Source organism: Porites lutea, chromosome 4 (assembly GCF_958299795.1).
Source record: "Porites lutea chromosome 4, jaPorLute2.1, whole genome shotgun sequence".
Lineage (NCBI taxonomy): Eukaryota > Metazoa > Cnidaria > Anthozoa > Scleractinia > Poritidae > Porites > Porites lutea.
In genome coordinates, this window is record NC_133204.1 from 45458365 (window position 1) to 45571905 (window position 113541).

General features: G+C 38.8%; 9 protein-coding genes and 1 long non-coding RNA gene across 16 annotated transcripts; 8 read left to right on the forward strand and 2 right to left on the reverse strand.

Moving 5' to 3' along the window:
• Window positions 1–3825: 3825 nt before the first annotated feature.
• LOC140933782 (uncharacterized) lies at window positions 3826–9454 on the reverse strand. Its single transcript, XM_073383423.1, has 6 exons — window positions 9087–9454; window positions 7569–7689; window positions 6992–7089; window positions 6088–6209; window positions 5391–5508; window positions 3826–4861 (listed from the first exon to the last, which is right to left on the reverse strand). Exons 1-6 carry the CDS (start codon window positions 9187–9189, stop codon window positions 4056–4058), a joined length of 1368 nt encoding a protein of 455 aa, XP_073239524.1. The 5' UTR covers window positions 9190–9454; the 3' UTR covers window positions 3826–4055.
• Window positions 9455–9538: 84 nt separating this feature from the next.
• On the forward strand, window positions 9539–11908 carry LOC140935883 (large ribosomal subunit protein bL27-like). Its single transcript, XM_073385459.1, has 4 exons — window positions 9539–9616; window positions 9710–9823; window positions 10712–10785; window positions 11679–11908. Exons 1-4 carry the CDS (start codon window positions 9556–9558, stop codon window positions 11883–11885), a joined length of 456 nt encoding a protein of 151 aa, XP_073241560.1. The 5' UTR covers window positions 9539–9555; the 3' UTR covers window positions 11886–11908.
• A 1941-nt stretch (window positions 11909–13849) lies between these two features.
• Window positions 13850–21038, forward strand: LOC140933783 (uncharacterized). Its single transcript, XM_073383424.1, has 6 exons — window positions 13850–14256; window positions 15826–15962; window positions 16431–16839; window positions 17586–17901; window positions 18586–18934; window positions 20085–21038. Exons 1-6 carry the CDS (start codon window positions 13855–13857, stop codon window positions 20752–20754), a joined length of 2283 nt encoding a protein of 760 aa, XP_073239525.1. The 5' UTR covers window positions 13850–13854; the 3' UTR covers window positions 20755–21038.
• A 1499-nt stretch (window positions 21039–22537) lies between these two features.
• Window positions 22538–36692, forward strand: LOC140933784 (ATP-dependent RNA helicase SUPV3L1, mitochondrial-like). Its single transcript, XM_073383425.1, has 19 exons — window positions 22538–23227; window positions 23900–23977; window positions 24497–24607; window positions 24987–25101; window positions 25528–25696; window positions 26393–26504; window positions 27458–27535; window positions 27811–27902; window positions 28285–28339; window positions 29432–29566; window positions 30170–30263; window positions 30841–30981; window positions 31456–31519; window positions 31947–32027; window positions 34241–34309; window positions 34430–34531; window positions 35282–35430; window positions 35627–35806; window positions 36503–36692. Exons 1-18 carry the CDS (start codon window positions 22630–22632, stop codon window positions 35799–35801), a joined length of 2418 nt encoding a protein of 805 aa, XP_073239526.1. The 5' UTR covers window positions 22538–22629; the 3' UTR covers window positions 35802–35806; window positions 36503–36692.
• Window positions 36693–38463: 1771 nt separating this feature from the next.
• On the forward strand, window positions 38464–48873 carry LOC140935885 (WD repeat domain 54-like). Its single transcript, XM_073385460.1, has 8 exons — window positions 38464–38811; window positions 41214–41276; window positions 42552–42615; window positions 44058–44114; window positions 44554–44761; window positions 46586–46748; window positions 48456–48521; window positions 48629–48873. The coding sequence occupies exons 1-8, from the start codon at window positions 38593–38595 to the stop codon at window positions 48758–48760; spliced, it is 972 nt and encodes a 323-aa protein (XP_073241561.1). The 5' UTR covers window positions 38464–38592; the 3' UTR covers window positions 48761–48873.
• A 2352-nt stretch (window positions 48874–51225) lies between these two features.
• On the forward strand, window positions 51226–65647 carry LOC140933785 (LIM domain-binding protein 2-like). 6 transcript variants are annotated; one of them, XM_073383428.1, is made up of 14 exons: window positions 51226–51391; window positions 51941–52109; window positions 52350–52425; window positions 54525–54627; window positions 56341–56519; window positions 56843–57046; window positions 57758–57827; window positions 57958–58011; window positions 58850–58897; window positions 59666–59725; window positions 61039–61252; window positions 61856–61901; window positions 62261–62330; window positions 64942–65081. In XM_073383428.1, the coding sequence occupies exons 2-13, from the start codon at window positions 52066–52068 to the stop codon at window positions 62312–62314; spliced, it is 1152 nt and encodes a 383-aa protein (XP_073239529.1). In that variant the 5' UTR covers window positions 51226–51391; window positions 51941–52065; the 3' UTR covers window positions 62315–62330; window positions 64942–65081. The 6 variants fall into 6 exon arrangements, with proteins under 6 accessions (XP_073239529.1, XP_073239532.1, XP_073239527.1 ...); XM_073383431.1 differs by lacking the exon at window positions 62261–62330 and having other exon boundaries at window positions 64942–65647; XM_073383426.1 differs by lacking the exons at window positions 61856–61901; window positions 62261–62330 and having other exon boundaries at window positions 64942–65647.
• A 7586-nt stretch (window positions 65648–73233) lies between these two features.
• Window positions 73234–91244, reverse strand: LOC140933787 (TATA box-binding protein-associated factor RNA polymerase I subunit B-like). Of its 2 annotated transcripts, none has more exons than XM_073383434.1 (9): window positions 91165–91244; window positions 82361–82457; window positions 81758–81861; window positions 80199–80433; window positions 79170–79476; window positions 78327–78428; window positions 75823–75950; window positions 75147–75321; window positions 73234–73955 (listed from the first exon to the last, which is right to left on the reverse strand). In XM_073383434.1, the coding sequence occupies exons 3-9, from the start codon at window positions 81833–81835 to the stop codon at window positions 73262–73264; spliced, it is 1719 nt and encodes a 572-aa protein (XP_073239535.1). In that variant the 5' UTR covers window positions 81836–81861; window positions 82361–82457; window positions 91165–91244; the 3' UTR covers window positions 73234–73261. The 2 variants fall into 2 exon arrangements, with proteins under 2 accessions (XP_073239535.1, XP_073239534.1); XM_073383433.1 differs by lacking the exon at window positions 91165–91244 and adding an exon at window positions 84410–84562.
• On the forward strand, window positions 86303–87881 carry LOC140935886 (fatty acid desaturase 6-like). Its single transcript, XM_073385461.1, has one exon. The coding sequence runs from the start codon at window positions 86428–86430 to the stop codon at window positions 87493–87495; it is 1068 nt and encodes a 355-aa protein (XP_073241562.1). The 5' UTR covers window positions 86303–86427; the 3' UTR covers window positions 87496–87881.
• An 809-nt stretch (window positions 91245–92053) lies between the features above and the next one.
• Window positions 92054–93521, forward strand: LOC140935887 (fatty acid desaturase 6-like). The gene has a single exon (XM_073385462.1). The coding sequence runs from the start codon at window positions 92325–92327 to the stop codon at window positions 93393–93395; it is 1071 nt and encodes a 356-aa protein (XP_073241563.1). The 5' UTR covers window positions 92054–92324; the 3' UTR covers window positions 93396–93521.
• Window positions 93522–102076: 8555 nt separating this feature from the next.
• LOC140933496 (uncharacterized) lies at window positions 102077–106633 on the forward strand. Its single transcript, XR_012165061.1, has 3 exons — window positions 102077–102193; window positions 103111–103272; window positions 106569–106633. It is a non-coding gene; the product is annotated as an uncharacterized lncRNA (long non-coding RNA).
• The last annotated feature ends 6908 nt before the right edge of the window (window positions 106634–113541 follow it).

The window sequence follows — 113541 nt, forward strand, 5'->3', positions numbered from 1 at the left end:
TATAAGGGGCATCTTGGATTCTAGAGCCTCCATATTACAACATTCTGCCTACACCCCTGAATAAGTTAAGGCATCACATACATTTAATAGATGTCATTTCTACACTTTGGGTCTTTAGTTTTATATCATCTAGTCAAAAATGGAAACATACGGTTTCATAGCCTTGTGTGGGATATCTTTGAAATTTTATCAGTCGCAGAATTAGGGCACTGCACCTGGTCTAGACTCTGGTGGTTAGGATAGGGTATCTCTGAAAAGTAATCACTGGCAGAATCACTGCACTAAGGTTGCACATCTCTGAACAACAGGGCGTTCCTGAACCATAACTGACGTGAAATCGTATTATTGCAAGGAGATTGTTGCAAGAACTGCAATTATGACTATATAAACAGACTAGCATTTAGAATTTTTTTTTCACAGCGTTTTATTCAAATCTTAAGCGTCGGACGTTTTGTACTTGGTCACAACTTACATGAAGAGATTTTTCCCCGTTATCCAGTGTTTTAATAGATCAGAGGAGTTTTGCAGCTGTTACACAGAGCCCCATCGAAGCTTGACGTGTCAGCGTGCCAGCCAAAACACGAAACAATAATCACTCATGGACCACAAACCGCGCAAAATTGTAAATGATCTGCGCCTTATTAGCCTTGAGACCAATCTCGCATATTACAAAAAAGACTTTGTCTTATCTGTACTCCACAAAGATAGAACTGGCCCCAGTTGTTCAAAAGGTGGATAGCGCTATCCACTGGATAAAAATCACTATCCAGTGGATAAATCACTATCCAGTGGATAAGTATTAGGAAAACCAATTGCACTATCCAGTGGATAGAGATTTATCCAGTGGATAGCGCTATCCACCTTTTGAACAACTAGGGCCAGATGACTAAGACGATGGTCGACGATGATAATTTTTAAAAGAGGCGCCAGTTTTCTTTGCTGCATTCGCTGCGATCCAATACCACCACAAACTTCCGTCCAGCGGCTCGCGCATACTCGCAACGTTACCACTTGCTGTTCTTGACGAGAGAAAACAAGATTGGCTAGTCTTGCCTAGTCCCTAGGCCTCATTGTTCCGCGCGGCCAGAGCGTTTCAGGTCACGTGGTCCATGCGAAGATGTGAGGCCAGGGCGGATAAAGGTTGGGCCGTGAAACGAGCGCATCCGAGCAAAAAGGTGTGATGCAGTGGACTGGGACTCTGCTTAGAAATGTCGCTTGTTTTCGACTTCGGTTTGGGCTTGCGATACGATGTGGTTTGTACATTAGACACTGCCGCTGTGACTGAATTATGGCGGCTTGAATTGTTTTCTTGCACTTCTTCCTCGTTCCTTTGTGCTGGTACGCTGTCTCCGAGAGGCAAATGTTGCTATTTTTTGCGGGAGGTTTAGTTGGAGTTGACAAACATCTCTTTCAAAGGGTTTCTTTTATTACTTCCATAACTCTACCACTGAATCATATTTTCGTTCTGCTACTCGCCAATGTCGATGTTATTCCAAAACAAAAACAACTAAGTATTGTCTAAAACACGAAGGAAAATCTCATCCATGTCATCCATGGCAAAACTAAAAGACAGCAGATCGTGTTTCATAACTAGATGACGTGTATTTTATAAATGCGTGCAGCTCGTGCAAGGTGAAATTATGCTAATTTCAATCACCATCATCCTTCTCTTTAATTTTGAAAAAAACATCTCAGACGTCTTTCTGTTTCTTCGAAACTTCAAAATTAGTTTCCCCTCAGTTTTTTCTGTTTACCTTGTTTTGTTTTAGAGAGAAAAAACGGAGAAAAAACCTTACAATTAACCTCAATAAATTTTGTTTACATGCGGCTGCCGGATTTGCAACGCATTGCGCGAATAGCCATGGCGCGTTGCACCCGAGAAGCAAAGTTTGAAGAAGTATAACGCCACTATATCAATATATATCAATCTAATTTTTTGTTATGTTATATAAAATTTATCCTCCTTTAACATATGTAAAAATTGAGGTTAAGAAGTGTTAAGCTTTTGCAAACGAAACGGCGAAAGACTATTGGGTGATATTTAGTGGAAGGAGGAGGTATTCAACACTTTCAAATTAAACTCAAATTTTGGCATTATACGACCAACAAGTTTGACTTATAGACGTACAGACACAAACATATGAAACTGTTTATTGATATTGTTATGAAATGAATTTATCTATTTAGCTTTTGTTGCCTGAAATTACAGAAAGAAAATAGGATTTCCGGTTTACATAAAGGAAAATTTCGCCGGCCTTGAAGCGCACCGGAAGCGCGGAAAGAGCGCTCGTGCCAGTTCTACTCCGCATCACACATTAAATGAAGAGCGGAGCGCTCGTTTCACGGCCCAACCTTTATCCGCCCTGTGTGAGGCGTTTCCCGCCCGTTCGCCTCGGATACGTCACGGAAAAACGAATTGACCGAGAGGGAATGGGAAAACGCCGTACAGGGACTAGGCAATAACTAGTCCAGAAGTTCGGGCTGCGGCGTCTAGGCCTTTCCCGATTGCGCTCGTAAAATCCTAAAAAAGTGCTGGCAAAAATGGCTAAAAAGTGCTCAAAAAGTGCTCAAAGTCTCAAAATAGTGCTCAAAAAGTGCTAAAAGTTGTGAACAGTTACCTCTAAGCTTTTCGTAAATATGTCAATTTTTACTGAAGTAATTAACAATCTATTTTGCTTAGTGTTATTCGACAGGTTGTTACGAAAGGTCGATAGAATATAGAACAATAATATTTTTAAAAAACTAAAGCCGGTTACGAGTTGTAAATAAATTCAGCAGTGCTAGCATCAGATGATTTAGAAATTTGAGATGACACACGCATGATACATCAGCCAATCAGAAACTTCTGTACTCACGCTCAGTGAGGATAAGTCCACGTGCCTTTCCATGACAACGGTCTTTTATTCTTGACAACATCATAAGTTATTCAAATTTATGACCTGGAACACGATTCTCGTTGCGAGCGACACACAGTTTTTGCTTTAAAATGTTTTAGAAGACATATGTTGCTCGAAATTTGCTCGAAATGTGAAATATTGCTCAAATGTTGCCCAAAGTGCGAAAAAGTGCTTAAGGGTGCTCAAAATGCAAAATAGTGCTCCAAACTCAAAAAAGTGCTCAAAAGGTGCTCAGCGCAATCGGGAAAGGCCTAGCGGCGTCTTAACAGGCTTGACGCAATTCAGGCAGAGCCTTCTCCTCTCTTCTTTGACGAAGAATGCTCTACTCACAAAGTGGCGGCGACGGTGGCGGTAAAACGAGCTCTGTGACACGAATATTAAGTTAACACTGAAGCTTTATTGGCAAACTACCACAAAAAAATACAGCTTGGTTTGTTACTCTTATTTCTTCTCAGTATTAACAGCGTATTGCAATAAGATAATTCTGTTCTTCTACTCTTCTATTCCATTTCTACTATTTTATTCTCTGCTTCTATGCCTTAAATCCTTGTCACCCCCCTAAATAAACACGTGGATTATCTTGGAAGGCCAAACTTTTCAATTATTTACAACTTCAATATTGCTGCGATCTTTGTGTGCAGTTGAAAAAATCACGCGCTAACGAGAATGAAACATGCAGGATTTTATGGCTGTTCATCCATCCCGAGTTCCTGGCGGCTTACGGGTGATCCGATTTTCCCAAGATTTGTAAGGTTTTGTGAGACACGTATTCTTAGTGAATATTATTTAACAATTATTCCTCGAGCCCGAATGGGCTTTGAGTCAATAGCCCATGAGGCCGAAGGCCGAATGGGCTATTGACTCAGGGGCCCTGAGAGCAAGAGGAATAATTGTTTTAGTAAAATGCAACTAGTTGGTCAAGAATATCGAGAATAAAAAAAATTCAGCTAGTTAAAGCCAGACTTGAATCCTTTTTTGCCGACAAAAAGCCCGCGAGTTTTGCTGCTAGTGGGCTATAACACATAAACACATTTTATTTGTGGGCTTCATTTACATTTACTTCACGCGTACCTTTTACATTAGTCTGCATGGTATCCCTGTACCACATACCTATTTTAGAAATGACAAAGATTTAACCCATCCTGTGGTAAAAGCTAGTCACAGTTCATCTCTATGATGACGTCTATACCGATCGCGAAAGTGCCTATGATCGCGTCCACTGTGGAATATTGCAGCAAAAGCATCAATGTCGTCAATTCGCTTCTTCAGCTCTGTGGGATCACGGATTTCTTCTGCCTCCATCATATAACGGTGGCTTAATTCTCGAAAAACAAACGAATTCTTTCCTGGAAAATAATCATCGTCATCAATGTCATCAAGGTCAATGATGCGCCTACGCAGTTCTCGCTTCAAGTCCTCGGGGTCGTCCATTCGCTCAAATCGACGCCGCCGCATGTCTCTTCGGACATCTTCGGGAATATCCGAGTCCATGTCACGTTCCCACGGCTCTCGCTCGAGGTAATCGTCTTCGCTCATTTCTCTCGTTCGGATCTTCCGAAGCTCACGTCTAAGACGATCGACATCGTGGATTTCTCGAAGTCTCAATTGCAACTCACGCCGTTTATGTTCATCCATTCGCCCGCTTACAAACGGCGGTTTTTTTCTGCTCCTTCTGCCTTCCTGCTGTTCCGTCGCCTGCTCTCTTATAAGACGTTGAATCTTCTCGGAGTCTTCTTCTTCGTTTTGGCTCTCCCGTTTCCCTTTGCTGTTAGCTTTTTTAGCATGCTTAGTCTTTTCTCCAGGAGCTTTTTTCTTCGATTTCTTTTCCTTTTTGCTGGTTTCTTTTCTTTTGTTTTCTCCGCTGTTTTCCTCATTCACCAATTTATCTTCTTCTTCCTCTTCTTGCTTTTCCGAGCCTTCTTCCTCTCCATCTTTCTTCTCCGGTTCAGTTTCATTAAAGCAATCTATAACATAAAGAATATCCCTGATAACAAAAAATTACCTGAGAGAATCTCCGAAGGACAAAAATCTTAATTCATTTCTTTTGTTTTATTCCTCTCAACCTTCAGCCTAGGAGCTGAATGTTAATAACTCGAAACTGGCCTATTGGGTATCGACAGTAATTTCGCAATTTCGTTTGCATTTAACCTAGTAAAGCATTTATACTAAGGGCCTGTTTGATTGACCTTATTCCGGAATAACAATCAGAAATAACATAAACTCTTGAAATCACTCGTTTTGGCGTTCATCACTTTTTAATAACTAGAAATCTGCTTGCAATAAGATATCCCGACGATCGTAGGGCTTAAGTGGCCTAGAAAGCATCGGAACAAGAGGTTTGCAGCAAAACTTTGGCGTATTCTTATTCCAGACTATCATCAATCCAACGCACCCTAAGCTTTGTGATGGGCTCAAAATCTCACGCAAATCTTCCGCCACTTTCTCAACCAATCACAGATAAAAACGAAAAGCTAAACATCATGGCTTTCTTACCCTCCTCTCCTGGGTCCAGTACCCTCTCAATACATAACCAGTTTGTCAAGTTTTCGTTCTGATGGTTCCAGTACCACTCGACCAGGTCATCTTCGTAGGTCTCTACCATCAGCTCGCACTATAGAAAAACAATGGCCATTTCAATATGACACATTCAAAAATGGCAGTTACAGTGTGGGAGCGGTGTAAGTGTGCCTTTCAAATTTGAATACATTGTAATTGGGTTGTAAACATTTCAATTCTACAAAACTGTTGCTGCCTGCTAAGCAGTTGCTTTTAACAGAACACAGTTGGTTATCTAGCGTTTTTCTAAGATCTGTAAAGAGACCTCTAGCAGAGTCCAACAAAATTTATTACAACCTTTAGTCTTCGGGAGCCGTTACGTTCGGAATTCAATGGTGTTTTACAGGAAGACTACAAGTAAACACTTATTTTCCTCCTTACTTTCCTAGAGTGAGAGACATACGCCAATCAGCTCTCTTCACATCACGCAAAGAGCGCCCTTGCGCGAGATGACTTTCCGCGCAATTGTGTATTTCTCTGATTTCAACTCAGGGCAGGTGAAAGGAAGGTGATGAAATGGGTGGGCCGAGCAAAAACAGTGGTTTTACCCTCTCTACTCCCTAGAAAAGATTAGGGGTACTCAGAGCCAAAGAATAATTATAACACTAAAAGCATCTAATATAAAGAGATATACCCTGCTCTTAAGTCGTGTCACTTCCGCATCGGGCGTTTCCCACATCTCATCAGGAAATCCAAGTTCTACCTTCACACCACGATCCCTAAGACCTCTTAGAGTGTTAAATGTCACACTTTCCTCTGAAAAATTCAAATTAATTTGTTTAATATATTGCAATAGTGTATTTGAATGCAGTGGATAATGAACTGTAGGATGTGAGTTTCTACTGCTAGGCACGCGAAAATCAGAAATGAGTTTAAAAAATGGTACTATCCAACATATAAATCCACATCCATGGGACAACTTCAAAGGTATTAGGGAAATGAATGAAAGCTGAGTTATCCAGTGGATAGTACTATACACCCTTGAAAGAACTGAGACCTGATGGGTCTTTTAGGTTAGCTGGATCAATTTGAATGACTGGTCAGAAGGGAATGGATGGGACAGTCATCAGGGTCAGTTTACTCTGGAAACAGGCTCCAAAACCTTATATAACTTTCAACAATAAAGTCAATTAACGCCATAACAGCTCATGAGCATTCATACCAATAGGAAAGTATTTAAATTCTCTGCCACTGCCACTTCGTTTAGTTCCGCCAAATTTAACTACATAAATCGTCGAGTGAAGCAACTGAGTGGTGGACTGGAAAGAGGGAAAGGGCTCATCATAGCTACATCATCATAATTCCATCATAGCTAGCAATTTTTTAAAGCCCTTTTACTCCTGTTCAGAGCCTGGTCCCAGGCTAGGGTCAGTAAGGATATAAATGGGTCAGTTGGGACACATTGGCTAGCCCTAGGCATCCCCTCCCATGGCATAAATCCCTGACTTCCATACAGAATAAATACAATTGATCCAAAAAACCACTTTCTAGCGAAGAAAAAAGACAAATAGTATTTATTATATAAAAATTTAACATACTTTTCTCATATCGCAATGCTTTGATCTTGTCCTTGTGTACCTTGTAGTCCAAAACTTTTGTGCAAGCATTCTCAAGAGCTTCATTCAGTCGCACTTCACTGAAAGGAGAAGTGCCTATCACTATATATTTTGTATGTCACAAGATTATTTGTATCACAAATGTCACACAGTGGCTTGCAACAGTTTCCAACATTTTCAACACTTAACTTTGATGGATCAATAATGTCTTTCATAGAAGAGGCAACAATCAGACATAAAAGAAAGTGCATTCATTGATATGGCAGTTTTTGGGACATAATAGGTTACCATAGTAACATTACAACCTGTTGAAACACACCTCAATTTAAATTTCAGTGCTAATAAATCAAAATCATGTCCCTGGTGATTACTTTTTTTAAATTCCCAAATTGTGATGAGCATGATAGGATACAACGTTTTACAAAGTTTTTTAAGCAGGTTCAGAGCCACCTTAATTTTCCAGCTGGTACAGGTCATGTCCCACTGAAACAAAACAGACAAAAGTGGTATAATAGAAAAAATAGCACAAGTGTGGGGGTTGAAGCTCCAAAGCACTTACGATTTCCTGTAGCTTATTTCTTTGCGCTGCTCCTGAAATATCTGCCCTGTTCGGAATATTTCATTTGACTTTCCAGATCTCTCGAGTTCATCTTCTAATTCTTGCACCAGGTGTTTACAGACTAAATTTAGAAATAAATGGATGTTTTTAGAATTGTAAGTGTGTGTGTGTGTTTTTTTTAAAATAAAGTTACCAATATTTGTTGCCTGATAATAAAAAAAAGGGCCAAAGTTTTCTTTGCACAGATCAGCCTGTGTGTCCCAATAACATTTACCCTTTTTATGATAAAGAGTTTAAGGAGTATTTACAAGGAGGAGCTGAACTGCTTAAGGGGCAGGTGGTTCAGAAATCTAAGTGGTAGATATGGTTGTTTGAGACAGTTGGCAAAGCTTTTTAGTGGTCACGAATTGAAGCAGAATAGTGAATTGTCATTTGGTAGCAATAAAAAACTAAAGGTAAAAACTGTTTCCACATTTTTACCACAGCTTATACAAAGTAGGGAAAAAACCTAGTGACAGTCTTTTACACAATATGCATCACTGATGCACTTAAACAAAGTTTTAATTGCCTACACACTAGTAACCATCATAATGCAAAAACGTTTCACTTGTATTTTCATAGTGTGACAAACCACCAACTTAGATCTCATAAACAAAAAAGGGAACTTAGCTCTTTTTTGATTAGAATGCATATTTTTCACCTGTTCATGTAATAAGCTTTAACTTCAGCCAATCAGAGATTGGAACCACGACACTGAACCTTTGAGCATGAGCAAACTGGATTTTAAGTGTTTTAATAGGTGTTCAATTATTTACCTACCACTGACATTAATCTCAATATGGTATTAGGAAATGAGTTTGCATGCAGATGAGTTGAGAATATCATTGTTCTCGCCCAAAATATCAATTTTGTATCTTCAAAGATTAAAATGCTGCACATTTCCAAAGCTGAAAAAAATAAATGAACGTCTGGAAAGTGGCGGGGGCAATGGGTGTGGGAACGGGTTGGATTTTTTACATTAGTGCTTAACTTGCAAGTTGGTATTTGCTTAATCATTTGAATAAAGAAAATCAAACGGTTCGATATGTCGGTCATGTCATTGACAATATAAAATCTTGCACAAAATAGTTCAAAGACGAATCATCATTTGTTCACAAAAGAGACAAATCTAACTTCAGAAAATGATTTTTTGAAACAAAAGTGGGTTTGTTGAAGTAAATGTAAAATTTGAAGCATAGGGAAAGAAAAAGAAGCTGTCTTTAACCAGTCTTATTGTCCCAGCTGCACCAGCTGTCGCGTAAGCCAAAAGCCCGCGAATCAAATAAATATTTTGCAGTTTTGGGAGATCAAATTATCAAACAAAGTTCAAATTCGGGATCGCGTTTTGTAAAGAGAGAATGTCTAGAATGGAGCTTAGTTTCAAGGGATGCATGATTTAAACGAGTTGATCCTAAAAAATCGCTTATTTCCTTGGGAATGTTTAAATTATCAAGCTTAGGATTAAATATTCGTGCTTACCATGACATTTAGTTGGAAGTTTCTCTTCCTCTTCGTCAATGCTGTCTCCATTGACTGAGATTAAAATGGCTAAAAATAAAACCAATGCGAAAAACATTCGCATCTTCCTTGCAGAAACATAAAAAGACCAACTAAGCTGCGGTCCACAGATGTTAAAACAAATAGCAGTAATTTCAAATTAGCAAGATGTTTGCATGACATGTTCCAAGGGTTCGAAACTGATTGGCTTTTGCTTCTCAATTGGCACGATTTGTCATTCACAGCGATTCCCTGCCATGCAACGGGACACAATTATTGTTCTTTTTTTCCTTTTCTTCGCAGTCCATTCTAATTTGCAGCTTATTTAAGATTTAAACAAGAAACGATATAAGAGATCGAGGAACTCACTTAATTTTTCAATTCTCTATGCGGCGAACCATGAAGTACCTACGTATCTCTCGCTGACCAATGGCAACGGGGTTTCACAAAGATGGCTTCCCCCTTGGCGTCATTTTGCATTCGAAACTTGGAAGTGTTTCAGCCGTTTAGATGTAAGTACGAGAGTTTTATTGTATCGCAGTTTTCAAGAGAAGCTTTAAAATGAATTATTTATAATACAAACTGAATTTTTTTTCTGGGTACAGGTTTGCCTGGAGTATTTATGCAATGTCGAACGCACGCCAAGAAATCCGGGGGCCATGGAAAGAACCAAGGGAAACCCAGGAAGGGAAAGCGTTTAGGGATGAAAAGATATGAAGGTGGGCGATCAAATTGATCAGTAATAAGGCTGAGTGTTAAATTCTCTTTTTTTTTTCAATATTATCCACATCAGAGATGCCATCCTCTGTAGATCTGAAATCTGGAGATATTTCTTGCACTACCCCAGACTTTCCCCTTGGTCAACCCACACCATTCAAATAAATCGACCCTGTCCTCAACTGGAGTTTGTACTAGTTGTGATAGATACTCAAAAATACTGCCAGAAACCGTAATATATATTGAAAGTTTGTCAAGTTTATTGAAATTTGCCATGGTGAATCAACACAGTGAAAGGGAGTGGAGCAGGACTTGTGTCCCAATATGATGATTTCAACCCATCTTACCCACCTAACTAGTGAAAGGTTGTGGGCTGTGTTTTTTTCAACAATACTCCAGACCTCAATCCTCACACTAATGTAGAACTGTTTTTGTTTAATTACCCAGGGGGGGAGGGGGGGTGGGGGTATCCTAGAGATAACTATATCCTTTGCAGTACTTCCAGCATCAACCACTGCCCCCCCTCCCATAAACACTAATTGATGCAGTTTCTAAGTTATTACACGGGTGTGACTGAAGACATTATATGACATCTTACATGAGATGCAGTCTGTCAAAACTCACTTGTTTGACAAAATAGTCTTGTCATTGATGGAATATGTGCAAAAATATCACAGCAACCACAGTGATGAAATAAACTGTTTGGGGGAAAATGAGCTAAATTCCAAGCTAAAGCAAAGAAAAGCTCAAAACACAATAAATTTTTAACAAAGAGATTTAGTAACCTGTATTGGTAAATGGAGACTATTCAAGAGACTCTTGGATAATCCTGAAGAGTTGGCATATATGGGCTGTATGTCACTAATAGAAAAACTTTGTCGTTACTGCAGGTGAACATGTAATCCCAGGTACTGTCCTTTTTCGGCAGTGGAAACACAAAGTTAAATTTCATCCAGGAGAAAATGTAAGCTGGTTGAAGGATTTTTGTATAACATTTGCCCACCTTAACTGCCTAAGATAGGCTAAGGTGGTCCTGATTTTTATTAGTGTAATGTTATTAGTAGTGTTTCTATACTAATGTAAAGCCAAAATGCTGAATATGCAACTCCCTGATAGTAAGGAAAACATGAAGTCAACAGGAATAAACATGCACGTAAACTTGTAGTATGGTTAAACTAAGGCACCAAGTTATTCATGGGAAACAGCGGAGAGCCAAACTAAGAAAAAGAAAAACAAGAGCTTCAAGAGAAAATAAAGACAAGACTTAAACCTACATAGTTTAAACAAGAAGACAAAGACTACATCTACTGTAAGATGGCACTAACATAAACAGTGAAAAAGGTTTTGACAGTAATAATTTGTTATAATTATGTATTAAGAAATGGAGAGATTAAAGTAGCTGTATAAAAGAAGTTGAAAAAAAGTTTGTAGTTTTAATGTGATTGATACATGTTTAACCCCTTAAGCCCCAGTTTCCACATACCACAGTGGAACCTCGATATAACAAACCTCTGTATAATGAAGTCCTCAGTATAACATATGATTTTCTTTACCCCATTAGTAGTAAAACATATGGAAAAGTACCACGTTATAGCGAACAAGTTTTGCCAGTCCTTTGGCTTGTTGTTATATTGAGTTTCCACTGTAATTCTCTAGCCTGCTTTCCATACATTTCCTAGAAATTAAGTTGAGTGAATTTTAGATGTAATCATGATTCTGTATTGATAGCGTTTGGAAAAAAATAATCTTGATGACTCTCTTGCCTCAAAAGTTAAACAAATAGAAATAATTATGAGAAGCAAGACACTAAGGCAAACCAAACTTAACTTTTCATAAATTTTTTCTTTCTTCTCTCAGGTTGGAGTTGGCAAAGATTGGACATTATATGCACTAGCTGAGGGATTTGTTAAATACAAGAGAGAACTGCTTGAACCTTATGCATGGGGTTATGGTCCACAAAACAAATTCCATGAGAAAAAGTTTATTCATGTCATACAGAAACAGCCCTTTATTGGACCAAAGCTTGTCCCTGCTCATGATGTTTATAAAATTTCTGAAAGATAATATTTACTAAAATGAACTCTACATGTAGGCCAGGCTCCTTGATGGTTTGCATGCCATTGGTGGTGAATTCTTGCAATGGTGGTCTGCTAGAGCACTGTTCATGGATTGCAAGTTATCCCTGAACAGCATTAGTGGCCTTAAGCTACACCATTTCTCTCTATGGGTACGAGTAGACAAACCTGTTTGCCACGTTATGCAAAAGGTGACCATGATTTCCCAGAACTGATAATGGTGTCAACCCTCTACCGCCCTTGTGCTCTACCTGGTAGCCTTTTTCCCTAGGGTAAGAGGCAAATATTTACCGTATTAACGGCTATGTGTACAGGTTATTTTACCTGTTCTCGTACACAGAAATGGTGTATCTTAAGGTCTCTATTGTGGAACCTTGGATGCACCTATTGAGAAAATCCATAATTGGATTGATGATCTCCAGTTCTTTGGATTTGTCATAATAAAAGAAACAAAACAACTACTGAAAATGGACTCTATAGTGTGACAGCTGTATTGGTGCTAAGCAGTGAGAATGTAGCCTGGCCTTAAATTTTCACAGGAAAAGGACTGACAGAAGTACTCAAAAAATAATCCAGACTTAGTTTTTCCCAAGATACACAACCTTTATGTGAAAATGAATCTACCCAGGCAAAGAAGGCTACTTGTATATATGTGAAAGAATGGAGAATAAAGATTGATGAAGAAAGTGGGATGTTTTCACTGACAGATGATCTTTTGTCCTTATGTTATGAAACAACTTAGCTGAGAAACAAATTATGGAGTGAAATTATTACAATATGCATCAAGATGACTTTTAGTGAAATGACTAGGAACCCCAACCTTTCCTCCCACCAGCCTTGTGAGGTTCTGCATAGTTATGAGGTTATCAGTGGTCATTCTGGAGATGATCCTTGAGACATACTTGGGAATGATGCAGGACTTGTTGACTTTTGTTGCCAATTTTAGCCGGGGATAGGGTGATTGGATCACTTTTGATCCATAGGGAAAGACACACCGAAACTTTATTAAAGGAATAACATCGCATTTTTTGTTTCTGTTACTTGACTTTTAAACATGTGTAATAAACCACCCGTTAACCATATTAGAAAAAGTGTTTTGAAATCAGTCCTACCTGCACTAGGGGTGTAGCTACCTGTACACCTGTTACGCATGTGGGCACCTCAAAAAGTAAAAGGTGAAAAATAAAAATTTCAGTAACCTGAATCCCCTCAACTGCAGGGGTAGCTAACTTGTCTTCACATAAATACCTGAAAATGTCAAACAGTACAATAAAAATAACAATGTGCAGGTAGTGAGCTGGGGTGGTATTAAGTGTGAAAGCCTTGTCTTCACTTTGGCCGGTCTTTGCAAGAGATGAAGTGGGCAACAATTCCGTAATGTTTACCTTTCGTAAACATAGGGTGCCGGCTTTTACCTTCAAAAATAATGAGGTAAACAGAAGCAAACAAAGTATAAAGTAAATCAAACTCTTAGATCACTAGCTTGTCGGCTTAATTAATGATAAGCAATTCAATGAATGCGATAAAGAAAGGGAACAAACAATTTTCCACTACTTCATATACAGGGGTTTAAAGGATAGGGCGGGGGGGTGGGGGTGGGGGAGGGGGTTTAAAATTGTGCATACCTCTATAAAATTTCTGGCTATGCCTCTGAGTTGTTTTTTCAGGGCAACCAAAGACTTACAAAACTTATGAATTTCACCACATGCAGTTGACAGGTGCACTTTTTTTCACTCATAGTAGTCCCTTGAAATACTGCACTTTGTGACTTGAGGCTTTACTGTATCCACTGTTGCTATAAAGGGAAATAATCTTAGCCTGTCGGTGGGTAACCTGAGATCAGGCGTTATTTTTTGATCGCAGGCTAGTCGGTGGGCAATTATTGTGATCTTGGGTGGGTGGGTGGGTGGGTGAGGGGAAAATCGAAAATGGTGCTTTCCGGGGTCCCTGTCGTCGCGATGATACCTGGGATATCCAACATGGTGGACATTGGAGGGTTGTTCGAGTCTTCTCGTCTTCTGGACTGGGAATTAGACTCGATCAAAGCCAACCAAGACGAAACACTAGCAAGATCGCTCATCAATTACCGCCATCTTAAAACTGAGATACAAAGTCAGTGCTTCTCGCTAAGCGCTCAACAAGAGAGACTCGATGAAGAAAGTACGGAGAGCAGAGTTGAACCCTTAACTGTCTGGGTTATGGGGTCTTGGGGAGCTCTCGAATCGGTGGATGGAAGAACCGAAGATGCCGAGGAATATGCCAGGAAGAAGCGGGAATTGGACAAGAAAATCGTGATGCTGAAGATTCAAGTGTTGTGTTTAAAACAAGTACACGTGAGTTCCTGTATACAGCAAATTCAAGTAAGCGTCACGTTTTCATTTTAGTTGTTCATTCGTCACCTTTTATACATTAATTTAACAACGCTGAAAAGACATTCTTGACAGTCAAGACGGTCTATAAGTCACTTTGGATAAGAAAATAGACTGGCTGTAACAGTACACAGGGCCATTCCATTTTATATCGCCCTTCCCCCTCCTCCCACAGATGAAATTTTCTGAAGGGGTCTGATCTGAGATTTTCCATGGGGGTCAACACTAGGGTATTACTCTGTGAGCTGAGATTTCTTTCTGGGTAGGCTTTTAGTTTTTATAAAGTCATTTGCGTCACTGACATTCATGGGGCTTAAACAAGTCAGCTATGCAGTCAGTGACATGAATGACTTCGTAAACTCTAAAAGCCTTCCCAGAAAGAACCCTATGCTCAAAGGGTACCTGGAGAATTTTTACGAAGGCAATTGTTATCCAAAAAGAAAATACCATTTTTGAAGGAGGAGAATACTAAGAGTAAGGAGAAAGTTTCATCATCAATATACACTACAGAAATTTTTGACACGGCTCAGGTGAAGTTGGTATGGGTGCCAAAAAGGAGCTTGGCAAATGTCATTTACACTACACCACTAAAAATATACAGTGCCCAACTTTTTTGGTCCTGTAAGGTCTCTTGGAGACATGCGCAGTTTAAAAGCAAAGATGGCGGATGAAGATATGATTATTTCACAAAGCTCAAAGCTTAACTATCGACACCAAAATTGGGAACAATTTGCCAGTAAGACTCCTCTGCCTTACAAAATGGAAGATAAAAGGGGAACTTTTCACGTTTCTAGCGGCTATGATGATAAAACCACCCACTGATAGAAGAGTTTGGACATTTCTGTATACCAGTGACTGGCTTTGAATAGCCAAGACAACTTTCAAAGTGGAGAACGAGCAGTCATCTTGAAATATTTGCAAGAAAACCCTAGTATTTATGAATTATTTTAAAGGCTCACGTTTGGCCCGCCAAAGTGTTTTCACTACTTGTTCTATGTGAGCCGTACCAATTTTTCAGCACGTGTAACATTTTCACCAATGGTCGGACTACCTCATCGAAGGTCCCAACACAGGTAAAAATTTTGGCTTGGCACAGATGAAATTTGGTACAGACAGGTTGTTTACACTGCAAATTTTATCCGAGCCAAACCTTCCTTTTGGGGACCCATTCCAACCTCACCTGAGCGGTTCCATAAAATTTCTGTACTGTAAACCAGGCTATAGTTTTTCTGATAAAGAGTGCTATTAGGGTAAAAAACACTAGATTTAAAAGGATTAAAAAGGCTCTTTTTAGAAGGGGGAAAAATATCCCCATGTTTCATACTGAAAAGGTTGAATAGTCTGTACTGTACCTTGTTACTGTTGTGGCTCAGTTTTATCCTTGGTTTAATTTTTTCCCTTTGTTTCAAACTCATCGCCATACCTGTGCATATCCCCCCAAAAAGGGAAAATAATGTTTTAACTAACTGCAGCATCACCATTGCAGTAATTGGAATAGTGTTTTAGAAGTATAAATATAAAACAAATATTTCGTCTTTTTCATTTTAAATCTTTATTCAGGAAATGGCAACATTAGGCAGTAAGGCACCCACTCCTGCTGCTTTGCAGTTTCACAAATTTCAAGAATGGTCGCAGTCGAATCAACAAATATTCAAACTACAGTCCAAAATACTTGATCTAGAAGCAGCTAAAATCAGGTACAGTATGTTAAAAAGTTGTTATGTAATATGTTCAAGAAACATGAGACAAAAAAAAATTGGTCACATATTTTTAATTTAAAAATATGATGTGTTAGTGGAGCATTTTTTACAAACACCATTTGGAGTATTTTATGTATCTTCTAAAAAAAATAGTCATTTAGAGAGGAGGCCGTTCGCAGAAGAAGTAGTACCGTTATCAAATTAAAGCATGGTTGGTTTACTTTTTGTATACAAAAAGTGCACACTGTTTATACAACACTGCTCTGGTGTATATATTTAGTGTACCTCAAAAATACATCAGAGAAAATTCCCTTTTGCCACACTACCTCTGATGTATACTATTTGAATGTATAGATCACTGGTTTTCAAGGCTATGATGTATTCTTTGTGTATGCAGCTCTATTGGACTCTAGTGACCTAACTGTTAAAAGGTGGTGTCAATAAATTTGTGTTATCTATGTGCAGATTACACAAAGAGTTCTGTGTACGAGAAGGGAAAGAGTCATCCCAGTCTTCTGTAACAACAAGACAGTCCTTTACTTCACATCTGGAATTAAAGCTGGGTGCAAAAGAGCCAGACAGCTCCTCAGGAGAGCTGAAACTTGAAGAACTTGTTGTAGTGTCAGAAGGTGCAATGGCCATTGCAAGTATTTTAGACACATTACTAGACACAAGCTACTCAAACACAAGCTTTGAAGCTTGTAAGTTGAAGGCTTACATACGTGAATGCTGGGATGTGGAGAGCATAGATGATGAGTTCCCTACTGGAGTACATCCTGACAGATATCAGGAATTTGTTGGCGGAATGGCGCAATATATTGTCGATAAACAGCTCTTGCATGAGAGGGAAAGCCTGTCTTATGACATGGTCTATGTAAGTTACGTGTTCAGTCACTTCAGTGAAGTCTAATCATTATAGTTTCTGTATTTATAATGTATGCTAATTCTGAAGCAGATCAAATCAATCACTTCTTTGCTGTTACTAGTTTGCATTTCTGCGACAATTATTGGCATAAAGAAGTTATTATAATATTAAAGAAGTTGTGTCATGAAATTGTGTGGAATGTCAAAATAACCACTAGTCTTAAAACATTAAAAGAAGGTATAAATAGAATAATAATACAATAGAAGGCAGGACTGGACTAACTTGAAGAAGATTAAAACAGATTGAAATTGAGGTTTTTGAAAACTTGTTAGCCTAACAGTTTTTCAAAGTTTATTCTTGACTGGGTTGTCCCTAAGATTTCAAGTTGCGAGGTAAATACAATAAGTAGGTGGGGAATGAAACAGCTACACACGTAGGGATTTTTTTGGTTCTATATTTCCTCTATTTTCCTTTGAAAGTAGCTAAGGCTACGTTCATATAGTAGCCGGTGGAAATCCCCTACCTCTGCCTCTTAATGACAGCCCTGCTTGATGTCTGTAATGTTTGATAATGCTTAGGAGAGATATTTCTTTGACACGGAGTTGTGATTTTGTAATTTACCAGTATTGTTCTCACTAATGTTAAGTTTTGTTGAGAATAAACACTTGTAAATGGCAATATTAGCAAAATAAACAAGACAGCCCTGATAGTACAGCCCCTTTGAGAGAAATCACCTTCAGTTGTTATTTTTGTAGAGTAAACTGGAGCAGTACTTAATGCCATCTATCTACAGTCTCGTTCAAGATCACATTAGTAAGCCTGAAGAGGACAACAGAATCTCACAGGTTTATTCAAGCCTTGAGCATATCACTCAGACGCAGTTTGGCATTAGTCCAGAGTATCAAGACGACAGTGTTGTGCCTTTTTATGCAGCAGTGGGATGCATGAAGAGTATGACGCTGTCGATACTTCCTTCGCGGAAGATTCATGCTATTGTAAGTGCTGCACAGTCAGTGTTCAAAAAGCTGAATGAGCTGTCGATGTTGGAACACTCCAGACCACCAGGGGCAGGTAAACATTATTTAAAAACAAATTCTCCTTTGTTGTTCCTAGTAATAGAGAGAAAAAGCTTAAATGTTATGAGAAACCATGATCTTGGGCATTCCTAACCTGTTTTTAATTATCATAAAGCCCTCACAATAATTTCTGAGCATTGATTACTACAGTGGGAGGTTTACTCTTTATTAAAAGCTTAAATGTTCATTACTTGTTAGTAACAACATTATTTTCCAGTAATGGAAGTCACAAATTTTTAAAAACATCAAAAATATTATTCACTAAGTGTTAAAAAACTAGTAATTTCATGTGAAAGTTCTGCTAAACAGGTTTTAGTTGACTGGTTATACCATGGGATTTCTTCCATGCACATACATTTCCCACTAAAGGGTTATGGGTGGTTGTTGTAACAGAGTTTAGATGGTGTTTAACAAAACCACATTCTAGGCCATTTTCAATCTTGCTAACCCTGATTTCTAAACATTGTTTAATGTTAAATGTAACTAGAAGGCTTTAACAGCCGCGAGGCTTTAAAAACCATCCTTAAATCCACTTGCAAACAGATTTGGTGCACTGACTTTCTTAAACTGCACTTTAACTTGTTGACTTCATTCAAATAAAATTATCCCTAGTGTATTATGCATTGACTTGAAAGCAGTGATTTTTTGTAATGTTTTCTCACTCTCTCCCTCTTAACAGATGAGTTCATGGATGTTTGGGTTTATGTTGTTCTCAAATCCAGAATCCCGAACCTGGCCTCAACAGTTGCATTTTTACGCAGGTACTCCAATCCTAACCTGTCATTCTCTGAAGCAGGATACTACCTTGCCAGTGTGGAGTTTGCATGTCAGTATCTGCGGCAGATAAATGAACAAGACTACAGAAACAAGTCACCACTATTAGGGGAAAAGATTGTTGTTTGTGAGCAAGACAGGTTTGCTAAGATGGCAGAAGAGGAAGATGCAGTATTTGAACTTGTTTCAGTAGATCAGTGGCTTCATGGTTATGAACTGTTTGCTGTGAAGGAGTGGCACTTGGATCCAACAAGGTAATAACAGGTTACTGTTTCAGGTGATATGCTTGGGTGCACTATGTCCTGATTCATTGTTGCTGTGGGATACTCAGTTGTACAATTTAGTGAGGTTTTGCTACTGCAGAGCACAATCTGCCATTCCCCCCTCCTCTTTCCAAACCTGGGGCCTGTTTCTCGGGAGTCCCAATAACTTTTCGGACCCGAAAAGCTGTTTTATGTTTGCCGTGTTTGCACTTAAGATAAATGTTTCAATCATATTGAAAATGATACAATGAAAATATCAGTTAAGGAAGCAAAATTGGCCGGTTTTTGGGCTAGGAACTGTGGTACTATTCAACTGGTTTTGATTTGAAAATTTGCCTTCGGACCTGAAAAGTTATCGGGCCTTTTGAGAAACGGGTCCCTAGTCAATATTTTATGACTGATTTACTTACACTGTAAGTGTCACTGATTACTTTTGGTTTGCTTGACTTCTTTATCTTTTGTTTGAAAATGAAGAGAAGACCTGTAAGATGTTTATGTGCTTCCCCTTGGAGCTTCAACTTTAGTCAACTAAGATACCCCATTGGTTAGATTGAGCAGAGGATGATTTGTTACTCAAATCTGATAGTAGAAGGGTCAACAATGAATGGCCTAGGTAGCATGATAGTCTTGGTGGTCGTAGTCCTAAATAGGTCTGTTGTTGACAGTGACTGATATTTCGACAATCTGTGCGGTAGTCATCTTCAGAGTAGATTACGTCAGTTGATGGTATTAGGATCTGTTGTTTGACCTGATCGGTCAATTAAGTCGTGATGTTATTGATCGTCTATCATGTAAGCCATGATGTTGTTGGCTATGAAGACTCTAACTGTTGTTGACGCGTTTTGATCCGTCTTTTATCACAGTTGAGCAGTCGTTTACTGTTAGTCAAATTGTCGGTTATCTGCGAGCAAGCTCTCCATTTCGACTGGCACGCAAGGCGAGCCGTGAGACTGCGTGAGCAGCCGTTGACTTTTCACGACTCCCTCAAGTGGATAGCTTGCTCGCAGGCCCGATGGCCGTATATTGGCTAATGCTTTCGTTACTAATGTTGGTAGTGTCTAGCTGAGTTTGGTAAAAGTTACTTTATAAAAGCCTTGTTCGTAAATTGATCTTGGTTTACACTATCTTACTAAATTTGTAGGTCAGTTTATCGGACTGTCCTTGTACCTTCATCCAACACAACAAAGAAAGTCAAAGTTTCTGTTATCAAGTTGAAAGCAGAAAAAACTTCACTGGCACAAATAGAAATGCTTGAACAAGAGTTTCTCTGCCCAGGAAATAAAAACGGTTTGCTTTGCAATCACACGGCCTGTGGTATTACAGTGACGCTAAATGTGGATCATGTAAGGGATGTGATCACCCTAATTCAAATACCTGATGGCGAATATGATGCATATGAACATTTAGTAGCAAGCTTTTGTTCACTGGACAAGCTGGCATGTGGCTATACTTCCCCTCCGAGAAATTCTCCTGCAGCTATTGTAGGTATGAGCACCGTTTCAGAAACCTTGGAAAGAATGGATCATATCGTGTCCAAAACATACAATGTCCCTAAGTTACACGGTGGTGGAATTCAGGATTTAATCAATGCACTGATTGTAACTCTCAAGAGACTGGGGTATTTGAGTTCTCTGATTGAATCACCTCTGGTTTACTCTGAGTTAATTCAAATGGCTGTTCAGAAGTTTCAGATTGATTATAATTCAAATTGTAAATTAGCTGTACCGTTACTACCGAGTGATGGCTTACTGTGTCCAGACACATGGAAATTATTACAGCGTAGGCTTGCAAGAGATGCAGTGGGAGAGTAAATTGATATTAAATTTTTAAATTCGTCTTTGGTATATGAAGGAAATAATTAGATCGTCTGAGATGTCTGATATAGCTTATACTAAAGTAATCTAAGCAAAGAGGAAAGAATGTACATTGCTGAACGAATTATTGAAAGATGTTTTAAATGAAGATATGATCGTCGCAGTGATAATTGCAATTTAAGCAGAAAACTTCGAGGGGTTCGGTGCAAATTTGTCCGAAAAAAATGTCGGGACTTCAACGGGATTCGAACCTCTCGAAGTATTTTTCGGGTAAATTTGCAATTGCCACTGCGACGATCATATCTTCATTTAAATCTTTATTTCCGAAGTTCGCATAATCTTCATTCCATAAAAGATGTGTTATTTACAAAATTTGTACGTGCATTAAATATAAAGTATTGTAAATAATTATAATACGTGGAAAAGTCATTACATTAAAATTCTTGCAAGTAATGAATTAAATACGCTCTAATACAGATATATTCTTTGAACTGCAAGAGATTAACATGGTATAGAACTTTGGTGAACGAAGCAGAATAACGAATTTTCATTAAACAGGCCGCAATAAAACATAGAAACAAGGCGTAACTTCAGCGTTCATTTTTTAAAAATTTTTAAAATAAAGTTACAGTAAAACTCCTTTCTGCATTCCGCCCCCCACCCGCGCCCCCCGCTTCGGGTGTTTTCTTGTTTTGACAGTCTTTCTTTGTGAAAAGTGATACCGTAATTTCGCAGTAACAAGATAACATCAAGGGAATAATGAATTTTGAATTTTGGCCAATTTGCAATGACAGGGTGCATCCCTGGGGCACTCAAGGGAAGTGTTAGAGGAGGGGGGGCGGAGCTAACGTGGAGGCCTTCATGCTTAAAGCCTGATGATCCCTGTTTGGGATAAAATCCTTTCATTTCGCTGCCTAGTGAGAGGCAAGAGACCTTTATAATTAGTCGTAACCCTGACTCATTTCAATAGCAATTAATTGATTGATATTGAAAATCAATAAAAATGAAAGCCGCAGTCTTGAGTGATTTTCGATATATATTGATTTGCTTTGATTTTATTAATATTTATTGAAAACTGAAATGTGCTTTCTTTTTTTCTTTTTTTGGTGGTAACGTCACAGTCCTGTAAACCCCGGGAAATGAATCCAAGAAAAGAACCAAGAATAAGACTAGGTATAAGAACATATTAAGAATGGAAATCGAAATTACTGTAGTCCCGGCTGTTTATGAATTGTTTAAATTATTCTACAGACTGTTTTACTTCTCGGTTTCCGGTACTTATGCGGAAATATCCACTTGATCTGGCCAAAGTGGGCTGACAAGATCTGCTTGGAGATGGCCAAGCTGGCCTCTTTCACTCCAAGCTTTGAATGCGTCACCGTGTTCTCCCCTCTTCTTGGAAACGGAAAACACTTCCCCTTAGGACAGTGGTGATACACCTTGACTACACTGGAAATAGAAATTTTCACAGACATGGCAGCGAGTGTGTTTGCGACCACGTTTAACCAGCGTTCAAGCAAATGCCTACCCTGGTTTTTACTGTTGCACAATCAGCTATTGATTATCAATACAATCAATGAAAATCAATGACGTTTAGAGGGACTTTAGACGCAGCGGTGAGTGATTATCGATTTTTATTGATTGGCTAAGCCAATCAATATTAATCAATAGATTTTTATTGATTATATTGATTGAAGTTTCATTGATTGTTGTTGTCTGGCCAAAATGGTAGCAAATGGTATGGGTACTAGGCTCGACCCATTCCACCGTTTCGCGCAATCATATCCAACATGGCGGCAAAACGTGCGCGTTTTGCAGGCATGGATAACGGCTACAATCTGCGATGTCTGCGCTTAGTCATTTGCAAATAACATGGTAATTTGGAACTTGATTCATCATTACCCGAGGAATCACTTGCATTCTGTTTTGTGCCGCCACTTTGGAAATCGTAGTGGAACCGTTTGGAGTACTTTCTCACGACCACCACCATTTCAAATTAAAGCACGTTGTTCGGCGTTGATCTGCGTGGGATCATCTAAACCTTTCTCTGTGTGGATGAAAGATAATCCTTCTTGTTCATGTCTAGGATATCTGCAGAGGTCTTTCACCATTCCAAAGTTAAGTTTGCATTCCTCAAGAAATTTACTACAAGGAAATGTTGATGATGTAGTTCACAATAATTTGGAAGAAAGCGACAACGAAAAGGACGTTAAAAATTGTCAGGAAAGGATATTGAATATATCACTTGTCAATACCAAGGAAAATGAGAAAAACTGTGAGAGGAAAGATCAAGATCAGCAGATCCAAGTGGAGAAAAGTTCTTTAGACAGTGAAAGTTTGAACAACTCAAGTACAATTGCTGAGCGTGTATCAGTGTTAGGAAATGCAGAATATTCTGCCGAGGGAAGCTTTTCAGAAACAGAGAATTCTGGAAGTATTTCACAGCAGAAGACAGTTGCACTTACACCAGGTAGCGTTTTCCTCCAGCAGCTAACAATTCTGGGCTGTAGCCACCACCCCTCCCCCCTCCTCGTTAAGGCATTCAGTTTTCCTCTTATCTCTGAACTAGGAGAGTTTGACAAAATTGCTTTGACCACTAAAAGACTTCCATTGGAAATGGGTTTTCTCCTGAGGAAGTTAATGAAAACCTTATTTTACCACTAAAACATCTATATATTTGCTTTGCTTTGTCCTTATGTTGGACTAACTGGGACAATGTGCAAGGTTTTGTCAGGTAAACCCATGTTTCTCCTTTTCTTTACCATTTTTTTGTGATAAAACTGCAGTGGCACATTGAAAACCACCAGTGAATAGACCCTAGAGAGAGGTGGAAATTGAGCCTACCCCAGACCTTACACCATGCAATTCGCATTGACAATTTTTAGCGCAACAGAGTGTTGCAATATTGTTGCAACAGTGTTGCAAATGGATGCAACATTGTTCCAACATTGCAATGGTGTATTGCACTAAAAACCATTGTTGCCATTCGTCTGGTGTAAGATCATGTTTACAGTGTTGTGGCTTTTTATGGTTAACAGTTCTGGATCTACCAGTGAGTTAGTCACAAACTGCTATTTTCTCTCCTGTTTTTGTACTGTAAACAATCACTGTTTTGTTACTTTTTTTTCTTCTTCCTCCATAGGAAAAGTAAATAAATATTTAATTGACTTCTTTGAAGATAAGAAAGTTAGAAAAATTGCACTTGAAAATGGTGTAACTGGTAAGGACTCTTTACTAGTGCTTATGATAATTTATAAACTATGATTTTAAATCTTTCTGATGTGATTGTGAATCATGGGTACATGTACCCTGGGTAGGATACCAACCAACGTTTCATTTTTGTGGGCCTTCCTGTATTTTATTCATTGTTACACGAGTCGTTTTTTTGTCGCTTAAATGTCTAGAGGGTGTTTTATTTATAAGGACATTTAAGTGTTTCCTTAAACGTCATGGTAAATTAAGTGGATTTTCTCTTAAACAGAATAGCAATATGGACAGAGTTTTTCTTGGCATTCTCTGTTGAGAAGTGCAGTGCTTGTTTGAAAACATTGCTTACCCTAAATTATACTATTTTGAATGGTCTTTTTTCAAGGGTGGGGTTCTTTGAATAACTACATATAAAGCTAAGAGTCAATGAGGTTGCTAAAAAGCAGACAGGAATAATTATAAGAAGTGTATGGTTCTAGCTATATATATATATATCCTCTTACTTTTCTCATTTTGCTTTAACTTGTTTTAGGAAAACTATTTCACCAGATTTTTCAAGAATTCAGGAAAAAGATTCTTTCACAGATGAAAAAAGGAAACAGGGAAATGTTGAAAAAATTCAGTAAATTATATCATGACTCTGGTAAGTCTGCATAATTTGAGGGTAGATGGTAATTTCAACCAATTTTATTATTCTTGGAGTCTGACCCTGAAAGTGATCCAACAGTTCAAGTGCTATAACATGTTTTTTTTGGAAATCTCCTTCCCCATTAAAATATTCCTGCTATTAACAATAACTCCTTTACTGGATAAAAAGTTCAGTTTAGTTGCAAGCAAAAGCTAAGGACATAACATCTCCAGCAAGTACTTGGCATTTGAGCTATGGATGTCATTGTTTGGATCTCTTAGGACTGACTACAATAATCACTCTATTTTTGATTTCACGATACCCATCATCCATTTGAACATTAATTTGATTTTTAAATTCTTCAACTTAATGTCACCTTGTTTGTCATTTACAGACCAAACAGAGAATTTGTTGCCGTTATTTTTGGCATTTGCTCGTCGGGTCCATCCCATGTTAGACTGTATTGATGAGGTGAAAAAGATATCAGACTTACGTGGTCCTGCTGATCTGTGAGTCAATAAATATTGCTCCCCCCCCTTCAATAAATGTTTCTGAGTGGTTTCTCTTAGTGAAACCAATTAACTGTGGCTCATGGCCCCATTTATTCAAACAAGTTTTTATTACCGTAACTCCTAGGTGTAACATGTATAAATGAAGTACATGCACTTACTTACTTACTTACTAACATTCTGATGTCTTTTCTGTGGTTTTCAAATTGTTGTTGATTCATTAAAACAATGTTGTTTCAGGAGGAGTGCAAGCAATTCCTCCCACAACTTATTTTCTTTCCATTATAATGTTTTTTGTTTATTAAAAAAAAAGACAATGGTAGACACAAAAGTATTCTTGCTCAAAACAGAAGTGGCTGGACTAAGGGGTCACAAACTCTGTATTACAGTTATGATTTCTGAAACTCTTACTTTTGACTGTGTTAGGTTTCCAGAAGCAAGAGCAATTAAAAGGAAAATTATCTACCATGCTGGTCCCACAAACAGTGGCAAGACTCACTCTGCGCTGGAAAGATTCCATGCTTCTGATTCTGGTGTATATTGTGGACCACTGAGACTCCTAGCAACAGAGGTGTTCAGACGAACTAACGAGGCTGTGAGTTAAAAACTGTATTTACTGTTGTATCAAACATTATATAAGATAACTTGAAGAGAAAATGTATACAGATGCTATGTTTACACGACCATTTCCAAAGCAAATTTGTCATTAGATGCTAGATGCTAGAACTAGCTAAAGGCGATGTGATGTTTCAGTTCTGAGAGTAAAAAGGGAAGTTAACGTAAAGTAAAAGTCAAGCCAGCAAAGACAACTACCAATTTGAAAAAGAATAACAGTTTGAAACTCCGAGGTGAAAGTAACGCATTCAGATACCTGCAAACTAAAAACAATATGCAAATTCAAACTACTGTTCCATATTATGCTTGCATTAGGGGAGGCAAAAGAATTTCAAATGGCAGAACAGTAGGCTCAATTTATTACGAGAGAGCAGCAGAATTCGAGCCTAACCAAACAAAAAATGGCAAATTAGTGTAACATTAATTGCAGCAGCATTAAGGTTAGGATATTATCAATTTAAAATCCTCAGTGGCTTAACCATGGGTAAAGCAGGGTCAAAGTTCTCACCTCCCACCAAATATGTGGCTGGGTTCATATTTGTCTTGATGCTGACCCTCAATATGTGTGTTGGTTTGTTGTTGGGTGTGGTCCTTGCTCTGATTGGTTTTTTGCGTGTTTTCTCCAAAAGACTTGAATGATTATCATGCTTGTTTTGATTTGTTACCAACAATCCAGGGAATACCTTGTGACTTGTTAACTGGTGAGGATAGACAGTGGGCCATATCACCTGATGAACCTGCCAATCATATTGCAGCAACTGTTGAGATGTGTTCCACAAGAAGGCCTTGTATGTACTTATGCCTTGGTTCTATAAATAAAAAGATTCTTTAAATACATAAAAATATGCTGAGGTCAGTCACTTGGAGAAGACATTTAATAGGGGAAAAGAATTTGTTGGGTTATCAGTGCTCCGAGTTCAACCTTTTTTCAAAGTCGCCTTTTGGTGACCTAAAATCATAAAATGGTTGCCAGACATATATGTTGAAGTTAATTTTTTATCTCAGGTAACTTTTATTCTTTCTTTGTTTCAACTTCATTAGCATACATTATCATACCCACAAACAAAGGAAAACACAAATTATCTGAGAAAAAAAAAACTGCAATAATAGTTCATATTTTTTAAAAATTGGTTGACACAATAAAGGGCAGTTTGTGCAACATTACATGAAAGGTTTGAAATAATCAAAATGGCTACCCAACTATCACAGGTGCACACGACATCTCAGAAAACCCAAGGTGGCGAGTCAAATAATAAGGAAGACAGAGTATAAATTAATAATACTTGTATATCATGAAAATGTTTCTCCTTGAACTCTAAACACTCAGTAAGAAACACTATAGTGTAACAATTGATCATGGAACCAAGGTCGCCAAATTTGCCACTTTGACTGCAATTCTAGCTAGTTGGCAGTTTTTTCCTTCTTGCTATGGTGACCGAAATGATTGCAGCTTAGAGTTCTGGTTATAAAATCTTTCCAGTCCTTATTGTTTTTAATCATCACTGTGGAGAACAACTTGGACTTTGCTTATACCAGTAGCAGGCAGGTTACCTGTAACCTGTGAACCTATTTAAAAATGGCCGGCTAGCTTGACTTGAGTGGCTGCAGCATCCAACACCTTACTGTTGTCTTGGAGATGGTGGGTTCAAATCCCAGCACTTAAAGGTGGTATTCTGTTTCTTAATTAAAATTTGAGATGAGAAATTGTGATGTTATCTTATGTTTTTGTCATTTTGGATAGATGATTGTGCTGTCATAGATGAAATTCAGATGATGAATGATAATGAGAGAGGCTGGGCCTGGACACGAGCTCTGTTAGGTTTGTTGTGCATTTTTTTCTCCTATTTTTTGCTCTATTCCTTAATTACATTTGACTTACTGAATAAGTATTTTTTAACACCACAGTGCTTTATTTTTATCATCATTCTTCTATTGTGGAACCCTATTTGTCTTCCTTTTCCTTTGGAAATGATTTGTTTTCAATGGAATGTGACACAGAATGAAGATAAAAAAAAGTTACAAGTGCACAGCACATTTCTTACAAATCATATAGAGAAGTTCACCACTGAATATTAAATTTTACTTTTTACTTAGGTCTCCCATGCTTAGAAATTCATATTTGTGGTGATGGTTCAGCCATTGATCTGGTAAAAAGGCTGATATCTTCCTGCGGTGATGAATTAGAGGTAAATTAAAGTTCTACAACATTATTCACATTTAAGTAACATGAGCAGACCTCTTCCATATTTCCTCTTCGCCAATTTTAATAATGAATAACTTAGTTTTCAAAGTATGGTCAAAACAGTTTGTGCTTAGAATTTGTCTTAAAACAGTCTGGTCTTTAGAAATGCCATTTCATATGCCTAGCATGGGAAATGCCTGCTACAGGTAATCGGGGGACCTGGTGACACTTTGAGTTGGGGCTGATCAATCCCAGGGTTTTCTAACAAAGCTTTATGGTGGACAATTTTTTTTAGGTAGAACATTTGACTTGAGATGCACCAGTACTGCTATCCAACTTCTTTCAAGGTCCAGCTAATTATTTTTGATAATGTTGTTTAAATACAGGTTCAGCATTATGAAAGACTCTCTCCTCTGACAGTAAGGCCTCATCATAGTCTAGGTAAGATGTTATATAGCATGTGTGCTTCCTTAATACTGGTGCCAGTTTTCTCTTGAATTAACTTGGAAATCAGCCTGATTCTTGCATTTGAATTGTTGGGTTTGCTCTGTGGTTTAAATTTTTACAGCTGGTTGAAGCTAGCAATGTGCAACAAGTTTTCTCACTCATGAAATTACAATGTTTAATGTTTATACAAAATGTGGTCACAGGTTAAGTGGTCCAAAAGTCATCTCTCCCAAGGTTGTCCTTCAAGACCAGAGTTAGGTTGCCCAAAATTTTATCAGGTGTAATGCACAGAGAAATAAAGTTGAATGAATCAGTGTGGAATATATACCACTTATTAACTGAGAGTGAGGTCATTACGGGGAAATCTCAGACAGAGACCTTGGTGTGTTGACTGAGTAATAACAAGATCAATACATCAAGGCCAAGGTCGGAGATTTCCCTGTAATGACTGAATGGATCAGGTTACTTATTAAAATAAGTTATTTATTATATTGCACTCTTTGAACTGAAATGAACCTGGCGGTGTGATCGAAACCACAAGACACAGTTTCTTTGACAATGAGAATTTTGGACCTGAGCTTACGATCAATAAAAACCAATAACTGGGCAGCGGATAACTTCTAAATAACACATCAACTCAATGAGTTTTTCATTTGTGCCCACAATACAGTCATGTGGCAGTGGTCAGCGGATACCTGTCAATTGACCATAACATGGATGGTCCACTATTGACTTAAACACAGATTGAGTCTGCCTTGGACACCTACCTAGTAATGCCCAGTCATTGCAAGAAAACCTTGCCCGCTTAGCAGCCAATCAGAGCACGTGTTCTATTGTAGCTATATACTAAGCCTCCTTCTTTAAGACATGATCGGATGTAATAAGCGTGATAGATGTGTAATAGGATGTTACGATGTTGTTAAGCATGACAAAATTTGAGACAACACAACTCAGCATATCAGTTGACTTAACTATAACTTTGAAGGAGATGACTTTTGGGGAACTTGTCCTTAAACCTAAATTGCTGCACCTTCATGCTTTAATATCAGAACGCTGTCTTATTTGACTGTTGTCATTTTTTTTAAGATGGGAGGATCAGAAGAGTCAAGCCTGGAGACTGTCTGGTAGCTTTTTCTCAACGAGATTTGTATCAGCTAAGAAGAGAGATTGAAAAGAAAAGTAACCAGAAATGTGCTATCATTTATGGAGGTCTTCCCCCAGGTAATTCATAAAATTGTAAGCTGTTGTGTGTGATTTTAATAATACATGCTTGTAAAGGTTATGTTTAAATTTCTTTTGTGAGAGATTGTGTATTTTTTTACAGAAAAAGTTTTTTAACCATTTCTCAAAATAACATGGAATTTTAATGTTGCTTTAAACACATGCAAGCCCTTACCCGTTCGGCTGCTCGTCTTTAACCTCAAGCAAACTTCCTAAAACATCAAAGAATTATTTCATATGAAGAGACTGCCATATTAACGTCTTGAGGTTTGCCATTGGAGGTTTCTGCTGAAAACCTGGCTCCATTTGTTGAAGAGGTGGATAATGCTATCAACTGCACAGTGCAATTGGTTTCCCTATTACTTATCCGGTGGATAGTGATTTATCCAGTGAGTAGCGCTATCCAACGTTTAAACAACGGGGGCCTGGATGCCAAATGTCTCTAATATGATTATGTTATATGTTTATTTAAGCATATCGCACTGCTTCTGTATTTTCTGTTCTATCCGTCTATTGTTGATGCTATTTAATAAGGTAACTTTATTTAAGTTACTTTCAACTCTTTAAATGTAGAAGAGTAAATGTGAATGTCTTCTTTTGCAGCAACGAAAGTAGAGCAGGCAAATAAGTTTAATGATCCTCAAGATGATTGTTCCATACTGGTGGCCTCTGATGCTATTGGAATGGGACTCAACTTGTAAGTTCAATTTGTTGACTTTTGGATGTGATCTTTAGGAACCTTACGATCTGACGACGGCAAAGGCAGTGAGAAAGTGCAAAAAAGCAATAGGTTTAATAGACAAAACTTTGTATGTGCATCAACTTTTGTTGTACGTTTCTTTGCCGTCACTGTACGACTACGCTGTGATAGGCTAGGCTAGTCGTGAGACATTTTGCGTAGGTATTTGTCTAATTTCACGTTATATGGAGCACGCAAACAAGCGACCACGACATTTTCTTTCCCTTTCTGAACCTGGATATGGTTCTTAGGATTTCAACTCCACGAGAGTTCGCATACATTTGACAAAGTAAGTGAGCTGAAATTATGGCGATCAAGATTGAAAAAAAAAAAGCGTATCCACTTTTTAAACGCCGTTTTCACTGCCGTTGCTGACCTCGCGTCTTAAGGTCCCTTTTAAGCTTTTTCAGTAGAATTGGGTCTTAATTTGGCTTTTGAACACTAGTGTCATTTTCTGTTTGTTTTCAGCTAAATGAACTACATTACACTCTACCTCAAGATGAGTTTTTTTGACATTTTCTATTTCCCTGTACAGAAATATTAAACGGATTGTGTTTAGTACTCTGATGAAGTTTGACGGGCAAAATATGGTACAACTTACGTCCACTCAAGCAAAACAGATTGCAGGGCGAGCTGGAAGATACGGTTCTGATCATCCTAACGGCGAAGCATTAACGTAAGAACCTACTTTTCCATTGAATTCATGGGCTCGTCACTGACAAACTCAGTGGTAATGATTTTTTACTCAATATGTTGTCACTGCGTTCGACGTTAGGAGGACACATTTTCTAATCTTGGTATTCCTGTGGTACTTGGTGTCCCTGTGGTACTCAGGGGTGACCTTCTCAGCAATATTCGTCGTTTGTGGAATATAATCGTCCAGGAAGATACAGCCCTGGGGACTGTTTTTAACTTGACTGTTGTTTTGACAGATAGCCTGTGCACAGTTGCCCCCTCCCCTCAGAAAAAATCGGAGAAGGGGCCCCTTCTCCGATTTTTTCTGAGGGGAGGGGAGCGGCTGCATACAGGCTTTTGACAGATTGTGCGGATTTCATTACCAGTGTTAAAGCACTTGGTTCTTGAACTTAAAAATCAAATGGTTGACGTTGCAAGTACATGTCGCTGCAATGAGAATTTATCTCTTTTGTAGGCTGAGGAAAGAAGATGCTAATGTTCTTCACTCGCTGATAAAAGATCCACCACAAGAAGTTAGGGTAAATGTTTGTGGTTATTCACCGTTTCATCTTTTGGCAGCTACACTATATCAACTGAGAAGTTATTACAAAACGTTTCTCTTGAAATTACCGTTACGTTTTTCAGGTTTGTCCTTTGCAATCCATGTTAAATCTTCCCCATCCTCAGTCATCTTTACTCCTTTAGTTTATAGTTTTCTGTTAGCTCCTTGGGGTTGTATTTTCCCAAATTAATATTTTGAGGCTTCTTTCGAATTTAAGGTTTGTGTATTGAACCCTGCAAAATAAGGTCTCGAAGTAACGTTACAGAGGTGCTTTAACTAGCCACAAAACTAACCAGCGTGAAGTTTACACGCGTTGATTTGAAGGTACTAAAAATTGTACCCAAAACACATCTAACATCAACTGAGTAGACGTAAAAGACCTCCGATTGTATTTTTTTTTTCAGGCCGCAGGATTAGCACCAAGTATGGAACAGATTGAGATGTTATCTGAACAACTACCGGATGCAAGTCTAGTCAAACTCTATGTAAGTTAACTCAAGTTGTGAATTGAAAGATGTAAGAGAGGTTCATGAGCGGCTTGGTCTTTCAATCCGACAACCGTATTCATATTCTTTCTAATAGGCCATTTCCGTGTTCCTCCGGGCCTCTGTATCAAAACGAGGTTAACTGCTCAGCCTTTGATACGGAAGTGACGTTTCATTCTCATGAAAATAAAGCTCATTTTCACAAGAAAGGAACTCGGAAATGGCCTATTAAGGTGACTCGACCCAGTTTTTTTTGGGGGGTACCATCCTACTTTGAAGCTCTCTGGTATCCCCACCTTTACTTTTATCGTAAGTCTAACACATAGAATGGATAACATATAGATCAATCTACAATATAACATAAAATTTTTGGCGATCGGAGTAAATGTCACGTGGTTATAATGCCACGCCCCTTTGAGGTCTGAGTCGAAAATCTGCTGTTGCCGGCATTTTTTCGTGAAAATCTCTCGGCTACACATAGTGCGCATTAGTGCCTTGCGCTGAACAGAGTTTCACCAAAATCGCAAAGACCCAATTCGAGAAATTCAGCGGTTTCCAAATTTAGGTCATAATTTATGCGAAAATGATAAGCAAACTTTACACGGATTATATCTAATAAACTATGAGATTCATCTCTTTATTTTGGGCATCGTTATAACAGATGGGTCCTTACAAGTCAGCAAAACGCTTTAGGGCCTTGTAAATGCGCGCGATTTCGAGCAAAGCAAACATATAGAAATTATAGTTTTCGCTATTTGTTGACGTTTGTCAGCGTTTAAGAGTCCTTCTCACGAAAAAAGCATTTTCTTAAAAATTCGTAGTTTTTTTTCCTTCAAATTTTTTCAGGGCCACAATTGATTAACTAACTACCCGGACTCTGAATTTCATGGTCATTGAAAAACTGTGACATTATCTTCTTTAAGCCCAAACTTGAGTAAACATTGAAAATTTTTAGCGTTTTGGCTGAGTTTGTGCTTTGGGAGTTGTCTATTGTTTCTAGTCTGTCATTATACAGCATTCTTGTTCAGCACGCGTGCAATGACCGCGCTTGGCTGACTTCCGAACGCTCACCGAGATATAATAATTTTGGTACAGTGAGACAGGCCATCGCGTGATACATAGAGGTTTAAGTCAAATTTTTAATCAATTCTCGTGCTTCTTGTGCCTTTGCAAAAAAATCAAGAAGTGCTACACACTAAATCTACTTACTATTAAAAAAATATCATTTTTTCATAGGTTTAATGCAAGCCAATAATTAAACCAACTCGTGACGGGAATATCTCGGTGAGCATTCGGAAGTCAGCCAAGCGTGGTCATTGCACGCGTGCTGAACAAGAATGCTGTATAATGACAGACTAGAAACAATAGACAACTCCCAAAGCACAAACTCAGCCAAAACGCTAAAAATCTTCAATGTTTACTCAAGTTTGGGCTTATAGAAGATAATGTCACAGTTTTTCAATGACCATGAAATTCAGAGTCCGGGTAGTTAGTTAATCAATTGTGGCCCTGAAAAAATTTGAAGGAAAAAAAACTACGAATTTTTAAGAAAATGCTTTTTTCGTGAGAAGGACTCTTAAACGCTGACAAACGTCAACAAATAGCGAAAACTATAATTTCTATATGTTTGCTTTGCTCGAAATCGCGCGCATTTACAAGGCCCTAAAGCGTTTTGCTGACTTGTAAGGACCCATCTGTTATAACGATGCCCAAAATAAAGAGATGAATCTCATAGTTTATTAGATATAATCCGTGTAAAGTTTGCTTATCATTTTCGCATAAATTATGACCTAAATTTGGAAACCGCTGAATTTCTCGAATTGGGTCTTTGCGATTTTGGTGAAACTCTGTTCAGCGCAAGGCACTAATGTGCACTATGTGTAGCCGAGAGATTTTCACGAAAAAATGCCGGCAACAGCAGATTTTCGACTCAGACCTCAAAGGGGCGTGGCATTATAACCACGTGACATTTACTCCGATCGCCAAAAATTTTATGTTATATTGTAGATTGATCTATATGTTATCCATTCTATGTGTTAGACTTACGATAAAAGTAAAGGTGGGGATACCAGAGAGCTTCAAAGTAGGATGGTACCCCCCCCAAAAAAACTGGGTCGAGTCACCTTAAATCGGCCCTCTATTAAAACATGTCCATTCATTTGAATGCCTCAAATGTCTTTTGAATTGACATGCTGTTTATTTTTATATTGTAGGAAGTTTTTGAAAGCGTTGTTCAGTTGGATGGTGCCAATTATTTCATGTGTGATTTGGAATTTAAAAAGGTTGGTTTGGGCATCTACAAATAGCCCCCCAATTTTCACTTGTTAAAACTCAGTCTATAACTTAACTCCATTATCTATTTTTCATTTCTGTCGCTTTTTTTATTTTTCGTTCTTCTCTAGAAAATCGCTCTCAAACTGCGTGGAATTCCCTTGAGCATAACAGAACAATACGTATTCAGTACGGCACCAATCGGCTCCAAGACCATCGAACTTGCAGTCAAGGTACCACGTTTAAAATGCACCACAGTAGAGTATTCCTCATAGTTTTTTACTGAATGGTCCTGTTTAAGATTTGGATCAAAATATAGAACCATCTTCTACAAAATTAAGAACTTTGATTTCATCGTCACACTTTAGCATTTTATGCAAAAACTACAAAGTTGATAGCCTGTTCCACGCTCTCGATCAGTCCCCAGCCCCCACGCGGATTTCGCTCAGTTTTTCCATTTCTTGACCCGCTTTCCTCACTATCCGGCGTGGAGCCTAGAACAGGCGACGAAGTCCCCTTGTATAGAACAGGCCTTCTGTCCAAGAACTTTTCAGTTAGTTCCGTTTGAATGGTGATTCAAAAACAAAGCTAGAGCCACCTTGTACAGCACAGTGCCGAATAATACCACAGAGAAGTGTAGTCGAAGATGGACACCTCCCAAAGGGTTGGTCACTGCTAGGGATCTTCAGTCCTTTACTTTTACTGTCTATAAGGCCAAGACCTCTCTATAAGCCAAACACTTATTGCTGGCTCAAACGGTGTCCTTCTTAGCGTCTATTTAAGCCTGCGAGCAAGCTCTCCATTTGGCAGAATCGCGAGAATTCACGCGAGAGACGCACGCGAAATGAGAGCTTGCTTGCAGGCTCGTTCTATTTAAAAGGTCACACTTAAAAATTTCGTTCTGAGATTCATAGCTTAGAATCATACCATTTGGCTCTGAGGTTTTAATCAAAAATAACATTGCTGATATTTATTACTGACAGTTCGCCCATAACGTGAGCCACAACATACCCCTGACCTCCTCCATGTTAAAAAAGATAATCCAATGGCCTCCTAAGTCACCCAGGTCCCTGGAACAGCTGCAGAATTTGGAGGCACTACACGAGGGTTTGGATCTTTATCTCTGGCTCAGGTGAGTTGAGGGTGAATGAGCCAGTCGTTATTGGGGTCTTTGCTGTATGTCTGAATCCTTTTCTTTTCCTTTTGCTCTTTTACTCTTTCTTGTTTCTCATGGTGTTGTTGTTTCCTCTTTATTTAACAATTACATTGTTCAATTTCAAAAGCGTTCAAGTAGCGTTTTATTGTCCAAATAAACTTTATTGTCGTAGTTATCGTATGTCGCACATATTTGTGGATGTGGAGAACGTCTGTGAAATGCAGCAAATCGTGGAAGATATCATAGGAGACGCCGTCGAGTCGAACACGCTTGGAGTCATACAGCAACGCCGCAGACGAACACGTTTGATTGACAGGAAGCTGGAAAAGTGGTTCAAGTATCGTTAACTTGGGTACGTTAGGATTCAATTACTCAATATATGCTATGCAAATTACCCTGTGTATAGAGCCCCACCCCCACCCCTCCCCTCAGAAAAAATTGGAGGGGGGTCTGTATACAGGCTAAAACTGGCCGTTGTCGAGGTTATTTTGGCTGTTGGGGACACGTTTTAGTGGCCGTTGCTGTTGTAGAGAGGTGGCCGTTGCAGAGAGGTTTAAGCAAGAGTCAATGTATAGACTGTCTGCAGGAGCAAAAAAAGTGGCCGTTGTAGAGAGTTGGCCGCTGTGGAGAGGTGCAGCCTCCTCCCCAGGCACTTCGTTTTTCGTATGGCAGAGGCGAGCGCGAAACAAGTGACTGGTGATGAATCGCAAGGGACCATGGCAAGGGTACAGACGGCTTTGCGCGCACATTTTCATCAAAAGAGAGACGTCTGGGTACGAGTCAGGGAGAGGTGGCCGTTTAAGGTGGCCGTTAGTGGAGATTCGACTGTAGTTGATTGACGACGGCTGTCACCTTTTCCCGCCAAAATGACGCTGGTTCACGCGCGCGCACCACTTAGTATTGGGAAAATCTCGTTGTCTTACTCGTCCTCGTCTTAGAATTTTCACGGTCTCAGTAGCGACCGTAGAACGTAGCACCTGGGAAAGTACTGAAATAAACCCAACTTTAACCTTTGGTAAATCGTCCTCTTCCTATGCTTTCTTTGCAGGAAAATTCTGTCATTTGGTGAAATTTTCTTATGGCCTGTCAATGACACCTACTTAATGGCATCCTGAGACTCGAAGTGAACCTTTAACTATTCATGAAAAATGTGTACGGTTTTTGGTACTTTTTATTCAACGTTCCACCGATGCAAGTTTAACATCTGCATGAGATGGTGATGTTTGATCTTATTTTTGTAGTGACGATATATGCGGTTCAATAAAAATATATATATTGAATAATAAGATTTAAATTATCACATCAAGTGTAGTTACGTTGTCTGTGACAATATTATCACTTTTAAAGGAGACGTTCTGGTCTAATGCTTCTTTTTTTCATGTAGTACAGTCGAAGCTCTCCTTACGACCACTCTCGTTAACGACCAACTCTAGTTACGACCACCATTGTGAAACCCCGTTTTTTAAACATTGTAATGAAAAGCGCTCGTAAGTGAGCGCTCCCGTAAGCGACCGCGACCACTTTTAGGATTACTCAGCTGCTCTTTTCCTTTGTTTTTACGCTCTCGTAAGCGACCACTCAGAGTATTATTCATACAAATCAGTACTATGAAATTGCACACTGCGCTAATGGTCTTTAAAAACTTGGATGTAAAGTCTAGCCGTTTCTATGGGTGCGTTCGATTGGGAAATTCGGATTTAGATTTTGAAAATCTAAATCCGGATTTCCTAATCGAACGCACCCAATATCAGATACAAAGACACTCATTAAACATTATTCAAAAAATTACTTTTATTTTTTCGTTTTGAATTCTTAATGAGGTTTTGAATCTCTCGTTAGCGACTACCCTCTATTGTTTTATCATGCGGTCGCTCATTCTCGTAAGCGACCAGCTCCAGTTACGACCACTTTTTCGAATTTCCGAAGTGGTCGCTTACGAGAGCCTCGACTGTAGTAAAATAACAAGAGCGATAAACAAACAGCTAGGGAAATGACTTGTAGCGGGGAAATCTCAAACAATAGAGGAGTTTATAGGAGGTAGGTTAGTAGTATTGGGCATACCAAATAAACCCCTTTTTGCGTACGCAGGAATACATTAACGCAGATGAGATTATAGCCTTTTGGTACTCTTTTGGTATTGACATTCTAGACAACTAAGCAAGAGGATTATTTCATCATGGTGGAGATGCGTTAGTATCAGTGAAGAACCCTCGACGTGACCAGAATTCTTCATTTGTCTCCCTTTGTACTTTTAGGGAAAGTACTACGAACAAAGTTTCCAATTCGGATTATACGTTTAACTTTGTCCTCTTGGTCACAACAGGAGTTGAAAAAAATGCTTATGCAAAGTTTTGGAGGGAAGTTCAAGAGTATTATTGTATTTTTGAAAAGGGCATATTACATTCGCGTTTAATGGAGAAGCAAGAGTTTGTCAGTGGGGTGTGAGACTCGCACCCAGTCACTTTTTATGTGTTTTGGGGGTCAGAGAAGATTAGGGTTAGGTTGAGGCGCGAGAGTACTCATCGTCCGTTCGTTCATTAGACTACGAGTAGTCCCCATTTTTCCTCAGGGATAGTAGAGCGAGCGAAACGCGACCGCGCGTGAAAATCACCCCACGCGAGAAAGGTGAGACGAGGCGGGGAGAGAGAGAAAAACACGCCTTTCTCCTCCCCTCCTAAACCGCACAGAAACGCTTGCTACGCAGGCTAAGGGTATTGAAACTGGTCGTTTCGATACGAGCTAGCAGTGAAACTGAACAACAATTTCGATAAAATGATCGAAACGAGCTTTAAGTAAGGGGGCCCTGAAGGGGTTGGACCTCGGGGTGGAGCCTCCCTGTATGTATATAACCCTGAAAAACTCGCTCTGACTAAGGGCTAGCTCTCGAAACGCCAGCTTCTCATTCCTCCGACGGTGGCAAATCTTCCTCACTAGTGAGAAGCCCCCCGGACCCCGGACTTCGATGTAGGCCTGGTACCTAGCACCGGTACGACCGATACTCTTGGAGACGCCTGGGGGCTTTTGACACCTGCTCACACAGCTTGGTTTTGTTCTCTGATCCCCCGGATTTCTCGTCCGGTTATTAGAGCTTATTTGTCCTGTAAAAGCTCTTCGACTGCAAGGATTTTCTCCACTAGAATGTTTGTGCGCGATACTTCAGTGAGTATTAAAGGCAGTGCATCCTCGCTCTGCAATAATCTGACGGTTTTGTCGTCAAGGGAGAAAGAGTCGGTGACTTACGGTGTCGTTCACAAGGCGTTTGTTTGCATTACCAACGTTACGAAGGGAAGCGCCGTAAATCAGAAACAAGTCTCTTGTAAAGGAGAAGGAGCTCATAGTAGTTCTGCTGTGTTACAAGTAAGTGAGCTGGCTGTTTATGCAGTCAAACTATTATGTTCATTCAGTCTCCCGTGATGAAAATATATTCGAGAATCGTTGAATAAATAAGCGCTTGAAATTGGGATCGGATCAGATTCAGAGTCGCATAGAATTATGGCTTATTAGACAAAACAAACACTTCTGTTACAAAAAATCGAGAGGTTCACGGCTAAACTCTAAAGCGTAAGCTTAATCCATGCAAATCAACAGCACATAACTTTACTTTTGATAGTTACCGGTGGTAAGACTGTCTAGATCTACTGAGTTAAGCGGGCGTTTTGTTTGTTTCTCCGATTTTGATAGATGTCTTTACAGTTAGTTTTTCTTTCAAATTTAAACGAAATGCATTGGGAAGTAAGTAAAAATATGTATATATTATTACTTAGTTGAATTTTTGTTGCCGTTTTCTAAATTGAAATAGTTATTTTTTTTTTTTAATTTCTAGTATTTGAATGGTAATCGCTTGTCACCTCCAAATTTTGCATTTTGGAATGTCCATTTAAACATAAGCAATGAAATGGTACATGCAGAATTGTTCAGCCTAACAAAACATGAGTATCACCTGTTCTTAGCAGGAAGTCAGTGCAAGGACTTTCCCTCTCTATCTTGAACCTGCTACTGCCATTACTTTGTTACCACATTAGTATTTTTTCAAGTGGTCAGTTTGGCAGATATGTTAAAAACTTGCCCTGGCTAAATTGTTTTTACTGGTAATCATTGCTTCATAGTCATAATAAAGGCAATGACCAGCACAGAACAACACAATCTGTGTCTCAAGAGTGTCCTTATTTAAGGATGTTATCATTTTAAATGTGGGAGAATGTTTGGAAATTGTGACTTGGCAGTGTATTTTTGCATTTGCCCTCAGTGGATTTGCAATACTCCACAGATACATTTTCCAGGTTCGGGAACACTTCAATCACGTTTGTTTATTTTTAAAAAATTTTAAAACTAAACTAGTGAGCAGCACTCTGCGATCTGTTGCTGTTAAACTTGTTTATCCTCCTACGTGTTTCGTCTAACTAACGTAGATTTACAATAAAATACTAAACGCCTGTATTTAAGCCATAATATGACTAAAAATAATGATGGACACAAACATTGAAGGTTTGGCCGGATTTACGAAAAGGAACAGGCGCAGCTGTGAGATTTTTATGCAAGGCGCAAGAAAACTTTGGGGCCACAGTTTTAACTAAAACTGTGGCCCCAAAGAGCATAACCCCAGTTGCTTAATCAGCTTTTATGGTTGGCAGAAAGCCAAACCTCAGGTGAGGTCTTGGATGTTAAATTCAAAAATTTCTCAAAAATAAGTTGTCCAGTGTAGAGGGTGTCCCAAAAGTTCGTTCCTCTACTTTATAAGTCTGTATTTCAGTAAGATTGGACTTGGTAAGCAAATCATTTGAAGAAACGTTGTGTGTTTCAATCTAATTCACTATTTTCATACTGATGGTGCCATCTTTTGACTCGAATATTCGATTTGTGTACTTCCACACCAAAGGTGCCCATGCGCGTTTTTTTTTCCCAGCCACATATTTTTTGTATTTCATAGCCCGAATTGCTTGAACTCCTTCCTTATTTTGTTGTGAATATCAAGAAGGATAAACTCCCTTAACGCAAAAAAGTTCAGTCACGTGAGAGCATAAGCATGTATACTTCGATTTACTGGCCTATCTGTTGTAGAAACTGCTTAAAAAACTGGAAAAATTCGAATGTTGGGTGGTAAAATGATCATGGAGAAATGGAAGTTTTGAAGGCAAGAAACGAAGGGGAAGACCAAAAGTCCTGAATAAAGCAGCTAAAATAGTTTTGAAGAAGGCTAGATACAAAATAGGAGACTCGACGAGGAAGCTCTCACATAGTTGGGCTACCTGACCACTGCTAATATGGATCCCTGTGTGTGCTGGTACATGTAGACATTTGGCTAAAGCTTGACCTCAAAGATTCTTACCATTTTGTCAAGCAAAGGTTTTCTAACTCAATCAGAATAGAACCTGAATATTTTGCTTGAATCTCTCGTTAAACTTAATCAGTGATTATGTTGAACCAACAGTTGAGATCATCTACCTCATGGACATGTAATTGTTTTGGGGGAGAATATGATTATAAACAGCTGCTTGCTGGTTCCACTAGATTCCCTTACTGTATTATCTAGTTACAATTAACACAGGTGGCCCAAATTCGGTGCATAAATTACCACATACATGTTTCGATACTGTTTTGCATATTATGAACTATTATTATTTTGTATGCGAAATTCAAATTTGTCAAGACATAGAAATATAGGCAAACTTCTAGCTTAGCAAAAGTGCTGAAACTAATGGGGGATAATTATAGAAAATATAAATTTTACTTACACAGCTATAAATTCATTAACTTTACAGGCAAAATGGTGTGAGTTACCAGAGCGGAAAATTTTGGTTATCACCTCTGTGAAGGGTGCTCAGGTAATAACAACTAAGTGACAATTTTTTTTTTAGTTTTTAATTTTAAATTTTACTGTGTGGTCAATGTTTTATTGTTCTACCAACTTAGCCAGGACTTAAACTTTTAATAGCAAATGATCCCACCTTATTGACAGCAATGTCACATAATGCAGGTGGCATTTTAAGAAATAAGTAACAAACAGCATGCAACCGTTGAGTTATAGATGCACGTGGGAAGTTGCTAATCACGACTGATTGATTTGCCTAAGAGTTGCTCAAGGTGTAGACAAGAGCATGCATCTCTAGCTTCTTAAGTGGACACTAGCTTTTGTGTTTGTTTACTACCTGGGGGGATACTCAACAAAGTTTTATACGGGAAGGCTCCACCCCAAGGTCCACCCCGTTACCCTTTTATATACCATTTTTGACAGAAAAGGAACCCAGGGTTGTCATCAAGAGCCTGGGGCCGGGGATTTTCCCCTGCTACTAAGAGAGTGGCCCCCGGCTACTTTTATTGGAAAATAGAAGAAAAATAGAACCATAAGAAATCTCTAGCCGTTTGATTCCCCACCTACTTGTTGTATTTACCCGGCAACTTGAAATCTTAGCGACAACCCTGGGAACCCCCTTCATATACCCTCTATTGGCAAATTGTACCCCTTTCACATACTTAGCTCAGAACTTTCCATTCTTTTGTAACTGCTGTAAATTCACTCTCTTTAAAATATGAATAAACCACAAAACCAGAAAGTTTTCTCAACTTTTTCACACTCAGCCATAAAATGTATCTGTTAGTCCTTTTTTGCCTTTTTACGACCAAAATGACATAATAATTATGTCATTTTTAAATTATTATTTTCCTACGTTTTTATATACCTGAACTAGTGAAATCCCAATCCTTTCATATACCTGAAGGTTGAAAAAGGTACCCCTTTTGGGTGGAGCCTCCCTGTATAGGCTATTACAGGGAGTACTGCCTTCCCCTCAGGGGTTTACTGTGAGCAAGTAGGCAATGATAAATTGGAAAGTGACCAATTAAAGTACACACTTCGCTTTTTTATGTTTATAAAATTTTAACTGACACAACAAGTTTTCTGTTCTTCCTGAGATAGATAGAACTCTACCCCCTTTCCTCAGCATTCAAAGTGAGGTACTAAAAAAAAGCTAACAAACCATTGTCGTCTCTTTAAAGTTCACAGTTTTAGTGAATTTTAGGTGACCCTTACCTTTAAGTGGATAATGTAGTTAAACAAAAATGTGGTGATAGTTACTTGTTTGCTTTCAATTTTTGTTTAGATGTTTGAAACCGATGGATCAATTATGATATTTTGGCAAGCACTTGGAGAGTCTAAGGAGGGAGGTATGTTTAAACCTGGAATATTGTTTTAAAGCTCCATAAGATAACCAGATTTTTAAGGCTTTTTTCTTGTTGTATTCCTCAATCTGGATCCTTGAAAAGAGCAGTTCTTTGTGACAATTTTTTACAACTCGTTGCACAGACAAAAGGGATGGAAGTTTTGAGGGACTGGATATTTTGAACAGAATGTTCATGTCTTTCTTGAAAGAAAACTAAAAACATGTTAATATTTTTTGAGTCTTGGATACAAAAAGTAATTTGAAAAGCTTCGCTAGACCCCAGAAAATGAAGGTTACAGGTTTCTGTTTCAACAGGAGTATATTAAATTGGGATTACAGTATACCACAAAGATGTATACTTTCCTAAAACAAACATTAAGAGCTAGATCAGTGTTCCATGCAATTCCTCAGTTCATTTCTTTGTCTCTCTTGGGGCTTGAAAAATACTTTAACTCCAGCCTTGGGGGATGTACTCCCTTATATGGCCTATACAGGGATGTGCTGCTGGATAGGGTAAGATTTTTTTTCTGACTTGTCCTAAACAGAGCATATAATTTCAAGTGAGTCTATCCTAAACTGGGTACATAATTTTGTGTGAGTCTGTTAACAGGGTATTGCCTGCACGATTGATCTGATTTACTAGATGAAATTTGTTTGTACTTCAAGTATACAGTTTGACTAAGAACATGAATTTGCTCTCCTGAAATTGCCAATAAATGGCTTTAAAACAAGACGGTGTGCATTGTGTCCTTTGTCCTAAACAGGGTAATAAAATTGAGGGTATCGTCCTAAACAGGGCATGTATTTTACAACTTTTTTGCGCATAGGTCAGGGTTTCAAACCCTCAGCGGCTCACCTATATGCAAATTTTGGACGAGTGCCACCCCCTCCCCCCAGGGACTCCAGCCTGCTCACATTCTGCTTGCTCAGTGTCAATAGGGCCATTTATAAAAGGAAAAATAACACCCCTCTTACATAAGACGCAACCTAAATAAGAGGAAAACTATCCCATATAAACAGCACATTTCGTTTGAAATTTAGCTAAGAGGCGTCTTATCTGAGAACAGCTCCTAACACTTGTTCTTTGGTAAGACGCGTCTTATTTAGGACGTGTCTAATGAAAGGTGCATCTTATTTTTCCTCGTATAAATAGCCCTGTTGTTCATGATCAAGTTACAAGTTGACTTTCCTGAACCCTTTTTCATCGGAAAGTGACCGCAGCCTAAAAAGTTACTTGCCCAGCAAGAAAATTTTCAGTTCTGTACTGTACTTGTCCTGGATGACCATACAGAACTATTTTTGAGCCCTTTTTCTATGAAATTTACTTAATATTCACCTCCTTAGAAAATGTCTCTGAGGTGGATGCTTAGTGCCAGTCCAAGTAGAGCCTATCTTAGAGACAGAGAGAGTAATCTGATTTTACTACTCTGGTCCATTTTTACACAGTTTATTCTCATTTTGCAAGAGGCATTTGTGCAGCTGGAGAGAAGTACATTTGTGTTGGTAAGCTATGCTGTAATCTGTTCAGTTTTAAGGTAAATGGTTTTAATTTTGATTTTGATAGAAGGTGACTATATTTTGTTCATTATTGGTGGTGTTGTCTTGCTATGCTTCAAGCACTTTGGACCAATACAAAACCACAATCCTTGTGCCACTTGTAAGATACTCAGTTTTTATGCCCAAAGACTCCACTGATGCACAACCTGTGCAGTACAAAGAATCTTTCCAAGCATTTCTAATAAAAGCAATTTGGTTCTGGACCTAGAGCAGTTAGGTATACTTAAGCTTTGTAAGATTGCATATAAACACTGGTCATTTTTTTACCTACCTAAGAGGGTTACCTCGCCTACCTGACACCCCCCACCTCCATGTAAACAGGCCCTAGTTAGAAACAATTGCATGGGAGGCTATCAACTACAGCAAATTTTCAAATGCTTTTCAGGTACATCAGAGGGTGCAATTATGGTGTTTGATATCCCTCCTCGTGGGACAGCAGTTAAACTTCAAGAGACTCTTACTGCGCACAAGGTAGCGATATGTGAGCTGGAATCACAAGGCAGTCGTATGGCATCTACAGATGAAGAGGGAAATATTATTCTTTGGCAATCAGGGGGCCATTTTACAGAGATTATTAAAATTGAAGGAAAAGGGTTAGTATTGTTTTGTGGCAAAGAATAGTAAACAGTTCAAACAGTTTAGAGGATGGTTAAAGGCAGTGTGTGAGGATGATGACTTCAAAGTGGCATCACACACACTAAAGGGTCCAATGGGGTTGTAACTTTGATGGTTGACAGTTATCATTTATGGAAATTTAGCCCAAGAGTTCAATAAAATATTAACTTTGGTGTAAATTAATATTGACTGTTGTGTTTTGGAGGTTTTCTTGGCCTTTAAATCACTTAATATCAAAATCTTTTCAGATATAAGCAAGTTGTATTGCCATGTCTAGAGAGAGTGTTTTTAAGAACATGGGAACTGATTTTTCCAGTTTAGAGTTTCTTCAGGAGCCAGACATCCGTGAAGATCAGCTGAATAGTGAGATTTGAAAAACCTTTGAAACTTTTTGGTGGTTAATATTAATCTGCATTTTTGATGGGAGATTGTAAAAAAAATACCTGTTTCGATGGCTGACGATTAATTTTAAGGCCATTGGACAGCTGACAGTTAACCCCATTGAGACTCTCACATTAGCCTGTAGCATAAAAGCAAGCTCTCTGTTTGGAAATATTGAGTTGAAGGTCACACAAGTGTGAGCTGCACCTTTCTTTGCACACCTCTCACCATAACTTCTCCCAAGGAAAGCTTTCTTGTACATTGTAGGCTTACTTCTTAAGTCTTTGTCAGTTCTCACTGCTCTTTTTGTAGTATGAAGCAACTCAGAATGTCCTAATTCCCAGTTGCTGGTATACGAGTATACTGTTTAACTTATGCACCTTCAGCAATGTGTTGTTGTTGGTACTTTTATACTAGTCGACAAAGAGAGGCATAGCCTGTGAAAACAGCTGGTGTTGCTCACTCCTGGCAACTTGAGACATTCTGCCATAAGGGATGTCTGCATCTCAGCAACAGAATTTCCATACTGATGACAAAAATTCTGTACAGAATCTGTTCAGGAACTCTGATTGGTTGATGTCATAGGCATATTGTCTTAGCTATTGTTTATAGACGACAGACAAAAGACAACTGGTCACAAAAGTCAAATGTAAAGACAATAAATCTACTACAAAACAGTCGGTATTGTGGAATATATTCTTCTTTAGAAAAAGCATTTGACTTTTGCTGCAGCTTGTTTGGAGAATAACACAAAACTTTACCATAATCGACTAGGAGAAACACAGAATCGAACAAATTTATATTTTGGAACCCCATGACTACTAGATTTATTATGTAAACATTGAATTACATCATCAGTGTGGAATTTCTGTTGCTGAAGCACAGACGTTACTCCTGGCAAAACATCCTTAGCAGTGAGGAGTGAGGAAAAACAGCTGTTTTTACAGGCTAAGAGAGACAATTTGAAATAAATTGTTAAAGACAAACACATAACTTAAACATTAACAGAGACAAGTGGAACTCCTCAGGTTATAAAAGGATCAGCAATGTCATTAGCCTGCAAGCAAGTTCTCCTTTAGGGGGAGTCGCGAGAAGTTGTGCGAGAGCGCACGTGAAAGGAGACACAAGCATTTTCCTCTTCCCCTCGCTCATTGGCCCGTTCTCTCACGGCTCACTTCGCTTGACATAACTGGAGAGCTTGCTTGCACGCGACATTGTCATTTTAAACAAATACTAATTTACAAGCAGGTTATTATTACAAGATAATATCCACTTTGCCAAGTTATTTTGAGTTCCCTGTCTGTATGATCATTTCATGTTCTGATGTGATTGTGTGCCCAATGGGCTATGCTTGAAAGTGTTACTGTAAACACAAATGATCTCCGATCAAATATGTCCTTTAAAATTTTTATTTTGGTTAGATTTCCTTGTTCGTCTGTTTGCTTGCTAAAGGACTTTATCATTGGAGGTTTTGGAACCGGTCACATAAGAGTGTTTGGTGCTTCAACTGGTTCACTGCTTATCGAGGCATGTGCTCATGCACGCTGGATCAATGCAATGGATATATGCACAGAAGCCAGGCTGGTAAGACTTTGATTTCAGAGCTTCAAATAACCATTAGTAATAGGACAGATATTTCTGAGGAAAACTTCCCTATGTCTAACAAAATCCTTAATGGGCATGATGACTGGACAGACCAAATACTAAGGATTGTCATTTTGTAGATTTGCATAGTAGTTTGAAGTTAACATAGGTCCCACTAATTTTTTGGTTTGCCCTGCCCCCAAGGAGGGGGGCTGGGGTACTCCCTATAATGGCCTATACGGTACATGGAGGCTCCACCCGAAATGGGTATCTTTTTCAGGCTTCAGATATATGAAAGGGTAGGGAGAATCCGCAATGATTCGCAAGAAGGCTAAAAATGATCCGCTACGATCAGCAAGCAAAGCTACAATGCAAAGCAACACTAGCAAAAGGGCACACAAGGAGCCCTGCAATTCCCCGCGGGCCGCCCCGTAGGTCACATACTGAAGTGGGAGAAGACTGCTGGCCAACTCGCTCGAGTTTAACTTTGCCTAAATGATATTTAGCCACATTTAAAGTATATGAAAGGGTGGGGAAATCTGTCATTTGAGTCTGTAAAAGGACTAAAAGGTGCTAACAGATGCATTTCATATATGTGAAAGAGGCAAGAAAACTTTCTGGTTTAGTGATTTATTGGTATTTAAAAGACGGAACACTTAACGCAGTTAAAACTAGGTATTTCAAAGGGCACCATTTGTCAGTAGAAGATTTACGAAAATAGGTAAGGGGTTGGATTATGGGCGGGGCCTCCTAGTATAAAACTTCGATGTGGGTTTACCCGACTTACGTCCCTTTTAAAAAGAAAACTGATTTGCAGGCCTGCAATCCTCAATCAGTATTTGTATAATACACTGTAAGAGTTATGGAATAGCAAATCTAACACATTGAGACCACTGTTAAACCATTTCACTGCAAGGCCAACGTAATGTGAGGTTATTTGTTACTTTTACTTAGCCTGCAGAAAAGGTGTTATTTTTCCATGTTTTTTAGGCAAGCGAAGGTATGCGCGAAGCGGGCGTAGAGAGCGAGACACATGCGATGGGAGGGACGCACGAAAAAGGCGCAATTTTTCCGCGCCTATTTTATCGCGCTCTCGCCCGTCGCGCGTGTCTCGCGCTCCACGCCCGTTCGTGCTCAACAGCGGTGAAAAAAGCGTCTGTTTTGCAGGCTACTTTATTTTCAAAATCTGTGGACAAAATCCTATTATGTCTCCACTTCAAGTGATCCTCTTTAGTAGAACTTTTGCATATCACCATTTATTCATGTTTTAAGATTTCAGAACAGAAATGAATTTGATTCTTTTGTGAATTTTTTCTTTGGTCGCTTTTATTAAGTAGCGACAGGGTTACAAGATTACTAAGATTTAAGAGACTTGGGTGTTTCTTTGCTTTTAATAAATATAAACCCGCTAACTATATTAAGCACAAAATACTAGTTCGGGTTAGATAAGTTGTAGTTCTGACCATGAAATAGCCTACAAATAGTAGCCAACCTCTCGCGACGCCACCACTTGTTTCATTTCGCGGGGAAACAGTGGTTCGAAGTAGTAACGTCGCAAAATGTCGACTTTTTTCTCAGGTTACTGCTGAGAATATCCATGAAACGGTTAATTAGTGGTCATGTGGATGATTCCAGTCTTACACAGCCATCCTTACTAAGAAATGCTGCTTTACCTTAGACACTTGTTAAAGGCTTTTGTTTTTGCAGCTTGTTTCTGCATCTGAAGACAGTTTTGTAAGAGTATGGAAGCTTTCTACAGAAGACAAACCAACAGTAAGTTTCTTTAAGACATTTACCCGGATTGTCTGTTGAACCCCTATAAACTTTCCTTCTTTGCTGTTTTTCTAAGCTTTTTGACCTTTATATATCTTCCTTTGCAGATGGAAATGGTATTTCAGCAGTCTATCTCAGATGTCCAATTGTGTGGAGCAAAATTTGTGGACCTTTCTGGCGACACATTCGGAGTAACCGGCTATGATTTATCAGAGATAGTAATGTTCACCAAACAGTAATACATTCGCCAATAATCTTACTCGAACATCACAAAATTAGGAGATATGTTCTCTGTGTCAATCTGTGAATCATTGAGTTATATTTTATTCATAAAAGCATTCGTTTTACTTGAATGGAAATTAGTGTCATTTCTACACAAATGTAGGATGTTTTCAATTGTCGAGTAGCAAGGTTCGGAGAACGGCGAGTTACTAAACACGTAGTCATCTTTTTATTTTTTGATTAGAAAAATAGTGTAGTTTTCGGGCTGAGCTAGTCCTTATGCACCTAGGGAGCTTACGTAACGGCGACGGAAACGAGAATGAAAAAAAGTAGGTTTTAATAAGCAAAACGACAACTTTGGCGTCATTACATGACTACGAAGTAAAACTTCTTCATGTTAAATGGAGGAAGTAAACCAAGACAAATGTTTTCTTTTTCTTTTTCTTAAATTAGATACAGTACTTTAGAATTCACCCGGCCCCAACATAAAAAAATGTGCCTTTCAGCTGAATTACAAGAATTAATGCATTCCAAAATTTCGACGATGATAGTGTTCACACCGCGCCAGTCAAATTTTTGACCATACTGATTAAGAATTTGACCTCGACTTTGGCATTCAAATTTTTGAACGGGTAGCAGGTGGCTAGGCTTCTAAATTCCCGTGTGAGCGGAACACCTGAACGCACAAATTTTCAACCGGTCAAAAATTCGTCCGGTTCCGTGCGAACGCAGCCTAAAACTGGTTAGATACTTTATTGGGGTGTGGAAGTTGTTCATTATTTTTTTTATTCTTTAATTTGTATTTGGTTATCACACCTTCTTCAACACAACTTAACTGTTCATTTATTTATTATAACGTGCGTGGAAAGACATTAATAAACTGTTAGTGAAACTGTTGTGGGTTCCTATCTCTTATTGTATGGAGAGATTAAGAGTCACGTTTACGACAAACGGCAAACGTCAATTTCAACTCGAGGATTTCTCAAAATAGAAAAAACAGCTCAAAACAATTCTTATAGATGAAAATGACGTAAAAATACTTATTTTATTGTAGAAGTAGTGAAAAGTAAACGACAGGTAATTAGAAAACTTAGTCACATGGTACAAACTTACGCTTGCTGTTGTGGTAAACGTCGCTCTTAATCTCTTTATGATGCTAGAAAGAACGGGTGCGCGTGTCTTCCTGGCGTGCCGCGTTCTTTCTCGGGCCCATTACCTCCAAGCACTAGCCTGCGAAGCTTGCGGTTTGTTTGGTTCGATTTTTCTTTTGTGGTTCACAAAGTAAGAGTTACAGCGACGGGAAAGCTGAACTTGGAGAGGGGTCGAGGGGACGTGATGAAGCACAAAAGAAAAAAACACACCAAAACAACCGAGTGGCGGTGTTACTGGGTGAATTTTTGCTGGTTATATGCCGCTGGCCTGGAACCCATACCCTATTAAACTGTTTAAGTCTATTCTATGGCTAGTTATAGACCCCATCTTAGTTACTTTTGGCTAAATGAAATTTTCGCGATCAAAACTTAGTCACTTTCATTTTATGGACCTTTAATGCACCCAAATCAGTCAATCCCTTATTAAAATTTACCTTTGTCTTTCAAAAGGTAATTTGCAGGCTGATATTCCACCATTACGGCCCGTTCCGAACAACAGAAATTAGTCAAGGCAACCAAAACAGATATCAGCTAAAAATCCCAGGGGGTTCTGATCAACTAGAAAGTTATAACTGTATTAATTCAAAAAGCACTACAAGAACACTTCATGCAAGAAGTAACTGAGTACGTTTGGTATTAAAAAACAACTGATTCGTGAAAATCAAGGAGCTATAATTACTGCATCATGGAAGCGGTGAGAGTGAATACTTTCGCCTAAAAAGGCTGTTTACGGTGTACAAAGTTCTTCCGTTACGGTCGTTACGACATTGTGTTATGTATCTACACTTTAAGGATCTTTAAGACACACGACACAACTTAGGTACTTAGGTACAGTTATTAAACGCTCTTGACTAAGCCGTCGGATTTGTAAGATAAAATAAAATAAAACATTAAATCTTTGTATCGTAGATCATGGTCTGACCTTGCTTTGTAAAAACCGGATGTTTCAAAAAAACGTGCTGCTTGTTCTTAGTTTCTTGTTTTTGTTTTTGTTTTTCATATTTCAACGAAGCCCGAGGCAATGGAAATTGTTCTCGGACCAGCAGCCAGCGTGCAGATGTACAAGAGACCCACGGCTGTACAGGTCGAGGGGAACTTTAGAATGACCAAAAAGTAAGCCGCAAACAAGTGTGAACTATCGAGTTCAAAATATTTTCTTTATTCTATAAAAGTATTTGAAATAGAGTTCATTTTTTTATACATACTCAGCCGAGGATAAGTTCTTCCCACCACACCTGTTTGTCTTGCTTTGTTTCGCGGCAAGTATCCTAACTCGTTTACCATTGGTAGAGACGGTGACCAATCACAGATCAGCAAACATTGGTGCTGTTTCAACGCCGCACAGCGAGCCCTGCAACAGAGCAGACATTTTGTTTTGTCCTGCCAGAATGAGGGCAGTGAAATTATATCATAAACAAATGGATGTGCCTTGGAAGTTTTAAGTCATGATATTTCACGATTAAGGCCTCGGACAGCTTCACGTTTGACCAAAAGAGGGTAAGTTAACGGTGACTTCTAGAGCTCCAAATTATACCAACTTGTTGATAGTGCGCGCAACCGCTCTTAAGTTATACATTTGTCAACTAGCAATTCTCATTCACGAAAACAGCTACTGTAGGATCGAGTGGTTGCACGAAGTTACGACGTGTTTCACGTGTTACGTGATATATATCCTGTTAAATTATCTGCGGTATATATCCGGAAATTAGGAGAGCAAGATCGAACTGACTGTTTGTTGCGTTACGGTTGTATTCAAGCTAAACCTAACTAAATTTAGCCACGAGAATATCCTTAGGTTAGATGAAAGTTAGGTCAAAGGAGTGCTTAGATGACTGGCGTGTGTTTATCCTGGTTGATAATTCTTGTATTTTTTTAGAAGATAACGTGATCATTGTTTGAAAACCAAGTGAAGCAATAAAAAGTTGATGCAGAAGTAGAGCGATAAACGATCAAGCGAAGTAAAGCGTACATTTGTGCAATTCGATCAGGCTCAGTAACCCTTTGTTATTGTAATGACTCTCGCCTCTTTGTTCGAATCTTATTCAGCTTTTGCCAAGTCCTATCCAACCGGCTGGACTCCAGAAAACTCAAGACAACGCGTTCGAGACTGTGATCGAAGCTTCGTTGAGGCTTCGAACGCTTCGAAAACGGCCGATTCTTGGAATTGGAGGATGCCAAGCGTTCCGCTTCCAAGCCCAAGCTATAATTCAACGGGGTAATACTGTCTAATGAACGCCTTGTAAATTTTGTATATTCTGTTATGCTAGGGTAAACCCATTTATAAAAATCCACTCTTTTTATATGCTTCCGTTATGTTCAACGATGCATGTAGGTTTCAACCATGCAGATCTCTTAAAAGGCACTCCTCGCGTGCTCAGCGCATTTTTGTAATAGAGTGAAACGCTCTTGCCGAAAAGTTAATCGATCATTTCACGATATTTTCTTTTCGTTTTAGGCGTCGCACTCCGTATTATACACATCCTGATGTAAGAATTTATGAGTTGAACCGGCGTTTACAACATCGCCTCGAGGTTTGTACGGGTTTACTTTTAAAGCTAAACAAAGGCAGTAACTTTGACCATTGCGAAGCTAATGTTAGAGTTTATGTTATATTTTATTGAACCTTTGGGTTATGTGGAAAGAAAAGCATCCTTCAAGTTATGTTTTTCTTGGCATTTATCCCTTACGTTAAATCTTGACATACAATGGAAGAGACGGAGAATTTTTCATTATACCCCTTAAGATGATGTGTTTATATTTATCGTGAATTACTGAAAGAAAAAGTATAAAAGAGTGTTAAGAAATTTTAAGCTTCTGTAATCTACCCTTCAGCTGAAGTATTGGCTTAGTGACCTGTTCTTTTTGTTTCTGTGAAGTGCGATTTTGTCTCAGATTTCACACATATTTGCATTTTCAAAATAACCTCACCTGAAGTCAAGTTACAGTTATTGATGAATTCCTTTAACATAAATTTTGCCTCAGAACATTGTCGGATCGGCCCATCACATGTCAAAATACTTGAAGTGATATCTGAAAATATAAAGAAGTTTTCCTGCTTTCGTTCTTTTCATATTGACCTTTAAACTGTGTGACTTTAGTCAGTGGTGGCTGGTTCTGTTTCTCACAAATTTGTTGTCAATTTTCTCTTTTATCCCAAGCTCTAGGTATATAATTATTGGGAAAGGCTAATATTTTTTTATAACAGGCACTTATTAAGTTTATTTTATGCATGCTTCATTTTCCTTTCTTGTTTATCACCTTCCTGGAATATTTGAGATGATTATCCGCCTCGTATTTTATTTACACATAATTCTCTGCTCTGCACAGTAATTTGACAAACTGAAAAGAATAAATCTGAATTAATTATAAAATTTCTTCCCTGTTATCTGTATTTTTGTTGTTATTGACTTGATTCCTTTTCACATGAAAATAGAATAATTAAGATAAGAAATGAAGTGTGCTAATATCCTCTACAATGACTGTCTGTCTGCAACTGCAAAAGTCACCAAAGATCATTCCACATCCCATGTGCCAATAATAGCCTCTCTGATAGCAACAGACTTTTAAGAGAGAATAGTATTCATGCTAATGCTCTCAATGCACCCTTTTCACTTCATTTTGTTAACACTTTTTTTGTTGTGAACATTAACTGTTTTATTGATGTGGTTGACTGTTTTACATTTTATGATGCAAGAATAAACATTTCTACATATAAAAAATATTATAGTTTTCCCTAAGCCATTAGCATCACGCTATCACTCACCCTTCCCCTGCTATCTGTATGCAACGACCTTGTACCTCTGTAACCTATAGCTATCATTGAGAGGGTCAACTGTATACTCTAGGCATAATTTTCCTTTATGTCAAATTTTATTATTTTGTTATTTTAACTTATTACAGATGCAATGTTTAGACTAAATATAGCTTGCATTAAATCCTGCTGCACTAAGCACTGTTTTGCGTCGGAAAAGGGTAAAAATACTTTTTAGAATTAATCCTTAGTGTGTGAAAGAATTAGTAGACCTGATCCTTGTAAAATGATTTAGAGTTGTCAGAAAGTTTTGAATAAGACAGCTTAATTTTGCAATATTTTATTAAAGAATCATATGAATAACAAAGCAGAATAGCCGGCCAAAAACATAGCGTAGGAGGAGTTTTTGCCATCTGCCTGCTATTTTTGGCAACTGTGACAAATGCCTCAGATTTAATAACAGCAATGTTTAAGTTGTGTCTGATTACCCGAGGTTTGTGGATTTTACTATCGGGCTAGTGAATTCTGTTCTCAACTTGCCCCATGGGCAAGCAAAGTTTTTTGGAGAATTCATATTACAGAAGAATGGTAATCAATCCTGTCCATTAAAAATTTATTGGGGAGGCACCCAAAAGTACCCTCAGCATAGCACATGCTAGCTACAGCTATGCACCCTGGTTTTGGTACAAACCCCTTTTCTTTTCTTATGGAAATTTTGCTTAAAAATACTATTTAGCATAAGAACAACATGATTTCCATGATAAAGCAGGAAGGGTTGTATCAAAACTAGGTCAACTCCAGCCTGGTTTTCACCTGTAACTGTAAAATGGGCTATTCGTAGTAAGATGCACTCAAATTCTTGATTTTTGTCTCTGACAGGATGCAGACAATGTATGGTGGGATGCATTTGCAACAGAGTTTTTTGATGATGACGCTACCCTGACATTGAGCTTTTGCTTGGAAGATGGGCCAAAAAGATATTGTATGTCTTTAAAATCTTGTTTAAAGTGCTCTCTGCATTATACACAAAATGAGCTGGGGTTTCAATAAGCACGGATGGCTGACAAAACGTGTTGGCTACTTTGCTCAGAGAAGTTGGCTACTTTTTTTCTACAAAGAAGAAGGAACTAGTTGGAACAATTTTGTAAACAAAAAATATGTCATAAAATCTGAATGAAAACATAATTATGATGTGTTTTCATAAAAGCGCACTGGTTTTACGTTATGCTTAAGTCATGCAAATGCTATATTTCAGTCAATCTCACAAGTTTCTTTATACATGTAGGTTTACGCAGAATTTGTTAATGTGCAAACGTATGTAATTTAGTTTTCATCATTTGTTCATTGCTTGTAGGAATTGATTGTGACTGATAAATCAAAAGTTGAATGAAAGCTACATGTTCTTGAATGAAAACATGCTCTTTTGTCCTCAGCTTAGTCCCCAGAACACTGAAAATCGCATTATAGGGCTATGAAATTTCAAAATTTTGTGGGGAAGCAAGTCCCTAATCACCACCCTCCCCCCCCCCCCCCCCTGAAAAAGGGAACTAACAGCCCCCTTTGATACAGTCGGTTGCTCTATTTAAACCTGCTGGATACTTTAATGTTTATTGAAACCCCTGAGTGAGTGTAAAATACTATTAGGTGTATTATAGTTTAGTTTTTCAAAGGGTGCGGGGTGGGACTGAAATTTTAAGGTAGTCTTTTTATGCCAGCCGTGGGAATGTAATCAGCACCAAGATTCTTGTATCAGGTTTACTCCTCCTACTTACTCCTCCTCCTAGTCTGCTACATAGCTGTTTTTAGAGTCATCACGCAATGCTCTTCCCTACAAACTGCTGCTGTAAACTGAATCACACTCTTTTCCATTTGTGTTTGTATTCTAACAAACTAACCAGTCATGTATTAGAAACGTGACAAGACATGAACTGCAGGGTGCTTGGAAACAAACACACTTCTCAATTTTCAACAAATCAAACAATCATTGCTGAATTTCGATGGGCTTTGTCTAACAGCAGCGAAAAGTTTAATTTCCCGAAGTGTTTGTTTTAAGTAGTTAACAAAGTTCCTCGCAAAAAAGGTTTTATAACCCTTCATGACTTTTTCCAGGATTGGGTGTTTCTTTTTATCGTGCATGTGTATCATGACTTTCCTGTGCCAGATGTGCTTATTGTGTTGCTTTACAAGTGAATGTTAAACTCACAAGGGCATTGATTCAAACAAAAGCAAGAATATAAATTATTGATGAACGATTTCCCAAAACTTCGCGGCAACTTTATAGGCACATCCTTGTTGTGCATCACATTTGCTCGGCTTGCTTGCTTACTCTTGGTTGTATGACACAGTTTTAATTGTTTTGTCATTCACACGTGGGGCGCCATTGAAAGCAAAGCTGTGATTGGGGGAGTCCCCATACTGAAAACTTGGTGCAAATACCTTCCAGATGAAAGGTGAAATCTGTTGGCTAAAAATGGGGAAAGGAATATGGTTTGGTTATCAGCAGCCGTTTACGGGGAAGGAGCATTGCATGACGATGCAAAGATTGGCCGTGTAGCAGACTAACTCCCGAGGGGATTGAGTTTGTTTTTTTAAGATGACATTTGTTACCCTTGGATTACACTTTACTGTATGGAAATGCCAGCAAGATGATAACTGTTTTTGGAACTCTGTGGTCACTGTTTTCTTTTTCTTTTAGCAATAGGACGGAACCTAATTCCAAGGTACTTTCGAAGTATATTTGAGGGTGGAGTAAAAGAACTGTATTACCACATTGTGCAACCGAAGGAGTCATACCACAACAACACAAGTACAATAACTCTTGATTGTGAAAATACAACCATGATTACACATCATAAAACACCAGTCTTTACAAAGGTTTGTTTTTCTGTGAGGCTAATTATCTTTAAGTGGCTAATTTAACTTTGCTTATACTGTATTGCAAATCAACAAACCTGTGCTTGCACTTCCAAGCCAGTTTTCTGTCGCTTGTACAGAGTAGTAAATAAACAATAACACAGGACAGAGCAGCTCAGTCATCTAACTAGTCATCCGCGGACTTAAGCATTAGAGCTTCCTTGTACAGATAAATAAACAGCACCATTCAAGAACAGTTCACTATCTTTATTTCAATATTTTTATCACAGGATTGTTAAAAACAAGATTTTCACATTATCTAGTATTAATGAAAATGTCCACAGGTATGCACAGAGGGCCGCCTTTTACTGGAATTCACCCTGGATGATCTCATGAGAATACGAAACTGGCACTTTGCTATTAGACATTACACAGAGATGATTCCACGCAATGTTATTGTTGGTGCCCAGGATCCAAACTTTCTGGAACAGTTATCCAAAAATATCACCAGACAAGGAATGACCAATGTTACGCTTAATTATCTCAGGGTAAGAAAAAGAAGGAGAAAAACAGAGGCAGATATTGGACATGTCACATTTAAAGTGCTCTCCAGAGCCTCAATTAAATTTTGGCTTTCTTTTACTGTTCTAGAATATGGCATTTAATTTTCTTTATGTTGTAACCTGTAACAATATGAAAAATACATTTTTCAAAGCTATGCTATGGATCAATCAGATTCGCTGGTGTAAATTACACATCTGCCTTATCGCCAATCTATATGTGACTCTTTTGTCAGTAACTAATACTAAAAGTATTGAAACAAACTAGCGTGTGTGTAAATTTGTACTGTTTCATTATTAATTTTTTTTCTGTAATATTATTTTTCTCTTCTCTTGTACCCGTCTTGATTAACTTGGGCTAGTTATGGGCAGCAAGCATTGTTATATTTAATTGAAGGCTAAATAAAGCTGTTCTTGTTGGTAGTGGACAAAACACTGACCCCAGTCAATGGGCTACCCATATGGACTACCCTAAAATGGAATACACCACTGAAGTTTAGTGGTTAGGGTTAGTAACCTGAGTGAATCAAGTTTCAGGTCAGTTTTCCCAGTATAATGACCCTATATATGGAACCTGATTCACTCAGTTTCCTAACCCTAATCACTACACTTAAGTGGTGTCACCCATTTTAGGGTGGTCCATGGCAGTTGTCCATGGGCTGGCAGTTGTTGTTGTTAATCAGTTTGTCTATCTTTTAGCTCTGTGTTATTCTGGAGCCCATGCAGGAACTCATGTCACGGCACAAGACTTACAATATGAACCCCAGAGGTAAGTTGTCCTGGTCATTGTTGATTGATTCCATCTGAATTATTTTTCACTAGATGTGCCTTTCCTGAGCTTAATTTCCTTTACTTTGTAGTAACAAATATCTTTTATCTTCTATATTTTTCTAAAACAGACTGTTTAAAATCCACACTTTTCCAGAGATGGCAGCCAATGTGTCCCCCACCAGGTAAGAACTCAAGCCTGTTTTCCTTTCTTGCAAACTAAATTACCATATTTATTCAATTAGGCACCAAACCTCAAATAAGCACCCACCCTTAATAACCCGCTTCCCACCCAGCCTTAAATAACTGCCCACTCTATAGACAGGAAAAGTTAATAAGCACCCAGCCTCAAATATATATAAGCACCCACCCCTACCACCTTCCACCAAATAGAATGGTCTTTGGCTTTCTGACAATGAGATTGGAATGGACTAGTTTCTTCTGTTACAAAAAAGAGACCAAGTTTTCTTTAGTTAGAATTTTAATGAAATTTTAAATTCTCAATTCTCAAGGTCCAAAAATTTAATAAGCACTCGGGACGTTGAATCGAATAAATACAGTATCTCAATATTATTTTGGTGCTTTGTATCATTAACCTTTGAAGTCAATGGAGACCTTTATAATAATAAGTTAGCACTTTACGCAGGCCCGTGGACCAAAATGTTTGCCATGTAAATGATTTAAATGTTCAGTCACCCAAAAAAGAATACTATATAAAATTTCTGAACCGAAAAGGTTCTGGTGTAGATTTCCTAAACAGTTGATGTTTATAATTATAGACTTGCTTCAGAGCATGTTTGTTATTTACTAGATTGTTGTCTATCTATCTGTTATTCACCATATCAGGGTGTTCGTTAAGCATCGGAGATCAGAGAATTCTCTGGCTAATGGTCAATAGCCTATGACTTTTTTTTATTCAGATGTGGAGCCGCTTTAAAAATATTCTCCTGTACAATACACCTTTCTGCAACTACTAGAATTCTTAATGAAAACCCTGCTATGTTGTTGTCTATCCTTCTCCAGATTATCAGGGTGAGATGATGTGGCAACCAAATACTCCAACCACTCCAGGTAAACAGGGACTTTTTAACAACCGATTACTATCTTCACACTTGTCTGCAGTGCTAAGCAGATAGGAGATGGGCTATTGTAGAAACAAATATAGATAATTGACCAAAACCTCTTTGATTAAATTTGCAAATGCAAATTTGAACGTGTTGATTTTCACAATTATTTTAAAATAAGATGGAAACTTATGTCAAACCCACAGCTTCTGTTTGTTAACAGAACTTTTATATTAACCATTTTTGTGTTAGTTGATATCTAGGTAGGAAAGAATTATTTTTTCAGTTTTCATTTTTATAATCCACAGCTTTGGGCATGTAAAAGTGCCATCATCAAATTGATGAGGAATTGTTGTGTAAGAAAGTGGAAATAGCGTGTCTCCAAATAATATTGTTATGTTGCTGTCAGTAACGTTTAAAAAAACTGTTGATTTCCTTTACCTCAAATGTTTTTCCTAAATGCACAAACTGTCAGCACGCTTTGCCAAATAGGTCAAGCTATCAATGCGAAAATAAAGTCAGTTATTATAAGGAGCTGCAAGTAATTATCCAGCTAGCTTTCTCAGTATGAACATGAGTGGCTCTTGCTTAAAAAGTTACCTCTGATCAGAAAACAACACAAGAAGAAAGAGTTATAATACAACATTTTTTGCTGGTAAAACTGACAGCCCTGGCTGCCATGTTTACATCACACATCCTCAGTCACTGACTTAGTGAGCCTCTGAAACTGCTCTCCGCTCGTTAAACATCTCATGTATACCTGTTTTCCCTAAAGGATCCCCCTTTCCTAAACTTCTTGAGAGAACATTGACTGGGCAGCCTGCTTCAAGGAAAGGTTAGCCTCAGTTCAGTCAGTGCAGCGGTGTTTGGACACAGGATATGGGCCTAATTATCCTGTTTTATTTGGGAAATATTTCATTGGCTTTTGTATGCAATTGAGTGCATCCATGTCTCTCTTCAGTGACCATCTTTTTGTTCTCATATGAAAAGCATCATTCATTAACCCTTTCACTTCAGGGCTGTCACTAAAGACCAGGTGCTGGGACTTCCCCTGGCTACTGTGAGCTTGATCCCTGGTTACTTTCATAGGACAGAAAAAGAAAATAGAACCAAGAGAAACTCCTAGCTTTTCATTTCTCTATCTACTAAATGCATACACCCCACAACTTAAAATCTTGGCAACAGCCCTGCATTGTAAAGTGAAGAGTGAAGTCTCATAAGGTAGTTCTAACGTTTATGTCTGGAGATAAATCCTATGGTGTGACTTTTTCTTTTGATTTCATATTCATCTTGTATTAAGGAGAACATTGATGTTGGTCACTCTGGGGTCTTGAAGAGTTAACCTAGTAGACCTGGTAGACCTGTGCAATAGAACTGAAAAAATGCCCAGCATAGAAGAACCAACAAGGTCTTCCACATTTCCCCCCCTCCCCTTGTGTAATACTCTTCCACAACACAGCCCCACCCCCCCCCCCCCCCCCCCCCTGATGACTTGATAAGCCAATATTTCCCAAACACCACCTTTTTATTCCCAGGGATGGTCGCACAGAAGAGAGCCAGCTTTCATCAGCCATTGTTTTTTCTCAACTTTTTCAGTGAAAGGTCAAATCGTGTGGTCAAACACTGTCTATAGCTCACTTTAAATATGGTTGCTACAGTGTTATTCTGAAGTGTGAACAAATTACTGCCATACTGCTAACCCCCTTAGAGGACCTAAAATTGTATTGTGGGTGTTGATTTGTTGTAAATCAAATCTCTTATAACATTAAGTTTGAGGATAGGGAATAGGTTAAAAAACAGTTTTCGGGTTTTTTTTTTTTTCATTTAAGGTGATTGGGAGGCCACAGGTTAGAATCTGCCAAAAAAATCCTTTGTAAAGAGTTGTGCCAATGACATCTTGGTGAATTACAGAAAATAATAGCTTTAGTAAGCCAAAACATTGCCTCTTTGAGTGCATTTAACATTGTTTTTGTTGCATTTATCTGCAAATTTTTTGCTAAACAACAATGGCAAATTTAATTTCTGTTGGGAATTACAATACCTCCAGCTTATTTTTTCCTTTCTGTTTATTTCTTTTATGTAAACTTAATAAACTTCTTGAGCAATCCACACAAGCAAAACTTTCATTGTTCCTTATCTCTGTTTCAGCAGAAACTCCGCGTGCACCAAGAACGAGGCGGAAACGTAAGTCAACAAATGCAAATTCATCGGCACCCAGCAGTGGTATGAACAGTACGTCAGGTAAAAAGAAATCGCCCAGCACTTCTGGGTTCACACTAGCATCTCAGGATGTCATGGTTGTTGGCGAGCCTTCTCTGATGGGCGGAGAATTTGGTGATGAAGACGAACGGCTTATTACTAGGTGAGTGGTTCTAGCAACTATTTTGGTGGAGCACAAGTTAGTGTTACTTTCAACATAGTATACATCTCACCCAAGGAATTGTGAAGTTGACAGTCAGTCCAGTGATATCTGCCTTCTATCCCTTTGTTATCTTGTTTGGTGATGTTGTTTACAGTCACTTCCCACTACCCATGTGAGTTGATTGCATTTCACACCTTGGCCTGTTCTAAGAACATGAGCTCTGCTGCATCCACATTCTTTCCATTCTTGCTAGCTTAAATGATGTTGACTATATATTCTCCCTTTTTCTTGCTTTGCCATGTTGTAACCTAAATTGCCAAGACCTCTAATAGGATTTCAAGCTGTGTCATGGTAGAATGGTATCTACCATCTTGCTTCAGTTATTCACCCTGTTTGTCGACTGTCTGTAACAGAAAGGTGTCCATATTATGGAGGTGCCTATATGGGAGGGTCAACACTGCAGATAAAAATAAAGTTGAGGCACTGGTATAGGCTATTGATAAATGAATGCCTTAGTATAAAATTGCTGTAAAAGGTAAAGGGAAAATTAAAGTACGTTAACATCAAATAAACACTTTTTATCCACTAATGTTGAAAACACAGATTGGGTTTTGAAGATGGTGAAAGCAGTTTTCCTGACTTTTCTTTGGTAAGTGGAATCCTCCCTCATACACTAATTAACCTCTGACAAAACAGGTTTTGATGGTTAGCCTTACCCACAGTAATATGTGAATCACACAACAATAAAGGGTCTGAGGGACAGAATTTTAAAAGGAAGGATGTTTGCTGCAAGGTCTTTTGGTCTGTGTTTCCTCCAGTAAATTTTGTTCTTTTTTCATTCTATGGAGGCCTTTTACTTAGTTACCAAAATTATTATTAAAAATTTATTAAGTTACCAAAATTCTGTTAGAGTAACAAGGAAATTCAACACTTAAAACACGACAGTGTTTTAAGTTTCAGAGACGTGTTTTGGATACGTCAGCTTACTAGTTATTTTTATTTTGTCAGAGGGATATAGAAGAGGGAGGATTTACCGAAGGAAGCTCAGAACACTTGACTTAATCCTTTCAGATTCAAGGTCAGAAGTTTAAACAGTTCTTTGACAGTCAGTAGTTGGAAGATGCAATAAAACTGCCTAATGCTGCATACTTTAAGGGAGGATGTCATGCCATTTACTATCTTTTTAAAAAGCTAAAACATCTCATTGCAATTCAACTGAATTCCAAATAATGGTCCACACTATATTTAGCGATTGAAACTGTTTCATGCCGTCTGTTACTATTGATGGCAAGGGTGGACATGAATTGAAACTCGAAAAAAAAATGGGCCAATTTTTTCTAGTTTTAACGCCATGCCTGCAAAAATTACCAAAAAAAACTATGGCTAGTGCTGAAATTTGATGACATTTGATATTATTGAAAATGAAATATATTAATGAAATTTGTTTAATATCTTCATCATAAGTCTACAGGAGCATTTTGTGTACGATGACTTTACACAGAATTAACCTAAAACAGCAATATCCTTGTGCTGTAGCTTCTTTAACTATGCTTTTCCAAGGCCTTAAATTTACCAGAGATGCATGAGACCTTATTTGCTAAGATTAGCTGCATCAAAAAAATCCCAGTTTGATTTTGTGGAACAATAACAATTAAAATGATAATTATGCCAATGAAATGATTAATTTACAAAATAAAAATAATTGCATGAACAAACAGGGCTGTCACTAAGATTTCAAGTTGGCGGGTATATGCAATTAGCAGGCGGGAACCTGAACTGCTAGGAGCTCTTTTGCCTGGTCTTATTTTCCTTTGGCATCCTGTGAAAATAGTTTCAGGCCCTGCTCTTAGTAGCCAGGGGGCCGGAATCCGCCTAGCTTTTACCGCCAGTGACAGTGGTGAACAAATAAATACATAAATGTGACCACCGGAAGAAAGTCTAGTTAACTGAATTTAACCCTTTCACTGCCAAACTTAGCCAAAAGGAAATTTTGACCAAATTTTCAATTTTCATTTTGTGAAATTTTGAATAGTACCATGTGAAGTGCAGGCAGAGAGCTTTCATTTGAATGGTCACATCATAGGATTTCATCCACAGACTCAAAAGTTAGAGTCACCTTACAAAACTCCATCAAGCACTCTCGCAGTGAAAGGGGTTAAGATGGAAACATTTGAGGTTAGCAGTAAGAGCCTGTCGTAATATGTTGGTGGTACTTAACTCTTGAAGCTTATCCACCCCATTGTTCCCCATGTATTTGCTATGGCACTAGTGGAGAGAATGATTGAAAATCAAGACATTTTCTCTTTGTCGATTATTTCCATCATTTTCCTGATACTGATAAGCAGCTATGAGAAAGACAGTGGCATATTGTTCTTAGCTTGTTTTCTTCTAACTTTATATCTATCTGATCTTCTGCTTAAATTCAGCTCTAATAAGAACCAAGGATTTCAAGGAATTAACGCTTTCCCCCAGCTCTTCCTCTTCTTGCTTTCCCCTCGTGACATCAAAACAGTTACTGCTAAACATGTCACTTTTTCACCATTCATGTCGACAATCTTTCTGTTCCTCCTGTTTTCAATTATTCCATCACTGATGTACAGCTGTATTGTCATTTTGGGGGAATGCCAATAGACCCTTAGCAGCTTCTCATTCAAGCGGTACAAAACCGCCATGCTAAAGAGCAAACAAAGGGCTCACATCATTTAAAATGGTTATCTCCTTCCACAGGAATGACTACCTGTAAAGGGCTTATGCTTTTCTGTGCACCAATAAGAACAGAGAGTTTAAACTTCACGTATACGGCAAACAGGAATTACGTCAGATTCAAGTTGAGAATTTCTCAAAATAGAAAATGAGCGGATAAAAACAGCTCAAAACAATTCTTTTGGATAAAATATGCATGAAACTACTGATTTAGGTGTAGAAAAATGAACAGTAAACGACAAGTAAAGAGGAAACTTGATTACGTGGTACAAAATTCGCGTTTGACGTTTGACGTAAACGTGATGCTCTAATGCCACATATCTGTAGGTCTGTAAATAATTGTTTTTTGGTGAAACGAAAAATGTCTGACTAAGATCGCATTTGACAGGACGTACAAAAGTGTGTTTGGATATCATTATGTTAATAATAGCTGTAATAATATTTAGAATATATTTCCTTGATGCATTTGATTCGTAATTGAACAAGAGGATGTAAAGAAGTCATGATCTGCTAAAAACCTCAATGCAGATTTTAAGGAAAATCTATCGATTTTATCTTTGATGCCGACATTTGGAGAGGCCACCACTGGCTTCCCTGCGAAATGACGCCTGAGGAAAATTGCTTCTGCCATTCAGAAGCACTGCCCAGATCTGGGTAGTGACACGTCACCAGTATGGAATTTTTACGCTCATTCCTCAGACATCATTTTGCGAGGAAACGAATAGTGGCGTCGTGAAATCTTGGCTGCTTTCGCAGGCTAAGAAAAAATTATGTGTAAAATTCTTCGATCAGTAAGTTTAGAATTTGCCTCTCCTACCCAAAAGGACGATTGCTTTAAATGACTGGAAACAAACAACAAACAAACAAAACGAAAAACAGCGGGAAAAAAGGAGGAGATGGTTTAAGTTATGGAAAGGCAAAAGAGTGAAAATATAACACAATCGAGCGGTTAGAGTTTACTGTCTTTGATTGTTTGTCTTTAATAGGCTGGAGAACACACAGTATGATGCAAGCAATGGTGTTGGTGATGAAGGCGACTTTGGTGGTAGCCCCATGAGTGGAAGTCCAAGTCTTTGGAGTACAGATCGTAAACCGAACCAAGAAGACAGTACTGGAGAATAACAAGGTTTATCAGAGAAATAATCCCAAGATATATATCCTGTCGTTGCCTGCCCTAGAAAAGCTTTGTCTGAGGACTTTTTGGGACTGGTACATAAAGGCCACTATGGACCACTGGCCAAAGTTTGTTAACTTTCACTCTCCGTTTGACAGAGTTTAAATGTCAAATTTTATGAGCCAGGGTTTAAAGTTATTTATGCTGTTTCTTATGGTATTTTTGAACTGGCTGGCTACCTGTTACATTCACTTTTTATTCATGAATGATACACAACCATAAAGTATTTTGCATCTTCTTTTTTTGAAAAATAGAAAACAACGAAGTGATTCGTTCTGATTTGGTTAGAAACGACAGCTCAGCCAGGGCTTCACGAGATAACTTACTATTGTCTCTAAGAAGAGGCAGTGTCACTTCTGAAAATTATACACATACATTTTTAAAGGGGAAAGGCGTTATCCCAGTCGCGCTTAAACATTGCTTATTTGCTGAATAGCGGCGCCATTTAGGCGTTTACACTGAAGTATGTTGTGATCCGAACAGTGAAATACTCTTACCATTAAAACTCTTGAAATAGCGTTCTTGTTTCTTGTAGAAATTTCGAACGGTAGGGGAAACAACCGAATGGTGGAAAGTGGAGAAAACCTTTTCCTGTTCTCACGTACTTCAGCCTCTGGAAAGGGGTCTCTGAAGGGAAAGTTCTTAGATACGTACACTTGACTGAATAGTTGGCAGGCATAATTTGCTATATTCCCGGAATTCTGCTATGTTTTATCGTTCATTGTTCATGGCGAGGTTTCTCTGAGTACTGTAGGTATGATCATTTCGGACCATCTTAGTCTACGGCAAAACGGGCGACTAAAACTTGCATTGCAGAATTGCTGCGAAACGTTTTTAAAAATTATATTACGCGTTTTACTACACACGTTCAAACCTGTCTTGCAACAAGTTAGGTTATTGCAAGTTGCGTGAAAACTTAGTTCTAATTGAATAAGATTACGCGAGAGTCACGACGGTTTTTGGTCGGTAAAACGGGCAAGGTGTACAGATTTTGTTAGTAGAACTGCTGTCTACTACTCTCTCTGCAATAACTTGATTTGCAGGACATGTTTTTTAATTCGTGGGTGGTAAAACGCGCCATATCGGTATTCAACTCGTTTTGCCACAATGCTGCACAATAAGTGGCACATTTTTTTTGTCCGTTTTACCCAGCCTTTAGTGTTCTTGCTGTTTTTACGAGCTTCACAGACACATTTAAAGGAGTAAGTAGGATGCCTTTTGTTAGGGTCTTCCTCCTCTAGTGTTAATTTAGTCTGTGGCCACTAAATTGCTCTAATTACATTTTGAAAACGGCAAGAGCGTTATGCGCCTTAAAAAGGTCTGTTTTGTAGAGTACAGCGTGCTTCGATTTACGTACGTAGCCCTGTTGATGATTGGGTGGAAGCTATTCACGTAGCAGTAGAGCTGTTGGCTAAAAGCTGGTTGGATTTTTAAGAAGAAAAGATACACACCTTTATAAAACACTCTAAAAAATATCTTAACAAAGAGGCCGATGTTTTTCATTTGTAAGATGAACACATTAAACCAACCGCTGATACTTTTTTACGGGCCGGTTAATAGCAAAGCAAGGGATTTCCTGGTCCGCCGCGTGTATTCTATCCACCTTAGCCTGTTCCAGCCGTTCATATAATCCCTCGTTTTTTTTCCTCTGGCCCATTTTTCACACACGCACTACTATCTGAACGCCTGTAACAGGCTATACTCACCTGCTTCGAAGGCGGTTCAATTTAACCCATGGTAAGCCCAAATTTTAAAGTTTTCTCGTCTATGAAGCATGTATTATAACCTAGAAAGTATTACTAGGCCTTAAATTACTACATTAAAACATAACGCGGTCTATAATTTTAACCCTGGGTTAGCGTTATCGGCCAAGTTCGAGGCCGACATATTCAGTGAGAGGTTGGTTGGTTGTGCTGACTCGGGAGTTAGTTTTGTGGTGCTACGCGCCTATCGCATTGGCGTAAGCTTCTATCCGTGCTGTCTAAATTGGTAAACTTATCTTGTACAACTCTTGGAAGACAGAGTTTTCTTCAGCAAAAGTTCATCGGGGTAGGAGAAATAACTGCAAAAGTTCTCCTACAGATTCCCTTGCTCCTGCGGTTACTTCTGTCAGCAGAGTTTCGTCCTTCTCTAAACTCAGTCTTTAAAGGGTAAAAATAAAATATTTCCTTTCGCGTGTACAGAGGTTAAAGTCAAACTAACAAAATCTTTTATCTTAAAACATTCAGTAATAAAGGCTACAAATACTTTCATTCAGATGCTCGTTGTTTTCCATAACTGACGACGGCAAGGGGCGGACTAGACTGCAAAACAGTCCGTATTTTTGCGTATTCAAGTACGCGCCAGCAGTCAAACAAAAGGTGTGGAAAGAGGCTGAAAACAATTACGGGCGTGTGAGGCTCGCGCGGATCGCGGGCGCAGGACTCTTACGCCACGTTTTACCGATTTCTTTACTGATTTTGAGGAAAAACCGACTGTTTTGCAGTCTAGGGGCGGACGGCAACGGGCGTCAGTAGAACGCCGACTCGGGGTCGTGGTCGGGGCCTATTGTTTTACCCTAACCAAAACATGGAACAGAAAACCATGTTAAAGAAAAGTCGACCGCAACCCGGAGTCAACATTTTACCGACACCTGTTGGCAACTAGGACTTCTTAAAAGTAACTCGAAAACACCCCGATCTGCACGTGCATCACGACCTCGTTCCCAGGGCTTTTCCCTCCCATTTTCTAAGGGTAAGCCCTGGGGACGAGGCTTTTTGGTTCATTTCTTCCTCCTTCTCTACAGAACTCGGTGACTTAAATGAGCAAGTTTTTCTTTCCAAGGAAATAATGCTCGTGTGGAAGACGCTAATAGACGACGACCGTTTTACTATTTTCTTTCTGAATCTACATCTTGAAATACAGTAAATACCCGCTAATAAAAACCTACAGTTTTTTAGGTCTGGCGAAAAAAGGTTCTTTTATGTTTGGGTATTTATTGGCAATTTAGGCTGAGTAGGTTCTTAATTTCGATAAGGGGATAGCTGTTGACTACCAGAAAAATATAGAAACTTGAGTTTGGTCCTTGGATATGCAATATTTATTCAAAACTGTACATTGCAAACTGCCTCCGTTATGCAAGGTCCATGAAGACAATTGCGGTCTGTGCTTTTTTTAAATGCTTTTCGTTGTAGGAATTACAGTAATACTTCTATTTGTAATAACAGTGTGGTGCAGAATCCTCTTGTAATATCAATTGGCAATCTCAAAGTCAAATTCCTTGGTTAAAATTTTTTATCTTAATTTACCTGTAACCCACATACAAGAACTTGTTTGATTTTGCTTGGCTAAAAAGGTTCTTATATTTTTGGGTATTAAAGCGCCAAATTCCCGCCAGCAGGTTCTTAAACCACAGGCTCTTATTAGCGGGTTTTTACTGTCATAGGTATATTCTCAAGTGAACATTGACTGCAAGGGACCGCAAACGAATATGCCGCGGAAAGAAGGATCTAAAGAAGACCTGATCAGGAAAAATGTACCAGGCAGACACATGGAAATTAAATCTGCAAAGCTGCTACATTTTGCATAGTTTTCTCCACGCTTCATCAAGGTTGGTTTTGGCCATCCTACGCATTTTCTTTGCGGAGACATCAACGCGACGCTTGGGACTCTTGCTCTCCCGGAGACAGGTGATATGGCGTGATTCGGTGGGTGTTGGGGTTCAGTGTTAGAACTTATAACAGATAGAGAGGGTTTTGTCTCAGCAGAGCTTCATTACATTAATTGTTCGGTCTGTTGTCGCGCCATCCTGACGGCCACAATAATAACGAAACAGCTGTCGACGGTTACAACCCCGCTCTGTTTTCGGTTCTATCGGTGTCGTATTTAAGTCTTGAAAAGTTAAATTTCACTTAGTACGATCAGCTTTGCGGATTTCACTGTGTCCAAATTATGGTCTTCATTCGAGCCAATTAATGGGCGGATCTTTCACCAGTTTCCTCAGCGTAAAGCGTTCCCCGCTGCATCAAATTAATTCACTGGTATCAATGATACACTCCTAGGTGGAGTGAAGAATTGTGGAATTAGCCTGCATAACAGGCGCTGCGAAATGGCGCGTTCGCCTTGCTTGGTTCATAAAGTGCCTGTTAAATGAAAGCAGGCTATTATGAGAGCAAAGTGTCTTGCCCAAGAACACAACACAATGACCCCAGCAGGATCTGAACTCGGACTTTCCGATACGTAATCCAAAGCACTGGGCCACCTCGCCTCCGGTTCCTCTTGCAGGCTAATGTATACAGGTAAGTATAGATGATTTATGAAAAGACAAAAGGCAAATTCCCTGGAGAACATCACGTGGTGTGAATTGAAGAAACGAAACAAAACGTACAAACTAAAAAGGTCTATTGCTGTCAAGATTGAAAGAGCGTGCAATCACACAAATTGTAATGATCAAGTCTGAAATTTTGCTCCATTACTGGAACCAAAAGACTCATTTTTCGTATATATTTATACTATCGAAACACTCCTATTAAGATACAAAGCTAATGAACATTTTGCCACTTACATAGCCTGGGATGTATACACTGATCAGTCGGCCTCAGGTTAAACCTTTAAAGTTTAATTAATAATTATTATTCTTATTAAAGTTTTGACCTTGATTGTGGTAAGTATCACCTTAGCTGCACATCATCTAATGAACATTATTTTAAAAAATAATCGAGAGTGATGTCAGTTTTGGCAACTGTGGCTCAGACTTGACGTCCATGGGCCAATTCAACAAAACTTTTACAGGTGTAATTTGCAAGTGTGCCCCTTGTTTTAGTGTCTAAAAACAAAAGCTACACTTGTTAATTACACTTGCATCAGTTTTATTAAACTGACTCCACGTTGCCGACTTCATCTCTGTCCAGGGACTGTTGAAAACCACGCCACGAAACTAAAAATCCTTCATTAATAATGACGAGACCAGGTTTTATGAGCCCCCGAGTCTGAGCACCCCTTGACAAAAACCCTTGTTTTCACTAAAACCGCTGGACGCCACAATCTGGTTGAAGTCAATGTTATCTCAGATCTTTCCGCGAAGCTAGTCGTATTCTGAAGCCAAAGAAGAAAGTAAGATGCTGTAGTTAGACACAGCCAGCGAAGGCAGCCATGGACGCGTTACGGACTTTTCGGTTTTTCCTAATTTCCCTCTGACAGTAGCGTGCCCCGAAAACATGACGGAAACGAGTGCAGGCGTCCAGAGTCTTTCCTTTCTATGTTCTGTTCCCCCATCCTTGTCATCTTTTACAGCCTAATTAGTTCACTTTTTTTTAGCACATCGCAAATAATCTAAGTTTTTCACTCTCCTCCCCCCCCCCCCCCCCCCAACCCCCCAACTTTCGGGTCCTCGCATTTCCATCAAAGTAAGAACCGGTAGAGGACAACTCTGATAACAGCCCCAAGGACACTGAACAAAGACACGCACACTGCGACTGGTTTAGAGTACCACGAGTGCGTTTGTTCATGCGAATAGTAGACCCATATCATAAGGACATTTTCTATCACAAATAGAACATTAGACACCAACTGAATTATTTTCAAGGTTTTGCCTTTTTCGTCGACTGTTACCCCAGCGGAGCCGTCGTCTCTTATCCAGTAGAAACAAAGTGCGGTCGGGAGAGCGTAGCAGTTCTTGGCACAGCCTCCGAACCTGCCTGTCATACAGTCAGCAATACATCTGGTTACAGCCATAAAAATCGAGTGCATTATGATCATGGCGATAATCCACCACGTGAACCTTACAGTGAAGAATGTGATGGCCAGTAATCGGCAGGCGAGGTGAAATAGCTGTGACACATAGAGGGCAGCTTTAAATTTGACAGATGAAATTGTATCTACAAGGTCGGTCTTTTGTGACTCCAGTTCACCTAAGCAAGTCAAGAGTCGCCATTCATCAGCAACAAGCGATGTCCAAGCTAAACTCAAGACGGAGACACACAGTGAAATAATCTGAATAATTGCAACCTGTTCTTGTTGGACGATTATAGCGTACAGTTGGATTATGAACTGAGGAGCAGATTCGAGGATAGCCTCAAACATTCCCGTCCATGTCGCGTAGTACATCAGATCTCTGATTTTGTTGTAACAGCCGGCATCCAAATCCTCTCTAAGCCAAAGCTTCTTGAAATTCTTTGAGCATAAAATAAATGCTCGAAGTCTCGTGAAAGCGACCGAGAATGGATTGCAACCACAAATTAGAAGTTCAACGAGGCCAGGACGTTTGTAATCCGTCTTCATTAACTGTCGACAGTATAGAACCGAAAAAAACAAGCTTGGTAAAATAACGAAGAACAGCCCCACACCAAACCATGTCTTATGATTATTGCGGTGAAACTCCATCAGGGTAAGTACGTCTGTAATCGGGTCAACAACAGATAAGATAGTTCCCACGAGGAGAACAAAAGTGTGATACCATTTGACTTGAATTAGTGTACGCGTTATTGTATCCGCGTCTTTGCCCATGGTCGGCGTAGACGGAGTGTATTTTTTCAGCCCAAGATGTATGAGAAGAGCAGAGCCTTGTGATTTTTGCTTTGTGATCTTCACACACAGTGAACTAAAAAATGTAGGTGTGTAGGGTTAATATTTGACAAGAATGGTGAAATGTCACGCCAGATTGTGGGTGTGGGTGGACAGTGTATGATTTTGTCAGCATTTATATAAAAAATTCGCTCAAATTGCAGAGCAGTGAAGGAAAAGTCATTCGGGGCGAAGCCATGTTTCAAACAAAACATCCTTTATGCGGTAAAGACAGCTTTTTAACGCAAAATTATATATTTATGATACACGCAACGAAACAACTTAGCATTTAAATTCAACGTCCTTAAATACGTAATATTGTAATATTGGCCACAAGTATTAAAAGTAAATTTGCAAGTTTAGTGGTACAGTCGAACTACGCAAAATGCAAAGACTGAGTGGTCGCTTAGTTACGGGAGGTGGTCGTTTACAAGAATCGACTGAACCACAGGAGGCCTCCTCCGAGAAGAGGTCCAACCCCCCCTCCCGCGTGGGGGGTTCTGCCATATATGGGCTATAGATATGTGTCGCTGTGAAAGTATGGTTTTCAAGTAGTTTACTCTAGGACAGGGTATATAAATCAGAGAGTTTGGGTCTAGAATAGGTTATCATTTTCCAGGAAACTGATCAACTGGTTGAAGATTTTAGTCTAGACTAGGGAAACTGGGAATTGTAGCCTGCGTAGCTGGCGGGATTCTTGTGCCCGGGGAACTTTTTTGGAGGCGGAGCCGACATGTAAAGCGAGCGGCGACGCCGCGAGGGAAAATCCCAAATCTTCCAATTTACTTGTATACCCCACGCACTTGCACTCCCACGCTAATCCCGCCAGCTACGCAGGCTACGGTTATTGCCACTCAAAAATATAAAAAAAACATTGAATCGGTTTTGTTTTGGCTGTGCTAGTTACCTCAGTAGGTTCTGAAAAACAGCTACTCTAGGATTGTGGTGGGGTTGGGGGGATTTGAGGAGTTTAGTCTAGTATAGGGTAGCAAAATTCAGCTGAACTAGCTCTGGTATAGGTTGAGGGTTCCAGGGTCCCAGCGGCACATCCCCACCCAAAATTCCTAAAGTACCCCCTCGCGTGTCCAGACACTTGAAGGAAAATTTATTGCATGCAATGTCTAAGTTAGAACATGTGTATTTCCATGTTGTCACCAAAGTTCTTCGTATATTCGAAGTAGCATAGTGCACACAGCGAGCATAGAGATCAGAGAATGCGTCAAGTGGTCGCTTACAAGAGATTAAAAACAATGGAAAATCATTAACCTTCAAGCCCAAGAAGTGGTCGCGCTCGCTTACAGGCGAAAACCCTAAAAAAGATACTTTAGGGCGTGACTTGGGCTTTAATTGACCCCTAAAAGGGAGGAAAGCATAGTTTTACTTAACTTGCAGACGACGAAATACGAACTACAGTGATTTTATTGTTGCATCTAAGATCAGAAAGCGTTTATTGCTTTTTTTTAAAATTTAGTTATTTCTTTTCACAGAGCCCCAAGTGATACCTTTCTCTTAGTTAGGCTGTGACCACTTGTTTTCGTGTAGGCTATTAAAAGTACAAAAAACATTTTGTTAGAGGTAAGGTTTATTCGCATTTATAGCCACCCAGAACGAAGGGGTTTTGAGAAAAACAAAGCATTTTCAAGTTCACTAACTTTGACTTGTATGTCCACTGGTTTCATCCCTATGCGATCTGCCAAAATGTTGAGAAGTGTTTCGTAAGAGCTATGAAAGGTAGTTTGATTATTTTTATTCAGTAAGTAGCAAATGTACTTAGAATCGTGTTCATCCTCCAGCAGTGTGACTTGGCTGACTCCACGGGAGCGCAATCTCGCAAAACAATGTTCTTTGCTGCCTGCAGCCTCGTGCGAGCACGTGTCACCATTCCCGTGCGTGCACGTGCAAGGAAAACTTGTCACTTGGGGAGTGGTCAAATTACTAAACTCTTGCTCCTTTTCTCGGCTCATGAGACTTTTGAAAAGTTGCGCGTATCTGTCTTGGCTCTCCTCGTTTGTTGTTCTGTTCACGCGAAAGTTTTTCTGTTGAGTTCCAGTGTAAACCTTATCAGTGGGTTCCCAGGAGCCAAATATATCTGATCTACAAAAGGAAGCGTAAGCTGTGGGATTACGCACGAGTTTAAACTGTTCGTCTGTCCACGGGATTCCATTTTCCATCTTTTTGGCCTCGCAGGACTTCCAGCTTTTCAGCCAGTCAGTAAATAGAGGAACGGTTTCACAATATTCGTTTTCAGAGCTTGACAATACTGGTTCTGCACTTGCTTCTTGTTTCCTGCAAGTTAAGAGCCGTCTAGTCATTAACAGATCAAAACTTAGAAGTGGTTTCAAGTAGCAAGTAGCAAGTGGCAAGTGAAAAATATACTGTTGAAATATTTTGATTGACAGGTAGAATGTGACGTTTTCGTAGTTTCCATGGGAACATGAACGATTGAATACAACCTTAAAATTTCACTTTCGCACAGTTTACGTAAAATTCTTTCATTAGATTTTCCTTTAAAGTTGTACATGGCTCACTATAATTAATCATTACCATCTGAAACTTATTTGACCAAATTTTAACTCACGGGTTTTTAGATAATCAATAATATGATTGTGCTCCAATGACTAAATGTGTCACAAAATTCGTCTGTTCAACTTTCACTTTAAAGTTCTCATTATTTAAAATACGATAAAAGAAAAATCCTGCCAAATAGTACAAAATTTTAATGACTAGATTTTGAGAAATTGTCTTCTGTGTAAATGTACATGTACCATTGCTTTTTTTGCCGCCACGTTTGTTTGTCTAATTTAAAACACGCGCCGTCACGCGAGTTACTGCCGACTTGCCGCAAAACTGTGTTCAGCCACCTTAAATGGCCTCGGCTTTCTTTCAGGTGGCACCGGCGTTCGTTTGAACTTGAAGGGAATAATCAGGCCATTTACCACGAGGTAGACCTTGTTTACACGGGTCCTGTGCGACCTGTTTACAGGGAACTGAGCAAGTTCTTTTACAAAAACTTGCACACTTTTTAAAGAAGGTAAATTCTGGCAGTTTGTATGGTCTGGCAGTTTGTACCATAAATTTGGCCCATCATTTTTTTCGTACATTATGGGATTATGCGAAGGACATAGAAGTAGCACTACGATCAGAAGAAAAGTTTTTAGTCCAGATAAAAGGTTTCAAGTATAAGCAGAAGCACAGCGAGAAAACGAAGTGCAGTTAACAGACCACTAAACTAGCTTCATGTACCGATTAAGAATTACTTTTGTACGACAACAAATATTGATGAGAACACAGCAGATAGCTATAAGGGGGGGGGGGGGGGGGGGAGGCTTGTTATACATTTGATAATTTTTGTGAGTGCAATGGAAACTAACATGAACATAGAACATCTTGGGAACTTCACTGTGGAAATACACACCAGCAATCTACACCCCTGTTTTTCTCCCTAATAAAAAAGTAGTACATTAAAATTGACGTTACCTTTCAGTTTTGTCATCAATTCCATAGCAGAGTTTCATGGCAAGTACAATAAATGCCATAGCACCAGCTTCAAAGTTGGGAATACAGGATTGACGACCCGTGTGGGTAGCGGGATAGATCGTTCCCTTTATTTTGACTTTCTCCATCAGGCTTCGCACAATGCCATGCAAGAAACCTGTAAAATATGCGAATGGCATGGTTTCAGAGCAGCAATGAAGGATACTTCAATAGCTTTAAAATAAGGGGGTGGGGAACACTATACAAAAGAAAACTATTAATATAGACCTTTAGATTCTGAAGATGAGGACAACTACGAGAACTGGATACTAGGGAGTTTAAGTAACGATGACAGCGACGGCAACGAGAACGGCAAAAAAGCAATCGGTTTAATAAGCAAAACAACATCTCTGCAGATGCAGTTGTGCAGTAAATTAGTGATGTAAAAAACCTGTGAGGGCTGGGAAGAGAGAGGGCAGTGATCGCGCGCGTATTATTTTCACTTGGCTTGTTTTATTTTCACGACACCCCTACTATCTCAGAGCCTGGAACAGGGTAATTCTCCTCTAAATCAAAAGTAAATACAAGGAAATTTAGAAGGAGAATCTAGATGATCAAAAGTCACTTAGGACAAAGAAAAGAAGCTTATTATCCTCCCATGAAAAAGAGATAAGCTCACCTGGCAGATGAAGGTCTGTAATATATCGTGCAGTATAGGTGAACCACTTCTGTTCTGGAAATTGAGGAAGCTGTAATAATTTTGCAATTTGTGCCGCTATCTGGAGAATGTTTTTTAAAAGAGGGATTCTAAAAAAAGAAGAAAAGAAGAAGAAGAAGAAGAAGAAGAAGAAGAAGAAGAAGAAGAAGAAGAAGAAGAAAAAGAAAGCGTAATATCTCATGATGATTACAATGAACTAGACTGCAATAAATTTGTGGTAGTGGAAATAACAAATTAGTTTCACTAAAAATTTCTTCTTCAATAAAAATAATTAGATAAGAATAAGTTGTTACTGTAACTGATCATTAATAAGAAAATAATATCAGAGAAACAATTTTTTTTATGTCTAACAATTCAAAGTCAATAAATTCCTCCCTATTTTCCATACTTCTCTGTCAGGGTTGTCACTAAGATTTCAAGTTGCCAGGTAAATACAACAAGTAGGCGGGAAATCAAACAGCTAGGGATTTCTTTTGGTTCTATTTTTCTTTTGTTTTCCTTTGAAAGTAGCCAAGGGCCATGTTCGTAGTAGCCGGGGGAAATCCCCAGCTCCCGCCTCTTAATGACACCCCTGCTCTGTCTGTTTACCGGTATTTGTCACCAAGTCTCATCATGTCAACAAACCAAACTAATGTGGTATTAACTCTGTTCAAAGCAGAGATTGGTGAGCTGAGATCAGTAAATGACATCAGCTCACCAGTCCCTGGCTTTTGAGAGTTTTATATATTGCTTCCTGCATGTACTTCTCCATTATTGTGAACGCGAGTGTGCCTGTAACAGTGGGTGTCACTATAATAATTATGATTATGTTGCCACGTTACACATGTTCCATCAATATTCAAGTTAAATTATCTTCAATTAATCCAACTTCCTGGCATTTTTAGCACATCAGATATTTCAGGAAGTTGGTAGCTTTTATTCATTTAATATTATTAATTTTCTTCCTGATAAATTACACTGTTATTGTTGACATCCCATTCCATAGTCCCAATTGAATAACTCCAAATTTAAATATTAAAAAAGAACTGTAATCAATGCTCAACAAAAAAAAATGGTGGGGGGGGGGGAGTGAAATGACTTTAATGCTTGTGCATGCTAGCTACAGCTTGCCCAAATGGCAAGCTGTAAAACTGACCTTTGCATCCTGTAAGATGGTTGACAAGCTAGCACAAAAATATTTGTTAGGTAACCACTGATATCTATTAAGACAGGTGTACATTTACACTTACAGTACACCTTACAAGGGTGGAGATGGGTGTCAAAAAGAGTATATATGTTAGTAAAATCCAACTAGTGGTCTATTATCAATGCTGCATTCTGATTGGTTAAGCTACTACTAGGCTATATGTTATAGCCCACTAGTAGGGAAAAGCGCAGGCTTTTTGGCGGCAAAAAAGGATTAAATTCTAGCTTTAACCCATTTGCCCCTGAACCGCCTGTACCCGCCCGTGCAGATCCACGTCCTTTTTTACCCTTTGTGACGTCATCAGTTTTAACGGTTAAGGACAACTTTGTTCGCCAACTTGTGCAGAGTGAAGAGATCTTTCAAACCATACCAGAATGAGCACAATTCAGTCAAGGACACCGGAGAAAGAAGCAAAAAACCACGTGACATTGACCTGAAAATCCTCATGAAAATCTTGTTCCATTACCCACCTACCTTTCCTTTCACCTAATCCTAAGATCCTAAAAGCTTTCCTAAAAACTCTTCCCACTTAAATGAAGCCTACTGAATGCCCAGCAAGAAAAAAAAAAATGAGGCAAGAAAAGCGAAAAAGAGGGGAGGAGAGAAACCGAAAAGTAAAAGTCAAGACTGCCGTGTCACTTTTAAACCCAAAAACTATCTTGAAATTTTGCTTTCTGTGCATGCCCGAACTTCGCAAGCTGATATTTTGCATCTGGAACAGAAGGCCGCAAAGTGTACAACCAGTAAACCGGTTTGTGGTAAGTTTTAGCTCTTTATAGCACGACAGTGACCTGAAAACCACTCGACTAGCTTAAAAACACGTCTTTCGGCAAAATCTCCTGGGGCGAATGGGTTAACTAGCTAATTTTTTTTTATTCTTGATATTTTTGACCAACTAGTTGGATTTTACTAAAACAGTCTATTATTCCTCTCACCCTTATGGCCTCTGAGTCAATAGCCCATGAGGCCGACTGACTCAGAGCCCATTCGGGCTCGAGGAATAATTATTAATTGGATCTCGCCACAATGGCCACTTTGGGGACAGATGATAGTGGCCATTGTAGAGAGGTCTACAAAAAAGTCAATGTATAGACGTGGCCGTTGAAGAGAGGCAGCCTTTGTGGAGAGGTGGCCATTAGTGGAGGTTTGACTGTATTCAATATTCACCTGTAGAATCTTCCTTTTAACTGTCAGCAACTATTTTCAGTCTACAAGTACCCAATTTTAATCCAAAGCTAGAGGCTCATAACAGTAAATAAATCAGGGTGTAAGCACTTACTTTCTGGGACACAAACAAGCAAAATCACCGAGTCCAAACTTCATGTACCCTGGCATGTGTCTTGTAACCTGGAAGAAAGGAAGCTGGCCCTGTTTGGCCCACCTACAAAAAGAAAACACAAATATTTTGTAAAAATATGGCTACGACAATTGACCCATACACTGCTAAAAACTTTAGACTCTACCATGGAAAAGATTGACTAACAAGAAAATGAGTCTGTGCTGTAGACACTTGTGCCAACAAAAGAAAAAATTCACCAAAAACTTCAAATTTCTTTTTGTATTATTCTAACAAATAAATAGTATTATGCAAAACTTCTACCAAAGAGGTTTCATTTGAATGGTAACACCATAGAATTTAAGCATAGATTTTTAAGGAGTGACAAATAAGCTTGGTCATAACTTGGTGTACGAGTGGAAGAGCTAAGGTTCTATCATGTAAGCAGATAATAAATTGGGTTACAAGTACATAGCCACATGCAAGGTACCGGGGGTATAAACCATTCCATGTTGAATTGGACTCATTGGTCAAGATGCACTCTTTTGCAAATGCTATGACAGTTGAAAGTACATGTACCTTAATACAAAATAAAACTGTTACTAAGAAGACCTTTTTTCAACATGAGATTTTTAAGTATCACCAACTCTCTTTTGTTTTAGTTACTCTTGACCAGCTATTATTTTGGAGTCATAATGCATTTTGGCTAAAAAGGAAACAACAAAGAATTTATTGTGAGTAAACCCAAGGTCAATGGTAACTTGATGTAAGATGGTCCCACCACCTCATTCATGTTGCCTTACTAGTTGCCTAGTTAAGTTTCCTCTGTGAATATTCTGTACAAACCTCATTAAATCGCTCAGAAACACTGGTTCATTGATCCACAGTAAGCCAAGGTAGCAGAAAGCCAGAGTAAATTTGAGAGAAACATGGCCATTACGCACTCTATTTGATTGTTTATTTGACCGACGAACATGTGATTGCTTTTGCTGTTTAACTGTGATTGAACCAACAAATTCATCTCCACTACTCTCTAAGCTGTCGTCATTTGAAAGAACTTCTTCATCCTGTTCTCTGGTGTCACCTGGACAGACTGTAGATTTGGCAGCTTCATCAACATCATCTTTCAATGGAACCTTAGAAGGGTCATCATCTATGTGAAAATAAATTATTGTTCAGATCATTGAAAACTGACCCATATAAAAATGTTGCTGTTGCTTTTTTAATTGTAAATACAGTCAAAGGCTACATGTACCTCTTGATGACAGACACATATCACCCAGTACTAGCTGGGCCCATGTGATCTTAGGTTCAACACTGGGTCGATTCCAAGAAATGCTACTTTAAATTGTCAAAATTCCTAGCTTACACACAATGTTAACTAATTTTGAACACCTACATTGTAACTAGCTACTTTAAAATCCACTCTTGAAAACCACTGCCTGTCTATTTCAACTCCTTCCCACTCCATACTGAGTTACCGCAATGTTTATAAAAGATTTATAAATGTGTCCAGAAAATTATATACATATAAAAAAACAAAAAGGACAATTTATCCTAAGCATTGCACAGGTGACAGTTCTTACATTCCTCTGAAAGAAGGTTCTCAATGTCCACTTTTCACACCTGGTTCTTAAAAGAAGCAAGTGTTTCTGACCTCTTAGTGCGTGGAAATGATGAGCAGGGGAAAGCCCTATGATTAAGAGGATCAGCAATGTTTCTGGGTAAACTGGGCCATAATTATAAGTGTACAGGAGGCACAGTCTGTGTGTTAAAGAAATGAGGGAAAGTGGAAGAAATAATAATAATAATTTCAAAAATTTCAATCACTTATGCCCCTGTTCTCAGAAAAATAAAGCTAAGACCAAAACATACCTTCATAGAATTCTTCATCACTGAAGTGTGAACACAGTTCTAATTCATCATCATCAACATTATCATTTTCACCATCATTCTTCTGCTGTCCACGTTTTCTTTTATTCTTGCCAAGCAACTCAGCATCCCGGCAGTAAAAAACAGCAGCTTTGGTTGATATCTGTCCTCCGGGGGACCCCGTAAAGGCATTACCAGTTACCTGAAGGTACTTGTACCACAGTTTAAAAACAACATCCTAGAAATAAAATTTTTATAACAAGTCTGGTACCCTTTCAGACTTCACTAAGACCAGAAAGCTGAGTTCAGGGCTTCTGATATTTCGCGCGGTCGCGGACCCGCGAAATTCAGGTATTTCCGCGAAATCCCGCGAAATTCCCAAAAAAACGCGAAAGACCGCGAAATCCGCCAGAAATATTTCCAAATACATGACGGCAAAACATATTTAATACTTATCTTGGCTACTAGACCTGTTTTATTCACCCCAAACGTCCAAATGTATCTTGAAACTTCTTCACTACAACGAGTAAACAACGTCCCAAAACTACCAGGAGTTTTTAGATGAACGTTGCGAAAAACTGGGCACTAACCACAATGTTAATAGCTTTAGCATTCGCTCATTTCTCGAGTGAACTGTTGTTGAAAGAGCAAATGATTATCCCTGTTAAAAAAATGTTAAACGACACTGGTCATATCGACGCAAAATTGATCGATTTTAGCGAAATTTGCCAAAAAAATCCAGCGAAATCGGCTGTTTTTACTGATTGTTTCTTGGCGTAGTTTCCCCCCGAAATTTCCCATGAAATCGGTAGATTTTTCTAAGAATTTGCCCCTGAAAATCCTTTGAAATTTGATTTTTTTCCGCTAAAATCCCGCGAAATTGGCTGATTTTTCTGCGAATGTTGACTTTTCTCCCGCGAAAATCTCACGAAATCGGCCGATTTTTCCACGAATTTTGACTTTTTTCCCGCGAAAATCCCGCGAAATCGGCCAATTTTTCCGCGAATTTGCCCCTGAAAATCCTGTGAAATTTTACTTTTTTTCCGCGAAATATCAGAAGCCCTGTGAGTTCCAAAAATTAAATTAAAGAATAATGTACAAGACTCAATAACTGGTTTCAGAGTAAACAGTTTTTTATTTTGTTTCCTTATAAACTCAATGTTTCTTGAGGTGGAGCCAAGTGAAACATTGAAATTGGTGGACAAAAACAAAACTGATTGGTTTCTTGAGGGACCAGTCATTAAGCAAATTATTAGCATAGTAAAGTAGGTGAAAGCAAAGTGGAAGCCAACTTTTACAGGAAATAAGTTGCATAATAGCTCCTTTTCATAAAGCATCCATGTTAAATCCCAGAGAATCTGAACTTTTTGTCAAGTTTTTCACTGCCAAGCTAGACATGTATAATGCTATGTTTTTACGCAAAAAAAAAATGAGATAATGGCCTACATTGTAGAAACCCCGCAAGGAGAGACTTTAGTGAAAATGAATGATAGTGCAAACATTTTTCAGCTATACATGTAGATCTATATAACAACATTTTGGATAAAGAATGGAATTCTTACCTTTAATGCAGGGTCAACTCCAATTCTAATGAGATATTCCACTTGAACTTTGATTATGTGTTGATAAGCTTCATACATAAACCAGGGCTTCCCTTTATCTGGAACTGTTTCACACAATGATCAAAACAAATAAGAACTAATAAATACAGAATACGTATGCAAAGTAACAAAAATAAAATATTACCAGGCAATTGCTCAAAGGGAAGAGATAAATGATACGTACTTGCAAAACTGTATAAAAACAATATTGCTGAGTGAAAACGTTTTACAGCCAATCAAAATAGTAGTGAAACTGTGAAAGGTTTGAACCATTTCTCAACCTTTTTACTTTTTATTATGACATCGACCATCAAATTTTCCGCCATGTTGAGTTTGTGTTGATTTGGTGACCATGCCTTGCTGTCTCCAGGCTCCACCGCAATGATGCTGGGGTTTCAAGCCTCCTGGTCTCTGACTTCTTGTGATTTTTTCCCCCTTTTTTTTATCCAACCGAACGACCCGAACTCAAGAAATGCATATGATACTAAACCAAAAACAAAAAGGAGATGGCCTAATCATAGAAGAAGAAAAATTGGTCTTACAGCCATACTATTACCAACTTACAAAATTGTCTCTTAGCTCCCCGCTTTCCCTTTTTTGACACCTGCAAATGAGCGTGTGGAACTTCACCCCCATCACCAACATCCTCATCTCTAATATCCTTGATTGGAGAGAGAAAAGCCAATCATTACTGATTCAGTTGCTATCTATTAGATATTTCAAAACTGGACAAATTATATCACTAGAAATATGTTATCACAAAATCCTCATAAAGCTTTAAAGGATCAGCAGTGAAAATAAAGCAAAACGAGCCAAAGGAGAAAAAATGATCAAAAAACTAAAAAGAAAAAAATGTACAAAGTTAAAAATTATGGCTTCACTGGAATTCGAACTCGCTCCCTCTGAATCTCCTGTGAGTGAAATTATATCCTTGACCACTGCACCTCACAACCACTGAATGATTGTTATGCTAAAATTATTATTCTTAAAGCATTTTTCTTTGCCATGAATGCTGTTTGAAGTTAGTGGAACTGTGTTTATCATGAATTCAAAGATATATTTGAGGAAAATTAGCTTAGAAGGCGTATTTCAAAGCCATTTTGCATTATTGCAGTCTTAATTCACTCTCAGGTTCAACGGTAGATGGATGAACAGAGCCGAAACCAGTCTTTGATTTGACCAATCGGTCACATTGATTGGTGGGGAAAGAACCAATTCATTGTTGGTTTGCCTCAGTGCAACATGAATTCAAAGGTAAAGATTTTAAGGTTTTGACACTAAAAAGCCAAAGTGAAACACACTTTAGAATAAAACATGATAGTGTACCACAGCATTTGCATTCACACTTAAAGTAGTGTACCCTAAAATGCATCCTGATGTCACAACAGGATGACATCAACTGTAGACACCAAAGAGATATTAAACAATATTATTGGATGAGGTTTTTGTGATATCCAGAATAATCAAGGTCGAGGTAGGAGTTATCAGCCGGAACCGAAGGCTGAAGCTGATAACCCTTACTGAGACCTTGATTGTTCTGGATATCACAAAAACCGAATCTAATAATTGTTTTATTATGCATTGAACGAATCCTTTCTTTCTCGCTTCGACATAAAATGTTTTCAAAGTTTATGCCAACTCTTTCTTTTCCTCAGGTTCTCTCTGTTTTTTCTCTTTCACATAATCAGCAAACAGCTCCTTTGCCACCTTCGTCAACATTTTTGTGTCCGTGAGTTCTTGTCTTCAACTACTTTTTTGATGTCTTGCTCGGTCAACGAAGCAAACCTGGAAGTCATGTTTTTGCTTCTTCACTGACAGCAAGCAACACAAAGCGTGTAAACTTGACATGATTACCCTTAGAAATCACAGACCATGCTCATACATGACATGATTACCCATGACCTTGAGTGTCCTTGACATGATTATTGAATAATCTGCAGCCAGTTGACGTCCCAGGTGTTAATTTCGAAAATTTGCTGTACGCTTTTGGCCAATCAGAAAAGAGATAGTGAGTTGAATGTATAATAAATAGAAATATTCGCAACTTGAGTTTCTGTCTCGCTGTGTGATCAACGCGCAAGGTGCGTGCACAGTGCGCAACAAATTTATAAACCTTGCAAGGTGAGGTTCCTTTGGCTCAAAATAAATGGATAAAAATCTCAAATGTTCTGTTATCTCATGAATATTTTTTTCTACATGTTGTGGTTGGACAGTTAGCTCTTCTTATGGATCCATTGCATTCCCTAATTTGAGTGCAGAGTCGTGCATGCCGCATCCATTGTGCCTGGGGAAGGACTCAAATTCCAAACCGAGCTAAACATGGAGGAAATAACTGGGTAGACAAACATAATAGCCCATTTATTAAGGATTAGAAAAGCTTGTAGTGTTTAAAAGTTAAGTTTTCACGATTTTACGCATTTTTTCATTGCTTAGCAAACCAGATCCTACATAGTAAAATCGGGAGCTACTGCATCAACGCATGGCGCAGCTGAAATTGACCTGAATTGACTGATGAATAGTTAGTACCTGCTTTAAACCTTTACTGAGAATGATTGGAAGTACTTCAGAGCTCGTATTTAGCCATTTAATATAGCGAATGACATTAACATTTACCTGTGACTGTGTGCCGCAGCTCTGACAGAAATAAAGCCCGTCAATAGAATCAAACGTTTCACTTTCGCACAAAACACACACCGGCATTTACGCAAAAGGGGGAAGGCGAAAGCTCAAATATGTTATGTAGCATCACACGAAACGCCTACCTCATCCATAGTCCTGCGCGACCACAATTGGACCTTGAACCCAGTAAACAAAACAAACCAAGCAGTTTCAAATGTTTACTTCAGCTCTGCAATTTATAATTTACGCCTTTTCCATTTACGGTTTGGAGGCGGTAAGTAAATTGTCCTGATTTGTTTTCTTTGAATTTGAACCAAAAAATATATAAGCAAGCAAAATAAAAGTACAAGCTGGTACCAACCTGTGTTAGGCTGGGCTGTGAGTTTATATTGACCAAAAATTTAGCTTTCTATTACACCTGTAAGCTAACTGTATTATGACCTCGTACAGTGTTTGTATTTATAGCTTAATTTAAATCGCCGTCCAAAAAAGTAATAATCACTGCATGTACGTGATAATGTGTATAAATTCGTTCTTCATTAGAGAAACTTTGTACACTCAGGTCCACCCTGCATTTAGTTTTACATGTATTAATAAATACGCACTTGTCACCTCCCAGTGGAAAGTCCCGCACCCTCCTGGACTTAGATTAGACCAGGCTTGCCTTCTAAATGAAGCAAATTTCTTGCTATGTGGAGCAATTTCGTAAATCAAAACGTCACTTTTTTCCCAGTCCCAGGGGCAATACAGTCTTCAAAAATCACCAATGTATTTAATGTTGACCAAAATTAAAATATTTCAAAGATTTTTACCTCGAATTGAACTTATACAAATATTAGCATCAACAATGCTGTCCATTTCTCACACAGCCAAAACATATTCTTATATTTGGAAAACACTTTACAATATTATTATTGTTAAGTTCAATCTTGACTTATAGAATTGGTATTCCGAACTTCATAACCTCTCCAACCACGTGATCATGTTTACTTGAGCCCTCCAGCTTATACTCCCACACAGAACAATGTTCCAGTTATTTTCTATCAAAAGCAAGAATATAATGCTTCTTATCCCATACCATATTTTATTCAAGATGGTATCAAAGGCTAATCCTCGTGTAAGCCCTACTAATGGTTCCCTGCTGGCTGATACTGGTGTCTACTACTGTCCAAAACCCTGCATACAGTGGCAAAAGTGACAGTCTGAAATCGCCCGCTAATGCCTCTCATTCTGTGGGTATGGGGGTGAGGAGCTTTCCACTAGTCAAAATAGCCAACTGCTCTGGTTTAACCCATTTCTCAATCAAAGTTATACCATTAATAATCATCATCATCATAAAAATCTGCTGTCCTGTTGTAAATGGGGTGGTAAGGTAATTGAGTTCTTCACATAAGTGTTGACTGTTTGCTTTTGCTTGGTTGATTCTTGGGATAACGGCACTTCAGAATTAGAAACAGGACTGACAACTTGTGTAGAAACAAGCCCTAGTCATTGCCCTGACTCGTGACTGGTTCGAAGACTCAAGAAGGTCTCAGCTGTCATACATGAAGACTCAATCATAGACTACTTTATGTTTATTTGGTAAATCAATGTGCTTATATTCATGGTCGAAGCGATCATACATGATTAGATAAGCTATTACAAGAGGATATACGTGGTTTCCTTTCTGGAACCCTAAGCACATGCATTTTTACACCCTATTTAGTTACGCAAATCCTGTACAGCTAGATCTGAGAAATCTCCTACACAAAATCCTATCTGGTAAAAGGGTGTAATTTCCACATTATAGGCACATCCTATTTTGTAGCTTTGCACAAAACACATATTTGCACGCTTGCTTTAGCAGCAGTAATCATATTTCCGTATTGTAACAACAGCTATTTATCAGCTTAGAATTAACATGTCACTATTAGATGAACCAATTTTCACACTTATTTTAACTTTACTACAGCACTAATAAAGAATCTTTAAACTAATTTCAGCATTTCAGCCTATGACGTTAAACTTAAGAGATGCCTCCATATGAAAAGACTGCCATGGTCGATGATCTCACAGTTGATGACAAGTCGAAAGATGAGGAAGAAATCTCACAAAGAAAGCCATCAATGAAAGATCTGAATGCTCTGGTGAAAGATGTAGTTTCACGTAGCTCCTGGTGGGATCTTTATGGTATTGACCTAGCGATCATGTGTATCAACTTTGCACTGCTGCCAATCAGCTTACTACTTTTGGGATCTGCCAATGTTCCTGTGTTTGTTGGTGGTTATCTTCTGTTTGCCTACATTAATGCCACCTTTACTGTGAAGTTGGCTCACGCAGTTATTCACAATGCACTCGCTGGCTCATCACATTTCTGGAATGGCCTTCTGTCCATATTTTTAATCGAGATCTGGGGAGGTTTTACGGTAGAAGGCTCTTATGAAGCTCACATCCAGCTTCATCATCCTTACACTAATGTAATAGGCCTAGGTGACTCAAGTTCATGGCGAGTACCTTCCTTGGGCTGCAATACATACCTATTTATTGCACCTCTTTTCCTACACTTGCTTTACCCTCTAGTTGGCCTCAAATTGCTTGCTGGGCGTTGGTGGTCCAAAGCCCGATACCTGTGTCTAACATTTGTGGGCTACATGATGCATTTCTGTTTGCTGCACTACATTGCTGGTCTGTCCATACCAGGTGCTATCTTGTGCTACTTTACAATGCGTTCAGTATTTTCCATTCCTTACATCCATGTTAATATATTCCAGCACATTGGCTTACCAATGTATGATGTTAAAAAGCGTCCAAAGCGACTGTACCAGATGGCTTCATCGGCCCTTAATCTCCCTCGAAATCTTCTCCTTGATTTCTCCTTTGGCCACTCAATAATCAGCTGTCATGTGGAGCATCATTTATTTCCACGTCTGTCTGATAACATGTGCCTAAAGATCAAACCTGTGGTATCCGGTTACCTTAAGAGCAATGGCCTTCCATACCATGAGGCCCCGTATCTCAGTCTACTGTGGAAATTTTACAACAATTACGATGAACTTATGGTCAAAGCACCACCAATCACAGAGTTGATTGGTATACAGTAAAGAGATAGCCGGAGTTGCAGACTTAAATCAACTTTGGTTAGTAACATCTGCCAAGCAGCACCAAGATCCTTGTCCCTGTGGCCCCCATTGGGCTGAAGAATTAATCCTGATTGGCAAATTGGCAATTGCTCTCTTAACAGGGCCAATCATGGCTTGTACTCAAATTCTGGTAGACAGTTGGGAGCCCAGAACAAGGATTTCATCACTGTTTTGCAGATGGACTTAACCAGAGTTTAGTTTTGTCTGTTGGAGCCCTTATCACCTTTGCAGCTGTGAAGAGCATTAGCTAAAAAGTTGCTTGTAACGATGCACTGACTGTGTAAATGGTGTCTTGGGAAAAAATATAATTGACTCCCAATAATTTGAATCTTCAAGGGAAGTAGAAAAAAGTTCAAGTTTTCGGGAGTTTGAGTTATCGAGGGTAAAATAATAATTATAGAAAATGATCTAAGGGGAAATGAAAATTGCTTTGAGTTAGCAGGAGGTTGGAGTTATAGAGGGTTGAAGTTACCGGGAGTCAACTGTACTTCTCTTAGCTGGGATTCAGGGGTAGAGTTCTTTGTTTTACTTGAGAAATGTCACTAAGTCTAGTTTAATACACAACTGCAAGTTTTTTGAACGGCTTTAATGTCTCTGATATAGATCAACTCATTCTTGCACCAGAATTTAAATCTGGGGTTATTTTGGTCTAAAAACCTGGAAGTAAAGTTAAGCAGATCAGATATAAAGACACTCATAAAACATTAATTTCTTTTGGTTTTTTTATGAATTATTAATGAGTTTTTGAAGTATTCAGGTATGTTTCACCAGCTATTAAGCATCTGAAAAAATTGCCATTCTTTAAAAGATAATTTTCACAAAAATAATTATCATTGTAGTGAAGTTTATTGTATTTTTGTTCTTGTGTCTTCCAATAAATTTCATCATATTTAATAAAATTATTTAACTTCTAAATGAATGCCACATTTTTTTTGGATCTGGATTAATAATATTCCTGATATGGACTGATGTAGTTTTAAAATTACATGTATCATCTGTACACTGAAACTAAATCAGTTTAAATTGATTATTGTTTATTTGACAGGAAAATATTCTTTACAAGACATATGTAACTAGTAGTTACTAAAAGTTTTTGAAGGAAGAAGGGCAGTGTTTGTGGCCCAACAGTAGTGGCAATATACAGTTATTAAATGATGCAGTTTGTTGGGCACTTGTAAGCTGGATTTTTGTCTTTACTGTAACAGAGGGATTAAGATAACCCTCACGTCAGATACTGATATCTATGTTCAAACAGCATTTTACTATACCTGGCACCATTTTACTCTACTCTACCATGGCAGGAGAGCATTTGAGATTATTATTACTAATATCTTTACTTCAGGTATTTTAGTTTTAACACAACTTTGCTGCTCACTCAGAACACTTCTCAGTCATTTAACTTCTGTGAGCCACAGGCCACTTTTATACTTGTGAATAAGGGGTTTAATAAATTAGTTCTTTCATAACATGCATTTGTATTGCTTCAAACCATTGATCCCTAGCCATGAATCGATCCAAGCACTTCCACAAAATTTATGATTAAAAACCAGAGGGGTCTGCAAGTTCACTTGGAGTCAAATTTTCAGCATTTAAATTGTCAAAATACATTTCTGTTATTGGTCTTTTACCATGATTAGACAACTTTCTTCCAAGTGTACTTGTTTGAGTACCAGTAGTTGCTTTGTAAACTTCATCTTTTGGAAGGAGGGCACCCTTCTATAAAAATCATTGACAGGGTGCTTGCTAGAATAAGAAAATCTAAGAACACCTTTTGAAGGTACCAGAATCTTCCTTAAGGGCTCTCTGACCTATCTGGTGCATTAAAATCAGTCTACTGTGTGTACATATAGTGATCAATTTTTAGAGGGTATTTGAAGGAAGACATTTTGCTCCTTGGTAAATAATTTCATGTTTAGAAATCACTGTCACATGGCATGATGGCATGAAATTCAGGACTATGTATAATAATTATTAGTGCCTTTACCATGATACAAAAGAATGCTCCTCTATAGTTATGAAGAAGATATCAGACAAACATTATTGATCAGGGAGCACTAACTACAAAAATGTTTGGTGATTATTGCAGGCATAGCATTAAAACTTGAAAATATTGAGTCTCAATCCATGTCCATCGATGCCATTGGTAACAACACATGACAGGAAATAGTTTCAATGCCTATGAATAATAGTCTAAAACAACGAAACTGGACCAATATTATTTTGTAGAATTCAGTTGAAGCAAAAAAAAAAACATTCTAGCTTCTTAAAAAGATGGTACATAGCTTGACATAGCCCCCTTAAAAGGACTAAAAGTCAGTTTAATGACTGATGGCTATTTTTGGACTTGATTGCCAAAAGGCCCTACAAGGGTCTACAAGGTACTGAAACATTTCTAATGGTGGTTATTGTAAGACCACACATTTTCTCACCTTAAGGGTACAATTAGCCTGTGTACAGATGCCCATTCCCCTAGAGGGGATGGGACATCTATTCACAGGCTAGGGTACAATGAGTACCTCCATCAATTTTCTGGGGAAGTAAATAATTTTTTTCAGTATTGAATTCTATCGATTTCAGAAAAGAAATTTTTTTTTGCACGGTCCTTCAATTATCTGGTTAGAGTGAATTTTACTGAAATGTAAATAGAATACGACAAAATGGACAGACGCGTTTTTAGGCCAAATTATTCAATGATCATTGTTCACATGATATTCTAACTTTTGTTTATTTTGCATACATTGTACATTCCACATGTTATTGTGCCTTTGTGTGCCAAAACTTACTTATTTGATGAAGGACGGGGAAAATTTTTCCCACACAAATTAGAAAATCTACTTACCTTCAATATTCCATAGAGCTTAATGTTAAGAATTGCTAGTAGAAGAGACCTTTTCACTGTTTTTTTTCAACTTTTGACATGGACAAGTTGGGGAAAATCTGTCGACACCAATTAAAAGAGCACCTAAAGATTAGTAAAATAATTATTGCTTAGTTTGAAAGTGTTTTGTTGAAAACTAATGAAGATATATATAGCTCCCCAAAGTCGCAGAATTTTACAGACATTTGTAAAGTATGGGGCACAAACTTGCCCCTTCCCCACCTCCCACCATACAAACATCTGCAAATTTTCGCAACTTTGAGGAGCTTAAGATGTATCACTTTTAAATTTGTCAGTTTTACTAATATTTAGGCGCTCTTTCCAGTGTTGTTTGCCCATGTCAAAAGTTGAAAAAAAAAAATGAAAAAGTCTTTGGAGCGTGACCGAAGTATGATGCTTGGTAACCGCCCTAAGGTTTCCTTGCATGAGTGACACTATGGCGTCGAAAACCGTGACAAGGTCTAGGCCTTTTTCAAAAATACCATAATACTCTTCGTTGTCCCTCCAAAATTTTGCATAAGCATTGTTTTCAATTTCTCTTGGGACTAAGGCCTATTGTAGCTCATAGTTGCTCATTCCTTGTTTTAGTAACTACGGAGAAATCAGTTGCCAACTCGTATAAAGAGCGCGAGATAAGTCGTGAAATCGTGAAACACACGACTAAGTCCTAGCAAGTCCGCAACACTACAATGACCCCTACAATAGGTTATTCTTTTCTACAAACGTTAAAAGCGAATGAAATGAACATTTACCTATGACTGTGAGGTGCAGATGTCCAACTAAATAAAACGGTCTTCCGCATGTGTGCTCCTCACTCTTTACGACGGGACAAGGCATGCATCGCGTGTCGACTTTCATGCAGTCTTTACGCTGTGTAGAATCACACGAAACGTCTCATTCCCAGTTTCCCCCTCTTCAATTCGCTCCATTCGATTAGGTGTTTTCTTCAATGTACTGTTGAGGTGAGCTTTGAAGCAGATTGTCTTAATTTGTAACGTTACAATCGTTAGGTTGGAACTAGTTAATTAGAAGCCTGTTGCTGGCTCCAAGATAGTAATGTGCAGCCGAGTGCATACTGCAATGAAAAGTTGGCTCGCTTTATTTTCGCGACGTCACAGCTACTATCTGAGTCATCTGAGAGCCTGGCAAAGGCTATTATACCGTACAATATATGTCAGGTCCCGAGGAAAGGGTTTGTCTAAAGCCTGGAATCCGGAATCCGGAAAAAACCAACGCCGAACGGCGAATGACTCTTAAGTTTAGTGATCAGGGTTAGGAAACGGAGTGAATCAAGTTTCAGGTCAGTTTGCCCAGTAAGATGACCTTAACTCAAGATTCTCTCTTGCCCTAAATGGAACCTGATTCACTCAGTTTCCTAACCTTAATCACTAAACTTCAGAGTCATTCGGCATTCAGCGTGGGTCTTTGACAGATTCCAGATTCCGGGTTTTAGGCAAACCCCCAAGAAAAACAGCCACTTTTGTTTTCCCAAGAGTTCTGACTTTGCTTCAGTCTCCTCTTTCCGTCTGGAACAGGTTCAAAGGCTTGAAGACTCAGTGTCCAGAACAACCCAATAATAATACCTACCCACTCAACTCCCCTGCCCCACGCCTATAGGAGAACCCCACTCTTGACACTGGAGCACTCTGACAACTTGGCCATTCTGCTTCAATTTAAACTTTGATTGTACACTCAGGCTCAGATGATACAGTGTACGTACCAAAGGCAAAAGCAACATCAAATCTCCTTCAAAGCAGTGGAATAAAGTAATTTTCATTTCTGTTACAGCTCCTGAATTCCCAACATCATTGTCATTTTTAATCTGCCCTTAACTAATTATGAATTTTCTTTTACTAATTTGCAGTATTTAAGTTTGTCTTATGGTGGGGCCCTGTCACTAAATCCTTTTAAGATGCCTCCATATGGAAAGACTTATTCAGTCAATGATCTGATAGAAAATGACAAGAGAGATGAAAAAGAAATCTCAATCTCACCAAACAAGCCATCAATGAAGCAGTTGAATACTCTGGTGAAAGATGTAGTTTCATGCAGTTCCTGGTGGGATCTTTATGGTATTGATCTAGCAATCATGTGTATCAACTTTGCACTGCTACCAATCAGCTTACTCTTTATGGGATCTGTTAATATTCCTGTGTTTGTCACTGGTTATCTTCTGTTTTCTTATATTCATGCCACTTTTACTGTGAAGTTGGCACATGCAGCTGTTCACAATGCACTCGCTGGCTCATCACGTTTCTGGAATGGCCTTCTGTCCATATTCTTTATCGAGATCTGGGGAGGTTTTACTGTGGAAGGCTCTTATGAAGCTCACATCCAGCTTCATCATCCTTACACCAACGTGATAGGTTTGGGTGATTCCAGTTCATGGCGAGTACCTTTCTTGGGCCGCAATACATACCTGTTTATTGCACCTCTCTTCCTGCAACTTCTTTACCCTGTAGTTGGCCTCAAATTGCTTGCAGGACGTTGGTGGTCCAAAGCAAGGTTTCTTTTTGTTACTATGATAGGGTATATAATGCACTTCTGCTTGTTCCACTATGTAGATGGTCTGTCAGTTGTAGGAGCTATCTTTTGCAACATAACTGTGCGGACAGTTTTTGCCATTCCTTACATCCACATGAACATTTTTGAACACATTGGTTTACCTATGTATGATGTCAAAAAGCGTCCGAAGAGACTGTACCAAATGGCATCATCAGCGCTTAGTCTTCCCCGTAATCCCCTACTTGATTTCTCCTTTGGCCACTCAGTAATCAGCTGTCATGTGGAGCATCATTTATTTCCATGTCTGTCTGATAACATGTGCCTAAAGATCAAACCTGTGGTATCCAGTTACCTTAAGAGCAATGGCCTTCCCTATCATGAAGCACCTTATCTAAGCCAGCTGTGGAAGTTTTACAACAACTATGATGAACTTATGGTCAAAGCACCACCAATCACAGAGTTAATTGGTATCCAGTAAAGCAGTAATTTAATAGTTTTCAAGAGCAGATGGCTTTGCGACTTAACTTACAAGTGTGCACTATTTTGTTAATTGCAGTTGTGAACAGTGTAACTGCTAACAGGTTGCTTGTAACTCAGAACTGTAAGGTGTAAATTGTGCATCATTAAGGTTGGTTTAGAAAGAGCCATTCAAGACTTCATATAAATATTTCCTTCTTAATTCAACAACTTTTAATGGACTTTCTATTGAATATTACTTTCAAAGAATTCCCTCACCATACCAGAGCATATTATTTAATATTATATTAAAAGACATAGTAGTCAGTGACAGCTAATAAAAGAATGTTAGCTTCATTTTATTTCAACATGGTCACTGCTCTGTGTATTAATAGGCCATATGCACGATGGCGTCATTTTACTACTATGACCAGAATCCTTTTCGTTTTTCCTTTCATATTCAAATTTGGCAATCCCAGTGAGGTTTCAATGACAAAAGCCTAAATTTGCACAAGAAAGTAAACCCCTGAAGGATTCTGGTCGTAGTAGTAAAATGACTTCGTCATGCAAATGGCCTATTATCAGAGCACTCCTCATATTGGTTGCCCTATATCTTTTTTTAAAAGCGCTCTAAGAATTCAGCTTTATATACGACACACTACAGTCTACCAAGCGTATCCCTCTACAGTGCCAGCTCGTGAACTTTTGTACCTGCGCTGAATTCTTGGGCACAAAATTGTCGGAAAAGTTAAATTTAGAGACTCCCGAAGGTTTCCCGACTAAAACCCGAATTCCAAGCAAGATATGTAATTATGGTTAATTACATTCCACGCTGTTTTGGGAAAAAGAAAAAGTACAACGAGTTTTGGTATTAAATTGGGTTGAAGTTTCTAAAGAGTTCCGTATTTTTATTTATATACAAATCACTTAAACAAGGTTTACTTCCATTCAAAGCCCCTTTGTGACTTTTGAATAACCATTTTGTTCGCAGTCTCCGTGCCACACGTGCAACTGAATACTTTAAATTATGTGCTCATCTTTTATCCAGTTATGAAAATCTGGCAAACCTGTCGATATTAGTCGTTGTACTTCCTGCATACGCTTTCAATTAATGCATAAAAGTGAGCCCAAGGTGTCTCCCGCGACCTTAAGGTAAGGAAAAAGAGAAATAAATCTATATCAACGAAGATAGACACGTTAATTTTGTGCGCCCAAGTATACGTTCACACAGCGTCTTGTTTGTGGTTTGTTTGCTCAATCCTGCTCATGTGACACTTCTCAAGGTCGATCCTACTTGTTGTTGTGTCCAGTCACGTTGTTGACATTGTCAGCAATGGCTGTTGTCTGCGTCGCAGATGCTCTAAACCTTCTGTATACAGCTATTTCGAGAAAATGTGAACGCGACAATACTAAAAGGTAACATGGGATATGATCAATACACTGTTCCTAACCTGAGATCAGGCGTTATTTATTTTGTTTTTGCTTTTTTGGTTCTTTGGCTCGAGAGGGAAAAAAATAGCTACACTGTTCCTGACACTGTAGCCGTCGAACCTACTTTTGTTGCTTTCCTTTAGCACTCGCAAACATCAAACATACGTCCATGGCCTCTCGTGCACTTCTTTCTAATTTCTTTGAACAATAGTGAACTCAAAACCACCCACAATACCTTTCGGGATTGTCGCGTACACTTTTTCCGACAACCTTTCTCGAAATAGCTGTAGATATTAATGCCTTTTTAGACGAGTGCGTGGGCCGGCTGCAAAGCAGGCTATAATGGCTGATGTGTGATCATTTTTAGCGAGTCGAGGGCCTTGAAATGCTCAGTTTTTCTACCATGAAGCCTTCGTTTAGTTTTACCAATGAAAAAATCTTTACAATCGCAACAACTGGCTTTGTAAATAACTTTAGACTATTGAAAACGATTCAAGCGGTCCTTGTAAGGAAAGAAAGATTTGATGCGGCGAGTCTTTTGAAAACATTTTTTAAAGGCCTATTCCCAACCTTGATGCAACGCAGTCGTTTGTTTTTGTTTTGAAATCGCGCTTTTGTAAATGGCGCGCTCTGATTGGTCAACACTTTTGCTAAGCTTTCTTGCAAAAAATCAAAATCAGCTGTGGTCGCGTTGGCGTTGTGTGTTTCCTCATCACATGGTTGCATAGTTCGCCAGCAAAGTCTAAATAAGTATTCTTTCTCGTGAAAGCGTTTTATATATGCCTACGAAAAGGTCAAAACATAAACTTGTTCTGGAAATTTGTTAAATATTATAACTCGAATAAAACTTGCAACGATAATGGAATATACCGTGAAAATTCATAAAGTGATGGTAAACACATTAAAGAAGAATTATTTACATTTTTTGACAGGTTCGTCGCAAACCGCTCGGGTTAAAGTGGTTTGGATCAGTAGCGCGCCTGACAATAGGCCTTTTCAAGGATTATAACGCCATCTTGACTGAGGGGCAAACACGGCTAAAATTACAGTGAATTTATGGGATGAACCACTATAACGCCGCTACAGAGAGACGGATTTCCAACATTTGCCACTACTTTAAATAGTTCTATTGATATCATTCATTCAACAGAAAATAAGGCTATTAAAGGAGGTACAACGTCTGTAAACAGGGGCACCTAACGGTTTCCTCCTAAATGAGTTGAAACCACTTTTTAAACTATCCAGAGTACTTTTAGATCTTTAGAAATACATTCTAAGCTGCACAATAAAATTTATATCTGTGTATTCGGTCATCCTAGGGGAACTTGAGTCTTTTGGAAATTATACCAGGGCTTCAGAATTATTTTCCCGAAAATTATAGATGCAATTTAAAGTTTTACGAAAGTGAGAAGTTTTTTTATTCCTCTTTCCATCGCATTTTCGAATCCGAAAATTTTAGGTTTCCTTCTTCTTTGAAAAATAGCTTAACTGGAGAGTGATAAGCTTCGAAATTGTAAATGAATGGAACGGTCATCTAAAAATTCCTAGCCTTCTTCAAGGTATAGAAGATTCTAGGCAATTTTTGCTTCTCCGAACAGATATTATATTCGTTGGGTGCCCCTGCGTAAATTCGAATTATAAATCTTCCCATGTGGCTTCTAGTTTCATTGTAATTTGCATTATGTTGATAAGAAGGGTTTGTATGAAATCTTAAAAATTCGTTTGCGGTCGTTATAACCTGAATCTCTTCTTTATACTTCACGAAAATAATCTCAGTACAAATGTCTTTTAAAATAAATCTTTGCTGTGGAAATCTGCCTCTTTGTAGTGGTGTAAAAGCGGGTCCAAGTGGACCAAAATCCCATACATTCACTGTAATTTTAGGCGTGTTTGCCCCCCAGCCAAGATGGCGTCATAAACCGTGAAAAGGTCTATTGTTTGGAATGGATTGCTCGAGCCGTTCGAACGGATACCAAATCTTTGAAAAAGCCTTTCACAATTTGGTGTAACACGAAATTCGCGGGATTTGTCTTCGCGGCGCGCAACGCATTAAGGTTGGCAATGGGCCTTTTTAATTGTATACACAAGATTTAAGCCGTTTAGAGATTTGGTTGCTATGTAAACCTAAGTAAGACCCAAGTAAGGTAGCAGGATAGTAATATCCTTCTTAGGAACAGTGGAGACATGCTTGTCTGACTGGTTCGTGTTTCCGTTTATAACATGGTTAATGCGAAAGGTGATTATGAATTGAGGGTAACATTTTTGAAGAAGAAGCTTTCGAAGCTCATCAAGGGCAGATTGCAGCAACAACGAAGAGGAGCAAATCCTGTAGTAGCAATAAGTGAGGGTGCGGATGAGATTTATTTTGTATTTGCGTGGAGTGAACGAATCCCATTTGGTGTATAGGCCTGTGAACGTTTTCTTCCGGTTGATGGAAGTCATGAAAGTGGTTGTCAATTATTTGAGTTTTTATGGTTGTCAGACAATTGTTTACCTTTCTACATTCATCTATCACTGCAAATACTTTCTTTTTCCTAGTAAAGTTTCTAGTTGTAACCAGGGCAGATTTGTTTGTCATTTACTTGTTTGTTTGCTCAGTTACTGAGCTGTTTTGACCAAAATTATTTAAAGTAAAAAGCAGAAGCAAAATTTCTGCATTTTTAGCTCAAATAGGCATAATTTACAAAAACTAGCATAATTATTGGCATCATATACGAGCACTGCTAGTAGTGTATTGTGTTACTTTTGAAAGCACAATCTATCAAAGCCAAAGGTAAGTTGTTGGCAACCTCGTTTCCAGGTTCTCTCTCCTACCCGCTCCGTACGGACTAGGAAAGTACCCTGGGAACGAGGTTGAGTTGTTAGTTCAAACTTATTTGTTAATAGACCTTTTTACCGATAGGACGGCCATATTGAATTAATTAGATTTAAGGAGTATTATTGGATGCCCAGGGGGCATGAGCTCGATCCGATATACACTCGCTCAGTATTTACGCGCGCTTTTCGGGCCAATTTTTCTTTAAGTTTTGCTAGAAAAAGATTGTAATGGGAAAAAGAATTCGTTGTGCCGTGTTTGGATGTAATAATGATCGCCTTTTTCCCGAGAAATATATATTGAGGTTCTCTTTTTGCCCGAAAAGCGCGCCTAAATACTGAGCGAGTGCCCCCTGGGCATCCCATGATACTCCTTAAATCTAATAAATTCAATATGGCCGCCCTAACGGTAAAAATGTCTGTTCCGGTAGCCTGCGTAGCTAGCGGGATCAGCGGGCGGTGCTGTGGTATTTTTTGCGGCCGGAGCCACCCCGGGCACAACAATCCTGCCAGCTACGAAGGCTAAGATTCTGGCTGAGAGAAAATTGTACATCTTCTTTTATTTGAGAGTTCAGTTTCATTAACAGTACTTGTTTTCTGTTGACAAAGTTAAGAACGCTTATAGCCAAGACTAAAATACTATTTAGTCTTAAAATAAAACACCCTATAAACTGATTTGGAGGCCCACTGAGTCTCTCAGTATAGATCCAGTCTAAGTAAGACTTCGTTAGTTAATAACCGCCCCATGAGTTTTGCAGAATACTATACTAACATGCAGGAAAAAACCAAGGGCGGAAGGGGTTCCAACACCATTTTAATTTACCACTGTTGAGGTATAGAATTGTAAAACATGTGCATCCGATCTTTGTTAGAGTTGTTTGCCATTTTTGAATCAGTGACGGCTCTGAAAGTGAAAGTCAAGCGAAACAAAAAGAGAAGAAGAAAAATATTTATGGACCCTTGCACTAAGCCAGTATATATATACGGCGAAGGGTTTTCATTTTCAAGTCTTCCGTAACCCGAACGAATTTTCTATAAACTCTAGTTTTTTTCGGTTCTTTGTTCGGCCGGTTTGCCATTTTGGGCCACGTTACAGCAATAAAACAAAAAGGCCAAAGCGAAACAACAAAACAACACGTGCCACAACTCATCACGAAAAGCTCTACAAAAGGCTGTTTGCAAGTAATGATCTACTATGTGCTATAATTACCTTAAGTTAATAATAAACTCGCGTTATTTCCAATCAGCTATTTTTCTGTCACAGACAAGTTACATTTTAATTTTATCCCTTGTTTAAAAATGTATATAGTTCTGCCGGTGTAGTTTTCCATTTTTCCATATCTGATTTCCTTTCTATGTGAATCAAAATAAGTCAGTGAAACTAAAAAAAATATGAATAGACTTCTCAATGTAAAGAAATAGCCCTATACTATGATAACGTAGAAATTAAGAACATTCTAAGTTGCAATGAGTAGGTTCGTGCCCCGGGTCTTAAGTGTGGCTTTATCCTGGTTTGGTTTAAGATAGCATCGTCATTAGGGACCGATCATTATTTATCGCCTGGGGGGCGGAGGATTTTAGGGGAGATCACTCCGTCCCTGCCCCCGGCGATAAATAATGACCGGTCCCTTAGTCCTTCCACTTATCACCAGGGTGGGTCTTTCCCCCCCTGTTTTTATTGTCTGGATCCGTTGTGGGGGATCCAACGTCTCCATCTTTATTCCTTTGTCTCCTTTTTCTAAAGATCCATGATTAAACTATGGGTATATACATGGTGGGGTCCTTATCCCTTCTATGGTGGCTGGCCACTGGTTTCCATCGATAAGATAGTGCTCTAGATGTGCCACGCATCTTGCTGTCATGCCTTTCGAGCTATTGACCTTACTACTGGTTCATCTGCCTCTTTTGCCATTCCAGTCTTTATGAACTTGAAGGGGTGACGACATCTGTGCAGTAATCTCATTCATTATTACTGACACCCTCTCTGTGGTGCGGCCTCAGTGTGCACTACTTATTTCTTGGAGCCATAAGTGAGAGCTGTGTATCTGTGGAAGACCAGTGTTCCTGTCCACATCCATATCAAAGATGTGCGGTCTGACAGGTTTACAAAAGGTGCTACTCCTCACAATATATACCATACACCATTCATGTGTCTATCAACCTGGATAGACAGGTTAATTTTGTGCGCTCACACAGCGTCTCGTCTGTGTGTTTTTTTTGCTCACTCCTGCTTACGTTACACCTCTCAAGGACGATAGTACTTGAGCTCACTTGCATTCTATTGTCGTTACAAACCAAGCTCCTGCTCTAGATCTGGCGGAATAATTTGAGACAGCATAGAAAATATTATTACTTCGTTTTAGCGAGAAAACTGATTACTCTATAATCGATGCTAAAACAAGTTAGATCGCTCCAGTGGCTGCGGTGGATAAGAATGAAAAGCGGACATGTGGGAAGAAAACGAAAGGCAAAGACCCAAAAACGAAGACCCCCCTCCCTCAAAATCACTTATAAATAGTTCGAAACGGCTATCTCGACCTGAGATGTGTAAGAAACAACAAGATCTTCAATTATCAATGGATTTGACCAGGGTTTTCGTTTTCTACAACCCCCCCCCCCCCTCCCCCGCCGCCCCAACCCCAAAGGTAGAAAACCAAGACTCCTCTCAAAATCACTTAAAATGCTTTCTGGAAAGGAAAGGAATAAGGTACGTAGGCTTTGATAGATCGTGCTAGCATAATGTTTGGCATAATTTGCCATTACGAGCATAATTTTCATCTTTTTTCCGAAAAAAAGCACTGTTAGCATAATTTGCACTTTTGGCTAGTTTTGCAGCCCTAAATTGTCATCTATTGATCACGCAGGAAACTCTTTTGGCCGGCAAACAGTGTGTTACAGGCAACTTTAAGTAACAAATTCAATTTTTTGTCCGCTTATTGTCACATTCATGGGGACCTGGATCCCACAGGAAGTGACCCAGAACTCCGGCTTTCCACAGAACTCAACCCATTTGCATAAGTAGCTCGGCTGTTTGTGTTCTATTTCTTATCAATTGTCAAAACAGTGAATGTTGTAGCGGGGATTTTTGACCGGTTCGTAGGATAGGTTCCTCTTGAAATTACAAGGTGTTGCAGAGAATCAATCTTAATGAAAGTTTCAGACTTTATTGTATAAATTATGGAGATTATGTAAGGAGATTTTAAAAAAATTCGTTCGAGTCGTTTCAGAGACATACAAAAGAGCGCTAAAAGTCCAAATTTTGAATGAAGTTGCACTTAGACAGGGTTGAGAAAACGGATAAAATCACTTTTAAAGAGATTGAAAAATATCCGTATGGCCTCTGAAAAACTATAAAAAACAAAACATCTACTTTATTTAAAGTAAAAAGTAGAAGCAAAAATTTCTGCATTTTTTGCTAAAATAGGCATAATTTACAAAAACTAGCATAATTATTGGCATCATTTAAGAAATAATATACGAGCACTTCTAGTAGCGTATTATGCTACTTTTGAAAGCACAATTTATATCCGCAAAGCCCAAAGGTAAGTTGTTAGTTCAAACTTATTTGTTAATTCCGGTAGCCTGCGTAGCTGGCGAGATCAGCAGGCGACTTCTGTGGTATTTTGGCGGGCGGAGCCACCCCGGGCACAACAATCCCGCCAGCTACGCAGGCTATAATTCTGGCTCAAAGAAAATTGTACATCTTCTTCTTAAGATAAAACACCCTATGAACTGATTTGGAGGCCCACTGAGTCTCTTATAAATCCAGTCTGAGTTAGATTTCGTTAGTTAATAACCTCCCCATGATTTTTTCAGAATACTATACTAACACAGCAAAACCCAGGGGCGGAAGGGGTTCCAACACCATTTTAATTTATCACTGTTGCGGTATGGAATTGTAAACGTGTGCATCTGATCTTTCTTTAGAGTTGTTTGCCATTTTGGAACTAGTGACGGCTCTGATAGTGAAAGCTATGCGAAACAAAAAGAGAAGAAGAAAAATATTTATGGGCCCTTGCACTAAGCCAGCATATACTGGAAACGGTTTTCATTTTCAAGCCTCTCATAAAGCGAAAGAATTTTCTATAAACTCTAGTTTCTTTCGGTTGTTTGATTGGCCTGTTTGCCATTTTGGGCCACGTTACAGCAATGAAACAAAAAGGCCAAAGCGAAACAACAAAACAACACGTGCCACAACTCATCACGAAAAGCCCTACAAAGGGTGTTTGCAAGTAATGATCTGCTATGTGATATTGATGTAATTACCTTAAGTTATTATTAAACTCGCATTATTTCAATCAACTATTTTTCTGTCACAGACAAGCTACATTTTAATTTTATCCCTTGTTTAAAAATAATAGATTTTCCAATGTATATCGTTTTGTGTAGTTTTCCATTCTATTTCTGGTTTCCTTTCTACGCGAATCAAAATAAGTCATCGAAACTGAAAAAATATGAAATAGGCTTCTCAATGTAAAAAAATAGCCCTATGATTACGTGGAAAGACTTTCAGTATCTCAGTATATTAAGGACAAGTTTCAATCGTGCTTCACTTACAGGAAAGAAGGTGTTTTGGTAAGTACAGGTAGTTATTCTACTAATGCAATCGTTAGTTTTGTTTTACTAGAAGTGTTATTTTACTTCTTTCCGTGACAAAATATCGTAACAAAATATCAACAAATTGGATGGGCTGAGTTCGTCTAGCCTTCGCAGCTGGCGGGATTGAGGTACCTTCTTAGCAGTAGAGCTGCCACGCGAAGCGAGTGGCGAGGCCGCGCGCGGGGGAAATTCCCTCTCAATCTTTTCGCGGGTCCCCCACCAGAAAACTACAGCACTCGCTCGCTACTCCCGCCAGCCCTGCTTGAGTTCATGTGTTCAGTAATTTTTTCTTTGATCCCATCGAGATGGGTGTTGTAGTGTTTTCATTGATTAGAAAATGATGAATTATGTTACGTTTACAAATTTTTCTAACATATTTTAAAATATTTTAAAAATATCTAATATAAAAGTGAAATGAAATCGTCTCGCGTTCCGGAAGATTTCAGAAAATTTAAAAACAAGAACTTTTTAATTTTATCAGTTTTACACATTTCCATAAAGCAACTGTCTTTGATAAGGTTTCATGGAAATCTTAGTCCTCGGCCAGGCCTTTTTATAATTTTTTTAAAAATAATTTTTTGTAATTGAGCCTGTGATTAGTTCAAACCAATAACTGGTCAGCAGATGCCTATAATAAACACGTCACCTCGATGAATTGTACCCTTGAGACCGCGGTACAGTCATGTGACACTGGTCATCGGATACCCTTTTTTGACAGCTGTCAATTGTCCATGACAGGGATGTTCACAATCAAGTTAAACACATATTGCATATATACCTTGGACACCTAGCTAATAATACCCGGTTATTACGAGGAAATATTGCCCGCTGAGCAGCCAATCGAAATGGGTACTATTGTAGCCATATACTAATGCTCTTTAACTCATCCACAGAGCAATACCAATATCCAGATCTTAGACGTGCCTGATAGTTTGTGATGCGCTGTTCCCTGCTAGCAGATTCTCCTTTTCGGTTAATTCTGCTAGTAGGGAAGACACACTGCTACACTGACGAGAAGTTTTTAAAAATCTCAGCTGCTATAGTAACCACATCTGGTAAGTTGAATCAGACATTACTCGAAATCTAATGGAGGAATAACATTTGTAAAGGCTTTTAGTTCCGTAAATGCACCAATATTATAGGGTGAAGTTTCTTCATTCTTTATTTTTCATCACCCCTCTCCCAAACGTTTACCCCCTCTTTGTCGGAAGGTTGGGTAAGAATTTGCAGAGCGTCAAATGTGAATGAAAGACCAGATAGGAAAAAAAAAGAATCCATCTCGATTGTTCCAAGAAAATGCGAAACGTTTGTCACTTCATCCATGCATGAAGATGGAGCAAGAAAATGACTGACAGAATTGACTCTACAGGTCAGCAAACAGGTTGCAACTAATTTAAATTACGGCTGTTAATCCTTGACCATTTCGCTTGTCTACGCCTCAGACTTTAATAAACGTGAGAGAAATCATGAACAGACACTACACACGACTCAAGTTGCCATGATCGGTGAATACCCGACGCAGCGAGATTTCTTTAGTTTGTAGCCACTAAACAGCCATTTTGTTAATAGCCTAATGCTCCCCCTCCCCCTTCTTGGAGGGGCTCATTTAAGTCGAATTGCCGCCTATATGGAGCTAGCCTTACATGAAATCCCCGGAGGTTATGCGCTCTTGAAATTGAGTGATGCGTCCTCGTGTGTTATTTCTTTAATTTTAATTTTTTGTGATAAACGTTTTAGTAAATTAACACTTTTCATGCAAATACACTTATCTATATCAAACTTGCTCCACGCAAATCCAACTTTTATTAAAGTGGTCCACTTTGGTTGGGGTCAACACCTATGTAAACATCAAATTATAAAGACGAGGATAAAGTCAGAGAAGAAACTTTTGATGCGCAACTAAAATTAATGTTAAATGCCATTAAACACGGATAAGTAAGATTGTAGCTCCGAATTTCGCCCTAGGGATTATTTGAAATATCAATAGAGCAACATCAGAACTTTTTGAAGCCATTTGCACTTCGTGTTTTAGGTATTGAGTTTGAAACGCTTGGCTCACCTCTTGTTTCGAACTCTTTCACGCAGGGGCCACACCACACCCAAATGTTTCATAAGACCTAATTTTGGTTATTTTCAACATTATTCAACTAAACTTGTGGTGCTCAAATTGATGTCCACTTCAATTTAAGCTGAAGAATTTTGTCAAAATGGCACATAGTGACGTCACAAAGGATGACGTCTCAAAAACCAGTAAAGAAAAATTTTAAATTATGATTTTAAAAGTGTCTTATCTGAAAGTGGGTATCAAGGGGAGTAAAACACTGAAAACCGTTCATCGCTACAATTTTTTGTTCCCGAGTTATGGCCAGTTAAAAACAGATCAGTGTTCCCCCCCCGGAACTATAGTTTTCTATACTTTCTTTGTAAAAGTAATGTCCTTTTTCTAGCTAAGCTGGTATTTTGGTAAATAAGACTTCTTACTGTCCCTAAAAATCGTATGGTTTTAATTTTTCCACTTTTGCCTCCAGGACAATAATATGGCATAGTATTTATTGGTAATGTGACTTTTTTTTACGTCACAAATCTGCTTTTATGGTTCCAGGAATAACAGAAAATCTTTTTTTCATAATTTTCTTTTCCCTTCTACTTTCTACATTTAATACAACCAATGTGCAATGTCAATTGCACTACTATTAAGACAAAAAGGCAGTCTCATTTAGGTTTATTACTGAACGGGGGATTTATTCACTCTAAGTTTTCCCAACTTCAAAATGTCATATCTCATCCAGTATTTGTCGTATGTACATACTGTTTTCGGTTTTCAACTTCTCTTGACACGCTCTATCTTAAACAGTAGAAAAATTAAGACAATTCCAAACTTTGATTTTAAGAAAAATATGACGTCATCAACTATGACGTCATATAGTGACAAGTTCTACAAACAAGTCTTTCAAAATGATTGACATGTTGCCTTATATTAACCTACCAAGTTTCGCAAGCAGACGATCAACATCAACAAAGTTATTAAAAATCTCACCAAAAACCCAAATTTAGTTGAAACATTTTGGGGGGTGGTTTGGCCTCTACGTGTTACCTCGATTACACTAACAGAATTCAAAAGAAATTTTTACCTTGAAGTCGGGCATTGGAGGGTCAATTATTATATAGCCTAAAGAAGAACAAAATTTGACACCATTTTGGAATAAGGTGCATTATCGAAATCAGAAAATAAATTTTCAAAAGACAAGCGGATCGATCTTTTTCGATATTTGCTTTTGATGCCAATCTCGTTTTGAGCCTTCGTTACCCTTGTCCGGAGGAACCTGCAACGGACGCTCTGGAAGAATCCAAAACCGGAACCACAAAATCCTTGTTGTGTGATTGCACCTGCGTGAAGTGTGGGAGACCTTTCTGACCAAGGGGCGTTCTCGGAGGAATTTTTCTTAAAAGCACATTTCAGTCGCATATTCGTTCCAAAGCAGTTTTCTTTACGTTACCTTCAATTGAAGCATTTAGTAAAGGAAGGAAGTTGAAACGACTGTAGAGGGAGACCGAAAATTCAAAAACTATCTTAACTTTAAAACGCGGCTACAAGAGTCCATTGTACACCAACAACTGTAACATTCGTTACATTGTGTTTCCAACAACTGAGACTTTGGTAAATCATGACTGCACACATTCTTTCGCGCTCGTTCCACGGCTAAAAAGAACGAGCACAACTGTCAAGTATGTAAATTAGAAAGCTCAAAACTCCACCGAGGAAAGTGAAATGAAGAAGATAATGACCTTTTCCGTCACTTGTAAGCACAACATCTCAAAAAATGGCGACTTAAAGAAGCTATGTCACAGATGTCGTGATGTTTTGGTATTACTTACTTAAAAACCCAAAAAGCACCTTGAAATAAAAGAAAGCCTTGATATAATGGTTCAGTTCCAGAAAGAATGAGCTAAGATTAGCTCATTATCTCTTGTTTAGTTTTAAATTACTCTTCTACTTTGCCTCAACTATAAGTGTATGTCTTTAACTTTTGAAGGCCAGCCTGGATGGAAACAGATTGCTATACAAATTGGCCCTGTGTTCTGGAAAAGTGACCAAAAACTATGATTTCTTTGTTTTCCCTTTCGATATAATCATTTTATATCTTTCTTTTAGAGTTCAAAGTGTAATTGCTACCCCAATATATTCTTATACCTATAACGGAAATGCCATAAGCTATAATTTAAGAATAATACAAGAATATTTCCTGCGTAAAATCGGCAGAAAAATAAGAATATTCAGTCTGGGCCGAGAAAACAGCGTTCTTATAAAAAAAAATGAGTGTAATTGCTTTCTTTTCTTGTTCAATTTCAGCGGGAGTAGATTGAATTTAATAGACCGTTATTCACTCAAAGGGACACAACATGCCGATAAATATGTAAGTATCTAGGAGTGTCTCATACAGTTATTTTGACTAGAAAAGTCCAATGTGTGAACCCCAAGATAGGGTATAGTTACTAGTCTACTACTTACTAGTCTCGCCTACTTTAGAAGCGAGACTCTTACTAAAAATTCAAGCGTCTCCTTTGTGTGTGTGTGTGTGTGTGTGTGGTCATGGTCTGAGGCGTTCCTAGCGAAGACCGTGGAAACTGGCGATAAGAATACGTGTCGGAGCGCCATACATATGTTTTGTGAAGAAAGCTTTTAAAGAAAGATTAATACGAAAGATGTAGGTCCACGAATTCTATCGCTTGAAAGCGCTGAAGAATCTTTACGAGAAAACCTTCGATGGTGAGGCTGTTAAACTGGTCAGGTGCTGTAAACACCTGAAATCATGACATGAAATCCCGACAGAAATTTAGTTAGGGTGATATTCAGATATTATATCACGGCATCTACTGACGAAACCGATGGCAAGGGATATCAAAGTACCTAAATTTTCAACCCTGTTTTTCTAAGCAAACCTGTCATTAGATACTGTCTGACTGTCTGAAGTCCTTTGTTCCTGGTCTGAGAAAGATGGTCGGATCAAAGAAGGCAAAAAAAACTCAAGATGTCATTAATCGGATTATTTTGTGCTTTGCGAATGCTTTAAAATTTTACGAATCAATTAGCAGGAGACCCGAGAAAGGAAAAAAAATTCTGATATTTCTGGAAGTTACGCCCGATCGACAAAACATCTGGCAATTGTTTTTGTTAGTGACACCATACCCTCACCCTCTTTTTGTCTTCTCTGTGGCGTCAAACGAGAAGAATAAAAAACCTCAGAGCAAGGCTTCCCTTAGATTTAAACTAGTTTGGGCCGCGATTTAGGCTATGGTAAGTTTATGGTTAAGTTTTTACCTAAAAAGCGAATAGATTTTGATCATTTTGTTCTAACATCATGTGTGAATTTTTAAGACGGACCCACAAAAGTCAGCCATATAACATGTTAGTCTTTTTTATCGTTTCATCTTTGGAAAAGAGAGGAACAATATCAGCCAAGTCCCCAGGCCTTCTCCGTTCCGTCAAACATGGACCCTACGTGACGTCACTGGAAAGAGACGGTGACTGGCACAGACCCTTTGTCAGACTTTTTCGGACAACGAGGCAAGAGAGAATGCCTGGGGACTAGGCTGGGGTGGAATATGAACTTCATGGCATGCAATATACAGCATAAAGCCGGTATAAATTCAAAAAGATGGGGCCGAGGCTTATGGTCAGAACTCTAAGATTAGAGCATTTATTGTTCTGTTCTCGCTAGCAAACATGGCAACATATTCAAAACAATTAACAGAAGAAAAAATGACAGTCTTGAACTATTACCCTTACAAACAACGTACGATGTGCAGGGGTTTGATTATTCTCAAGAACGAGTGGTGGTGATTTTATTACTAAATGTCCTTCTCGTTATGTTCTTTTTTTCGGCTTTATTTTCTTAGAGAGGTTGATATGGACAACAAAGACGAAGTTCTGCTGACAAGTCTTCTTTTCGTTTCCCTATATCTTTGCAACACAAATCGGGTTCCAAACGCCATCCAGATGTGTAAAGATGTTCTTTTTCTTCTCCAGCATAAGACACGGGGAAATATGGACGAAAAGCGTGTCAAACGTTTTGAGAATATTCGCAGTCACGCAATAGGATGCGGCATAAAATCGATCTTAACTTCTCGACAGGTTGTCGAGAGAAAAGTGGAACTAATCACAACCTGTATACTTACAGAATTATACAAAAGTGAAAGTAAATACAATGAAGCAAAAGGGCTTGACTTAAAAGCACTAAAGATTTCAGAGAAAATTGGCGACATCACAGTAAAAGCCAAATGCTCTGGACACCTTGAACATTCCGAAAAAGCACTTGCAATCGCAGAGAAAATTGGCGACAGAGAAATAGACGCCAAATGCTATGCAAGCCTAGGAAGTACCTTTGAGTTTCTCGGTGAATATGTCAAGGCTCAAGAACATTTCGAAAGAGCACTTGCAATCGCAGAGAAAAATGGCGACAGAGAAATAGAGGCCAAATGCTATGCAAGCCTAGGACGTACCTTTGAGTCTCTCGGTGAATATGTCAAGGCTAAAGAACATTACGAAAAAGCAATTGCAATCGCAGAGAAAATTGGCGAGAGGAAACTAGAAGCCACATGCTATGCATGCCTAGGAAGTATCTTTAAGTTTCTCGGTGAATATGTCAAGGCTAAAGAACATTACGAAAGAGCACTTGCAATCGGAGAGAAAAATGGCGACGGGAAACTAGACGTCACATGCTATGCATGCCTAGGAAGTATCTTTGAGTTTCTCGGTGAATATGTCAAGGCTAAAGAACATTGCGAAAAAGCACTTGCAATCGCAGAGAAAATTGGCGACAGAGAAATAGAAGCCATATGCTATGTAAGCCTAGGAAGAATCTTTGAGTTTCTCGGTGAATATGTCAAGGCTAAAGAACATTGCGAAAAAGCACTTGCAATCGCAGAGAAAATTGGCGACCGGCAAATAGAAGCCATATGCTATGCAAACCTAGGAAGAATCTTTGAGTTTCTCGGTGAATATGTCAAGGCTCAAGAACATTTCGAAAGAGCACTTGCAATCGCAGAGAAAAATGGCGACAGAAAAATAGAGGCCAGATGCTATGCAAGCCTAGGAAGTACCTTTGAGTCTCTCGGTGAATATGTCAAGGCTAAAGAACATTACAAAAAAACAATAGCAATCGCAGAGAAAATTGGCGAGAGGAAACTAGAAGCCAAATGCTATGCAAGCCTAGGAAGAATCTTTGAGTTTCTCGGTGAATATGTCAAGGCTCAAGAACATTTCGAAAGAGCACTTGCAATCGGAGAGAAAAGTGGCGACAGGAAACTAGAAGCCGATATCTATGCAAGCCTAGGAAATATCTTTGAGTATCTCGGTGAATATGTCAAGGCTAAAGAACATTCCGAAAAAGCACTTGCAATCGCAGAGAAAATTGGCGACAGGAAAATAGAAGCCATATGCTATGCAAGCCTAGGAAGAATTTTTGAGTTTCTCGGTGAATATGTCAAGGCTAAAGAACATTCGGAAAAAGCACTTGCAATCGCAGAGAAAATTGGCGACAGGAAAATAGAAGTCAGATGCTATGCAAGCCTAGGAAGAATTTTTGAGTCTCTCGGTGAATATGTCAAGGCTAAAGAACATTCGGAAAAAGCAATTGCAATCGCAGGGAAAATTGGCGACGGGAAAATAGAAGCCGATATCTATGGAACGCTAGGAAGAACCTTCGAGTTTCTCGGTGAATATGTCAAGGCTAAAGAACATTTCGAAAAAGCGCTTGCAGTCGCAGAGAAAATTGGCGACAGGAAAATAGAAGCCACATGCTATGCAAGCCTAGGAAGTATCTTTGAGTCTCTCGGTGAATATATCAAGGCTAAAGAACATTACGAAAAAGCAATTGCAATCGCAGAGAAAATTGGCGGCAGAGAAATAGAAGCCAAATGCTATGCAAGCCTAGAAAGTATCTTTAAGTCAATCGGTGAATATGTCAAGGTTAGAGAACATTACGAAAAAGCACTTGCAATCGCAGAGAAAATTGGCGACAGGAAACTAGGAGCCTCATGCTATGGAAGCCTAGGAAGTACCTTTAAGTCTCTCGGTGAAGATGTCAAGGCTAAAGAACATTACGAAAAAGCACTTGCAATCGCAGAGAAAAATGGCGACAGGAAAATAGAAGCCACATGCTATGCATGCCTAGGAAGTATCTTTGAGTCTCTCGGTGAACATGTCAAGGCTAAAGAACAGTACGAAAAAGCACTTGCAATCGCAGAGAAAATTGGCGACAGGAAAATAGAAGTCACATTCTATGCAAGCCTAGGAAGTATCTTTGAGTCTCTCAGTGAACATGTCAAGGCTAAAGAACATTCGGAAAAAGCAATTGCAATCGCAGAGAAAATTGGCGACAGGAAAACAGAAGCCACATGCTATGCAAGCCTAGGAAGTATCTTTGAGTATCTCGGTGAATATGTCAAGGCTAAAGAACATTACGAAAAAGCAATTGCAATCGCAGAGAAAATTGGCGACAGGAAAATAGAAGCCATATGCTATGCAAGCCTAGGAAGAATTTTTGAGTCTCTCGGTGAATATGTCAAGGCTAAAGAACATTCGGAAAAAGCACTTGCAATCGCAGGGAAAATTGGCGACAGGAAAATAGAAGCCGATATCCATGAAACGCTAGGAACAACCTTCGAGTTTCTCGGTGAATATGTCAAGGCTCAAGAACATTTCGAAAAAGCGCTTGCAGTCGCAGAGAAAATTGGCGACAGGAAAAAAGAAGCCGATATCTATGCAAGTCTAGGACGTATCTTTGGGTCTCTCGGTGAATGTGTCAAGGCTCAAGAACAGTACGAAAAAGCACTTGCAGTCGTAGAGAAAATTGGCGACAGGAAAAAAGAAGCCAATATCTATGCAAGTCTAGGACGTATCTTTGGGTCTCTCAGTGAATATGTCAAGGCTAAAGAACAGTACGAAAAAGCACTTGCAATCGTAGAGAAAATTGGCGACAGGAAAAAAGAAGCCGATATCTATGCAAGTCTAGGACGTATCTTTGAGTCTCACGGTGAATATTTCAAGGCTAAAGAACATTTCGAAAAAGCACTTGCAATCGCAGAGAAAATTGGCGACAGAGAAATAGAAGCCAAATGCTATGCAAGCCTAGGACGTATCTTTGAGTCTCACGGTGAATATTTCAAGGCTAAAGAACATTTCGAAAAAGCACTTGCAATCGCAGAGAAAATTGGCGACAGAGAAATAGAAGCCAAATGCTATGCAAGGCTAGGAAGTATCTTTGAGTCTCTCGGTGAATATGTCAAGGCTAAAGAACAGTACGAAAAAGCACTTGCAATCGCAGAGAAAATTGGCGACAGGAAAAAAGAAGCCGATATCTATGCAAGCCTAGGAAGTATCTTTGAGTCTCACGGTGAATATGTCAAGGCTCAAGAACATTCGGAAAAAGCACTTGCTATCGCAGAGAAAATTGGCGACAGGGAAATGGAAGTCAGATGCTATGCCAGCCTAGCAAGTATCTTTAAGTCTCACCTTGGATATGTCAAGGCTAAAGAACAGTACGAAAAAGCACTTGCTATCGCAGAGAAAATTGGCCACAGGAAAATAGAAGCCACATGCTATGCAAGGCTAGGAAGTATCTTTGAGTCTCTCGGTGAATATGTCAAGGCTCAAGAACATTTGGGAAAAGCACTTGCTATTGCAGAGAAAATTGGCGACAGGGAAATAGAAGTCAGATGCTATGCAAGCCTAGGAAGCATCTTTAGGTCTCACCTTGGATATGTCAAGGCTAAAGAACAGTACGAAAAAGCAATTGCTATCGCAGAGAAAATTGGCGACAGGAAAACAGAAGCCACATGCTATGTAAGCCTAGGAAGTATCTTTAAGTTTCACGGTGAATATGTCAAGGCTAAAGAACATTCTGAAAAAGCACTTGCTATCGCAGAGAAAATGGGCGACAGGGAACAAGAAGCCACATGCTACGTAAGCCTAGGAAGTATCTTTGAGTCTCGCGGTGAATATGTCAAGGCTAAAGAACATTCCGAAAAAGCACTTGCAATCGCAAAGACAATTGGCGACGCGAAAATAGAAGTCAATAGCTATGAAAACCTAGGAAGCATCTTCAGATCCCGTGATGAATATGTCAAGGCTAAAGAACATTTCGGAAAAGCACTTGCAATCGCAGAGAAAATTGGCGACAGGGAAAGTGAAGCCAGTTGCCATATGAATATAGGAGCGACGTTTCTTTCTCTCGGTGAATTTGTCAAGTCTAAGGAATGTTTCGATAAAGCCCGTGTATTGTTCAAAAAGGTTGGGCACATCGAAAAGGAGTCATTTCTTCACTTGCTTGTTTCAATTGTTATGCTTTCTGAAGGTAACATATCTGAAGCTAAATCAAGTTTTTATAACGTAGAAGTTATGCGACGCCTCCAAGTTCATGATAAATCCAAGATATCGTATATTGACCGAATCTTTTTTGTCTACCGAGGGTTCAGTCGCTTTCTTTGGGAGACTGGCTTTCCTTATGAAGCTTTTTACACAGACGAATTAGGGCGAGCCAGGGCCCTTACAGACTTAATGGCAGCTCTGTACTCTGTAGAAAACGAAATACCAGTCAGTCCAGAAACATGGGATGATGTTCAAAGTATTGTCAAGAAAGAATGCAACTGTTCTTGTCTTTACATATCATACATATCATATAAACAATTGATACATTTGTGGGTTGTTAAAGCAGACAAGCCTTTAATTCTCCAGCAAATAAAAGTAAATGATGTTTTTGGATCAGTAAGCAGAGCGGCTGACTTGCTTTGTCGAGAAATTTACAGAGAGGTACTTTGCTTAGCTCCTGAACAATGCGAGGATCGATCCTGGCTTCCCTCAAACGCTTACTCGGAGCAGGAGCGTGAACGCCCAATGCTAGACGAAGATGAAGTTGTAAGCCAGCAACCCGAGCTTATTGCTTATGTCTACAAAACGGTCATTGCTCCTGTAGCTGACTATCTTAGTGATGAGCCTGAAATCATCATTGTTCCTGATCACCTCTTTTACAAAGTTCCATTTGCAGCGCTAGAAGATGAAAGTGGAAAGTGTTTATCAGAGTCTTACAGGATCCGCATCGTTCCCTCTTTGACGACTCTAAAGCTTATTCAGGACAGTCCTGCAGACTATCACAGTCAGACTGGTGTACTGATAGTGGGAGACCCTGATGTTGGTGACGTGTTGTACAAGGGAATTCTTCATCGGATATCGAGGCTGTCTTTTGCAAAGAAAGAAGCAAAGATGATTGGAAATCTGTTCGGTACTCAACCTTTGCTAGGAAAACAAGCCACAAAACAGGCGGTCC

Excerpts from the sequence above, each read along its gene's own strand:
- LOC140933782 (XM_073383423.1), bottom strand. The coding sequence starts at position 9,189 with ATGCGAATGTTTTTCGCATTGGTTTTATTTTTAGCCATTTTAATCTCA. Across the intron at positions 7,690-9,086 it reads ACTTCCAACTAAATGTCATG|TCTGTAAACACCTGGTGCAA; the intron begins GTAAGCACGAAT and ends TTCTAAATTTAG. Across the intron at positions 5,509-6,087 it reads TGACACGACTTAAGAGCAGG|TGCGAGCTGATGGTAGAGAC; the intron begins GTATATCTCTTT and ends GTTTTTCTATAG.
- LOC140935883 (XM_073385459.1), top strand. The coding sequence starts at position 9,556 with ATGGCTTCCCCCTTGGCGTCATTTTGCATTCGAAACTTGGAAGTGTTT. Across the intron at positions 9,824-10,711 it reads AGGGATGAAAAGATATGAAG|GTGAACATGTAATCCCAGGT; the intron begins GTGGGCGATCAA and ends TCGTTACTGCAG. Across the intron at positions 10,786-11,678 it reads AATTTCATCCAGGAGAAAAT|GTTGGAGTTGGCAAAGATTG; the intron begins GTAAGCTGGTTG and ends TTCTTCTCTCAG.
- LOC140933783 (XM_073383424.1), top strand. The coding sequence starts at position 13,855 with ATGATACCTGGGATATCCAACATGGTGGACATTGGAGGGTTGTTCGAG. Across the intron at positions 16,840-17,585 it reads TGTCTTATGACATGGTCTAT|AGTAAACTGGAGCAGTACTT; the intron begins GTAAGTTACGTG and ends TTATTTTTGTAG. Across the intron at positions 18,935-20,084 it reads TGGCACTTGGATCCAACAAG|GTCAGTTTATCGGACTGTCC; the intron begins GTAATAACAGGT and ends CTAAATTTGTAG.
- LOC140933784 (XM_073383425.1), top strand. The coding sequence starts at position 22,630 with ATGGTAATTTGGAACTTGATTCATCATTACCCGAGGAATCACTTGCAT. Across the intron at positions 25,102-25,527 it reads TTACGTGGTCCTGCTGATCT|GTTTCCAGAAGCAAGAGCAA; the intron begins GTGAGTCAATAA and ends TGACTGTGTTAG. Across the intron at positions 27,536-27,810 it reads CTGGACACGAGCTCTGTTAG|GTCTCCCATGCTTAGAAATT; the intron begins GTTTGTTGTGCA and ends CTTTTTACTTAG.
- LOC140935885 (XM_073385460.1), top strand. The coding sequence starts at position 38,593 with ATGTTTGTGCGCGATACTTCAGTGAGTATTAAAGGCAGTGCATCCTCG. Across the intron at positions 42,616-44,057 it reads TGGAGAGTCTAAGGAGGGAG|TTTATTCTCATTTTGCAAGA; the intron begins GTATGTTTAAAC and ends ATTTTTACACAG. Across the intron at positions 46,749-48,455 it reads TATGCACAGAAGCCAGGCTG|CTTGTTTCTGCATCTGAAGA; the intron begins GTAAGACTTTGA and ends TTGTTTTTGCAG.
- LOC140933785 (XM_073383426.1), top strand. The coding sequence starts at position 52,066 with ATGCCAAGCGTTCCGCTTCCAAGCCCAAGCTATAATTCAACGGG. Across the intron at positions 57,047-57,757 it reads TTACGCTTAATTATCTCAGG|CTCTGTGTTATTCTGGAGCC; the intron begins GTAAGAAAAAGA and ends TCTATCTTTTAG. Across the intron at positions 59,726-61,038 it reads GCAGCCTGCTTCAAGGAAAG|CAGAAACTCCGCGTGCACCA; the intron begins GTTAGCCTCAGT and ends TCTCTGTTTCAG.
- LOC140933787 (XM_073383433.1), bottom strand. The coding sequence starts at position 84,496 with ATGCCGGTGTGTGTTTTGTGCGAAAGTGAAACGTTTGATTCTATTGAC. Across the intron at positions 82,458-84,409 it reads GCTGCGGCACACAGTCACAG|GATATTAGAGATGAGGATGT; the intron begins GTAAATGTTAAT and ends TCTCCAATCAAG. Across the intron at positions 80,434-81,757 it reads GAGTTGACCCTGCATTAAAG|GATGTTGTTTTTAAACTGTG; the intron begins GTAAGAATTCCA and ends TTTTATTTCTAG.
- LOC140935886 (XM_073385461.1), top strand. The coding sequence starts at position 86,428 with ATGCCTCCATATGAAAAGACTGCCATGGTCGATGATCTCACAGTTGAT.
- LOC140935887 (XM_073385462.1), top strand. The coding sequence starts at position 92,325 with ATGCCTCCATATGGAAAGACTTATTCAGTCAATGATCTGATAGAAAAT.